Source organism: Suricata suricatta, chromosome 2 (genome assembly GCF_006229205.1).
Source record: "Suricata suricatta isolate VVHF042 chromosome 2, meerkat_22Aug2017_6uvM2_HiC, whole genome shotgun sequence".
NCBI lineage: Eukaryota > Metazoa > Chordata > Mammalia > Carnivora > Herpestidae > Suricata > Suricata suricatta.
This window is the reverse complement of record NC_043701.1, coordinates 81,201,788-81,338,865: the sequence shown is the minus strand read 5'-3', so window position 1 is coordinate 81,338,865 and position 137,078 is coordinate 81,201,788. Positions and strand designations below refer to the sequence as shown.

Sequence of the window (137,078 nt, the reverse complement as noted above, 5' to 3'; positions counted from 1 at the left end):
AATGTTTTATTTATTTTTGATACAGAGAGAGACAGAGCATGAGAGGGGAAGGGGCAGAGAGAGAAGGACACAGAACTGGAAGCAGGCTCCAGGCTCTGAGCTAGCTGTCAGCACAGAGCCTGATGCGGGGCTCGAACCCACGAACGTGAGATCTGACCTGAGCCGAAGTCGGAGGCTTAACCGACTGAGCCACCCAGGCGCCCCTCTCTCTCTTTTTTTTAAATCTATTTTTGAGACAGAGAGAGACAGAGCATGAACGGGGATGGGCAGAGAGAGAGAGGGAGACCCAAAATCCAAAGCTGTCAGCACAGAGCCTGACTTGGGGCTCGAACCCATGAACTCGAGATCATGACCTGAGCTGAAGTCAGAGGCTTAACCGACTGAGCCACCCAGGTGCCCCAGGCGAGTTCTCTTGGATACCACATAAACTATCAAGTTGTGTGGATGTAAATATTTAATAAACAGAGCTGTTAGAAACTTCTTTTGGCCTAGGAATACTATGGAAAAAATTACATAATCTGGAAAAGTTTTACAACCTCAGAATTATCTAATTTAGTTTCCCCCCACAGCCTTATTAAGGATAGCTACATAGTTTCATTGGCCTTTGTGAAATATTAAAAAGAGCTAAAAGAAACTTTCTGGCCTCCTGACCCCTTACTTAGTTGGTAAGATGGACTAAGGTGTCTCTAAAATCACATCAACAGAACAAAAGTGTATATTATTGGTAAGTGCATTCTTTATCATGATACCATTATAGCAATAAAATACTTCCTTTATCATCTTCCCCCCGACCCAAATTTTCCAGAGGAAGAGAATGAGCAAAGAGGACACATTGAGGGAGACACTTCATTGTTTAACAAAACTTGAGTAAGCATATATTTAGATGATATTTAACCCAAGATGTGAATGAAGAGGGAGAGAATCAAATAAGTTATTGGAGAGAGGGCTGCAGCAGGTGGCGAAGGTGAGAGCATGTTTGCCATTCCACAGATGGGTTTGCGTCACCAAGTTTGAGCCTTTTACATTAGACTCTCAGATGCTTGTTAGCTTATAATACTCACTCTGTGAACCCACAAAGCCACGAGCCAAGTACGTTTAGGCATGCCTCAGTGACTTGACCAAGATACAGCCGCCCCCATTAGGCCTAGCAAAAAGAGACTGCCCTCCCTCCCTCCCTCCATTCCTCAATTCCTTCCTTCCTTCTTTCCTTTCTCCACTATATGCTTATTGAAAGTCTACTATGCACCATCCACTAATTTTGGCACTTATTATACAGCAGTAAATAACAGACATGTCCCAGACTGCTTGAAACTTGTAGACTAGCAAATTGGATCTCTTGTAAACAAAAAACCTTGAGTGTGATAAGTATTCAATGCTTGTTCAGTGAACCTGGCCCAAATTAAAAGATAAATGTTTGATCAATGAATCAATGTTTGGATGAACGAGCAAATGAAGAGATGGATTGACTGACCTTTAAGATTTTATAACTGAGATTCTTACCGCAGCAGGATAATTAGAATTTTTTTCCTGATTCCCATTTTCTATTCCTATATTGGTGTGAGTGGAAAATGTTGAGAAAGAATTAAGCTAAATCTGCCAGTCATAAAACTTCATAAGAAAATCAATTAAGTAGCTCAAAATCATTTCTGTACTTTCAGAAAAAAAAGAAGCAGCTGCCTGATGATATTTTTAATTGAATTCAGAAGCTATTACCTACAAGAACCTTTAATTTATTCTTACCCAGTCAATCGAAAACAATTTAAGCAAAGCAGAATCTGTTTTCTTCTAAGTTGCAACTGAGCTGAGAGCTGCCATGCCAAGTTTCACCCAGTGTGAATTTTAGCAGCTGAATGATAAACACCATAAAGGAAACTTTTCTTGAAAGCCAGCAGGGCTGCTTTAGCCAAGTTTATGCTACTAGGCAACAACCTAAGAAAACCAATATTCTGTTGCTAATTACCCATCGAAAAGGTTAGAGAGGAAATTAGAGAAAGAAGCAATCTTCTTAATAATTCCCCCATTACCCAATCCTGAAATCATCTCTTATCCATGAAAGGTTGAACATACAAGTTTCAGAGTATCCCAATTCTCATTAAAATAGAAAAAGAGATTGCCTCCCTAAAGGAATGGGCTTAAGGATTCTAGGCAAAGGTTTTACCCCCAGTCAGTAATGTACAAATGTAGCGGTTGAAAGTGACAGACAGGGTAAGCTTCTGGGGGCTGAAAGTTTGGGAGCCACAAACCCCAAATAGATGTCAATTCTGTCAGCCACATTGCAACCTGGCCTCTCCTGGTTCAACCATTCACTCATCACATGTGAACAAGACCAAAAAGCTTACAGTGTAATACGGGGGTCAGATGAGAAAGAAACAGGTAAGCAAATGAACAAGATTGCAAAGATACTTGTGCCTCAAAGAAAATTTCCAAGGGGATAACGACAGAGAGGAACTTGAGAGGCATCATTTAGTAGAGTGATTAAGGAAGGCCTTTCAGAGTATTCTTCTGGCCTAAGGTTTCATTCATGTTGCAAATGCTCTCTGTTCTTTTTAAATTAGGCCTAACCATGCTCCTGTCACATTAGCTAATAAAGCTTACTCTCTTTTCCAGCCAACTCAGGAATCTGTGAAAAGGAAGGGAAGGGAAGGGAATGAAGGAAATTCTTAGCACAATGACTGAAATAAGCCAACATAAGAATACCAGGGGTGGGGTGCCTAAATGGCTCAGTCGGTTAAGTCATGATCTCACCGTTCATGAGTTCAAACCCTGCATCAGGCTCTCTGCTGTCAGCATGGATCCTGCTTTGGATCCTCTGTGCCCTTTTCTCACTAGCCCTCTTCAGCTTGTTCTTTATCTCTCTCAAAATAAGGAAGTAAACTTAAAAAAATAAAAGAGTACCAGGAGAAAACTCACTTCTTCATTTATGACCATAGCATTAGAAAATTCCTTAGGAAGGCTAAAAAAGCAAGAGTATTAAAGAAATAGTTGCAAAATTGGATTTCACCAAAATTCAAAGTGTTTGCTCTTAGAAAGACACCATTTAAGAAAGGAAAAGGGAGACCACACTGACAGAAGATATCTAATATATATACAAAAGACATGTGTGTATTATGTGTATATATATATATATATATGTGTGTGTGTATTTATACATATATGTGTGTATATATACACATAAGACATAGTGTATATCATATTTCATGTATATCTGGAAAAGGACACATATGGAACATATAAAGAACTCTTAGATATCAATAATAAGAAGAGAAACAACTCAATTTTTAAATGAACAAAAGGTTTGAATAAGAACTTCACAGTGGAGGATACACAAATGGCCAATGGCACATGAAAATATGGTCAACACCATGAGTCATCAGACAAGCACAAATAAAAACCACACTGAGATGTCCCTTCACAGCCCACGAGCATGACTAAGATGAAAGAGTGACCATACCAGGTGTTGGTGAGCATGAGAGAGACTGGAAGTCTCTTGCAATGCTGGCACACACACAAACTTGTATACAATGTTCTTAAAACCTTTATTCATAATACCTACAAACAGAAACCTACTGTCCATCATAGGCAAATGGATAAACAAGTTGTATTGTATCCATAAACTGGAACGCTATTCAGCAATAAAATGTACCACTAATACATTAAACAACATGGATGACTCTCAGAAACAAAATAAGCCAGACACAAAAGTATATGCTATGTGATTCAATTATATGAGATTCTAGAAAAAAGGAAATAGAATCTACAGTGATAAAAGGCAGATCAGGGCTGCATGGAGCTGGGGCTCAGAATGGATTGACTGTAAAAGGGCCTGAGGAAAATTTTGGAGGTGATGGAAAGATTCTATAGTATGGTGGTGACTATGTCAGTGGTTACAAAGATGGATGTATACATCTGTCCAAACTCTAAAACATATACTACCCTTAAGAGAATCACATGTATGTAAATAATAATAATGTTGATTTTAACACAATAAAGTTGATTTTTTTTAACTGGATTCTTTGAAAAAGTAGTCTCAATGTCTGCTCATAGTACTGGTATAGGTGTGCCATTCATTGAGTCAATTCACAAAATTTGAGACTGGAAAATCCGGCAGACACGGAGCCAATATAATAGCCATACTCTCAAATATTCACTGAAATGGTTTTGCTATATTTGTCTTGAAAGTTCTGTGAAGAAAAGGGCTCTCTGATCCAGTAGATTATAGAAAAAGATTGAAGCCTCTATCTATACATTCCCATTATAATTACCATAAATTTTTTCTGAAAATCCTAAGAGGAATACCTGGTGGAATACAGCTTGGGAAACACTGAATTAGTTGATCAATGTCCATCCGGAGGGAAGTGTCTTAGAGTTTTCAATCATTCATATATGCTTTTTATCTCAAAGATGGTGGTTTAGTATGTAGCAATTTCTGCCTGTATTTGAGCACAGTACTCATTTTCAGCTGCATCTTATAAAATTTGTGTTCCATTCCATTTTCTTACAAAAGTAATTTTTTTAAGGTTCTTCCAAAGAGCTCAGTCCTTGATTCTATCCTTATAAACAACTTGGCCAAATGGCAAACGCTGGATTGTCAAATTTTTAAATGACACAAACAACTTTTTTTTAAATTATAGTCTCTGAATATTATGAAGTTAAAATTTACTAAGATCTTAGATAGACAAGATCGATTAGATTTAAACAACTATTGAGTTTGGAAAATCAATTAGTTAAAATATATATATTTTGTGGGAGACAGAGGAGAGCAGGCTTTGGAGTTTTCATTGACAATAAACTCTACCAAAAGTATAATATTGCACCATTAAAAACCAATTCAACCTAGTCCACACTATTAAAAGAATGGTGTCAAGAACAATAAGAAGAGAACCATTATAAATAAGTACCACTGTGGATCTATAAGATGGAGAAAGTTCTGAGAATGATGCCAAAAGAATAGTGTCCAAAGTTGGAGAAAAGAATACACAGGCATTATGATGTTTGCCTCCAAATATGTGGGGAAATTTCATGGAGTATCATTCAGGCATCTCGAGAGCCACATTCTATACCTATTTTTAAAAGGTCCAATTGTACCTAACTAACTAGGGCTATTTTCATTAGAATTTTATTTACAAAATCCACAGCACATGGGAAGACCAGGTTCAGAAAGGACAAAGGGAACTCAGGGACAGTGTGGCCAGAAGCCCAGCAGCGGTCACGCACAGGCGAAATCTTGACCCTACCGCCCAGCCTCCGTCATTAATGACAAATGACCAGCATCTGCCCCACGTTCTTGCATTTGCAGCACTCACTGAAGATTCACTTGCATTTGTAACACTCCATTTGATGGCAAAAAGGTTGGGCCAAAATGATGTGTCTGGCCCTGGCTGGATTTATTCTGAGTTCTTCCAAAACCCAGAAGTAGCAGTAGTGAGATGGTTATTGACTTTGGACCCTGTGAGGATATCCCTGCTTGAAGGAGTTTATACTAAATGAACTTTTGTCAAAGATTCTTCCTCAATTTGGGAAAGACGACAAGTACTCAGTCTCAGTGAGAGCTTTGAAATCAATAATGGAATAAAATGTTTAAAAAAATAAAATAAAATAATAGATGAACAAGAGGATTTTAGGAATGGAATGCACCTTAGAGGTTATCTACAAAAATTAATCTTTATCAACATGGAAAACAGGACCTAGAGCAATCACATAAATTTTTCCACAGACTCTCAGTGAATAAGAAGTGTAGGGGCCAAGGGAAGACTTCCCCAGGATGGGGCCATTTTGGCATGAAGATGATTTTGAGTTAACAGCAATCAAACCCCAGCTGGCTAAGAAAAAGCTCTTTACCTTTTGTAAGGACAAAGTCTGAACCTAACAGACTCCATGACAGAGGTCCCCCTCTAAGCTAGAAAGTCTAAGGCTCAGTTTCTCCAGAACTATTAGGCAGTTACACATTGCCTAGAGCGGAGACCACCTTGCAATATCCAATCAGGAAAGGCCAGCTACCTCTCCCCACATTCCTAAGAGTAAGGCCTGCAGATGGGAACTTTAGATAGGACCCTGTTACCTAATGTTAAAGTTAACCCGATAGTCACCAAACAAGACCCTCAACTCGCACTGTAATTGGTTAATTTCAAAGGTACTCTAAATGTTGTAATTGGGTCCCACCAAAAGTAATGAACACTCTGAACAATGTGTATGGTTAGAGTTGCTGCCAATACTGTTGTACCATTATGATTGGGTCACTGTACCTGTGTCACAGTTTCTTGTAACTCCCCCTTCCCAAGCCCCATAAAAACCCTACTCAGCCCTTGTTCGGGGCTCTCAGCATGGATCCATTGCGTTGGTGAAGGCTGTGAGACCGAACTTAGGCCCGGCGAGCCTAAGCCTTTATAAAACTGCCCTTTGCTTTTGCATGCGTGACTCGGTCTCCCTGGTGGTCTCTGGTTTTTGGGGGTGATATTGAAATCTTGGGCATTACACTTTCCACTACTGCTGAAAAGGATTTCAATAGAGGACCTGCTCCAGGAAGAGAGCTATCACCATAGATAACAACATTATAATATGAACTAGATATGATAGACAGGGAGGAAGCTAGCAAGGCCTGTTCATCAAAATCTTCCGTGTCCCATTGTTTCTGAGTGGCCCTATGAACCTTTGTTTACCAAACATTTATTTTTTTCATCTTCCTGTGAATTGCATTCCTTCCCTTTTGAAGTCTCAGACACCTACCCCCCTTCACCCTAGTTCAGAGTAACATATGTACCTCATTGTGCCTCATTGTCTTTGGAAGTTTCCTGTTTGTGGATTCCTCATTTATGCAAAATTAAATTTGATTTTCTCCTGTTAATCTGTCTCATGTTAATTTGATTCTTAGTCTGGCTAGAAGGACCTCAAAGAGCAGAGCAAATTCTTCCTTCCTAACAGTATCAAAAGAAACATAGAAGCCAGGATCTCCATGCTTTTAACCTATCTTTCTCTATTATAAAATATAGCTACCTAGAGCACCTTAGTGGCTCAGTTGATTGAGGGTCTGGCTCTTGGTTTCAGCATAGGTCATGATTTCATGGTTCATGAGTTCAAGCCCAGCGTTGGGCTCTGTGCTGACAGTGTAGAGCCTGCTTGGAGTTCTCTTTCCCTCTCTCTGCCTCTCCCCTTCTTTCTCTCTCTCTCTCTCAAAATAAATAAATAAATAATGTAAAAAAAAATAAAATACAGTTTCCTTTTTCTTTTTTTTAACATTTATTTATTTGTTTTTTAATAGTTTACTGCCAAGTTGGTTTTCATATAACACCCAGTGCTCTTCCCCACAAGTGCCCCCCTCCATGACCATCACCCCCTTCCCCTTTCCCCCTCCCTCTTCAGCCCTCAGTTTTTATTCATTTGTAAGAGACAGAGTGCAAGTGGGGAAGGGGCAGAGAGAGAGAGAGAGAGAGAAAGAGAGAGAGTGAGAGGGAGACACAGAATCCGAAGCAAGCTCCAGGCCCTCAGCTGTCAGCACAGAGCCTGGTGCAAGGCTCGAACCCACCAACTGTGAGATCATGACCTGAGCTGAATGAAGTCAGATGCCCAATTGACCAAGCCACGCAGGTGCTCCTTTTTCAACTGAACAATCTCACTGATATAAATATACTGAGATCCCCATATTGTTGTATTGTTGTTAATAGAATGAATGTGAACACAGGAAAGTATGATCGTGTGGGGAAGGGGAGGGGGAGGCAGTTAAGGGGGGAGGTGAAGACAAGATAAAATAAAATCCATTTTAAAAAATCCTGATATGACCTCTAGTTTACCAGCATGTCCTTGGTTTTGATACTAACCTTTTCTGGTAATTAGAGTTTGAATGTTTAAGGAAAAACAATGCCTTTGACTATTAGCAAGACGTTAGGAAAATGTCACTGTGAAGGCAAATTATTTTTCATCTGCTTAGTAAACTTTTTGACTGATGAAAAATCAATCCTTCACCAATTCTTCTTTCAGGTGTTGTGTGTCTGATATGTCTCCTATGTCATCTGGAAACAACAGTTTAAATACTACTTTAATGAGAAAATTCACCAATGGTCAGTCTGCTACTGCCTTAAATGGATTTGTGGCTGATAAGTAACTGATAAGATGTTTGCCTGAAACATTTTTGGAAGGACAAGTCCATTATTTGTTGCCACTTTTTTCCAGGTCCATGGAGAAATTAGCTTTAATTAGTCCTTTGGATGCCAGAACACAGCAAATCCTCCTTTCCTGAGAAAGAAGGGCAAACACTACTAGACACTGATTTTGTTCAATTCTTTAATAAATCAAAATATTGAAACTAATGGATTAAACCATTAGACAGCATTCTCTGAATGACAAAGTATATTACATTAATTCTTTCTCCTTATTGTAGAGGCAGAAAAAAATGAGGATTTCCTTAACTGTTGTGTCAGAATATCAAGATAAAACATGGAAACTTTAGTCATTCAGATACTTCATGTATATGTCAAATCTAGCCTCCCACTTACTTTCCAATTTATGTAGGGTGTAGATTCTCTAACTGCTGCCATCCTGAAACATAGAATCCTTTAGCAACAAAAGACATAGCATAACCCAGAAACATTCATTTAAAAGAAAATCAAGAGTGCCTGGGTGGCTCATTTGCTTAGGTGTCCAACCCCTGATCTTGGCTCAGGTCATGATCTCTTGCTTCATGGTTTCAAGCCCTGAGTTAGTTTCCACACTGACAGCTTGGATTCTCTCTCTCTCTCCCTCTCTTTCTCTCTCTGCCCCTCCCCGTCCAGGCTCTCTCTGTTTCTCTCTCTCCAAATAAATAAACGTTTAAAAAAACTTAAAAAACAAAGAAAATCAAAAGAAAAATAAGAAAGAAGAATAAAGGACATTAGTAAACTGTGCCAAGATGCTGGGAGCTGCACCGGCCTTGCTGGATGACACGGTCACAGTAAGGAAATGGCAGACGTGCAGGGCTCCTGCCATGAGAGGTGGAAACTGGCATCTCCTTCTGCTACCACTGCTCATGTGAAACTAAGCCTGTTGCTATTGATTAGGCCTCACAATGTTCCAAGTCATACCGATATTCCCCACACAGATACCTCATGGGAAGAAGCATATTCCCACCTCTATAAAGAGGAATTTAAACAAAGCACTGCAGATGTTTTGTCGAAAGACTCTTTTAATGAGCCTCACAAATTTAAGGCATAGAAAATGAAGGAGGTTAAAGAACACAAGATTTACTATTAACTCTGGCCCAGAGAAAAAGAGCCTACTTTAGGAATAAGAAATAAACAAAAGCAAGGCATAAGTTACTGTGCATACATATGTTAATTGGTGCCCATTGTGAGGATGGGTAAGAGTAGTTATAACTTAAACTCATATGGAAAGGCCGGCTCATCTAGGGTGCTTATGGGGCTTACACCTTCAACAATCAAAGAACAAGGTTGACAAAAGGTTTACTTACTAACCGTAGAGAATATATCCGTCCTCTTGTGAGACAAATAGAATGCCTCCTAGCCCAGTTTCTGCCTGAATTTTAGCATCATTACTATAAAAGGTGTTTGCTATCTGCTTCTCACTGAAAACATCCTGCTATCTTCTTAGTTGTAAGATTTACTACCGGTTCAAACAAATGTGTGTGTTATCTGCTTTTCAATGAGAATATCCTGTTATCCTATGATGTGTAAATTACCTCATTGTAATTAGAGTAGTTCTGCAAAAATGCCTCCGTAAAACCTGTTTCTGCACCCTTTTCAAAGCATCTTATCACTGAGAATTATTTGTAAAAATTCTACTTTTTGATGTCCTGTTAACACTTATCTATAAATAAAGGCACAAAACCTGGCAAGAGAGAAATGCCAGGCTGGTGACCAAGAAAGAAAGAAACTCCTGGCTCTCTCACTCCATGTTTTCGCCGACACCACCTCTCCTTCAGAAGACCCTGGACCAGCCGGAGTTGGACTCCGGTACAAAAACTGAAGCCCCTCATCACTATTATAGTTCTCTCTACACGGTTTCTGGGTTTCTTTTCTTTTTTTAAATTATTTATTTAATGTTTATTAATTTTTGAGACAGAGAGAGACAGCGGTGAGTGGGGGAGGGAGACAGAATCTGAAGCAGGATCCAGGCTGTCAGCACAGAGCTCTCCAGAGAGATTGAACTCACAAACCAGGAGATCATGACTTGAGTGGAGGTCAGACCAACTGAGCCATCCAGGCGCCACTGGGTTCATTTTCTAATAGCCACTTGACAATCCTCTCTTCTGTTGATCAGCATCTCCAGTAGAGACATCTCTTCTTCTCAGACTCTGAATCCTACCATTTGGCTGATTCTAAACATTTTCGGTGACATCCTGTTTACCACCCCATAATACCACAGGTCAGAAGGGCTATCGTGGCTGTTTCTTAGCCAAATCAGTTTTCTTAGAGCAGAGCTCACACTGGACAAGTTTCCATCCAGACTTCTAAGCAACCAACTTCTTTCTCATTTGGATTTCACCATTAATTCACCTTGGAGTATTGGTCATGAATCTCTTTTTACATCCCTGATATTTTAAGAAGAAACATTCATACCCAACTAACTCTGGGAACCATCTGGAAGGAAGTGTTTACATAACTCTTTTCAACAGAACATCATGGCAGGGTTCCCAATCCACAACCACAACATCCTGTGGAATCAGCTAAACTGTTTAAAAAGCCAGCAACCAATTTGAATGAGAACAATTCCATGGGGGCTCAGGGCAGCAAACCATTTATGCCTAGACTCTAGAATAGAATATTGGTATTCTTACATCATGATCCAGACAGCTCTGAAATGTTTGACTCCCTCTCCCCACAATCTCAGTTAACGCAAGTATGCTTTTTTTTTTTTTCTCTATACTACTGTGTTTTAATGCTAGGTGTGACCCATTAAACTGGTTTCGCGATCCACTAATTGGTCACAACCCATAACCTAAAAAGATTAGAGCATGGAGAATTTCTCTCCTAATCTGGCGTCTCTTCCAACCACTGTGTTTTGGAGATTCTAAAGCACTGCTGTGCACTAGAGTCACCTGAGACATTACAAAAGTTAAGATGGCTCTGTCCCCTGGCTGGAGAACCTGATTCAACGGGTACCAAGGAGCAATCATTTGCAAAAGTCTCTAAATAATTCTAATGTGTGGCAAGGATTAGGAACCATTGCTCTAGTGTAGAGCAGCTCACTAACTAATAAGAAAATCCACAAGATCCTCTATTGCAGTACCCTCGTCCAAAGAATCTCTCCTTGTAAAGTCATTTTACGCAATACAAATTTGTCACTCCATAGGTTGTTTATCAGTTTGCTACATTCAGTACAGGATGATCTTTAAAGCACTTTACAATCTCTTGTTTTTCCACTTGAGCAGCAGAATTCTTAAAGGCCAGGAGCCCTGCGTGCTTGGCCTTCTGCCTTGGCCACAAGGTGGAGGCAGTCACGGTTGTTACAGAGCCGCCTCTGGTCTGCGTGACCTTTCCCCTAGTAAGCACTATTTCCTTGAACCGAAACTAGATGCCCGAGAGCTGACACATGGAAAGTGACTGCTGTTCCACAGCAGTGACCCTTCACCTACTAAACTTCCCCTTGTTGACTCCACCGCCAGCCGGAACAGCCCAGGCTGTGGGTGTGGGACCGACCTTTCACCCACTTAGCCCGAGTGAGGCCTCGCGTCTGCTCCCTTCTGCAGGATAGGCTGTATTTCTTCCTTCCCACGCAATGTTGATGAAGACAAGAAGTATAACTATGAATTAGGGCTGAGGCATAAAGAAACAATCCTTTTGTTCCAATAGGCAGTGCATTTTGACAAGGTACCTATTTGTTGCAAGAAGCCGTGGGACAACCCTATTGCAAAAGGGCTGAAAGAAAGAACATAGAGTGGGAGCCCTACACCTTTCCTCTTTGGACTCGGCACACACCAGTGAAACACAGCCAGGCCCCTTTCTTCCATCAAGAGCATAAACATGTCACCCGAACTCAGCTTTGTCCGATGTTCCCAGATGTTCCCATTTACTTTCAAAAGATTGAAAACAGAAAGGAATGTGTGTCTGCGTGATTGCTGTGATTTGGGTCTCCAGCTACGAGTCCATGTTTTCTTAGGCCAAGGCTGGACACCTGATGCTACCCAGAGGCTTTGGAGAGATACAGGTGGTGTGTGTGAGGTGAAGGACACATGTCACCTGCATGGAGATGGGACCTGCTGTTCCCTGATAGGGAGAAACAAGCTGTTGAGTTTCTAACATCTTTTTCGTTTGTTTTTGAGCTCAGTTTTACATAGTTTCCTAGTGTGGGTCAGGAGGACAAACGGACATTCTTAGTTCTAGAGAGTCCGAAAGGCTAATGTAAAATGTCTCAGACTTCCCAAGCCCCAGATCCCCATTTAAACTGGAATTTAGAAAACTCATGTTTCCTACTAGCTAATTGCCCTAGGTGACTTAATGACTCCCCTGTCTCAGTTTTTCCTTCCCATGTGAAAGTGCTGGAGGAACTGAAGGACTATCATGCCTGCAGTTGACGGTTTGTCACTCAAGGCCAGCTTTTCCCGAATGAAAAAATGAAGATGGAGGCAGGGGTCCTGTTTTAGGCCAAAACGTGGAGGCTTGCATCTTCCAAAACAAGGGCTTGCATCTTCCAAACCCCACGCACTGATTCACCGTCTCTAGAATGCTAATCTACGGAGAATTCTGGCCAAACCAGACCAAACAAGAAAGGACGTTATGATCTATTGCTGGTGGTGTCAGCCGCTGTTGGTGAGGGAAGAACTTGCACAACACAGCCTTGCTTAAACTTGTTATTTTCAAACAAACACAATTTTAGTTATGACATCTGGTTATCTGTCCTTTTAACGGCTAAGCATTGTGAAAAAGAAATCCACAGGCCCAAAACAGCATCACTAAGACTGAATTCCCCAAACTGGGCTTAATATCTAACCTAATTGCAATTTCAGGCTCCCCAGAAATGCAGTCTTAACTGGTCACTCAGGAATCTTCCCTTTAGTAAAAATGAGTTTCCCACTTGGGCCCTTTTCATCCCCAGCTGCCTCCCCTAGGAAGATGAGGTGATCTGCATGACAAGACCCCTGGCTTTTCCCTCCACTGGGAATCTTTTTCCTTTGCTAGTTACTTTCTGGCCCCACCCTCTTTCTATAAAAGCATTCCATTTTGTACAACCCCTCAGAGTCTCCCTCTGCTTGCTAGATCAGATGCTGCCCAGTTCGTGAATCACTTAATAAAACCAAATAGATTTTCAAAATTTACTCAGTTGGAATTGTGTTTTTCTAGCAACATATAGACATACAATGCATTGCACATACCAATAGGCCAGTAGCCAAGAACTGATTGAATTAACCAGGCAATAAGGAATGCGTGTATAACTGCCTAAATTTTCTCATTTTCAAGTGGATATTCAGTAACATATTGACATGGTTTTGATCACCCCTTGCACTGGGCTAAGCAAAGAAGTCACAAAAGGAAGTGCCCTCTAAAATCCTTGCAGATGACCGGGTGCCTGATTTGTATTCCTTGTATTATCTGGAACCCAATCAGTTCTACACAAACCAAAGCTGAACTTTAGTTTTCACTTTTAGTGTTTTGGTTTTTCAAATAAGAGATTCTTGTTTGGGATACTCTGTGTGGGGAGGGGGCAGGAGGGAATGAGGGTTAGAAGGAGAAGATCTGTCTTGCTTGGTGGTAATCTCAGGAAATTTAGGCAATGATCAGCAATCAGAGAAAAGGAAGATTCCACGGGCATGGAAGTAAAGTTTCAGCTGACTGTAGTTCAATGTCAGTCCACAGAAGGCAATGGGCAGGGATGATAAGGGAGAGAAAGAGCTGATTATGGGCTCCTCAGGCCTGGGATCTCCACGCTTCTCAGTGTACCCACAGGGGTTAGAATAGAAGGCAGGAGAGCACTGATCCAATTCCCTGTCCTGATTCTGCCTTCCAATTCCGTCAAAAGCCTATTCAGAATGGATATTTACCAATACTTTTGCCTATTCTTTTGCTACATCTATTTCCATTCCAACTTTTGAAATAACATTTGTGTTTTTCTTTTTTCTCTTAACTTTTTTAGTCTTTACTTGTTTTTGAGAGACAGAGAAACAGAGTGCAAGTGGGTAAGGAACAAAGGGAGAGAGAGGTCCAGAATCTGAAGCAGACTCCAGGCTCTGAGCTGTCAGCACAGAGCCCAATGTGGGGCTCATATTCACAAACCACAAGTTCACGACCTAAGCCAAAGTTGGACAGTCAACTGGCAGAGCCATTGAGGTGCCCCACATTTGTTTTTTGTATAATTAATAAGTAACACATGTTTCATTGTTTAACATTTGGAAAAGCATAAGAAAAATAAATGTAAACACTAATGTAACCCTCCCCTCTCCTCAATAACCGCTATGGACATTCTGGGGTATTTTCTTTATATATCTGTTTGTTCATATGTTTGTGCATACAAATACTAAAAATATTAACCATGTATATTTACATTTCTTATTATCCCATGACCCCTTCCCTCTTTGGGCAGCTAGACCATGATTCACAAAGGAAGCCAAAAATATCTGTACATGTTTGGGACATTCTGTTTTACTGAGGTATTATGATACACGTTTTCTTTTTTCTCAGATCCATAAAAACCTATGTATGGTTTCTATAATCTACCCACTAGTCCCCTTTTAAGTTTCATTTGAACTGTTCTCAAGTTTCCTTCAACTTTTATTCTCTTCTGCACCCCCCCAAGCCAAAGATTCTCTTTTAATTTGATAGGTAATAGTGGGAACCTGTATGCGATTTATTGCATATTTATTACACTCCAAATCACTTCAAGGCTTAAACCTTTGAAATTCACTTTCTTCACCAATCCATAGCAATGGCTGCAGATGGAATGAGGGAGACAGGTCTAAATCAGCCTTCTAGAGTTTTCTGCAGCCCAATGTGCAGAGTCATAACAAAGGCGCACTGAAAAGGATGCAATATGAGACTATGGTTCAGTACGTTTCAAGAACAACAGAATAAAGTGCACCCCATGTATCCAAGAGGAGACAGGGGCCACACACAGAGAGAATTAGGGCTGAATGGGTCTTTTGGATAGGGATGAAGGATAATGGAGCTGAAATTTGCATTAACCAACTACCTAGGACGAGATTCAATGAGAAATATCTCAGTGGATGCTAGTATGGCTAGACGACACCAAGCACTTGATGTCCATTTGCCTTGATACTTTTGGCCTATATGAGCTACTTGGAACACAGATGCAGCCTTGGGAGAAAGAATGGTAAAATCTCACATTAACTAAAAGGCCTCAGAATAGACATTAAACTGACTTATAGGAAACCAAAAGGAAAAAATGTCAACAACTGCATATTTGGCATTTATGGACTGGACTTTGAACACACTCTATATATTTAGAATGATTTAAGTAGGATTGGTTCACTCATAGGTGAAACAGAGAGAGTTAAAAGTTTTCCTAAGAATATAATCACCATGTTGGACCATGGAGTCCACAGTGGGCAAGAAGAGAAGAGATGGCATACAAAGTATGAAAAAAAAAGGCAAAATAGGACTTTTGGTGAGTTTGGTAGTTAAGTCAAATACTGTAAGAGCATGGGAGGTGGCACACAGGGAGTGAAATGTTTGTTTTTGACATTTTGGATGTGGTGGTATTATTTGTGAAGACAGTTCTGGGATGTGGTCATAGAAATGGTCATAGAAATAGCTAAGGTGAACTAAGGTCATAGAAATGGTCATAGAAATAGCTAAGGTGAACTGTAGATAGATACTGATAAGTTGAAGAGATGGATGAATCGAGGTATGAAAGCATAAGTGGATCATTCATAGTGATATTGAAATCAATGAGAATGATGACAGGAATCATACTGTCAAGGAAGTAACTGAGTACTCATAAAAGGCAGTGATAAAAAGGTATCTGATGGTGTTGTCTGATGTCTTCAAAGGTCCTGTGATTTTAAAGGAGAATGGGTGAGTAATGTTTTGAATGCAGAGACAAAACAAACTGGGTGTGGGAAAAGGATGATAACCCTCTTGCCTCTAGGCCACAAAATATTTTGAGTTGAGAAGAAAAGCTTAATAAATTGTATAAGACAGGGGTGCCTGGGTGGCAGTGGTTAAGCATCTGACTCTTAGTTTCCGCTCCGGTCACCATCTCATGGCTCCTAAGTTCAAGCCTCACTTCAGGCTTTGTACTGACAGTGCAGAGCCTGTTTGGGATCCTCTCTCTCTCTCTCAATGAATAAATAAAATTTAAAAAAGGTTGTGCGGGACATGGTGTTCATAGGTAGTTATGAGAATATAACAGGTATAGTCAGAGAAGAAACTGGAGATGTAGGAAGTTTGAAAACTAATGCTGAGTTCCAGACGGCAAAGCAAAAATCCCTTGAAGATGGGCAAAGAGAGTGAGAGACTAAGTCACAAATCAATCAGGAGAAGAAACTAGTCAAAGATGGATGAACTGAGGGAAGGAATGTCAAGTCATACCTGAATTAAACCAGGACTTGAGGCATGAGAGGACTGGTCCTGGTAGACTCTGAGGTCCAAGAGTACAACGTAGAGCCCAGAGAGCCAGTTAGCTGAACCATGTAAAACCAGATGGCCATTTTTCACTGCTATACCTAGGTGTGTTATGACAGCTTGGAGAAGGGTCCCGAGAAGGATCCCATCAGGAACACAGGCTTAGGAAGACCCGAGTGCATCTTCTCTCCAGGGAAAACAATCTCACAGGGGAAGTAATGATGCCTGTTCCTTAGTCAAGAGATAGTAAGACAGAAGCAGTAGTGGAACAAGAAGAAGATGAAAACAAGATGGTGAGAATGAAAGAACTAAAGAAGCAGGGAGTCTAGCGGGAAAGGGGGTGAAGAAAAAATGGAAAATAGCAGGTGAATGAACTATCATCAGCAAAAGATACGATCTTCATTAAAGTCACAAAAGAATTAGAAAGAGGGAATGAGCCAAATGAAAAAAAGAAAAAGAAGAAGGAGGAGGAGGAGGAGGGGATCAGGGAGAAAGAAATCACTCTGACTTTCATGTTTTCAGATGTAAGGCCATTCCCACTGATGATCAGGCATGTGAAAGGGACGTGGAAATGGGTAACAGAAATGCAGTGGGTGTCAAGGTTACCGAGATTAAAGAGATCAAGGAACTATGAGGACAGAAAACTAAACACATCATCCACCTGGCCTTTGAAATTGCCTAGGAGTAGACTGCTTTCCAGATCCCCAATTCTGCCTTTCAATTCAGTGACAGTAAACCAAGACACCCACTGTGGGACCATCATCACTCATTGTATGGCATTTATTTCTCACAAGGCTCTCTCCATGGTACCTTCCCAAGCCTCTGCACTCAGGGATAACACAGTCACACAAAACTTCTGAAACTGGCAGTCCTGTAGTTAGCAGTAATGATGGTCTAGGCCCTAGGTGCTTCAATCCACTGTGGCTTCATCCATATCCCTTGGAAGAAAAAAGTAAGGTCAAATAAATGATGAGGGACAACCTTTTCCAGAGCAGTGTATTTTGTATACTGTTCATTGTCAAGAACTATTCTAGGCTTTGGTGTATAAAGCATGAGTCATACAGCATGGACAACGTAATACGGATGTATAAAGTAAGAAGTGAGACTTCCTCTTACACATCTTCAACACCATGATTGACTGTTGGGTGTGGTTCCTTCCCAGTCTCTTTACATGCGTACATCAACCTATATTCACATGTATAGTTTTTCTTTCTCTTTTTTTTTCCTTAAATTGGACCTTACTATATACATGTTGGTCTGTGCCATGTTTTGCAATTAACAAAATATAGAGAACAATTTTCTAACATAGATGATGTCAGTCTAGGTCTTCTGGTAAGCAGATGTTGAAAGAGTAGTGCAATAGGGTCTGGATTTTTTGATTTGGGGGGGTCAGGTTGGAAGTTTGGGGAGAAACAAATGCTTACATTCACCAAATCAGTGGCTGTATAATATGCACCTGGAGCCATATTAATGTGCTTTAGTAAATATACCATGTGTGGCACATCAGGGCTCCTACTCCATTGGTTTATAATAGACTACAGTAATTTTCAAGGAATCACCCAGTTTTCACAGATGAATTCAGTAGAGGTATGATGATCCAGCCCTCTTGAAATACTTCTAAGGATGGAATGAATCCCCATCATTCCCAGCAGGATACTGTATTGGCTTCTGTTTGCTACCTTATTTGGGGGCAGTTCCAGAGGTTTATATTCGACCTTCCCCACTATGACAGCTCTCTAACCCAACAGTCCACAGACCTGATGTGGGATTTTTCCAAACGCCAATCGCCAAGTTTGTAAACCCCAGTTATATATACATTCAAGGAGCAGAGAAATGACCTCTGTCTCTCCCCAGTGCAGGACTCCTCTAAGGGAATGCTTGCTGGGGAGCTCCCAGCTGGGTTGGCTGGCGGATGGCCTGTGAGAGGCTAAGAGGGAGGAGGCAATATTGGATAGGGAAAGCTTGCAGACAGTGGGGCATATATGACATCTGTGGAAGGAAAGGGGGTGCAGGAAGCAGAATTGAGCTGGGACAGACTCATACCACAATGCAAACGTGACAAAGCCATAGCCAACCAGAAAAGGTCCTCAGAGCAAAGAATTCCCATTAACAGAGTCCCCATTGAGAAGAAATGGTCAGCTCGAGGTGCTTATCCATTGCTGGAGGCCACATGGGAAGAACATGGCCTTGGTTCAAATACTGCATGGATCCCACAGGTGCTGCAGCTGGATGCTGTCAGCCAACTTCCACCTTGCAACGGACAGCAGGTATTTTAGTGCATGGGTGTGTCATTTACTTTAATCTGTTCTCTCATGAGAAAACACAGTATTTTCAATTTTTGGTTCTCACAGGCAATACAGCAATGAACACTCGTGTACACATATCTTTATGCTCTCTATTGGTAAAACTCTAGGATATGTTTCTAGAAATGAAATGACGGAAACATGTGGTAACTACCCTTACAATTTTTATAGATTCTGCCAGTTGTCTTCCAGAAAAACATTACCAGTTACACACTCTCACAAATAATATAAGAGAATGCTTATTTCCCCAGGACTTGCCAACAGGAGGATATGTTATTAGCCTCTTTCATCATTTGTCGATCTGTCAGTAGAACTATGATGTATCATTATCTTATTACTTTTCATTACTTTTTAGTTTGACCATCTTTCTATATGTTCATACAGATTGATTTTTTCTTCTTTAATTAATTTTTTAATGTTTTTTTTAAAGGGAGAGAAAGAGATAGCTGGGGAGTGGCAGCGAGAGGGAAGAGGACAGAGGCAGAGAGATGAATGCAGGGCTCAAACTCATGAACCATGAGATCATAACCAAGCCAAAGTCAGAAGAGTAACTGAGTAATTTTTAATTTCCTTAGCTTATCTTCCCCTATTGGTTTGTCAATGCAAATATCAGACACAATTAAGAAATTTCTTGAGTGGTGGGGAGAAAGAATACTTAGCCCATATTTGGAGCTGAAGCAAAAATTAGTTCTTCTCCCAAAAAGCATGATGTGTTAGCTTCAGGATTCACTTGCTTTTTTTCTGATAATGTTGAAACTATAGGCGCCAAAAAAGAAAAATGAACGATTTTGCTTGGTGTTGCTTTAGTGAGGGGAAGGATTTCAGCCTCTATAAGGAGGTCAAGAATGAAACCAAGGGCTTCTCCAGAAGGAAGTATTGTGCATAGAAAGAAGAATGGGCTAGAAGCTGTAGGCTAGTAGAACAGGGGAGCCTTTTGTAAAGGAACTGGCGAGAGGCTCCCCCATCCATCCTCACTTCTCAGTAATGCCTAATAGCCTTGAGTTCTCTTCTTCTCTTCCCCAGTATCACTGCCATGACTGCTTCCCCAGTGGTTTCTCCTGAGCTCAAAGTGTTCCCAAACAAACTCATCATTTTGTGTTCCCCCACCTCAGTCAACCTGCCCTTTCCTCCTGGTGCTTTGACTTCCCTGTTTCTACTAATGGAATCACCCCTCCCAGTATTACAGGGTTAGAACATCACAGAACTCTTTATTTTTCATTCTTCCTTTTCAGATTTGACAAGAACTGGAAATCCTACCAGTAAAATGTCTCTTTTCATTCTCTTTCCCCAGGGCCCCAACACCTTTCCTTTTTGTGTGCCTATGAACTTCTTTTCAATCTTTATGTCAGACAATGTCATCTCCTCCAAGGAAGTCTTCCCTGACCTCCACATACCTGATAGATGCCACATTACTTTTTCTTTAGATTATTTACATGTCTTTCTCCCGTTTTTGAAAACAGGTACTATGCTTTTTTCATCTTTATGTCTCCAGCACCTATCATCGTGTCTGGTGTTCAATAGGTTCAAAATAGGTGTTCAATGAAATTCTGTTGCATTGAATTGTTTAACTGCTAACAAATTTGAGCTCCAACAGTTCCAACATTGCTGACCTCAGGAATCCCAGGACTCATACCAGCATTTAAGGCTTTCATGATATAACCCCATGCTCCCATCTCCTCCTTCCTTCAGGTACTCCAGATGGCAGCTAGACCAAACTAGTCATTATTTCTCCACTATATCCTTAGCTCCCATATCTGTGCTTTTGCTTAGGCTTAGACAGCCTTCCTCACTGTCTACCAATAATTTGCCCAAATCTTGCTCATGTTTCTCAAACCATCCCCATAGTCAGTTCTTAGAAGAGGCATTTCCTGATCCCCAACAGAGCCCTACCACCAAACACACCCAAGCACCATTACTATCACCATTAACATGACACATTGATCAAATTTCTTTCATAAGCTGTTTTTGAATGCATTTAATCGTAATTTTTTTGCTCTGAGGATTAAAGTCCCACGAATAAAAAATATTTTTAATTCGTCATTGTTTTCCATCACCCACTATTAGCTTGAGATACTTGAAAGAAGATGTTTTCCCACCAACCAAAGCATCTAGTCCAGCTCCTGGCACCTAGTAGCCTCTAAAAATACCAATGACAAGAAACATCAGAGACCAAATGGTGATTTAAGACTTGCTTTGCCCAATCTCTTCATTAATATGCTTTCACCCATATTCTCTTCATTCCTCAAAACAAGGTTTCTCAATCTTCTATAATATCACTTTGTCAAAGACGTTTCTTGCCTGCCAAATGTAAGGTAGATTTAGATCCACCCATTATATTCTTCATGCACATTTTCTTCATCACCCTCATTCTAATGTTATGCATATGCTTCTAGCCCATTTGCTTTTTAATGCCTATTTCTACAGAGACCTATAATCTCCATGAGGGAATAGAACATGACTATTTTGTTCCTTGCTGAAACAGCCATTTCTTAACTAATCATTTGTCTCTTACAAATTTTGTAAATAATTTCTCCAGACCTGCTGTTAGTCTTTTAACTATAAATATTCTATATATATTCTATTATATATATACATACATACACACATACACACAAGTTCTTTTTAAATATATATATCTTTAAAATATATTAAATACATGTCACATATTAATAGAATTATATGTCACACACACACACACACACACACACACATATTTAAATGCTCTAGTGCAATATGTCCCTAGAGGTGAAAAAATTGAAAAAGCATCTCTTTAAGAGTCTTGAAGCATTTTGTCAAATTAGATATGTCTAGCCCTCTGACAAAAGTGTGGCTTGAGTTCTTAAATCTCTACCTGTGGCCTCATGTTATTAGGTTTTGCCAGGCAAGCTGAATAGATTTAACTTGATGCTATGTAAGCATATTCCTGAAAATTTCAGGAATCAGGTGCCTTAAGCAAAAATGTCACGTTCAGCACTGTGTACAAGGGGTAAGCTTTGCCTCCCTCCCCGCTTCTTAGCACCAAATCATTTGATAGTCCCCTCATGATTTACCTTTACTTGCATGAATGCACAAATTTGTCCATCCCCATTTCACTCAAATAATAATTCCCTTTACTTCCACAGCCACTGGATGACCTCCAAGATCTATGGCCAGCCAGAGAATACAAGTGCCAGTGCCTTCCCAGGTCACTCTCTAATGATGGAACACATAGTGTCTTAGCCAACTGTGTAAACAACTTTACCTGGATATTCTGACCTAGTTATCATCAAAGTTGCCAATTATAACAGTTTCTGTCATAGAGAAATGACATAGAAGAATGCAATGCACTATGAGAGTAACCTGGTAAATATTGTTGGATGGGATGACATGGAGACAAAAGTTTGGTGACCTCGGTACACACTTAGCCCTAAGCCATCTCTGTGAACATCATATGACTTCCCCAACACATTGGAGAGTAGTGTCGGGGAAGCCAGGAGAGCACTCAGTGGGGCTTTCCTAAATTAGGCCTGCCTGTAATAGATCATTTCCCTTGCCTTTCCCCTGCAAATTAAAGAGTAAAATCCTTTATAATATACATTTTTGCCTATTCCACAAAGAATACATTTGCTTTTCTTCCCCACACATAAGAAGAAAAGCAAATGTATTCTTTTACTTCTGTTCTTAGGATGTAATCCAGGGGGGGAAAGTGAGGGAAGAGGTTTACCTTAAGTTTACTTGCTTCATCAGGAAGAGTTTTATTTCATTGTCTGGCTTCTTGACATGTTTTTTGTTTTGTTTTCCTCCCTCCCTCCCTCCCTCCCTCCCTCCTTTCTCTTTTTCTTTCTTTCTTTCTTTCTTTCTTTCTTTCTTTCTTTCTTTCTTTCTTTCTTTCTTTCTTTTTCGTTCTTTCTTTCTTTCTTTCTTTCTTTCTTTCTTTCTTTCTTTCTTAGCTTCTTGAGCGATACAAGTATGGAATAAAGGATTCAGAACACAAAACCTATCTCCAGGAGCAGCTAGGTGGCTCAGTCGGTTCAGCATCATACTCTTGATCTCAGCTCGGGTCTTGGTCTTGGGAGGGCGAGTTTGGGTTCTGCCTTGGGCTCCCCCCTAGGTATGAGGCCTACTTTACAAAAAAACAAAAACAAAAGAAAAACAAAACAAAAAACGATCTCCAAGTATAGAAACAACTATACAACTATTGGAGCATCCCCTATGTTTCCACAACTGTTTAAGCTTGCATAGAGATAAAGCAGGGTAAGAATCACAAAGATAACAACAGACTTGGTCCAAACCCTATTTTTTACAGGGAAAAGGATTCAGAGAGGACGGTATAATAACATAAGCAGCTACAATATAATGACAGAAGTGACAAAGGCCATATTGGAAAAAGGATGGAGGAGAGGCAATCAGGAAAGATCTCTTGCAGCACATAGTATGTGCTGGACATTTCAGAGTAGAAAAGAATGTCTTAGGCAAAGATTTGGATTAAGTACATTCTGTACAGGAAAACAGAGTGAGCAAATTCTCTGGTAGTGGAAGAAGGCAAATTAAACTGACTAATCGATCTCTTTTTAACTTTGTTTTTCATTAACCATGTTAAACCTAACGAAGAGAATGTATTACTGGAGAAAACAAATTGATGGCCTTTTATAGGCACAAGGAAAAAAAAAATGTATTTGGGGCTGTTTCTCAGGTCTGAGTCTCAGCAAAAGGAACTTCCAGTTCCTAACTTGTACCTTCGCTTCTGGAGAAAAAGCTGGAAGAATTCTTTAGGCTATTTATTTCTTTCACTGTCCAATGGTAGAGAAGCTCATACTTTTGAATGCAGCTGATTGGCTACTGTAAGAGCCCGCTCTGAGCAGGAACCAATTACATCCCAGAGCCCAGATTCTTGGAAATAGTTTCTGGCCAAGAATGTGTGACATTGAGACTGCCTCGCACTTGTAAACAAGGACGAGTCGGGGCGGGTCCCCAGCCCACGCGATCCCTACCCTGTGCCAAGAGGCTGATCTTGAGCCCAAGTACTTCCAAATACCCGCTTCATCTTTCTCCTCTCCGCTTTCTCCTCACAGCCTCGGGTACCCGTGCCAGGTCTCTCCCCCGACAGGACCCCGAGGTCGGGGCGGGGCCCAAAGTTCTTTATCTGAGCTGATTGGCACGGTCCCAGTTCTGGACGCGTCTCCAAGGCCCAGTGACTCCTCCCCGTTGGAGTTGGGGGGGAGTGTGTGGGGACACAAATAAAACCGCGGGAGGCGGCGGGTGGTGACCAAACGCGAACTTGAGTCTCCTCCGACTCATTGCCGGCCACCACCACTCGGAAGCACCCCCGAACCTCAGCCCAAGCCTGGTGCAAGAGCCAACCCACCTGCCTTCTCTCCATAGACGCGCACCGCCCCCTCCTCGGACCCAGGTTTTGATTTCCTCAGCCGACGTCCCTCAAGCCAGCCCCAGCGTTTGCCAGGCAGGGTGGGCATCAAGATGAAGGCGGCCCGCTTCGTGATGCGCAGCGCCGGCTCGCTGAGCGGCGCCAGCCTGGTGCCCCGCGAGGTCGAGCATTTTTCGCGCTACAGTCCGTCCCCGCTGTCCATAAAGCAGCTCCTGGACTTTGGTGAGATGGGAAGTAGGGCTGGGAGGGGACGCTGGGGTTGGGGAGCTGCCTTAACTTTCAGCCCTTGAGCAGGGCGGGCTGGGCTCACTGCTTAAAATAACTAGAGTCCCCTATCCTGCTGAGATCTAGAGCCTAACGCCTGTGCACCTGCCCTCTCCTAGATCTGCCTTATTTCTGACAATGTGTGCCTACAGGTGAAGCCACTTGCTGACTCGCAGATACTGGATGGTTTGAGCCCATCTTTCTGCCCAGCGCTTCTAGTCAAAATACTTTTTGCTTTCAATCACCATTTCACAATGAATTAAAAACTTTATCCGCTCCTCTGCAGCATACTAGTCTTTGGAGAAGATTCCTAATGTTATAAAGTAGCCTCAAGTTAATTGGAATTTTATTCCTTAGCCACCTTGCACCCGTTCACAGGGTTTCTCTGCATTTGACAAATTTGTCTCTTTACCATCCTGGTTTTCCACATATTTGCATTACTGCCAAAAATGTTTACAAACCTGCTGCAGTAATCTTATGAGGAAATTTTCAAGGATTTAAATGTGATATTATTTACCACTAATTTGGAAACATGACTCGTATCCACCGTCTTATCCCTTTACTTCAATTTCATATCTAGAACCAAGTTGTCTGGTTGGCATACTGGTGATGACTGAGCTATGGGATATTCTGACTAAATGGAAATGAATCCTCTTCCAAAAAAATAAAACAATAATTCTCATATAGGCCATTAAAAAAAAAAGAAAATAAAGAAAGAAAAAGACAAGGAAGGAGATACTTACTTCTGAATTACCTATAAATAATAACCCAACTGAGTGTGAACTATAATTTTATGATGTGTATGTGTTCAATATTGGACAGTTAATGCTATTCAGATGTATCATTTGGATCTACTTTTCTCCAAAAACTAAATAATTGTGATTTATTACAGGTTCAGAAAATGCATGTGAAAGAACTTCCTTTGCATTTTTGCGACAAGAATTACCCGTGAGGCTGGCCAATATCTTGAAAGAAATTGACATCCTCCCTGATCGATTAGTCAATACCTCTTCAGTGCAATTAGTTAAAAGCTGGTAAGTGGTCAATCATTCTGAAATAGTCTCTGTTTTTAAGACAAATATCTGAGTATGAATTCTTATATTATCATAATTGGAAAACGGGTGGTCTGAATAATGAATATTTTTGAAAGATGTTAAGATTTTTTAGTAATTTAGAGTAAGTTACCCTAAAGACAGTTATAAAGCTATGAACAGACATTTTACTCTGATAAAGTGCATACTTTCACACTATAATTGCACTTTAAATAATAAAAGACAGGGTTTGATACTGCAGAAGAAATCTCACTCAAGAAATAGACAAGAATGACTACTATTTAGAGGGTCTAATCTTTGTTACTTACAAACTGATTAGCAGCAGGTTTTGGGTTCAAATCCTGCCTCTGCGTTTTCCTAGTTAGAGAATTCTTAGCAAATACCTAAAATGCTCTATCACTCAATTCCTCCATCTGTGATTGAGGAAAATAAAGTATATGCTTCAAATGGATATGTCAATGAAATTAAATGAGCTAATTCATTAGTACTTAAAACAGTATTTGCCAGGCAGGCTGTACTTAATAAGTGTGTTATTATCATCTCATTTTAAACATAAGGATACTGGGGCTTGGAGAGGATAAATCACCCAAAAGAACAGGTTTTCAGAGACCAGGACCGGGGTACGCAGATAGTCACCTGAGCATCACTCTAATCCTCTGACTGCACAGCTTTTTGTTCATTGATTCAAGAAATACATGTTATGTTATGTTATGTTATGTTATGTTGTGTTATATTACATTATATTATGTTACTAAGCAATTTCAATGTGAAACACATATTAAACAATTACGAATTGAAACTCATATTCAATCCAGAGAATTTACTGACTTTCATGAGTTCTATTCACATGTGAATGAATATAGGAGGAAAAAAATAGGAAGCCTTCCTTAAAAAGTTGTTTCTAAATGCTATAGAAAAAGAAAACATTTGTCAGATGAAACTGACAACTGACTTGGAATGATTAAAGAAATATAAATGTTATGTTAGAAAGTTAAGTGTTAAAGTTGTAGCTCCTTTTTTTTTTCTTTTTAGAAATCTGGTTTTCCAGATGTCCTGAAAGAAAGCTTTAATTTTCAATATAACACTTTTTCTTTACCAGTTATTTTGAAATGAGTTAGCCACTTGTATCTGACTATTCAGTTTTAAAACTTAAAGCACACCTGTCACTTTATAGGTATATCCAGAGCCTGATGGATTTGGTGGAATTCCATGAGAAAAGCCCAGAGGACCAGAAAGCTTTATCAGAGTAAGTTCTATGCATTGGAAGAAGTGTTTAAAACTTTGACTACTTCCAGACATACTCCTAAGATTTTTTTAGAACTTAAATTAAAGGAGCTGAAACTCTGAATAACAAATAATCTTCCCTTTACAAATGACAAGTTTGGGCTTGTTGGTTTTTTAAAATGGATAATGACAGTATTAAAAATGATGCTGAGCACGAGCAAGTGCAGAGGACTTTTTATTTTTAAGGAAATCTGTTTTTACTGTAAAATTATTCTGATGATGGGGTTTGCAGGCAGATTTACTATTGTCATTGTCATAATATTAATGTATGTCATTGTCATGGGAGATTGACCACTTTCCTCCAGAGTCACTGACAGTTTCTGGCTGTAAGAATAAGAAAGAAGAATCTTTTTATAAGTCTGACAAGAAATTTCAGTTTTTTCCCACAGTGGCACTCTAGAATACTCTCCTATAGTATTTGTTATTTAATTATTATTTTTTAATAAGAATGCTTAATGAGTTCTTAGAATGAATTCACCAGTTAGAAAGCAGGTATGTTTACATGTAACTCAGAAGCAAAATAAATCTTTCTGTGAGACCGTCTCCTCTACCGTAGTCCAAGAATCTGTAGTAAGAGACTTCATAAAGCTTCATCCAAACACTTTATCATTGAGTTCTTCAGATGGGTACTTCTAAGAAAGCTTTAGCTTTCTTAGAAGTAACCTAAGGAATAGAAGTGAATGAAGCTTCCTTGAACGTTCACTAACTGTTCCTGTTTTCTGGATTAGTTTTGTAGATACTCTCATCACGGTTCGAAATAGACACCACAACGTGGTTCCTACAATGGCACAAGGAATCCTAGAATATAAAGATGGCTGTACAGTTGACCCAGTCACCAATCAAAATCTTCAGTATTTCTTGGATCGATTTTATATGAACCGTATTTCTACCCGGATGCTGATGAACCAGCATAGTAAGTCAGCTCATCATGGTCATGACACACAGAGATGGGTGGAGAATAGAAGCCAAACTCCAACCAGATGTTCCGTTATTCAGGGGCTCACATTCTTTTACAGTGGTAGTTTTAACCATTACTATCCTGATTTTTACAACAACTGTTTGTATTTGTCAACAGTTCTTATATTTAGTGACTCACAGACAGGAAACCCAACTCACATTGGAAGTATTGATCCAAACTGTGATGTGGCAGCTGTGATCCAAGGTAATTTCTAGATTTCTGCATTTTCCTGATTGAAAATACATACTATATGATAGACATATCTATAGTTAAGGTGACTTTGTGAATGAATTTGTATCAATTCAATAAATGCTGTCATGAAGGTCCTTTGCTTTGGAGAGTCAGGGGTTTAAACATTTGTTTCTAAAATTATAAAAATTCGAACATGAATGGCTAATGTCCATATTCTTATATATTTATTTGATCTCCAAAGTGTGCATATTTCTATTGCTACAGCTATAACTTAACCACTGTCTTAATTTTTTCTTCAATAAGATACTTAGAAGGTGTTTTTTCAGCTACATAAGCATGTACTCTAAAGAGTATTTTAGATATTTAGAATACAGTGTAGTACACGCACTGAAGATCACGTGAAAATTTTACCTGGCATAAATGTATTTCATCATTATGAAAAAACCCTTCTATTTCAGATGCCTTTGAGTGTTCAAAGATGCTTTGTGACCAGTATTATTTAACATCACCAGAATTAAAGCTCACACAAGTGAATGGTAAGCTATAAAGACAACATATTTTAATCTATGGAAAATTCTCTGTTTTCCCAGGATGACTACTTCTTGTAAATACGGAACAACTTCTGTGTTGCTTTTTTCCTTTCCGAACTTGTCTGGACTTTGTACGCTTCTTCTGAAGCCAAGGTTCTCTTTATCTCAACTGTAAAGTTCCAATTGGGCATATTCAGTTGCTGCTGCTGATTCATAAAGATGAATGGTTTGAACAAACAATTTAAGATTTAGAGCAGCAGTAGTAGTAGTAGAGTATTTTATATCAAAAAGATAGCTTTTTACAGGATATGGGGGTCAGGGAGGCCAGAAATCAGAGGAGCCACTGGTTGTGGCTATATCCTTCCAGAGAAGTTACTCACAAGATCTGAAAAAAAACCACTTTAAATTTACTATGAGAAATAAGTCAGTCCTAGAAGGACAAATGCTGTGTGATTCCACTTATCTGAGGCATATAAAATAGTCAGACTCTGAGAGGCAAGGAGTAGAATGGTGGCTGTCAGAGGCTGGGGAAAGTGGGGAGTTGCTGTCTAATGGGTATAAAATCTCAATTATGTAAGAATAATAAGTTCTACAGATCTACTATACAACACCGTGCCTATAGTTAACAGTTACTACATTGTACACTTAGATGTTAAGACAGTAGATCTCATGTTAAATGTTCTTTTAAAAATGTTTTTAAATTTTAAAAAATTGTTTTAAATTGCACTATACGTATTCACCACTGTTTTGGAAGCAGAGCATACTTTAGTGACTTCAACTCTAGGGCACCTGAAAAGATAGGGTCTTCCCACACTGAAGTGATAATGTTGCCAGGCACTGTTTTTTATTATCCTGTGGTGCTTCTTAAAGAAGACAGTTGCGGTGCCTGGGTGGCCCAGCTGGTTAAGGGTCCGCCTTAGGGCATGATCTTGTGATCCATGAGTTCGAGCCTGCATCAGGCTCTGTGCTGACAGCTCAGAGCCTGGAGCCTGCAGCCTGCTTCAGAGTCTGTGTCTCCCTCTCTCTCTGCCCCTTCCCTGCTAGCACACTCTCTTTCTCTCTGTGTCAAGAATGAAGAAATATAAAATTTAAAAAAAAAGAACAAAAAGTTAAAATTAAGTCGCTAGAATTAAAAGTACCCTAACTCGTGGACTAGGGATTTGTAAATATAATTGCTGAATTAAAAATAGGAATTCAAATAAAGATTGAAAAATACCTCTAAGCATTAACCGCACTGTTGCATAATACTTGTAGATGAACTGCTTGAACTGTTTGATCAAATAAAGAGGGAATTGTGCCCGACCTTCTGTTTTCTGATTCAATCTTTGCCAAGGCCTAGGACACCAGAGAATAAGACTTTTATTTTTCTTCTCAAACAGTATTATGAGGTTTTTGTTTCTCTGTTTTCTTTAACCTCTCAATGAAATGTAAGCTATTTAGCTCGTAAGATTTCATGTTTGGGTGATAAAAAATCAAGAATAATCTGAAGTGTTGTTTTCCCATAAAATATGAAAATTATAGCTAGCATTCATTTTGATGTCATGCTATGGACACATTTATTTTTTCTTCTTTCTTAAAATGCATATAATTTTAACTCTGAAATTGCCCAGTACAAAAGTTTTAAAAGCAGAAACAAATAATTCACATCATCTGATTTGTAGTGGCCTTGTGACTCACTTCATCTGACTTTATACATTGGTAGAGAAATGCAAAAAATTAATCAGAGCACAAGGCAGCAACTGTAATAGCATTTTGAAAATAAGCCACTTGTGTTTTCTGTTTAAGAGGGATGGTCTTTGGGTAGAGTTTCGGAAGAAAGAAAGATGGGGAGTGTTTTAATCTTGAGAATAAGGAGTATCTATTAATTCACATAGATGTGGAAGTTTGTTTTAATAAATACTCGCTTACCTATTCTAAATGAGTTTAAATTTTTTCTAGGAAAATTTCCAGGCCAGCCAATTCACATTGTATATGTTCCTTCTCACCTTCATCATATGCTCTTTGAACTGTTCAAGGTATGACACTTCACAATATAATTTCAAGTTTGTGGGTTTTTTATTTTTAATTCACAGGCTATATTTTTATTTCCTTTATCATTTTCCACTAAATGGGAGCATCACCGTCCTCTCCCAAACATGTTTCAGTGCTCCTAAAAGAAAGAAACTACAGTTAATGTTTGAAAGCGCACATGCAGTTCATTGGAACATTGACACTCACTAGACAATAAGCAATATGATTTACGATGTCTTAGTGCTCCCTGTTCGTATTATTTTCTAAGGTGTCCGTCAAAGCACTATCATTCATGCATTTATTAAGGAAGATCATAGGGTAAATGTTTCAGGGAATGAGGTCTTGCTACCTCCGCCCCCACAGGACACTCCAGCTCCAAGTCTGGAACATACACAGGAGGCAGTCAGTTCCGTCCATGATCAACTTTAATGTGCATATGAATCACCTGGGGTTTTGTTAAAAATGCAGGTTCTGGGGGTGCCTGGGTGGCTCAGTCGGTTAAGCCTCCGACTTCGGCTTAGGCCATGATCTCATGGTTTGTGAGTTCGAGCCCTGCGTTGGGCTCTGTGCTGACAGCTCAGAGCCTGGAGCCTAATTCAGATTCTGTGTGTGTCTCTCTCTCTGCTCCTCCCCTGCTCATGCTCTGTTTTTTCTCTTTCTCAAAAATAAATAAACATTAAAAAACATTTTAATAAAAAGATGCAAATTCTGATTAAGTGGGACTGCTGTGGGCCTGGAGTTTACAATTTTTAATAAGCCAACAGGTGAGGTTGCTGGTCCACACTCCACACACTTTCAATAGCAAGACTGTAGGACAGTGCTTCTCAAACTCCAGTATGCATTAGACTTTCCTGGAAACCTCGTTAAAACAGATTCTTAGGCTCAGCCTCAGAAATTTTGATTCTGTACATCTGAGAATTTGTATTTCTATCAAGTCCACAAAGGATGTGAATGTACTGGTCTCTGGTAGCCAGGTACTATCGATCAAATCCTGTCCTGGGTTTTAACGCCAAATGAAAACTGTACATACAACAAAAAAGACTAAAACACCTAAAGTTCCACAATGGTTTTCAAGAGTCCCTTGGACTAGAAGAGGAGGAAGCCTAAAAAAAATGACCGTTGCCTCAATTCTGACATAGCTTTTCTCAGAACTCACTGTTTCCTACCTTATTCTAATGTTAGTGCAGTGAAGTATCAGTTGTACTACAAACATCTGATCTTACTTTACTTGTACTTAAATCTGATTTTACTTCAGCTAATGATTAGAACCTGGTATTATATACAAACCAGAAAGCAGATAGAGTACTATAAAAAGGGTAAAAAGGATAAACCAAAACGTTATCTGCCTGAGATTCATCCAGTTTTCTGAAAGTTTGTTTGAGTTCCTTCTCTGTTAAAGGAAAAAAGATATCTTTTTCATTTATTTCACTCATTTTTAAATTGAACAGTCCAACTCCTAGAGTTATTTTGCCATCATTGGTAAAAGCTAAGATGATAATCAAATGCAAATTGAAATTTAATTTAGAATTATTTACTATCCTTTTAAATAGTAACAACCTTTCCCAGCAAGTTTTATAAAAGCCAATAAATTGGCTCAATGATTCACTGTTCATTTGTTATGTAATAGTCTTTGGTGCTTGGATGTAAAATGTAATGGAAGGACAAAAAAGAGAGAGCCAGGAAATGGACTATAAAAACCAATTTCTACATTTAAATTAAGCTTACAAATAAGAACTTGACAGCTAGCAGAATTGTTTTTCCATTAGACATTACTCCCAGAAGCTATATTACATGGTAAATGAATATTTTTCATTATACATCCTGCATGGCACATTCATAAATGGCTATTTACAGAGTTGTTTTACTACTAACTTTTAAAAAATATAGGAACTTTGAATTGCCCTCTGTGCTGCCTTTATTTTAAACATAAAGAACAGTTATTTATTGTTTCTCATTCTTCTGCCATTGAATTCCTTATGGTTTTGATTTACTTAGAATGCAATGAGAGCAACAGTTGAACACCAGGAAAACTGCCCTTCCCTTACACCAATTGAAGTGATTGTTGTCTTGGGAAAAGAAGATCTTACAATTAAGGTAAGCATTCTCTGTGTTTCTTTTGAGTCTTTCTTGAGAGAAGTAAAAATGTGTCAATAACAATCAAGCTCTCCACTTTGAGCAATAGATCAAAGTCAGGTACACCAGAGGACTTTTAAATGAAGGCAAAAATATTTTTCTATAGGTAAATGAGCGTTGTTTTTAACGTAGAGCTTTGGTGACTTGTTTGTTTGTTTCAGATTTCGGACAGAGGAGGTGGTGTCCCTCTGAGAATCATCGACCGCCTCTTCAGTTACACGTACTCCACTGCGCCAACGCCTGTGATGGATAATTCCCGGAACGCTCCTTTGGTACGACCAATTAAATGGCTACGTTCACCCCAGCCTGTCCATTCTAAATGTAAAGCGAGGATTACAAGGAAGTCTTTAGTCAAGATAGTCAATTTAGTTAAATTGGGCATGGGGGATACGAGAAAGAATGATAAAGCAAGCTGAAAATGGTAAAAACAATTCTACAGGAGGTCAGTGATTGGAAGCAGAAATTATTTATCTAGGTTCTAGAACATGAGTATCAGGAACGATGATAACTCCGTCCTCCATTTTGTATTTCAGTGATCATATCCACTCCTTTGCCAATAACTGATCTTTCCCCCCTCCCAGGCTGGTTTTGGTTACGGCTTGCCAATTTCTCGTCTCTATGCCAAGTACTTTCAAGGAGATCTGAATCTCTACTCTTTGTCAGGATATGGAACAGACGCCATCATCTACTTAAAGGTATCCTGTAAATTCAATAGAAACAATCGTATTTCTGAAAACAGTGCCTCCTTTACAGACCCGAGTTCCATGGTCCTTAGTAAATACCCAAGCTGAGTTAATGCAAATAATGATGACTACAACCCTACACTGGGTTAATGTGAATAATGATGACTACAAGTCATTTTACTTTCTGTTTGGCATGTGTAGATATACCATTTAGTATTTACTACAGTAACTTATCAAACTGGAAGTGGGGCCAGGCTCCCTACCTCAAGTGAAGCAAAATTATTTCTCAAGAAGCATATGAGCTTCCAAGTGAGGAGATGCTCTTGTGAATTTTTAAAATCAACACCTTTCGGCATCTGTGAGAATAGCTGTATCTTTGTTCTACTTAAACTCGTGGGACATATATGCTAATAATGTTCCAGCCTAGAAAACAACTGATATCAACATACAGAAGACATTAAGCTGACCTTATTAGAAATCCAGGAAAGGAAAAACTAACGCTCACAAGCTGTCAGTGGGATGTCTGGCATTTCCTGATTAAACTTTAAAACTTGGTACATGTTTTTATCTATTTCTGATAAAGCTTCAATTTATTTGTTAAGGTCACTGTCCTGATTCATTAATCATTTTCCAACCATTTTGACTGAAAATGTATTATAGATTTTAGCGACTGAAACATTAAGCTTATAGGCTCCCATTTTGTGCAAGGGATTTATTTTCCAAGAGGACTTTGACTATATGAAATAGTTCATGTATTCATTTCTTAAACGAGCAAAAGTCTTCAAAGCACTGGGAAAGACTTAGAGATCATAGATTTATAGACTCAAATTGTAATAAGTTAATTGTATCAGAGTAGGACTTTATCACGGATAGCAAAAGTTTTTGTAATGGAAGATGAGCTGTGCTATTCAGCTCTATCACATCAGCAATATCCAAACAAGGGACACGTGGAAATATTGAATACAAATTCTGTTTCCCAATTTATAATTGTATATATGCTGTTTCAAGCCCTATAGGGTAGAAATAACATTTGCTATTTTTAGTTTTCTTTTATACATGCCTAGCGTACTATGGGTGTGTTCTTATTACTGAATCAATTAAAGGGATGTATTTGAATGTTTGAGTACTTACCTCTGGATTAATTTTGAATGGTCACTTCAAGTACAAATTATGCCATGAATCATTTCCTCAATTTGATTTTTCTTCCCCATCTTCCTTCAGGCTTTATCTTCAGAGTCTGTAGAAAAACTCCCGGTCTTTAACAAATCAGCCTTCAAACATTATCAGATGAGCATTGAGGCTGACGATTGGTGTGTCCCAAGCAAGGAACCAAAGAACCTGGCGAAGGAGAAAGTAGCTCTGTGAAAAGGGACACTCAGGACACTCTAAGGGATCAAAGTGGGCCAATGCTGTGCTGCTTCTTGATGTCTGTGTGTAAACTCCTGTTTCCTCAAAAACAAACAAAAGCAACGCCTTGATCACAACAGTGATACAAAAGGAGCGACATCCGTTTCTGTGACCCAGGAGAGTGTAACGTAGGTGTTAACAGACGGCCAGTCTCCATTCTTTTAATGTAGCCTAACATATGAGCTTATATCAAATCCTGAAGCAGAAGAAAGCCTCAGGTGTCCATGTCTTTATCCACAAGAATGGGAATCGAGTGAAGTGAAGATATAAGCTAGTAGTTTCAATAGGCTGATATTTAGGCCTCTGGTTGATGGCATAAGACACTGGTATTTATTGCATGCCACATGTCAATTGCCAGTATTTCCGTGCCATCGAAGGGTTGGAGCATAGTTTATGCCATGTGATTAGATATGTACTTAAATGTACATTTCATACATTTCTATGCGCTGTAGTGGGGGTAAGCTGGTGACTGAATAACATTTACTTTGAATTTACTTGAATGAGTAAGAAAGAGTCAAGACATTTCATTCAAAGTTGCAGACACGGAATGGTCCTGTGGAAAACCTCAGAAGAGAACCTCTTCTGATAAATACAGTGTTCTCATTATGCTGCTTTCCTGTTCACACTTCATGTAATAAGTGAACAACACAATATTGCCAGGTGCCTGCCTAGTCTTGAGTGAGTTTTAACATGTGCACTGAATTCAGGATGTCGCCGGTTAGCGGGGGAGGAGAATTCCCAAAGTGGTAACAACAATATCTCTCACCTTGCTTTGTTTATAAATGAAATGGTAGATTGGAAAAGCCAACGTTAGGGAAAGAAGGCATGAATTCAGAACCTAACTCAGTACGAGGGGCTGTTCTCTACCCTGTAGTGGTGGAAATCCAATGATGGCATCCATTAACAAGATATATTTTCTTTATATTTAATTATATCCTCTACACTCCTGCATTAATGTCTATAAAAACAATTTCTAATTATCAAATGGCTTAAGAACATTAGAATTTAAATATTTGGGGGGATATTTTTAACAAATAGTCTGGGAGTAAAGAGGTTTTCATGCCAGGATGCTTTCATTTGAATCATCGTGAGAGGGCTGATAAATGAAAGTTATAATGCATATGGAACTTTTGTGGAACTCAAGTATAATGTGCAGGCTGACAGGCCAGTCTAGCATGTAACTGCCACAAAAGGAATGGGAAAACGAAGGAAGGAAGGAAGGAAGGAAGGAAGGAAGGAAGGAAGGAAGGAGGGGAGGAGGAAAGAAAAGGAGGAAGGGAGGGAGGAGAGGAAAGAGAAAGCAGGCATCTTGCTTTTTTTTCCTACAAATTATTTCAAGAAATGATCTATATTTTCATAGTTAAATTACTGGCAAGAGGATGAATGAATGTCTTTCAAAACAGAATTGCTTCTTTAAAGAGTTCTCTCACTCTTGTGAGATAATAAGCTTTAATGAGATAATAAACTCCTCTGTTCAAATTGATGTATAAACCGGGATATAGAAAAAAATAGAGTTTTCTGCCTTGTAAAATAATCAGTACTGTTTGTATATGTTGGATTTAACGTTTTAGTGTAATTTCGTTGTGGCCTAGGCCTAGAGTTGTGTTTATTGTAGTGGCCCTAGGGGCCTCAAATGATTTGTTGTGGATGTCAGACTTTTATCATGAGAAGTCCTACATAGTGACTTTTCTTGATGGTGGGACTCTGGCTGATGCATTTATTAATTACACGAACTATTTACCATAGTATTGTGATGGTTCAGTTTTTACTGAAATTTAAACATGTTGCATATAAATACTTGTATTTACCAAAGATTTAAGACAGTTTATTAATTAACCCAAACACTGTGAACTATCTTTAAGATACTGAAGAAGAAATATTAATATCTCAATAACATCAACTGTGTAAATGGAGTTCTATAAAATAGAAATAGTCTACATTGGTATTTGTAAAATCTGTGGAAGAACTTTAGGATTGTACCAGATGGATACTGAATGTTCAGGCCCACTTAAGTTATTGATGTATAAATTGTGTTTTTGTCTCTATGTACAAAGATATGTAATCATTTTTATAATAAATATTTTTATTATAACAGTAAACATGGTCTTTTGAATTTCATTTCTCAAATTAATGGCAAAGTACTAAGACAGTTTTGAGGTAAAAGTTTTCCTCATTTTATATTCAAATCTAATTTATTGAGTATAGCCTTTTAAAAGTATTGAAAGTAACTAAAAATCTTGATTTTTAGTCAAAAGATAAGTACTTTACAGCAGTCCAGACGTTTCCTATTGTCCTTTGCTTTCTTGAGTATGCCCAATAGCACGTAGTACATAGCATCATTTTCTCCATGAACATACTCATCGCTTCTCAGCCTTTTGGCTGAGATCAAGTGTAGTATCTGCTCTTACCAGTTTAATATCTGATACATTCTCTATCCACAAATATATTCAGGAATTATTTCTGCAATGCATATATTCTATACATTTTTCGATACATTAAAAGTGTCACTTGGTGACTGTATTACATAATATGTACCAAAACTATTATCTATATAATTAGGTTCCTAAACAACTTCTGGACTAAATATCTGAATAATAAATAATAAGGTAGAAATCAAAGAGAGATTACTAAATTAATCTTTATCCAGTCTTTCTTAACTAATTTAATCCTGCTTTATCTTTAGACAGCATCCTTAGCTTAGCTTCATATTGCTCTTAGGGAAAAGTTTTGTAAATAAAAGTAAAAGTGGAGGGGGGGAGGAAAAAAGAAGAAAGAAAGGAAAGAAAAAGACAGAAAGAAAGAAGGAAGGAAGGATAAGTAGAATTGTCTTGTCATAACTAAATTCTAAAATCTTATCAGAGTAATCATATTTGAATCAGAAATGCCATCAGCCTATGGCATTAGACCCTAAAGAGCATATTGTAAAGCCTTTATCACTGACACTCAGGGGAAGTACTCACCGTGTCTCTCAGGAAAGTAATGCCCACATGTGCACACACAGAAACACACACACACACACACACACACACACACACACACACACACACGGGATTTAGCAGTAGTTTCCTTGGATTAAGGTGCTTAGAAGGTAAAGGGTTAGTGCACTTCATAGGCTCAGAACCTTTATTCATGTTTTCATAAAAACTGCAAGACTTCAGTCCCCATAATTCTCTATGTGTGTACTCACATATTCATCTTTTTGACTCCAGTCCAAGGATATTAATTTTCAAGTTAAAAAAAGTTGGCCAAATTTTCAGTCAACCATCTTTATATCATTTCTCCCAAACTTCAAATTTGGCTAGAAATGGCAAAACCTTTGATCTTAAATACAATGACCTGTGCAGAGAGAAAAAGAGAAATCATTGTGAGCTAGCAACTTGAGTATTGACCTTGATAATGTCTTCATTTTCCGACTATTCTTTCAAGTAGTGCTCTTATACTTAGATGTATACCGACACCGCAAATGTACATGAACTCTCCAGATCACTTTGATTTGGCCTGTGAAAGAATTGAGGGCCTTTCATACTTGCATTGGAGCTTTGGTAAGAAGTCCCTAAGCCCCCAGCCATGAACACTTAGAGAAGCAGGGTTTTTATTTCTACTAACATTTTATCCATACATCTCTCTTTTTGATTTTTCACTTTTTATCTTACATCACAGTTATTTAGGCAGTCCACACTCACTGAATAAACACATGAATAAATTAATAAACACATAAACAAACTGTCTGCCTACAGAATAGCATCTCTGCATTTTAAGGAAAGATTGGCACTCTCTGTTAAATAAATATACATCACCTTTTATACAATTTTATGCTTTAAGTGGTACTCAAGAAGTTTTACAACATGGCAGAAACTCTGGAATACTTTTCCAAGCAAGTTAAATTGCAACTGGTCTTGATTAAGGATCACTCTCTGTTGGTGGTGGTCTTTGGACTTTGGAAATTATCACATATTTCAAAACTAATGAAATAACAGGTAAAAGTTATTACCACTCAGGAAAGCTCTTGAGCAAATGGGTCAGTGTTTCAGATCTATGAGTATTCTTTCTTCTTGTTCACCTTGGACTCAGATGAAAAAATAATGCCATCCATATTTCACGGCCCCTTAATGGAAATGAGCAACTGTCTTTTAATGAGATTTTTCAGTTCCTACCCAAGTGCAAATAAACATTAAAAGCCACTCAAAACCAACAGAAATGTCAGTAGCCTTGAAAACATGTTGAATCTACTAAATGATGTGAAAATGATGTGAGCTGCCTTAGTGATAAATTCAGGAAGAAAATGATAAAGTTTATCAATGCATTATGAGATATCATTTTCGTGTTTACTGCTACCATTTAATGTAATGAAAGTAACATGGGACTGGTTGTCAAATAATGCAATAGAGCTAGGAGTTATTTATTAGCATATACTGTTTTCCATAAATGTAAAAGGATGTTTTAATATCTCAGACAAATAACATACTCAATAGCCAAGTCTTGAGGCTTTTTTTAAATCAATTCCATTAAAACTATGCCCTGTAATGTGTTTCTAGCCCCAAAATATACTTTGCTATCTGGTAGAATTGCCCTTAACTCAGTCATTTTCTTTTAAATTCATTTTAAGCATAACAAAATTTGTTTGAAATTATGAATTTGTGATCTGGAAATAAAATTAAATATTGAAAACAAAAGTAAAAGCCTTATACTATGTTCTTAGGCAATTATCTTTACCTATTTGAATAAGTTTTCTCTTCTCCCTAAATGAGATCTAGCTGTTTAAGGCACTTCTAAAGTTTTGAATCTATATTTTCTAATAATTCTTTACCAAATACTCTGCCTCCAGTCTTTCTCCAATCCAAACTAGGCTCCTCATAATATTTCTGCTCGCTTTCCAGTGCTGAAAAATCTGATAATGAAAGTTTTCTGAATGACCAACCTCATAGTTTATACCTTCCATTTTCATAGACTGTACATCCCAGTCCAAAGTGGCCTCTCTCCCAACTTTCTCCTCTAAAGTCTCACATGGTTGAGATAGTTTTAGTTTTTATCACATAATTCCTAAGGTTCTTGGTTACATGTTACAGAGAGATATAGAATCCAGAAACCCAACTAGACTGTGTGTCCTATGTAGTCCAGGGCTATGAATTACACATAGTGATTTTTAAAAACCATGAGGTTAGACCTGTCTCATGTATAATTGACCCTGAAAAGTATTTCTTGATTAATATATTTTTGATGAGTTGGACAGAAAAAATCAGCGGAACAATTCCTAATTGGGCAGATTATTCTATTTATCTAAAACCAAAGCCACCCATCTTAATATTTTTTAATGACCCTCAGCATTTCATCTTAATCTGGGAAGGATTAATGTTTACTTTATGATGGATTATGGCTGTAAAAATACATACAAACTAACTAAAGCCTTTTCTTTAAGGCTTAAAACCAGATCTTTGTCCTCAAGGAGCTTAGAGTCCTAGGAAAGAGTTAAAAAGACACAAGACACATGAGAAGTTAAATCATGACCAATGATTTTAATAACAGTTCAAGTCAACAATAGAGGAAATGCCATAATTCTGAACATACGTAACCAGGCAAATGCACCAACATTAATTGCTATAGAAATTTAAAGAAGGAAAGGTGATTTCAGGCTAATTTGACTAGGTGTAAAGAGACCAACTGACATGGTGGGGAGAAGACCATGAAGAGCATAAAGTGTCTGGGGTGAAGTTGGAGCTCATCTGTAGAGAGTCTGAATGTCTGCATATGGTACGTGAGGCATCAAGGAGCCAATTACTAGGATAGTAAAAGGATCAACACAGGTCTGTTGACTAAATCTTAAAATCTTATATTTTACTGTTTATTTACAAAAACCACTACAACAATCAGCACAATTTTCTTAAATGAAAAACTAATTTCATCTTCAAGTAATGAAAGACAACATCCCTGGTATATTAATTGGTGAGTGGTGAAAACCCATTGTCATAGTGGTCAGGTGTTAGACTCCGGAGCCTAAATGCCTAGATTTCCGCATCACCTCTGCCACTTACTAGCCAATGGGAGTTACATAACCTCTCTCTGCCTTAGTCTTTTGGTATGTGAAATGGGTATAATACAGCATCTTCCTTATAGGGATGCCATGAAAATTAAAATGAGCTATATATGCAAAGCATTTATAACAGTTCTTGGCACATAATACATCTTATATAGATATTAGCTATTCTATCCATACTGTTATTCAAGTTTTAGATACTGGACTTTTCTGTTGTGCTTCTATACAAATGAGTTGATAGCAATAAAAATAAAGTACCATCCTTCAGACATGAAGTCATGAGATGTGAACACATAATACCAATGATAGTAACAAATTTGCTCTAATATTTCCTATAGTCTGATTTTGACACTGGGGTTAGACTGTTAGGTCAAAGCATGGTTTGTGACCCAAAACTGCTGAGTAAGACTAAAATCTCTTCACGTAGGGATCAAACATAGACCTTGACCTCTCTGGTAATGCTGTCCAACCAAAAACTGGGTGGATGGTGGTGCCAGGTGTTACCTAATGAGATCTATTAACTCTTTTACACCCCTTTGAGAGTGCTGCACAGGGCTACCCCTCCCGAACACGGAGGAGAAGCCAGCTCACTACACTTTAGAAATAAACACATAGATGGCTTAATGTGCACTTTGCCCAAAGCACACTTTCAATAATTGTTTGTTGAATGCATGAAAAGAGACTTAAGCCATTAGAGTAACAATCAGGCTATGGGTGCTCCCTAGGCAGCCTCTTTCCCCTTCTAAATATTATATTTCATCTTGTGAAAGCAGACCTCCAAATGATAATAAAAACAAGCACAAATCATAGTCTTTATGAAGCCTTTGAAAATAGTTCCCTGGCTTGTTGGAAAGTAGAGAAGGTTTTCCTCTTTTTTTTTTCTTAGAATGTTTGACAGTTCTTTGTAACTAAAGTATATCCTGCATTCTGTTTAGAATGAGATGTGATTCTTACTTTTACACATTCCAGACGGTTCCAGACAAGATTTCACTTATTGTGCACTAATTTGGAGGAAATTATTTTAGAGATAACACTTGTCACTGAACCTGAAGAAATGATTTCTTAACCAAAGAATCTATAAGTTATAAGATTGAGTTGATTTTTTAAACTATATTTTTCATTGGCCAAAATTTTTTTTTATGTATTAGAATAGAAATTGGTTTGACTGAACTTTTTCCTTCTCTCTGAATCCTTCCTCAACTGAATATTATAAAGGCAAAAAAAAAAATTCTGTAGAACTTATTACATGGAAGCTATTTTTTTAAGGATTTTACATTAATTCATTTTTTCCCTCACAACTCATTATATTATTAAGTGCTATGAATAAATATACTCCCTTTATCCTTACAACATTGGTGATTTTATTATCCTGCCCATTCTACAGAGAAGAAACTGATCCACAAAGAAGTCCAGTAAGTTGCTGCTGTCAAGGGACAGAGCTGGGATTTCCATCAAGGCAGTGTGCACTCCAGGGCCTTTGCTCTAAGGAAACAGGAAGGAGGAATGCATCCAGGACAACAACAGGTCAGAGTGATGTCTGAGGCCTCACAAATGAGTAGCGCGTTGCTAATCTACCAGGGACAGGGACAGGACCGCAGGCCTCATCAGCCCTGAGCTTGTCGACCAGCTGTAAGGCCCCGGGTTGCTTCAGAGAATATCACCAGAAGACCTCAGCTCCTCGAAGAACCGTCCTGAGCTTCGGATAATTAAACCACCCTCACTTTCTGCTGAATTACACTAATCCTTCGTCAGGCGTTGAGGCAATTCACTTACTTACTTAACAAGCAATCAACAAAGATTTCTTAAGCACCACATGCTGCCAGGCACTAGGAATACTGTAATGAATCTCAAGGATTTTTACACTCAAGGACATTGTAGTCCACTTGTGAACATAGAAATTAAATCTGTAAATATTGACATGTTTTAATATCTATATTTATTTATATTATCCTGAGAGTTAGAGACAAGGCTTCTGGGGTGGAGAAAAGCTATTTGTATTTACTTTTGCCCTGGTATTTCTTCCCTCTGAGGTTGCCACAATGAGACGCAGATGTCACATTATACTTGCTGGAGTCTGTTCTGTAGGTGAAGAACCCCAGAAGAATGTGAGAATTTACGTAAAAGAGGGATAACTGTCCCCCTTCCTTCTCTTCATAAGATGATGAAAGAAAATTCTACTCCCTAAGGTCCACTAACTCTCCTTTGGGAAGGAATAGGGAGCATCCTGGATTTTTACCCTTTGGATTGTAAATGTTTCCAGGGGAGATAAAGGATAAGTCTCTCTGAAATGAACTCCACCCAAGAGTCCTATCCAAGACTACTCTTGGAATGTCTCCATGCCTCCAGACCTTATCATCTCTTGAAATAACAGATACCTTCAAGGAAACGAGTCTCTTACTATATTAAGTTGCAAAGTCTGTTCTTTAACCCAGGTCCCAGAAAAATTTGCCCTGAAAACCCTGACTATGCAGAAACATAAAAATATTCACTTCCTGACCATCACGAAGATGGTGACGACCACAGATGAGACATTCAGCGTGCTGTGGAAGGGTGAAATGAAACCTAATCTACGCTTAGCGAGGGAGGGGAGGGTCATGGAAGACATTCCTGAATAGTGATGTTTGGTCTGAGGCATGGAGATGAAGTTAGTCATGCAAAGAGCAGGACTGGTGGTGGGGTGAGGGGTCCAGCCAATGGGATGACTAAGGCAGATAACTGAAAGGTGGTTTCAGGGAGAAAAAAAGCTGGCCATGTGACTGAAATCTGGAGTAGAACTGAAATTGGTAATGAAATGGGAAACGTGAGTAGAGACCAAGCCATAAAGGCCTAGTCAGGTTTGCACATTTCTTTTACAATCTGGCAGCAGGTCAGGGCATCTGGCTGGTGCAGTCGATAGGGCATGCAACTTTTGATCTTGGGGTCATGAGCTTAAGCCCCACATGGGGCGGTGGAGATTGCATTAAGAAAAATCTGGCAGTAAGTCAAAAGGTTTTAGGTGGGGATAGTGGCATGATTTCTGGTTGTTAAAAGTTACTAGGAGCTACATTGTATAGAATAGATTTGATCCAACGTAGAACAATTGGAGGGGGTGGGAGGCTGAATCTCGAATCTCTGTGATGTTCACACCCCCCAACATCGAGCTTTTTAACAATTTTGTTAACCATTTTTTGTCAGTCATTCTCTTTTTTTTCGATGTTCCAGTCTTAGGAAGATCATTTGTCATTTGCTTTAGTGGTGCAAACATGCATTTCAAGCTTTTAAGAGCACACAACGCACCAGGGAGATTATTACAATAACTATAAGCAGGACAATTCCCAATGTTTGCAGTGCACTTCGGAGCCATGACCTCCAAGACCCAAGCCAATTAAAGAAAGATCTCAGTGGAGGACTCACGCATTGAAACCAAGCTGGGCTTCAGCTTCCTCAAAGTGCTAATCTAGGTACAGCAGGTGGTATCGGCCACAACACAGACACCTTCTTGCTCAGCTAAGTGATAATCGAAAGCTATCCTACTATCAAGGACAACGCTGTGAAGTTAGAAAGAGTCTAGGGACTTTTGTCGGGCAGGTATTGCTTTAGCAACAGATTCTGCAATATTTTCAAGAGTGAAGGAGAGATTCCTGGTTATATTTATTCCTAACCGGGGAAGTAGGGCCTTGCCAAGGGAAGTGTATCCTGGAGCATGATGATTCCCATTTCAAACCGTAGCTTGGGACTTGGAAGATGACAATCATGAAAGCCACCTAAAATTTTAAGCATGTAGAGACAACATAACCAATTTTATTCTCATTACCTCTGCCTTATGCTCTCTCTCTCTCTCTCTCTCCCCCTCTGCCTCACTCCCCTGCTTGTGCGTACACACTCTCTTTCTCTCTCAAAAAAGTAATTAATTACTTAAAGTAAAAATAAAAATAAATAAAATAGGTATCTCATTCCGTTTGTTTAATTTTGGAGCCTTTGTTTTCAAGTGCATCTCTTAAATAATCTTATCTAATTGGAACATTCCTTACAATGGCCATTATAATTCTAGGCTGTCTTTAGTAAGGTTTTGTCATTTTACAAGTATCTACAGCTTGCAGGACAACAGTCCTTATATATACAGTAAGTGGCGGTGCCCGTGGTAGAAGAGGCTTGGTGGGCATGCTGACAGCTGGGGCTCCCAACACATGGGTGCTTTGCAGTGAGTCTTTGCTGCAGCACAATATGGAGAGGTGGAAAGTGGGCTGCTGAAATGAAAACTTTGTTTGTCATACTTCATCATGTGCCAGGACTGTGAGAGATAGGAAGGAAGCTTTAAAATTGTATTAAATCACAATTAGAAAGCACTATAAAATGACATTTAACCAAGCACTGTATAGTTTCATGCTAAATAAGCAGCAAGGATAAGAGCTATTGGTCATTGAGGGAGCTTCCTAGAAGGAAATAGAACTTTCTAGAAGGAAATGAGCCAGATTCTAGACTTCTTTAGAATCTGGCTAGGAAAAAAAGATATATAAGTAGATAGCAGAAAAGGGAAAAACTATAAGTAAAAGTCCCAGGGCCAGAATACATATAGTGTGTGTGTGTGTGTGTGTGTGTGTGTGTGTGTGTGAGTGTGTGTATTTGAAGAAGTATTATGTGTGTAAACCCATATGTGTTGAAGTTGAGGGGGGAGAGAAAAGCAGTAAAATATAGATAATACATTTTATGATAGGTAAATGTGAAATAACATGTGGGAGAGGTGGGATGGGTCCTGATTATCAAGGATCTTGAAGAGCATAGGCATGAGCTGACACAGGAAGACACCATCATCAATTTTGACCAAAGAGCTGAATGATGAAAGCAGCATTTTATTAAAAAAAATTATAACTACTTTTGTGTACAGAATAGTCTGGAGAGGAGACAGGCAATTTTACAATCCTTCAAAAGTGTCTTTGAACGTCAAAACATTTTTAAGTCTTTGTAGAGCTAAATTGAAGAACTCCCAACAACATATTTTCTTTCTTCCTTCTCAAAGGCATGCTGACGTGGCAAGCGAAACAGCTTTACCATGTCTTTGTTCCTTCCTTTCACAAGGAACATGAAAGAACTGCTATGTTCTTCTCATCTGAAGAGCTCAATGTACAGGGGCTTTAATTTCTATCTTTGTGGGAAGTTTTCCTCTCAACATGCATACTAGTTATTTTTATTTGGTGTCTTAAAAATCCATTTCCAAGAAAAAGTAAAATAAAATAAAATAATAAATTCCACTTTAAATTAATGAGGAATTTCTTCCTAAGCATACAAACCTAAAAACCAAAAGTCAAAGCCTTGAGGATTAGAGGGACTGGGGTTATTCAGTGAAGAGTGGGGAATAACAAACTGTTTCCCCCATTGAATACAGATTTATTTTATTACATCATTTGTATCTTTGCTAATGACGATGCAAGAACAAACATGTTTTTGAACTATGGTTCCAAGAGGAACCCCAAAAGAATTTTCCCATCATAAGTGGAAGCATGAAAACAAACTCTTAAGGAATGTTATTGATCTTCCTAGAAAGGTTTTGCTTACAATGGTCTGATTTGAGCTTAGGTGATATTCGAACATGTTATATGAAGAGATGGCAGAGAGCTAGAGAAATTAGGGTTAAAGGAACATTAAATATAGAGACCTATTTTAATATTGAGGATGAAATATCGTTCGACCTTTACATTTAAACAAAGGGCAATCTGATGAGGCAGACATCAGAAAAACATGTTCTGCAAGATGAAGCCAGACGTAATGAAGTCATTCACAAGTAAGAACCCACAAGAAGAGGTAGACACAGTTTTGTGATTTTGAGTATAGGGTGTCTCTGTGACTCATATTTTTTTCCAACTCCATTCCCATCAAATATACTTTTTTAAAGATTAATATTTTAAAAAATCATACTACTAGTGCATTGACGTCAGCTTTTAGGCATTGGGTTCCATGCTCTGGAATGCCTCTGTCAAAATGTACCTGGGAAGGTCCTCCCCCACTGGAGGGGTTTCCAGGGAGTGCCACAAGAAAGTACCACAGTCTGGGGGTCTTAAGCAATAGGAATTTATTGTCTCACAATCCTGAATGCTAGAAGCCTAAAGTTAAGGTGTTGAAAAAGATTATTTCTGGGGGATGTGAGAGAAGATGTGTTCCATGCCTCTCTCCTAGCTTCTGCCAGCCTTGGAAATCACTTGGTGGGTAGATGGTGTTCTCCTTGTGCCTTCTCATTATCTTCCATCTCTCTGTGTTCACAGTTCCCCTTTTTATAGACATACAGTCATACTGGGTTAGGACCCACCTTAATGACCGCATCTTAATTTGACCATTTGCAAAGACCGTATTTCCAAACAAGGTAACATTCACATGTATTGGGGGTTAGGGCTTCAACATCATTTGATAGGACACCACCCAACCCAAAACATGCACCATTATGAAGTGGTGAGGTCTCACCATCTACCATAATGCAACATTGGCCCTGAGGGCCACTGCTTATGACATGGAGCAAATCCAAGTATGGGGGCAGTGTTAGGTGGAACAGGAACAGAGGAATTGCTGGCCACAAATTCTAATTTTTTTTTAATTTTTTTTTTGTTTTATTTATTTTTGATACTGAGAGAGACAGAGCATGAGAGGGGGAGGGGCAGAGAGAGAAGGAGACACAGAACTGGAAGCAGGCTCCAGGCTCTGAGCTAGCTGTCAGCACAGAGCCCAATGCGGGGCTCGAACCCACGACTGTGAGATCTGACCTGAGCCGAAGCCGGAGGCTTAACCGACTGAGCCACCCAGGCACCCCCTAATTTTTTTAAAGATTGGGCAGATTCAAACCACTTGGTGGGTATGTATGGCTTATCAAAGCCCACACATTTGAGAAGTCTACACCAAATTTTACCTAAAGTCTGCCAGACCTAGAATACTACACATGCTAATTTAATACTTCTTTTGTAATGTTTCCATTTTCCCCACAGGACCTAGATGAGGCTTTGTTTTTAATCCCTTATTTAAAATGCAATATGAGGAAATAGGTCTTACGTCAGCATAAAATTTTGTTTAGCTTGAAAAAGAAGACAGTTCCTTTAAAAATATCTTATTAAAACTTTAGTTGCTTTCTTTCCATCCCCCAAAGAGAAAGAAAAGCACTATATTCATCAAAAATATGCCACTGGGAAGATAATGTAATTAAACCTAAATTATAGGAAACAACCAAGAGCCATGAAAACCTCTGACTGTCTAGAAAGTTTCAGAAAACCTTATTTGAAGGGAAAGTTCCAGAACTTGGCCGTTTTCCTCTTTTTGTCAGAAAAAGAAGCACTGGATGTTTTGACTCTGCCCTTGCAAATAGAAGAGTCAAAGTTCCTGCAACCAGGTTTGCAATTTTACATAACTAAGAGGTAGAGAGTCCAATATCAAAACCAAGGTCTTCTGCTGCCTTACTTAGTGCCCCTGGCCATAAGTTTTAAAACCTTTCAAATTTACAGAGCAATTTGCTAACTATAGTAAGCGTTCTTATTGGTACCAGTTAGAAATAGTTTCAGCATTATAACAATGAAGTAGACTAATATTATCTTAAATAGATAGGATTTGGAGGGGGAAGGGTTATTTTTGATTTGTTTTGGTTTTTTTTGCTTTGTTTTGCAAACAAATGGAAAACATAATCCAAACTCTGGTAAGAGTCCAGAACATAAATAGTGGTTCAATCATGTCATTCAGAATCAGGCTTTTTCTACTCTACCATTCTCAGTAAGTTGACTTTTTGTTTTTATTTTGATCATTTCAAGATGGCTGTCAAGCTCCAGGCTTCCTGTGTGTGTTTTGGCTGAAAGAAGGAATCACAGGAGCCAATAAGCTACCTTCTCCTCTCTGTTGTTGTTATTAGGGAGCAAAGAGTTCTCCAGAAGCCTCCAGGTTATTCTTTTTTGTTCAGATCTCTGTCACATGGCCACCCTTAGTTATATATGAGGAGAGCAAATTGAGTATATGGTAAAGTGACTTCAGATCATTATGATTTATTTAGACCTGAGCATCATCATGACATCAAGACACTGAATCAAATCATGGTTCTATAATCAAGAAAGAATGGGGGGAAATGGCCTTTGAATCAAGTGTCAACCTGGAGGGGTATGTCAGAAGGCTTTTGAAAACCCATAAATAAATGATATTGGAATTGAAAGTACAACAGAAAAATGACTACAACAATTAACTAAAAGAACAAATAAGAAAAAAATAGGAATTCTTTATCACTTTGGAAAGCTCAAGAAATAGCACTGGATAAAATCAGAGTCTATTACAATAACAAGCATTGACTAAATTAATAATAGCATTAATATGGATACAAATTAATTATTTGCTAATCCTTAGTCATTTGCCATCACATATTTAAATGCTGAATGGAATCATTTCAACAACTGGTCATATGAACAATTTTACAGTATCTAGAATGGAGCTTTGAAAACTCTAATGTACTTATAGGTATGTGGGGTATTTTCAAAATGTGGATTCTGATTCAGTAGGTCTGTGTAGGGCCTGGGAGTGAATTTCTAACAATAGTCCAGGCGATGCTAATGATTTTGGTCCATGGGTTGTACTTTGAATGGTAAAGATCTAGAAAAAGATTCCTATCTTTTTAGTTATGGTCATCATGAAGTTTACTTTTATTTTAGAGTTTTCACAAAATTGCCCTTGTTTTTGGTAAGAAAAATAAAGACAGGTTCCTAGAATGTGAATAAAGATGGGATTTTTGAATAATTGAATAATTCATTGTTACAAACATTGTTTTAGCCTTTTTTTTTTAGAAAGAGCAAGAGAGCATGAGCAGGGGAGAAGGGCAGAGGGAGAAACAGAATCCCAAGCAGGCTTCACACTGTCAGCACAGAGCTTGACATGTGACTCAGTGTGAGACTCCATCCCAGGCCCCTGGGATCATGACCTGAGCCAAAAATCAGTAGACACTGAGACACCCAGGTTTCCCCATTTCTGTCTTTTTCACATAGTTTCAGTCTCAACCAAGTACCAGACACAAGTGATTTTTCCTCTTCATATTGTTGGAAAACACCCATTTCCTTTCTAATCCCAAATACCTTCTACAGATAGAGAAGACTTTCAAAGGATTCAAACCCCCCTTTGTCCTGTAAGCACTTTGCTATATCTGGCTTTCAGGTTTTCACCAGAAGATCTTTAGATGTATACCAACTATTTAACACTTCTGGGTTTACTACCTTCAGCACACCTAGATAAAGTATGAAATTAGGGAGAAGTTGTTCTCTATTCCTCTGTGTACAGCTGCTTGAAAATGACTTTTTTGTTGCCTCCTAGGCAGAGCCAGGGTTGGTTAGAGGGGTCACGATAAGACACGTAAGGAATCAAGGTCTTTGAGAAGGACCTCAAGGGTTAGGCAGAGCACATGGGCTAATGCAGCCACCTAGCATTGACCTCTGTGTACTAGGGAGACAGGAGGCTTTCCTACATTGATAACAGAATGCTAAAATCAAACACTGTATCTTTTCTTATTTTAAGTTGATAAAGTTCTTGACACAGTGCATGTTTTGTTGAGGATCTCTTCTAATATTTGGTGAGGACTGAAAAGTCAAATGCATTTGTTATCTTCAAGGTTCTGTGTTTCTTCATAGGTAGTATCTATGTGAACATGGGCTGAAAGTGACAACAGGTTTAATAACAAAGACACTAAATTGCACAGCATCTCAGAGCCAGAATTAACCTTTCTGTCTATTATGGATTGAATGTTTGTGTGTCCCGTCAAATTCGTAAGTTGGAACCCTAACTGTTAATGCAATGCTATCTGGAGATGGGGCCATTAGGGGGCCATGAGGTTGTGAGCTGGGGAGAAAGGGGACAACTTGGGGAGGGGCGGTGCTCGTGATTGGATTAGTGACCTTACAAGAACAGGAAACAGGAACATCTTCTTTTCCCATTTCTCTTTTTTTGTGACCACAGAAGAAAAGACCCCATGAGGACAAAGTGAGAAGTGGCTGTCATCAAGCCAGGAAGAGAGTACCTACCAGAAACCAAACTCTACCAGACGTTGAATCTTGGACTATCCAGCTTCCAGAACTATGAGAAAATAAATTGTTTGAGCCACCCAATTGATGGTCTTTTGTTATTACAATCTCAGCAGATTAAGGCACACACACTTGCTCTGTCTTATTCATCCTTTCTCTCTGTCTCTTTCAATCTTTCTTTCCCTACAGAACTTTCTGGAAAACTTTAAACAAATATTACAAGTATGTCACTGGTCATTTCCTCAGAGCAGGGTTTACTCTGGCTGGTTTAAGCAAAAGGGATTTTTTTTTTTAAAGACCATGAATAGGCTTACAAATTAACTACGAGAGAAACTCTCCAGGTTGAGCATCCAGAAAGAACTTTCCAAAGCCACTCCATACTCTGGTGGCCCCTGGGAGTTGCCATGATAGGAAATGCCATCAAGGCTGCTGGACTAGGCACCACGTTGCCACTACTGTTGAATAAGCCCCTCCCCTCACTCCCTTCAGTGCTGAATTCAAGTTCCCCAGAAGCACATCTCTTTGGCAGAACCCGAATCATATCCAGACCATAAGCTACCCTGGAGTCTGAAAGGTGTTACTTTTAGCTTTCCAGCGTCTACAGTTTAGGAAGGAGATTGAAAAGATTATTAATTAGGTAAAACCATAGTACCAGTAATAATAAGCCCAACAAAATGGCACAAATTTCAAACTCACTCAAATCAACCTATGAAATCTGAGCTTTTGGCACTTCATGGACTGTCTGTCACTCAAATCACACACAAAGTCACACATTTGTCTAGGCCCTATTTCCTCTAGACATGCTTAGCTTTTCACCATCCATTTTCATCCACACACCTACTTCTTACCCTCCTCAGATGCATGATGACTCATCCAGCCCCACCCCAGAGTGCTACTTGTCCTGATTCCTGATAAAAGCAGGCCAGCAACAGTTGACTGGCTCATGCCATTCCAGTGGTCATAAAACTCTGAACACACTATTTAACACTCTGGTTATCTCAGTCTCTTCTGCAAATCGTGGGGGGACGCCAGGCTTTGACATGGCTTCCATCACTCTCCTCATGGTAGAAACCACAGCAGCTCTGATGACTGAATTCGATCCCAGCAGTTGTCTGGAGGGCGGATGGGCAAACCAGAGATGAGAAACAGGAGACAGAAGTCAGTAGAGAGGTTCTCTGCCTTTCTTTCCACCAAAGGACCTTCTGAGATGTTCCTCATAACTGAGCAACTTTTTGAACTTCCAGGATAACTGGAACTCAGTAATCTGATTTTTTATTTGTTTCTATCCATCCTTTCTTCTTCACTCTTGCTTCTTTGAGATTGCACTCCACGAGGAAGCAAGCATGCGCTCTTAGATTCACCTGACTCTCTTCTCAGGTGCCCAGGCTAAGATGACATATTTCCAAATAATATTCCCTTCATTATGGAAAGACATTTCCTCTTTGCCAACCCAGTCTGGCTCAGACATCTCCTTTCACTAGTCATTTCTTCACTTCTTATCACATCTCATTCATTCTGTTTTGTCCTGAATGTTTTTGTGCCTATATTAACTTGTGCTTTTCTTCACTTATTTTGCATATGTTACATATGATTTTCCACCTTCTTCAAGCTGGTAAGGGAATGGACTGTTTCTTTTTTAAGATATATTTTCGCAGTTGCACTTAATACAAAGGATCTACCACAGGAGGGTATCCAACATGGTGGAGAGATGAGGTGTCTGTCCACCCTCCAGCCCTTTCCTGCCTTCATCAGCATTTCTGGCAAGCCCACTTTGCTTTCCTGAGGCAACCCCAGACACTCTGGGGCCAATCGGCTGCCCCTCCCCCTCCCTGGGCTCTACCCTACAAGTGCAATTATCCTCCTGTTTGCCTGTAGTTCTCGCTCCACTGCCCAGCCTCAAAAAACAAACTTGGTTACTTGGTTACATTCTTGATTACTCGGCTAATAAACAATTTATGCCAAGTTACTATTGACTGAAGGGAGAATACCTTGGGCGTATTCACAGATTTAAGGATATCCTAGAAAGAGTTGCCTTAAACAAATGTGGACTTATGCTTAAAATGTAATTTGGATACTATAGTGACTTAATGGAGAAAAACTTTTTGAGCACGATGATTTTAATTAGTGATTGCAGTATCCATTTTCAACATTCTAGAACTCATGCTTCTCATTGTTAGGTCCAAAGCAACAATATTTTTGTCGGTGTGATAACATTATTTCAGTACTTAAAGAAATCTTTAATCTGAATTATTAATGCTTTGAGAAGTGCCTAGAGGGTTAACTCCATAAAAGGGAAGCTTTATGGTCTTTCAAGGTTTCTGATCTACTAGCAGAAAAAGAGTGAAACACTAACCCAGATTTTCCCAGATCAAATTCACCCCAGTTGGCCTTGAAAGAAGTTGGTTTTGTTTTGTTTTGTTTCTGGTTAGAGTTCTGGGAATATGCAAAAAAGAGTTTCCTAAAAGAGAATTATAAGGAACAAAGATTCAGTTTTACCCTCAGGATCTCAGCATCTTGAATGGGGTCAGGTTGACAGCGATAACCTGTGTTTACTGGTAGAAACTCCTTATCTGTCTGATTGATTTCTTTTGTTTGTTTGAACAAAGGCTGTTTCACAGCAGAGCTAAGAACCAGGCTTCTTACAAATTGACTGCTGGGCCTTAGTAACAAAAACTATAGCTTACAGTCATTAAAACTATTGAAATATTTATTAAAAGTAAAAATTTATAAAGGATTGTCTTTATATTATCACACAGATGTGAGATTATTTGTCTATAACACATTCAGAGAAAGATACTGGACTTAGTTTATATTTATCTTTTCACTCTTTCCCTAGCTAGCATACAATAGGAAAAAACTTTCTTAGTAGTTGGAAAAATTTGTGCAAATACTAGGCTCACCATCAAACATAACACCATTGATATGCATTGTTCTTAAGATCATACTTGCCCAAACCCCAAATAATTCAACTTATTTTCAATTGTCAAGATTGAGTTTCTTCAGTTTATGTAATGCATTACTTAATTTTGTATACTTATATTTATTGCTCTTTTCTTGAGATAAGGATGTTTATATTTATGTTTTTGAAATTTAAGTTTACTGAATACCACATATATGTGGTTACACATTTTATATGCAAAATATACCAAATTTCACGATTTAAAAATTTTTTTATTTCTAAATACAGTAAAACCTTGGTTTGCAAGAGTAATTCATTCCAGAAACAGGCTTGTAATCCAAAGCACTTGTATATGAGAGCGAATTTCCCCATAAAAAGTAATGGAAATTCAGATGATTTGTTCCACAACCCAAAAATAGTCATATAAAAATGGTTACAATAATAATACAAAATAACAAAAAAAATAGAAAGTACAAAGAAAAATAAGCAAATTAACCTGCACTTACCTTTGAAAACCTTTGTGGCTGGTGTGAGGGAGACGGGAGAGAGGAGAGTTATTGTGTAGGATGATTTTCACCATCACTAACGGAATCACTGTGGTCTACTGGCTCAATGAATCTTATTCTGCATGGGGACCATTGTACACATTCATGGGGTGTTGACTACAGTCCAGTATTAATACATTCTTGTCATATACTGTAGTTAATGTAGCTGGCAGTAAGGCAGCAGAAGGGAGGGTCTGCAGGCAGCCCGACCTAGAATGAAGCAAAGCACTCTTAAGCTTAGTCTTTTTTATTCTACTTTTTTTTAAAGGTTTATTTCATTTTGAGAGAGAGAGAGTGTGTGAGCAGGGGAGGGGAAGAGAGAAAGGGAGACAAAGAGAATCTGAAGCAGCTCCAGGCTCTCAGCTGTCAGCACAGAGTCCAATGTGGGGCTCAAACTCATGGACCATGAGATCATAACTTGAGTCAAAGTCAGTCATTCAATTGACTGAGCCACTCATGTGCCCCAAGCTTACTTTTGTATGGAAAAGCAAAGGACTGTCCATAGATGCTTTGAAGTGACAAAAAATACACCAGTGTCAGTTGTGGGCACCTTCCAATGTTCTGAAAAATCATTGATTTCTGCCAAATACCACAGCCTGGGACCAAGTATCCAAGCATGAGAGATGATCTCCCACAATTTGCAGCATGAGAGACAGACAGAGAGAAGAACCATTGGCTCAGTTGTGATCATGTGATGTTCGGCATCACGTACTACTCGTATTTCAAGACATCGCTTGTTTATCAACTTGAAGTTTATTAGAAATGTTTGCTTGCCTTGCAGCACACTAGCCAAACAAACTGCTCTCAATCCAAGGTTTTACCATACTGTTTTTAAATAAACTCAGGTATTCATACCAGGATGTCAATAAATTATGAAATAAATATGAAAATACTGTTCTTTTTGCACTAGATGTTTCTTAAGTAGCCTTAATTCAAAATAATCTATATGCCAAAGTGGCACATTTTGAGGATGACCTACCCTTGTCCCCACACCAGTATGTCATTCTGCTCCAACGGTGTCATCGCGACTTTCATAACGCCACATAAATGACCTCCAGTTCTAGCTGACTGAATGTGCAAGTGAATGTTCAGTGTATTTAGTCTGTACAACCCTTCCCCATGCCTCTCTCTGACCAAATCTTTTCCTCTTCTTTCCGTTGCTGTCTTCTGACTCTGAAACCTTGGAAACGGAAGCACAGCTATATCCTGAACATCAGCTGTGTGCCTAATCCTGTGCTATGTGCTTCACATAATCATTTTATTTTTCACAATTATTCACTGTGGTCCTTGTGAAAATCCCCACTTTACCATGAACATGATAGATGCTATGTGAGGCTGATAACACATGAAAGAGCACATTGCTGGGAGGCTTCTGGCTCCTCTGCCCCAAGTCCAGTGTCCTCTTCCTTCTTCACAACATTGGGACTCTTGGTCTCCTCTCTGTGGACTAAAGCTTGCAGGCATTGCTTGGTCTGTCTATACAACTATGCAAGATTCTTTATTTTTAAGAACCTTAAGCATTTTATCAATATTAAGATAGTATTTTATCTTCAACTAAATTGGAGGTGAGAAGAGATGACTTTCATGATCTCCTCAACCCCTGGCAGGGGTAGGGGGGATCTACAAAGTGACAAAGAGTGCAAATGCCTGGAACAGCAAAAGGAACATGGTGAAATAGCTCAGAAAATATTCTGAGAAGCTCTTCATGAGGAAAAAGGACACTTGAAGCCACAACGGGTACAATGCACTTTTATTTAAAGCAAAAATATAAACTGAGTGTCTTATTTGCCCTTCGATATTAAAACATGTAGTCATTTTCTGAATATTTATTCTCCTTAGGTGACTAGGAATAACATACGTCTTCCATTTGTGGAGCACCACCTGTTTGCTGAGCACTTTGTATTTGTCAGCAGTTCATTGAACACTGTGAACTCAGCAGGTTCAAACTCCATAGTGTTTTATTTTTCTCCAGCCGCTGCTTTAAAACATGCTCCATTGAATCTCCCCTTCTCAAGACTTTATGGCAACTCCAGCTGATGCCGGTTTTCTGACCTTCTCAGGTTATGAAGGATAAACTCCATTGCTACCCGCTTCAGTTTCTTTACCAGTTGAAATGGCCATCTCCCTCCCCAGACCCAGGGCGAGGCCTGAGGCAGACATATGAGCAAGAGCTGGGCTTCTCTTGATGCTTTGCCTCTCCAACTGCCTCTTTGGGGTCCTTTTCCTTGTTGAAGACAGGTAGACAGAATTTGCAAATGGAGAAGGAATACTTGTGATCTGTCGCCTCCTCCATGGAAACCACCCAAATGTAGCGCCTCCTGATGTCATCAGAAGACACCAGATGATTCTTTGGAAGGCCCTTCAGCGGTCTCTCTTCTGCGTGTCTGCCTCTCTTAGAAAATTCAGCCCCAGAGGACCTTTTCCAGGCTCCCTCAGCTCCCATTCCTGTGTAATCCACCCCGTAGACTTGCTGCTGGGGTCTCTTGCCTCAGTGAGTCCCAGCTTAGCATGGAGTTCCATCACAAAAGTTCAAGCCTTCCCTGATGTCCACTTGGCCTATGGAAGACTCATGTATCTTTTTCCTGCCAGGTAATGGAAGTGTGCCCTATTTCCCTACTGTTCATTTTCTCTACCCACCTTCTCTCTTCCCATTGCTCAAGTAAGCACTAAGGACAGCTTAGAAAATTCTTCACAAAAGGAGATAATCCAAGTGAAAAATAATATTCTAGGCTCAACTTCTTGCTGCCACCCTCTCTAATCTGACAAATCATCCTCTTATAATACCCTATTGGCCTATTTTTTAAAAAGCTCCCCTCAAGAGTGGAAAGAAAAGGCATGGAACTCCTTCTGAGGCTGAAGATGGGCAATTCAGTAGTTTCCTCAAGCCTAGATTAATGAGTAGAGAGTGAGTAGGGGGTAGCAGAATGAATTTGTTTCTCAATAAATCACAATCATCTATTTGTCCTCAAATGATCGTCTCTCTGTTCTGAGACAATGAGAAAAGTCCCACTTAGTGTTTTTTCATGCATACAGTGTATATGAGCGCCACACAACTCTACTTGTAGGTATTGTTCTGCCTCAGGAAAGTGAAGGTAAAAGAATAATGTTACTCTATGAGAGCAGGGAAATCTCCATCACCTCACATCATAGTTGGCACATAATAGGGCTCCATAATTACTAATGGAAGAAAAAAATAATGTAAATGAATAGCTCAAGGTCATGCTTAGGATATGGCTAAGTGGCATTCAAACTCAGCTCTTTTTACCCATCAATATCTCCCTAAATAAAGTGTCATCCTCACCCTAGCAGTGATTATAGCCACAGCCCAGTGTCATAACAGTTCCTCGGTCTGACTCAGACATATCTTTCAGTGAAAGATCTCATTTCTCTCCCCATATTGAAATCTGGTCCCGTGAGGGCTCCATCCACTTACATGTGAAACCAATTAGCGGGTCCCAAGCCCAGAATGAGCTCATCCTGCCTGGGGTTGGCTTTCTATATTTTGCAGTTGCATATGGTGGTGAGATCTCTCCATGGCAGAATCCTTAACATTCACACAGATCATTCTCCCCTGAGCTTTTCTATTTTCAGTTGCTTAATAAGCAATAGGATCTATGTGACATTTATCATCTCTTAATTACTGTAGGTTCTCAACTTCAGGGCTATTAAGGCTGGTTGGTTACTTGTAGAGACTTTAAACTCAAAAAATATTGGATTGGTGGGTAGTTGGGTGGGTGGATGGATGGATGGATGGATGGATGGATGGATGGATGGAAGGATGAACTGGTGAATGCCTACATTTCAGGTAGTTGACAGCATGTGATGCTTCTTGGTTAGTGTCAATTTCATAAACTAGAAAAGCAGTCAAATTTTAAAAACAACAGTACTAAGCAAATGGTTTTCAAACAGGAAGTGATACCTTATACAAATATAGGGAATATATGAAGAACTCACTTAAAATATTTATCTAAAAATTGATGCTTAATTCTTATAGGTATTATTATATGGGGAAAACATTTTTTAAATATTTGGCTTTAGAGCTGGGCCATGATGGAGACACCAAGGATCTGGAAGACTCTGGAAGAGAGTTGGAGAAACACCAAGTACCTCTCAGAGAAGTTTTCTCTTCACTTCACTTTACTGGCTGGAATTCAAGTAACCTTTGTGTTCCTTGCTGGAGCCAGAGCAGAGGGCAGACTTGGGAGGACAGCACTCAAACTCTGCCTGTACCTGACTGAAGGGGGTTTCTTCTCCTAGGGTGCTACCTCCCAGGTCCGTGGCCTGAGCCTCTGACATATAAGACAAATGAAAGTAGAAGAAACATATTAGCATTTGGCTTTGATAGCATGATTACAGTTAACCCAAGATGTACAATGGCCTCTAGTAATCACTGAAAAACTAACCTGCAGGTTGAGAAGTGCAGGGACAGTCTGTGGGTTTGGCTTGGAAGACTAGGGGAGCAAGGAGGGGCGGTGGCAACCCGGCGCCACACAATGTCCCCTTCTGTGGCAGGAGAGAGGCCTTGGTGTCTATTCTTGGCATTGATCTGACTCTCTCATAAGTTTCTGGCACGCTCCCAGGGAGAACAGCGTGTTCCCTGCTGAGTGTATAAAGGGCTTCAAAAACATGTCTGTGTGTACAGCACAGTAGGCAGGGTCTGGCTTAGTCACTCTGTGCCACCTCCTGCCTTTGCCTTTCTGGAGTGTCAGGGGAAAGTTTGCAGCTCAGACCTGTTATGCAACTCCTCGCAAGCTGGGCTGGCCCCTGGGTCCAGGCTGGGCACGTTGTCGGTGTTTTTGTGATGCCCATATAATCAGAGTGGAGATCAATTTTTAGGGAACCTGAATGCTCCTGTAGACCGTGGTCCAAAAAATACTCTGTTGCAAGAAGTAAATATAGATTGAGTTTCAGCTGACTTCCAACTATGGTCACAAAGACTCCTTCAGAAACCTGCACCTGTTTTCTGGGGTTAGCTCTTTGGCTGGGCACGATTACTCATCCTGTAGGAACTAAGATAACGCAGATTAACACCAGCTCTGGGGACTGCCTGCTTAAAGGGACTGACTCACTCCGTGCTCCTCACACTACATTTTCAGGAGAGGGATTAGTCAGCTTGGCCTCAGAGACCCCTGAGGGGGCTGCCGGAGTTTCCAGTAAACAGAAAAGGAGTTATCAGAATGACCATGAGCTCCTGGGTCCCGTGGGCTGGCAAGCCAGGTCCACTTGTCTTACACTAGATCTAAAAGCAAACAGCAGCCAAGATATTGTGGAATATCTTAGGGACAAACTGTTATAGATCATGAGATATTATCATTACAGACCTGTTCTTCTGGATAAGGTGGGGTCCATAAAAATGGGGTTTGCTGTAGAATGATCTGAAATCAAACTACTGAAATGTCTCCATCTTTGAATATATTTAGCACTTTCCCCAACCACTCCTAACACACCTCTCCCAGTGTGGTCTGCACTGTAGTTTGCTGACTGCGGTCTTACTCTGCTCCTGCCCAGCCCCGCCCCCCATGCAGTAACTCTCTCCTTAAGTGTCTGAGCTTTCCTGGTCCTCTTCTTCCTGCTGTCCCATCAGCCCCTCAAATTCAACATGTCCCAAAATAATCCTGTCATAAGAAACAATCTAGCAGAGTGGTTTAAAAACAAAACAAAACACATAGGCATTGGTATGGGACTGATTGAGCTTGAATCCTGACTATACCTCTTAATTAGCTATGTGATCTTGAGCCATTGCATAACCTCTCTGTGCTGCAGCTTACTTGTCTATAAAATACAACTCAGAGTACTTTCCTCATAGGGTAGTAGTGTGAATTCTAGGAGTTAAAACATGTAAAATGATCAGCACCATTATATTTGCCATATGAGATCTGCCACAAATAATAATTAAAAGAATGAATGAAGAAACACACTTAATGGTGAATCCAGTATTTGACTGGTCAGGCTACTATTAACAAAAACAAAACAAAAAAAAGAAGTCAAAATGTGAATACACAGTTTGAGAAGCCCAGAGCTAAGCAGCAATTTTGACAGTAATTAGGTGATTTGGTCAAGTCACGTAACTTTTCTGGTCTTCATCGCTTTATCTGTGAAATAGGGATGGTCTAATAGCTCCCAATGGTCTGCTCGGCTGCTGCCTACATGGCTGGCAGTATGCCAAGCACTTTATAAGATTTATAAATAACTAGTGATATTAATAATCATATCAGAACAATCACTGGTGATAGATGATATAATATTCTTTTATTTTATTCATTCAATAGTTTTATATCAAGTGACTATTAAGTGCCAGAAGTTGAGATTCAAAAAGGAACAAATTACAAAATATTTGAACAGGCAGTCCACCAAAGAGCATGAATAGTCAATAAACACATGAAAGCTGTTTAACATCTTTAGCCCTGAGGGGAATGTGAATTAAAACTACAAAGATGTGTGTGAACACCCAGCCATCAAAATAGCTAAAAAGACTGACACCACTAAATGTGGACAGAATTGTATAGCAACCAGAACTCTTATATATCGCTGATGGAAGTGCAAAAATGTGCATCACTTTGGAACACTGTTTGGCATTGCGTATAAAGTTGAATACATGCCTCTGACTGGCCTTTCAATTCTGTCCCTGGATATTTAATCAAGGGAAATGGAAAAGTGTCCACAAAGAGACTTGAAGAAGAATGTTTATAGCAGGCTCATCTACTGTATTAGTCAGGGTTCTCCAGAGACACAAAACCAATAGGACTTGAGAGAGAGAAATTTTAAGGCACTGGCTAATATCATTTTAGGGGCTGGCACATCTGAAATACGAAGGGCAAGCTGGGAAGCTGGAGACCCTGAGAAGACATTGTTTTCACCATGAGTCTGAGGGCAGCTTGGAGGCAGAAAAAGACTGGGGACATCAGTCTTTTTCTGATAAAGTCTTCAACTGATTGGGTGAGGCCCATCCTATGATATGGAGTATTATGAGTTTGAGTAAACTCAAAGTCTACTGATTTAAATGTTAACCACTGCTAAAAAAAATACCTTCATGGTACTGTCAAGATGAGTATTTGACAAAATATCTGAGCACATTAGTCTACCCAAGTTGATACCTAAAAGTAATCATCACACTCATCATTACTCCAAAGTAGAAATAAGATTAGCAGGAGAATGGATAAATATCCTGTGTGCATATTCACACAGTGGAACACTAATAAGAAATACAAGGGTACAAAGTACTGATACATGTGAAAATGGATGAATCTCAAAATATTATGTAAAGAGAAAGAAATCAGACACAAAAGGGTACATGTTGTATAATTCCATTTTTAGGAAGTCCAAGAAGAAAATCGAACCGCTGGTGATAGAAATAGTGTGGTGTTGTCTATGGGAGGTGAGAGTTTACTGGAAAGAACAGGAAGGAACATTCTGGGGTAATAAATGTGTTCACTATTTTCATTAAAATGTTGATTGCACAGGCATACATATTTGTGAAATTTCATCCAATTAAATATTTAAAAATTACAGGGGCATCTGGGTTGCTCAGTTGGTTAAGCGTCTGACTCTTATCTCTGCTCAGGTCATGATCTCACAGTTCAGGAGTTCAAGTCCCACATCGGGCTCTGTGCAGACCGTGTGGAGCCTGCTTGGAATTCTCTCTCCCTCTCTCTGCCCCTACCCCACTTGTGCTCTCTTCTCTCTCAAAACAAACTAAAAACAAACAAACAAACAAAAAAACCCCTAAAAAACTAATGATCTCTTTCTGATTCCCAGACCTCTTTCCAATGAAGAGCAGAGCAGATTTGTCTGAAACTATAACCAGAAGATTAATGAAAGTTGCCACAGAATACCTTTTTGCTTTCCTTGAGCTTTCTGGTTGAATTTTGTCCAAGGCTGTGTTTTAGGCCATGCTAATCTTCTCTGTATTGTTCCAATTTTAGTATATGTGCTGCCAAAGCGAGCACAAGGCTATGTTTTAGGAGGGAGAGATGCCAGTAGTCCACAGCTGATTCATGTCAGGGAGAAAGTTCTACACTGTCCCCTTCAGGTCAAGTTATACAGGCAGAGAGCCATAACCAAGTGGGCTCGGAACAGTTTGCCACAGAGAGCTTGTCCCATAGGAACTTCATCGTGTTACATAAAATGCAGTAAAAACTACAAGTCTCTTCTCTGGCCTGCGCACATGAATGTCCTAGAAACTATATGTCCTCTGGCCTATGCTATATAATGCCCTCCCCAGACAGCGCCTGAGCATTTCCTGGGGTTTAACTACAGACGGAACCTTGCTTTAGATGCTGTATGTGCATCATTTCATTTCGTTTCCAAAAGAGCCTTGTAAACCAGATAACGAATCCTTTCTATCCAAATAAAGAAATTGACACCAAGGTTAAGAAACTGACTCAAATTCGCATAGATCTTGAGTGGCACAATTAAGATTAAAATTCCAAACTAATGAATTCCCAAATCCATATTTTTCCCCCTGGGCCACACTGCAGCAAATGCTGCAGTTTCTTTGTACGTATCTGTATTGCAGAGCTACCCAAAGGTTACTTAGAAACATTTGCAGCTGCCTAAGCTTTCCTTAATGGATCATCCTAAGGGGTCTTTCATTGTTGCTCAGGCTTCAGCAGTGTTGGGATTTCTGGGGGCCCTGAAGGACCTCATCACGTCAGTACTTCTGTAAACAGTTTATCACTTGAACACTGCCATGGGAGAATTATGTGCAGTCCCAGAACTTCAAGTTTTGCCTCAGTTCCCTCATCCCCTTATGTGCTGGAAGGAAGACTTCCCTACCCCCCACACCCCCATCCCAGTGCAACTGGGAAAAATCATTCTTTAGCTTTTGATATTTAAAAAAAAAGGCTATATAGTCGCTTCTTTGCTTGAGTAGATCGTCCCATAGGATTGGAGTGGTTTGCGTGAGAAGAAAAGGGTTCATTAATGCCACGTTTAGACTTTTTTTTTCATCTAAATCTTCAGAATTGTGCTGGGGGCGGGCAGGGAAAAGAGGAGATGGTAAAGGCAGTTATCTGTATCCAGCATCGTGAAAGTGGATAAAATACCATCTACGTGTTATGTCGTTGTGCCATAGTCATTACTTCCATAAAAGTTACATGGTTGGAAAAAGAGTAATTATGATTAAGAATAATACTCTCTCAGGGCGCCTGGGTGGCTCAGTCGGTTAAGCATCCGGCTTCGGCTCAGGTCAGATCTCACGGTTCGTGGGCTCGAGCCCCACGTCAGGCTCTGTGCTGACAGCTAGCTCAGAGCCTGGAGCCTGTTTCAGATTCTGTATCTCCCTCTCTCTCTGACCCTCTCCTGCTCCAGCTGTCTCTCTCTGTCTCTCAAAAATAAATAAAAAAGCATTAAAAAAATTAAAAAAAAAAAGAATAATACTCTCTTGGTTCCCCAGATGGTGCTTCCCCATTGTTCAAGATACTTCATGATCAGATCCTGCCCAGCCCTGCCAACCCCATCCTCTCCTCTCTACAACAGCTTTCGCCTGCTTCCATCAAGGTTGTCTAATTGGTGACCGTGAATACTCGTCATATATTTCAACCCTAACCCTTCACTGATCCTATTGACTTACCTTAATGCCTCCTGCTCCTACTCAAATTATTCCTCAAACTCCACCCCTATTCAAGTCACAGCTCAAGTCCATTAGCTTGACCACTGGTCACAGTGTCCTCTGTCTTCCCTCAAGGCCAACAGCTCTTACCATCGGGACCACCACTGAGACCTCACTAACCTGTCACTTCCCTGTGCTTGTGCATGTCACGATCCCTAGAGGAAATGAATTGTGCACTCAGAAGGGGCGGGTGAAGATAATTTCATCGGTATAATGTATAGAAGCATAGGTAGCAAGGAGTGATGACGTGTCTTGGACACACAACAGGCGGAAGTGTCTGCTACCCTTAGGCCTGAAGGAACAAGTGGAGGAAGCAGTTACTATAATCCAAGGGAAACAGTAGCTCAGGAGAAGTGCTCCTCGCAGGAGCTGTGCCTTGGGAAAGGAACTCAGCTACTTTCAAGAGGTGGCTCAGCAGGGAAGTAGCCAGGAAGTGTCCCTGTCTCTATCTCCTCTTGCCCTTCAGTCTTCTGGGGGTCTTACCATTGACTGAACCCAGCAGGAAGCCAGGCAGGTGGGAGTTCGGTTGATGCAGCCCATGGAGGTTGTCCAGCCAGGATCCAGAAGGGAGAGAGTTTATGTTTAGAAGTGCAGCTCATCTTGTATGACTTATTCTCTGAATCGAGTTGATCATAACCTCCAACGGTCCCCACTTTTGGTCAACCAAGCACTGACTTTTAGTTTCCTCTGAGTATGGAATGGAGTAGTGAGTAAACATCTTCTCTTGTGACTGTGGACGGTGTCTGGGCTCCTGAGCCTTGAGAGGCCCCTGGTACTTACCTTCTACATCTAAGATATCCTTAAATTCCCCATGAGAGTTATGTTTTGTCAATTCTTCACGCTCGATGAGCACTAAGAACTAGTCTACCAGTGTCTTTAATTTAGGACGTACAAGGTGGCATTATTATTTTATTTCTTTGGCTGGATTAGCATATATTTGCATAATTGTTATCCAATATCATTGAGGCATACCTATATCTGAGAAAACCAATTACTAAAGAAGAATTTTAAGCACACTAATCCACTTAGTGTTGCTAAAAAAAGAGAGAGAAAGAAAAGCAAAGAAAGCAACTGTTTCTTGAATAATCCTTTTTCATATTTCGTGTATTGCTTTGCTTTGGTAAGAGGTATGATCAAAAAATAGAAAGAAGTCAATTTATCACTAGAATATAAGTTTTGAAAGTCAATTCTAATCAACCATTTTATGGCAGGCTGACAGAAAAATAGCTCAGTTAGTACCTACTTTAAAAAAAACACTGTATACTTTTTTTTCCTACTTTTCAGTAAAAACAAACAGAAACATTGTGCCACTGATGGTGAATGTTGCAGGGAATTGGCATCAACACCCCTCTCTTCCTTCCACTTATTTCACAGAATGACACTTTTAGTAATATTGAATAAATTCTTGAAAGTGAAAGAATAATTGAAAGAAATCTTTCAACCTTCCTGTTGGTTCACTCCTATGTGCACTAACCCTCCCATCTAGGAAACTTATTGCTAACCTACGTTCCTTCTGCTACAAAGTTAACCTCTCCTACTCTTTCCTTCTTTGAAGATGGAAACATGAAGATAGCTGCTCTCTGTCCACGTGATGAATTTCAAGGGGCTCCATAACCCTCATGAAATAGTAAAAGGAGTCACTACCTCCTCAATACACCCATTTACAGAAGAGCAGTTTCCAAAAGTAATTAATTCTCTTGTTTGCTAATGGTCCAAATTCATGTTAGTTCGACCTTTGTCCCCCCACCTCAAAAAAAGCCCAGGAAGGTCAAGGACGCGGTTTGTCTTGTTTCCCCCCTTAATTCTAGCTCTGAGCAAAGTGCTGAGTGCACCGTAGGAGCTCCAGAAATATTTGCCAACCTGAGAAAACTCTCCCATGTATCACCTGGGCTATGGTTTGTTTCACTCTAAGAATACATCACCTTACTGGTAGAAGCCTCTCCCTAAATAATAATGATTATGGAAGTAACCAGGACAATGATAATAAAATGCTTCCTATTCCATGTGCATTAATGTATAAACAATTTAGCCCTCAGATGGGGTTTTTGGACATACCACCCAAAAGTATGATACATTGGCTTATCGATTGTTTAAGCTGAAAGAGTTTGAGAAAACAACAGAAGCAAGAAGGTCACTCTGACCTACCCTCCACCTTCTCCTCTGAAACAGGTCATAAAACTCTCCTAGGGGAGATGTCCTCCGTGTACCCAGAGGACACACTCCTTAGGGACCTATCATGTTTTCTTTTCTTTTTTTTTAAAATGTTTATTTTTGAGACAGCGAGAGACAGAGAGCAAGCAAGGTAAGGGGAGAGAGAGAGAGAGAAAGGGAGACACAGAATCTGAAGCAGGCTCCAAGCTCTGAGCTGTCAGCACAGAGCCCGGCGCAGGGCTTGAACCCATGAACTGTGAGATCATGACCTGAGCCGAAGTTGGCTGTTTAACCGATAGAGCCACCCAGACGCTCCAGGACCCAGCATGTTTTCTATACAACTGCCCACTCCTTATCAAACTTAACATAAGAATACTCAGTTCTGTTTCTTCAGGTCCTATTTCCTTATGAAAGTTCCAGTGTCCTGTAAAACTTTTATGCTCTTCTTCTATAATCTTTGTCAGTTTAATTTTCGGACCCAACCTGAGACCCTAAGAGAGTCAAGAAAACTTTCCTCCTTAACACCTCAAAACAATCATATACAACTTTTATGATCCCATTATTATCTGCATTTTATAAATGAGGAAACTGAGGCACGAAGCCTATCCTTAGATAATGGATCAAATAAGGTTGGGAATCAGAAAATGAACTCAGGTAGATGGGCACCAGAGCCAAAATTCTTAACATCTACCTGTAATGCATCTGTTCATACTCCTAAGGAAAATGCTGATGAATGGCTTCCAGATACTAACCATGGTGTCTGCGTTTCAAAGAAAATCAATAATTGGGATCGTTTTTTTTTAAGTTTTGAAAATGTGCCAGGTTAAAACTTCTTGAGTTCTTCATAATTAGATGAGTAACAAAAATGTAAGGCTCCGCTGTTTTCTCAGCATTGATAACCCACTGCACATGGTTGGTTACTTTTCTTATCTGTACAATCAGTTTTTGACTGCTGTGTTTTTTATTAGAAGCCGCTGGGTCTGGGATGGAAGGACCAAGTGGCAATGTAGCACTACGTGATTAAGAAATGTGTCTAGATCCTGAGAAAGGGAGAAAGCTGGGTAGGCGGTCTTCCCTCAAATTAAAGATCCTTCCTCACATGTGACTTACAAAAAAGCTTTGTTTTTTCAGCTCACTAAATGACTATTTATAGAAAGTCAGAAAAGTGGTATCATTTCCTCTGTTGCTGTTGCTCAGGGTTGTTTGAATGGGGAGAATGAAGGCAAATGAAAAGCCCAAGAGGACAGAGATGGTGACAGGCAGGAGAAAATTGGTGACAGGCAGGAAAGAATGACTTCTTTTTTTATTATCATTAAAACACTCTTGTTCCTACACCAACTGCCTGCCTCTTATTTGTGTTTACCCGTTACTCTCTTTAGAAAATATTATTCATTTACAGGCACACTTCCTCATCCTCTTTTTCTTTCTAAGTGTTAAAGAAAGCAACAACACAGGTAGAGCTCTTCAGAGATCTATCGCTTTAGTCAATTGGAAAAAATCTTATCCGTAAATAAACTCCCAAAGATGAAAGGAAACAAGGGCTTTATTTAAGTCCTCTAAATAAAAGTTCAGAGATAAGGAGAAATAACTTTGAAGTGTACGAGTAAACAATTCAAAACAAGTAGGCATGTATTATGTGCTAGTTAACATAAAATGTTTAAGCACAAGCGAGCAGGTTGAGAAGTGTTTTCTAATGCAAGGAACATCCTCCCCCCTTGTCTTCAGCAGTAAGTTTTATTGACAAAGTGCATCACAAATGTTTCAGTCAGAATATTCTAGAAGGTGAGGGCAACATGCGTCTCCCCCCAACACCTCCTGCTGCAAGCAAATCATTTTTTGAATGACCATGTTTTAGATGACTAGTTTATACAAATTCAGCAACCTATTCCACAGTGTGTAGGTTTTAGTCCAAACAGTCCTCTCAAAATATTTGAGTAAAACTGAAGAACACCAGAGAGGTTATTGTATGTACCCATGATTTTTCCTACAGGGCACAGGGAGTATGAAAATCCCAGTCTATAAGCACAGTCTAGGTGGTAGGCTGGTGGAAGCGGTGACATCATCTTTTTTTAAAAAAAATTTTTTAATGTTTTATTTATTTTAGAGAGAGAGAGAGAGAGAGAGAGAGAGAGAGAGCGTGAGCAGGGGAGGGGCAGAGAGAGAGGGAGACACAGAATCTGAAGACAGGCTCCAGGCTCTGAGCTGTCAGCACAGAACCTGACGTGGGGCTTGAACCCACATACCACAGGATCATGACCTGAGCTAAAGCTGGATATTCAACTGACTGAGCCACCCAGGCGCCGCTACATCATCTTTACCCAGAGTCAAGCATCTAAAGTTAAATAAGATGAAGAACCACACACAAAAAAGAAACCTGCTCACAACTGGCAAGTGGATTTGTTTGTGCTTAATTGCTTCTTCTCTAACCTCTAAAAAGAGGCAATGAGCTTATCTAAAAGTGATTAGCAAGAAGAAAAGTGAAGCAAACTTGTCCTCATAAACCCTGAGGTCCAGAGGTTAATCATCCATATTTCACTTTCTGCAAACCACTAACTAACAAGCCCGATTGGCACACTTATCTTTCTAAGTCTCTCAAACATTTACGGCTCTCCAAGTCTCTCGGTTTGCTTTCTGTAACCAGCGGTTGCTAGCAAAGGGCTCCTCATCTTCCCCCGTAAACTACTCTGAAATGTCAGTCTACTACACAATGAGGCCAAGTAACCAACTTAAGTTCTTCCCGTCACACACTTTCTTATACACATTTTACTAAACTTTCTTGTCTTCACAGTTTCTTCTCTCTTAATATTCATGCTTAGAAGTCACAGTTTCTTCTCAATATTCATGCTTAGAAGGAAAACCACGCTTTGGGTTGGACATGACTCTGAAAGGCAAGCGCTAAAACGGAGTCTGCACCTGTACTCTTGCCCCTGACAGTTGACCCTGCAGTTCCCTGCTTGTATGTCCGGATCCTCTGCTAAGTGGTGAGATTCTGGAGGGCAGGAGTCCCCACTTTACACTCATCTTTGCTTCTCCAGTCTCTGGCTCAATACGCATAGGGTGAAATGTCTGTCCATTTTTGACTATTAAATGGACTTTGCTTTTGGTTTCTAATTTAACTTAAAAATCTCCTTGTTTTGACTATGCTTGTGTGCTCTCTTTACTAAAAAATAAAGAGCTTAGAGTGGGGATCAGAGTTTGCAAAACTAGTGACTGTAATCTCTGCTAAGTGGTAAAGGTGTCGGGAGGGAGGGTGGGGGAAGACATGGAGATTAAGAGGCCAATCACAAAAGCCTATGATTTTACCAACTCAATAGTAATGTAAACTTATTACTGATAAGGGAGAGAATGAGATTGGTTGTGAGAAAACCTGGGTCCCATTTCAATTGAGATGATCCTTTTCATGTACAAAAATATATCAGGCACCAAGTAAAATCACTATACACATTAGTTATCACTGCTCTCAATACTTTCTGGATCCATTCTTGTCTTTGCGAATTCCTTAACTTTACTTCTTGTTTATTTCCCCTCAACAGAATACCCTAGGATTAATGACATGGAGTTTGTAAAGTGTTTTGAAATCCCTGAAGTGCTGTAATCAACCCAAGTACCATTTTATTTATGCAAACTGTGCCTACCTGGTGAGTCCACTTAAATATCTAGGACTGGGAACTTCTGTCTCATAAGGCTTAATAAATGATTCCTTCTGGCTCTAAAAGCAAGTACTTCTTCAATGACAATGGGAGGGAAAGCAAAGGAATTGCTTGGTGGCATCTGCTGTGCAATGTTCTTCGAATGGCACATCTCGATAAATGCATGAGAGTCCTCGGAGAGTTACTGCACACAGTGAAGAGAGAGTGGTAAAAATCCCAGTATCTCTGCAAAGGAAAAAGCAAGACAGGTTAAAGGCAGAAAAGCCCCGGAGTTTACTTCAGTAGAAATCTACAATGAGGCAGTGAGTCCCTACTTTATACACAATGGCAGCTTTCTAGGGTCTCCCGCAGTGAGACAAATCAAACATGAAATTGGGATGGGGGCTGAGGTGGTGGCCCATAAGGAGAGGAGAGAGATAAGGGGGATATGGTACTCTACGCCACAATTCCAACCCCAGGAAATGAGATAAAATACACTTATGTGAACTGCCCGAGTCAGTGTATACCAAAACGGGCAATGTGAAAGTAATCTACATGCTACTGTATGCGCCTGACCTGCCTTCTGTGGCACTCAGATATTTATTCTATTAATGACAGGAAGGCAAGTTAATTAACTTTTTAAGGGTAAGAGAGTTAAAAAGTAGCAGAATAAGACTGCACCTAGGCCGTTGGCCTCTGATGAACTTGCACTCTGCTCTTGACACCTCCGCACATGTTGGAGACACCCCAGGGCGGCTGAAATGGCCACAACCAAAAACAGGAGGCTCTCGGCGGGAGGACGGCTTTTCAAAGGCAGCAAAGTCCATTTGCAGAGTGGGAATCAGCTTTGTCCATGGCTTTCTGCGGAACTCTTTAAGCATCTTTGACATGGCTCCTGCCTACTTTAAGGCTTCACAATATTGAAAAGTGGATGAAATGTTCTACGTGAAAGATTAACCTTCTGGTAAAAATATTATACGAGCAATATCAATTATTATTACTATTACTGTTATTATTAAATTATCTCAATTATTGAGGAGAAAGTAAAACTGTCATCTCTGAACAATTGTTCAATTTGCCCTTAAATGGAAAAATCCCCAAGATATTCTCAAACACTACATACTTGATGCCTCTATTTACTCTTATTCTCACACCTGCATTTTATAACCATTTGCTTCATTGGACAAATGAGTATTTGAGTAGGTCTTATGACCATTTTCAAAACCAGTTCTTCAATTAGAATTTTCTGTACTTCCATTGCAACCTTGAACTACTTTAAAGTAAAAACCACAGAAAGCAAATGGATTCGTTACCTCCAAGTCATCATCTGGGATAGCTCTTTTCCACTTGACGTTCCACCTGATGTGTTCATAAGCATTGACTACAACTTCAATTGCTTTGGGACAAGAGTGGCAAGCCTGGATCACCTGTAGAGGAAGCATACAGTTTTACTTGTTCAATGCACATGTATGATTTGTTCATTCCCTCAAAGACATCGAGAACTTACTAATCTGTTAGGCTCCTAGGGCCCTGAAATGCTTTTGTGAAGTCTCATACCTTTGTTCCAAACATACTGGCAGCCTCAGGACAGATGGGAAGATTAATGAAGTCACACCTTCCTTCAACATTCAGGAGCAAGTGAAAAAGAGGCACTAACCTAGCAAATGGAAACCTGATGAAATGCACATCTTGCCCTTACAACCCTCACCCCTTCCCAACAGCTTCTGCACCCACCTGAACATCTCCAGCTTCTCTCTGCAAATTGGCCCTGTCTCCGAAAGTCCTTTAAGTGTGTCCTGTTTTCACTTCAAAGAGACCCAACTTGTTCTGCAACGTGTCCCACAACTGGTCCGTAGGCGAGCTGCAGCAAAAGTACTCTTGACTCCAAATTTATTGATCTTTCTTTCCTTTGCCAACAGACAAGCAGCCCCAGCTACAGACTTTCACTTTTAACTTTTCTAATCGTGAGTTACACATCGGTTCCATTTCCCCTTCAAATTCCAGAAAACTGTGGAGTCCTCTTCACTGGACATGACATGAGGAGAAGGTCCCCCATCACTGCCATTGCAAGGGAGACATGACTTTGCGCCAAAACAACTTTCCCAGTCCCGTTCAGCCTCAGCCTATTGTTGTGGGGCAAACACAACACTGGATTTCCCAACCTCTTTCTACAAGTTTGTCATAAGTGATGTAGCATTGTAGTTTTCAGTGTGGGTTGTTAATTACCTATTGTCTTGAGGCCCCGGGGCAAAAGTGAGACAGAAAGATTATCATTCTAATGTCAAGTGTGTGTGTGTGTGTGTGTGTGTGTGTGTGAGAGAGAGAGAGAGAGAGAGAGAGAGAGAGAAAGAGACAGAGAGAGAGTGTGAGAAATGGAGGACCCCTGTCAGGAAAGTGCTGATGTTAAGAGCAGGTAAAATGGCGCCGGCTGACAGTCCACCTGCACAGCTAGTCTGATGAACTTGGGATTGACTTCACAGGCAATAGGAGGCTATTACATTTTCTTAACATGAAAGGGCCGTACTCAATCAATTCATTCCATTAGGAGGCCTTTATTGAACACTGTGTTTAGCAGTATGACAGTAATTCCAAGAAGTTTATGACCTGTTTTTTGTCTTCAAGGAGTTTACAGCCTAGTTGAAGAGAAAAGATAAACATATTTCAAAAAGAGAGCCATGTAAGCCAGAAAATAATAAGAGACTAACTTAAAGATCATCAAGTGTCCCTTGAGCATCATGAGCAAAGGCACAAAGGAGAAAACAAGAATACGAAGGGTGGAGAACAGTGAGGCTGAATGGGGGTGCACCAGTGGCTTCACAGCTAGCTTCACTGTCCTGAGAATGAATGGTAACTGACGCTCTGAGAAAGAATAGTAGGACTTAATGACAACTCAGACATGGGAGTAAAGAATGCAACTTTCAAGACTGAATTCAAGGACGTATGGGAGTGCAACTGACAGAAATGAACAAGTTGGCAGGGTATACTAATCAGGGAATGGTCAGATCCTGGACAAAAGGTAATGACATATGAATGTCTTAGTGTCAGTCAAAAATGTGCATGATAGCATTCCACCGAAAAGGGCAAGATGGAGGTGGAGATTTGTACATCATTAAAGGATGTGCTGGCTAAAGCCATGTGGCTCAATAATGCTCTAAATGGGAATAAATGGAAATGGTAGAGGACCATAGTCTAAAGTTTGAGGAATCCTAATAGGCAGGAGAGAGGAAGAAGGAAAAAAGTTATAGTTATCATTTTTGAGGACTTATTATATGCCAGAGACTGTTAAATCTTTGCATATTTACCTTGTGTAGTCTTCAAACAACTTTATGAGATTAGCCCTATACTTATACCCATTTTACAGATTTAGAATCTAAGACAGAACACTTAAACTCAAGGTCATTTAGGTAGTCAATGACAGAGCTAAGATTCAAACTCAGGTCTGTGTGACTCCAAAAGTCAAAAGAAAACTGGATTTATCAGCGTGAAAGGCATCAGTCTAGGCTGAATTATCACCAAAGCCATGAAGATTAGAGAGACAGATTAGATACCACCACAAGATCTGATTAGAAAGCCAGTTCACTAAGAGTTGGGTAGAGTAAAATAGGGAGGGATCAGGTTGTGGGAGACAGATAGAGGACCGATACACAGTTGTCACTAGGGCTGACCCATTCTCATTTTTAAGACCCTAGTGTCATAGCAGATATGGTTTTAGAGAACCCATAAATAACATTCCCTCCTGACTTTAGAGCCTATTAAAAAATGAAATGAAGATGACAATCCGAGATCAGAATGTCATTTTTATTATTAACAAAACTGATTACATATAATATGTTGAAGTATGCGGCCACATCAAGCTTCCTGACACTCCATCCCCAAATTAAATTTGAATCACTAAACTACAGGCCTCTGCCTTATGTAAAGAGGGTGTTCTGGAAGCTTACCACAAGGAAGAACCAAGAATTCAGGTATTCTCTAGGCCCACAGTTAATCAAGCAAGTTTAGCTCTTCCTCCCAACTCATCAGTAGGTTAGGTGGAATACGAAAAGGTTGGAGACAGAGGTTTGGGGTGGGGGAGGGTTATTTTAGCAGAACTTCCCTTACAAACACATGGGACAAAGGAGTTGGCAGTTCTTCTCTCTCATAACAAATCAAAACCCAGCTCCAAAGGCCAAGACCTGATGAGAGTCACGAACAACAACATATGGTGAGATGAAGTGGGGCCATCAAAGTGGGAATTATAGGAAAGACAGATTTTTAAGAATTTATTGAAGCCCAGTTTCAAATCAGGAGGCATGGCCTCAGCAAAGGACTGTCAGCCCCAGCAAACCAGGGGGCCTCAAGAAGCAATAAGGAAGCTTTATTGAAATAGAGGTTTGAGTCTATGGATGCAAAAAAATGTTCAACAAGACACTTAATGGGGGGGGGGGAAACTGTGTATATTTATATGTACATAAGGCATTATAAATTTTTACCAATATAATGGGCAGCCCACAATTTATAAATAATAAAATGTCCAATACTCTTTATTTCCAATTCTGTAGAGCTAATTGGTTCCCAGAGAATGTCTTCACTGATTTTATATTAATTTTGTAGAGACTGAATTGCATTCATAGCCAAAATCTATGTCTGCCATTGAAGAACACATGTAGTTCTTAGGAGAATGTTGATATTTTTATTACACCAAAGAGTGTTCCACAAATGTAAGACAATGAAGACAGTACTGGAACTAATTCATCAATGACAGGAGTAATTTTTTGTTGAAATATATAAATGATTTTGATTACTGGAATCATATTTCCTCACTTTTTGGTGCTACATATATGTTTATTTGTTTTGAGAGAGAGTGCACACATGGGGGACAGGCAGAGAGAGAGAGTGCGAGAGAAAATCCTAAGCAGACCCATGCCCATAGCACAGAGCTCCGTCTCATGACCTTGAGATCATGAGCTGATCCCAAATCAAGAGTCAGGTGCTTAACCGACTGAGCCACAGGAGCCCCCACACATTTAAGTTTAATCTGTGTTAGTAACATTCACTCCATTAATTTCTTAGGTCTAGACATCAACAAAGCAACAAATCAAGTCTGGTGAGTAGCATTTGCTGATTTCTGTGGTGTAAATACTCCCTTCATAGTCTATTCATAGCTACCAACATGAAGTAACTGAATGTATGGTTAGTAAGAAACGTGCAGTAACAAATCATTTAAAAAATTTGTTTTAATGTTTTATTTAATTTGAGACAGAGCATGAGAAGGGGAGGGGCAGAGAGAGAGGGAGATACAGAATCCGAAGCAGGCCCCAGGCTCTGAGCTGTCAGCACAGAGCTCAATGCAGGGTTCAAATCCACGAAGTGAGATCATGACCTGAGCTGACATAGAAGGTTTAACCAACTGAGCCACCCAGACGCCCCAACAAATCACTGTATCATATTTCCACCACACAAATATAATAGATGCATATAACATCAAGTAAAGAAGAGTAGAGTAAAATGATTAAGAAATATAAAGATGGGCACCTGGGTGGCTCAGTCGGCTAAGCCTCCGACTTCGGCTCAGGTCAGATCTCACGGTCGTGGGTTCGAGCCCCACGTCGGGCTCTGTGCTGACGGCTAGCTCAGAGCCTGGAGCCTGCTTCTGATTCTGTGTCTCCCTCTCTCTCTGTCCCTCCCTTGCTTGTGCTCTGTCTCTCTCTTAAAAATAAATAAACTTTAAAAAATGTTTAAAGAAATATAAAGAAAATAATTAGGAAATAATGTGTTTTAAATACCTATGATCTTTGTTTTTAGTATATTTTATTTGTTGAGGTTTATTTTATTTAATTTTTAATAATGGCTACACTTAACAATCAGCTCGCACAATTCCTGATACATTGTGAGCTCTCATAAGCCACAGGGAGGCAGTTCCAGCATCCCACTGCTTTCAGGTGTCTCATATTTAAGAAGACAGTTATAAGCCACAGACTAACTGTATCTATTGAAGCTCTAAAAGTGGCTGGTTCCAAATGAACACAACATAAATACTTGCTTAATGCATAGGAACCACTCACATACATATTCTGGGCAGAGTGCCCAAAGCTGAGCTGCCAACCATGGACATTTCAGCCATGCCTAAACAAATAAAGAGCAATCCAGTACCATCAACCCATAAGGGGGTAAAGAGGCGGGTTGAAGCCAGAGAACCATTGCTGAGGGACCTCTGAAGAGTCATTATTTTTGTGTCTACAAAAAGTGTAGCTAGAAGAATTTCCATTTTGGTACCTGGCTGTTAGGGTAGCAATTTTTCAGCACCTTGGTTTTAGAAAATTGAGGCAAATGAGGCTACTCTTTTCTCTGTAGCTGGGATGAGGTTGGCAGATATGTAGTTCCAGGTAAAAGGCATCGACCGAATCTGAAACCGACAAATTAATCTGTACACTCGTTATAAACTCCTAACACAGTATCATAGAATGTTGGAGTCCCAAGAGACCCTAAAGATTATGCAACACCCTCACCCCCAATTTGGAGAAGAGAAAATTGAAACCAGAGAGTTACACAGTAAGAGGAAGCATGAGAACTTAATCTCAGGTCTTCTTAATCTGAGTTTAGTGCTCTTCCATATATATTCCGATGACCTTATGTCAATTCTTAAATAATGGCCAGTGAAATTAATAGTTTAAGGACACAAATCTCATTGCACAGATATTTTGAAACAAGAAACAGTCTTTACCATAATTACTTTAGGCTGAATTTTGTTGAAACTTCAAACTCGTTCTCTTTTAAATGTAAAGATGTTGCTGCTAACAAAAAAATAGCAACCATGTGGGACTCCGTATGCATCCTTCACTAAAGACCTTCCAGGCAAATCCTTTCGGAAAGAATGATCCGTGGTGAGAAGTGAACTGATAACCAGCTGATAATCCAAACCACAGATTTAAATGTAAGAGTTACCAGCACAGAGACGATAGCTGAAATTAATCCAAGGCTTGACTCAAAAATATACTTACACTGGAATTCTAAAAACAAAAAGGTATAGAAGTATGGAGACATGAGAAAGCTTGTAACACGGCTTACGGGTTCACTCAGAAAACTGGCCTCTGCTCTCCATTAATTCCCTGGGCGCACTCACTCTACATGCACGGGAGCCATACTGGTTATATTTAAAGGCAAAATGCTCACATACCCAACACAGGTAATTTGTCCCCAGATAGTCCTTACTTTCTCCTGCCAACACCTTGATCACAGATGATCAACATCTTGCAACCCATTACCTACTTCCCGACTAGGGTTTGCAGATTGAACAAATGATAATAATACAGACTGCCAGGTTACATTTGAATTTCAGATTGACAACAAAGAATTTTTAGTGTAGCCACATCCCAAATATTGCATTGGACATGTTTCTATTAAAGACTACTTATTATATGCCTAAAATTCAGATTTAACTGAGGGTCCTGTATTTTTTTGGCAATGCTATTCAGAAAAAGTTCCAACTAAGCTATGGCTACAAGAACATTATCCATTCATAGTTCAGGAGCCTACTTCACACATCTGGCACCTCAGTTTGCACCTGGCATACTTCCATATATCATAGGGAGATAACTTGCCACCTTTCATGAGGCCAAAAGAAAATTAAGTAGTTTTTAACCTGCAGGTTTTCAATGCACAAAGTCCAAAGCTCCCACTGCTGTCTGTCATTAGGTTTTGCTGACACTGACCACTAAGTTTTCCGCTGACAGAAGATGGTTCTCATGGCAGGAAACCCTCCTCTGAGGAGCCTGACAGACTCCCAGCTCCCTCCACCGGCACATCAGGCTTCTTCCAGAATGAAGACAGTTGCATACACTGTCTTTAGGCCTCAATAATTATTGCACTAGGAGACAACAATGAAAAAGATCCTTAAGAGACAGCAAACCCCAAATGATCACAATACACTGACTCCCAGGAACCTTGACCATCAAATGAGAAAGGACTGTTGTGGACCCAGCGGGAGAAGCTTCTGCTCTTCTGTCAGCCTGGAAAACCAGAAGATGCCCAATGCACTTCACCTTCTGTTCTGGGGTCTCTGTTCTCTCTTCGTGGAAGAACAATTGGACGACAGTTTCTTCCCATGCTGGCTGGTGGCAACTAGAGACACCTTTAGATACTTCCCCTCATCATCTGACCCCTGAAAGCATAGATTAAGAAACAGATTCAAGATAACTCTCCTTGCCACCCTTGGCCACATCAGCAGAGAAACTCTTGGACTACCTCTGCCCTTTTATGTTGATATATCTGTGCAGAAAAGTACTTAATGATCAAAAAACCTGCTTGTATTCTGGGCTTCATTTGCAGCATCGTTCAACAGCAGAAATCATCCTTTCCTCTCCCAAACCCTCACATACCTTTCCCTCCCCTAGAAAAATGTCTTTCTTGCCCTACAAGAAAACCCAATCTTGGCTCCCTGGGGTGTCACTTCCTTCTGAATTATGCGGAGAGAGAGAAAAAATCAAATGTCCTTTTGTACCCTGGAAAGCAATTGCAGACCCTATAATTCTTCTTTTTTCCCCTTATGTAATTTATACATTGGCTTTCAGTGAAATACACCCTCTACAAATTTGCTTTGTATTTGGAAGACAGCATCTTCAGCTCTGACCTTGTTCCTTATAAATAAGGAAACTGAATTCCCCATCCACAAGAGAACAAATCACTTTATCTTCTGGATAAATGAGTCAGTCATTTACTTGTCGTAAAGATGACTCTCTCTTTGGAAAGTCGGGCTGTGGAGTAGTTGTGCTAAATCACTTTGAAGCATCTGCATAGTAAATTGAATAGTTTTTCGTTAGTTTTCCTTTGGAAGGGGGCCAGTGCTCACACACTATTGGGTAGCAACAAAAATGTTTATAATACAAGCCATCAACGGGTAGCCAATTCTAACCTAAATCTCTTTAGCATATGGCCAAACTGGAGGAACTCAGAGAAGCAAAACACAACTAAGAACATGCTAACTCTGGATAATGTCCTTGGAACACATAATTGTACATCTATTTTACAGGCTGGTGGAGCCACCAAAGTTAGGCTGAAAGGAAGGACTCCCACAATAAACCCAGCGTGCATTTTGGGAGGAGGACGACGATGAAAGAAAAACATTTTGTTGAATACCACTACTGGGCTGGAGGACCCACTTATTCCTGAAACATTTTTGAAAAGCTGATATTTTTACCTTCATTTTTCAGATGGGGAAATTGAGGTCTGAGAGATCAAGGAACTTGCTCAAACGTCATACAGCAAGTCAATGGCCAAGCCAGCCAGCACTCATCGCTAAGCCTCTGCCTCTAACCCTCCTCACTGTCACCTCTCAGAGGAGGGCCTTTGTGAAAAGAAAGGGACGTTCTTCACATCTGCAAGACTTCTCACTGGAGAGCAGAAGTTCCATGGGAAGGCCCATTCTCCTTAATCTGGCTCTCAAGGGGGAATGAGGAGATGGCATTCTAGTTACTTTTGCAGAAACCTGTTTCATCCACAGCCAACCAACAGTGAGTTTCAGACTGAAAATCAACCGTTAGCCTCTGGACAGTTTCACACATCGCCTCTCCTGGTTGGAGCAGCCCCTGTGGGTAAACCAGGCCCAGAGCACTGATTCTACTGATGAAGAAATATGTAACAATAGCAGTAGTGATAGCCATCACTTCTTTAACTGCTACCATGGCCCTGGCACTATGCCAACACTTCTCAAATATTATCATTGCATTCTCAAAACAAACTTATGAGAAGGCTATTGTTTTTAAAAAAGTTTTTTTAAAGTTTATTTATTTTGAGAGAGACGGAGTGAGCAAGAGAGGGGCAGAGAGAGAGAGAGAGAGAGAGAATCACAAGCAGGCTCTGCACCATCAGCATGGATCCCAATGTGGGGCTTGAACTCATGAACCACAGATCATGACTTAACCCAAAACCAAGAGTCAGGCACTTAACTGACTGAGCCACCCAGGTGCCCAGAGAAGGCTACTATTATTCCCAGTAAAGTGAGCTGAGACAAAGCCATCCTTGGAGTCTCTGGGGACTCTGGCACCTTCGGCCATAACCTCACCTTGTGGAACTGTGGAGGGTATATTCGAGCAGCCCCATGGTTCAACAGTAGTTGGTAGCAGATCTCGGGCTGGGCAGCTGGGCGCACGGAGGTGACCTTCAGCACGTACTGAATGGCAGCGCATCCGTTGATATCCATGAGGTTGGCTTCAGCGCCGGCCTCCAGCATCATGTGCATGAGCACGTGGTCACAGTTCCAGGCTGCCTTGTGCAGCGGAGATTTGAAGTCATCGTCCCTGGCGTTGACCTCGGCTTTGTAGTCCAGCAGCATGCGGCAGATGAGGTGGTGCTCCCTGCTGTACTCCTGCTCCTTAAAGCGGAGGGCCCAGTAGGTGGCGATGGCCAGAGGGGTCTCCATGTGTGCGTTCACACTGTCCACGATGGCCCCGTGCTCCACGTAGAAGGCCACCAGCTCCGGGAGGCCGAAGTGGGCAGCCGTGTGCAAAGGCGTCTCCTCATCCTGGTTGTTCGTCTTCATGTTCACGTTGGCCCCTGGAAAGGGAGATTGAGGAAGACAAGTAGGCAAACATATTTTGCCATTATTCCCCAGGTTCGAGACTTTTTTTTTGCCGCCTCCCTTTCAACCTGTGATTGCCTTACGAGATCCATTCTTTCCAGGGTAACTTGTTGGTCCCCAGGGAAGCCAGGCGTTTGACACAACAGTGCCATCTCCTGGACAACCAGCAAATGTACCGGGGCTGGGGTGGGGTAGGGAGAGACAGGAGGATTTCCGCGGGAAAGCTGGAGCGCCCCTCCCTGGGTTGTCATTCTTACCCGAAGGTGGACTGAGAAATACGTGATTCCTGTAACTAAATAGCTTTTGTCGACAAAATAGCAAATATCACTGAAAAGAGACCTTTAAAGCTCAGGCAGTTGGCTTTAAAAATCATCATTTTCTTTGAATATTTCACAAAATCAGGCCTTTCTCTTCCAAAGCTGGGAAACGTGAAAGTTTGGTCCAATCAAACTTTGGGAACTTGCCCAGCTCAGACCGAAAACAGCAGGTACTAGAGCCATCCAAGTGTAAGGCCCCCTTGGACTACAACTGGGGAAAACAAATACACAAACACAGTGACCACCAAACTAGCCTGAAGGTCCCATTTTGCTTGGAAAGGGGTAGAAGGCAGTATCATAGAAATACTCATTGAAAGAAAGACAGTGACTTCAAGGCATATTTGATTTAGGGTTGATAATGGCTGTTAGAAATACAAATTTGTAGTACTTGGAAAGCCCCACAGAAATGACTTAACAAAACCTAATTATTCCAACACACCAGGAAACTGAAGTGAATTTTATTTTTCTGATAGAGAATGTTAAGTACTAAAATGGTTAACTTAAGAACCTGAAATTTTCTTTCTCTGCCTAATTTAATGCGGTGAACGCAATGACCCCTACGGGCCTACTCTATAATCAGTTCTACTGGAAATTTTTATAGCTACTTCAAGTAGAAATCTGGAAAGGTATTATTATTACTATTACTATTATTATTTCAGCAACTAATACTTAATATGCACTTACCACGTGCATCGTTCTGAGCTAACTGCTTTCCATATAGTGCCTTATCAAATCTTTTTAGCAACCCTTTGCAATAGGTGCAATTTTTATCCTAATTTTACAGATGAAGAAATTTGTACTTAGAGAGGCTAATAACTCCATCAAGCTAAGAAGGAATAGAACGGAGGTTTGAAAGCAAACAGCCTGCCTTCAAAATCTCTTACTACTGCACCATTCTACCTCGTTTTTCTAGAAGATGGCTTTTTGTGCGTTGCTCTTTTGGTATTTGAAAACTCGAAAGTAGCAGAGAAATCACATTGCATTTTGCTAATTTTTTAAAAATCGGTTTTCCACGTATTGCTCCTTTATGCCCCCCCCCCTTTTTTATGGCATTTTCTGGTCACGTGGAACCTGCTTGAGAAAGGCAATAGTTTCACAAACATGTTCAGTATCCTGTACAAAATCAACCCCCAGGGAGGTTTCTGAGAGCGCATTGTTCTATAAACTCTGAGGCTGTGTGTATTCCCAACTTGCAGAAAGCAGAATTCGAACCAAAGATGGTCTTGCACAGAGCCGTCTGGGTTCATCAGTATTCCACCCCTGAGAAACTCTGGGTCAGGTGTCTCTTCAGGTCAGCCCTTCTTTGCTCTGTAGGGAAATGGAATGAATAAGAATGTCTTCCGAGAAGCCAAATGCGGGGTCATTTCAGACACTGGAGAATTTCCAGTAAGGAAAGGAATCAAAGGGTCAGGATGAAAATTTTACAGGCCAACGTGGAACAAACCACATCCTTTATTTTTTAATGTACTTGGACATTTACAATTGATCCTTGACCTGGTGGTACGAGTAGGTGTGCTGCATAGTTTTCTTTTCTGAATAGGAGATCTTTACTTTTATATTTGGATTGTACCTTTGACTAACTTTTCCAGAGAATATATAATGTAGGATGATCTGAGTACTTTTTTATTTTAGATCTTGTGATTTATTCAAGAAATTAGACACCATAAATATAAATTCCTGGAGCCTTCTTTTTCTTCTGAACAAGAATTTTTTTTCTCTATAGTTTATTGTCAAGTTGGTTTCCATATAACACCCAGTGCTCATCCCAACAAGTGCCCTCCTCCATCCCCATCACCCCTCCTCCCTTCTCCCTTACCCCCATCAGCCCTCAGTTTGTTCTCAGGATTCAAGAGTGTCTCCTGGTTTGCTTCCCTCCCTCTCCCCAACTATTTTTTCCCCTTCTCCTCCCCCGTAGTCCTCTATTAAGTTTCATTTGTTCCACTTATAAGTGAAAACATATGGTATCTGTCCCTGCCTGACTTATTTCACCTAGCATAACACCCTCGATTTCCATCCACATTGCTATGAATGGTCAGATTTCATTCTTTCTCATTGCCATGTAGTATTCCATTATGCAATGGATAGATAAATAAACCACATCTTCTTGACCCGTTTATCAGGTGATGGACATTTAGGCTCTTTCCATGATTTGGCTATTATTGAAAGTGCTGTTATGAACATTGGGGTACATGTGCCCCTATGCACCAGCACTCCTGTATAACTTGGGTAAATCCCTAGAAGTGCTATTGCTGGGTCATAGGGGAGTTCTATTAATTTTCTGAGGAACCTCCACAATGTTTTCCAGTGCGGCTGCACCAGTTTACATTCCCACTAACAGTGTAGGAGGGTGCCCTTAACAAATATTCTTAATGTGAAAATACAATGTGGGGGCACCTGCGCGGCTTAGTTGACTGAGTGTCTGACTCAGCTTAGGTCATGATCTCAATGGTTCGTGAGTTTGAGTCACGCGGTGGGCTCTGTGCTGACAGCTCAGAGCCTGGAAACTGCTTCCGTTTCTGTGACTTCTCTTTGTTTGCCTCTTCCCCAGTTGTTCTCTCTCTCTCAAAAATAAATAAACATTTTTAAAAAAAGAAAGAAAGCAAACACAATATATTACTTTCCTAGCACTGCCGTAATAACAAAGCACCACAAAGTAGGTTGCTTAAAACAACGGACATGTATTCACAGTCCTGAGACTGGACATCTGAATTGAGGCGTGGGCTGGGTTGGCCCCTTCTGAGGACTTTAAGGGAGATTCTGTCCCTGCCTCTCTCCCAGCTTCTGGGCATGGCCATCAGTCCTTGGCGTTCCTGGTTTATAGGGGTGTCACTCCAATGTCTGTCTCCATCTTCTCATGACCTCGTGTCTGTGTCTGTGTTTTCACATGGCTATCTTATAAGGACACCAGTCATACTGTGGTAAGGGCACATCCTGCTTCTACTCAGCTAACTACATTTGCAACAACCCTATTTCCAAACAAGATCACACGCTGAAGTATTGGGGATTAGCACTTCAACATGCAGGAAACCTTGCTTTTGCAAGCATAATTGGTTCCAGAAACATGCCTTGTAGCCCAAAACACTCATATCAAAGTGCATTTCAAGAACCATCGGCTCAGTTGTGATCACGTGTCATTCAGCATCACATACTACTCCTATTACAGGACATCACTCGTTTATCAAGTCAAAATTTATTAGGAATGTTTGTTCATCTTGCAGAACACTCACAGAACAAGTTACTTGCAATCCAAGGTTTTACTTTATCTTCTTTTGGGGAAGGGTGATACAATTCAACCCACAACATAAAAACATGCATTACATAATATATGAAGATATATGTGTATAACTTAAAAAATATTGTTAACCCATCACCCACAGAATCATATCCCAGGTCAGGAAATAAAATACCTCCCAGAGCCAGAGAAGACCTCCACTTTCCTGTTGTCTTTTCCCATTGCCAGAGGAACCTATTATGCATTTCTTTAGAGTTTTGCCACCTTTGTATATACCTCTAAACAAGATAGGTTCATTTTTTTGAACTTTATATACATGAAAAAATAAACACATATTCTTCTATGACTTGCTTCTTTCATTCAACATCATGTTTGTGGAATAAGCTATGTTGTGATGTTTATCTCTCTTTTGTTCATTTTATTGTGTTCTGTCTCACTGTGCAAGAAATCCACAGTTTATCCATCCTATTGGTGTTGGAAATTTCTAGTTCAGGCTATTCCCAGTAGAATAGCTATAGGACTGGCATCCTTATAAGATTTCTTGTACATTCTTGTACCCTGGTGCTCAAGGGCAGGGGTTCTATACTTATGAATGGAATTATGGGATCATTGGGTATGCATATCTTCAACTTCCATCCAAGTACTAACCAGGCCCGACCCTGCTTAGCTTCCGAGATCAGACGAGATCGGGCGCGTTCAGGGTGGTGTGGCCGTAGACTGCATATCTTCAACTTCATTAGGCAGGTCCAGTTTATGCTTCCATAGGCCATGCATGAGGCTTCTCGTGAGTGTGTGGTATTTTTGGTCTCTTTAATTTTAGCCAATCTGCTGGGTGCATAGTGATTTGTCGTTGTGTTTAAATGTTTGTTTCCCTAATTAATAATTAATTTTGACAAATTTAAATATTTTTGCTGACCAACACTGCCTTTTGTTTACTCTTATAAGTATTTTCATGTTGTTACAAAATTACCTTAAATGTCATTTAAAAGTAACTACCTAATAGTAACTACATAACTCCATGCAGTGAGTTTATCCAACTTTTGGATATGAAGATGTTTCCCAAAATTTAGACCTTATAATTAATGCTACAAGTAATAAATTTGAATGAAAATTTTAGGATTATTTCTTTGGCGTAAATTCTTCCCCCTACCCCCACCCCAGAGTCAATAAGCTGAAATGCGTGAACTGTTCTAAGAACTTTTATGAATAATTGTCAAAAGGCATGTAACTCATTGATGTGTAGAAGTGATATTTCACTCACCAGTATGTTGTTATATAATTTTAATTTCTTTCTTTTTTTTTTTTTTTTTTTTTTTTTTTGCTAGTTTGGAAGTAAAAAATGTTCTTCTTTACAAAAAAATCAAGGGGCACCTGGGTGGCTCAGTCGGTTAAGCGTCCAACTTCAGTTCTGGTCATGATCTCATTGTTCATAAGTATGAGCTCTGCTTTGGGCTCTATGCTGACAGCTTGAAGCCTGGAGCCTGCTTCAGATTCTGTGTCTCCCTCTCTCTCTGTGACTCTACTGCTCACGCTCTGTCTCTCAAAAATAAATAAACATTAAAATTTTTTTAATCTAAATTCAATTTATTAGAGTATGAGCACTTTGTCTGTAATTATTTTTTTAAATGCTTATTTATTTTTGAGAGATAGAGAGACAGTGCATGAGCAGGGGAGGGGCAGAGAAAGAGAGGGAGACACAGAATCTGAAGCAGGCTCCAGGCTCTGAGCTGTCAGCACAGAGCCCTATGTGGGACTTGAACCACGAGATCATGACCTGAGCTGAAGTCGGCTGTTTAACTGACGGAGCCACCCAGGTGCTCCTTTGTCTATAATTATTAACTAGTGATATTTCTTCTTTAGTAAATTAATTGTCCAAAGTTTTGTCCTTTTATACATTAAAACCTTTGTTTGCATTTATAGGACTCCTTCATTAAGTTAAGATGTAGGCCTACATTATCATAATTGCTATACACATTTTAACTCTTTTATTTTGCTCTTTCTTAAATACAATGATGTTAACTCTCTTTTCTTTAAATATTAGAATGTACTGCTCCTCTCAAAGGTAGCATTGCTATCCAGATTAATTATAATTTTAATAGTTTTTTTATAGATTTTTAAAATGTTTAATATTTGATTCATCTGGAACTTATTTGGGTGTAGGACAACAACTTAAGAAGAATTGACATTCTTACCATATAGAGCCTCTTTGTACAGAAACCTGATCTATTTCTCCAAATGATTTTCTTCACACTCTGTAAACTGCACCTCCCAAAATTTGCAGCAATTTTCACTCCAGGGGATAGATTATTTCATCCTGGGGTAAATTATTTCTGGAGTAAAGTAAATTTTAATGAGAGAGGGCCCTTCATGAACTTTTTAATCTATGCAAGATGATCTCCAGGAGTACTCTGGAACGGTAGCAAGAGAGACAGACCCAACTTCTAACTCGTACTGCTTGATAAAGAACAAGGACTTTGCAGATTCTGTCTATGGGCGAAGAAGACAGACATTTGTGTGCACTGAGAATGGGATGAAGAGAGAGATAGAAGAAGAATTTGAACAGAAAGAGTGGTTGCTGGCCTCAAAACTGGCCAGGCCAGAACGTAGGGAAAAGATCGTACTAAAGCCAGGATTACAGAGGGACAGAGTGCCAGTCAATACTAAACTTTTCTTCTGCTCTCCCATACCCTGTGAAAGTTTCATTAGCCTCCAACAAATAGAATCAATGTCATCAACCTTAGTTTTGAGCCCTCTCACATTTTCTTTTCTTTTCTTCCTCCCCAATAAATTTAAATTGCCTCTAAATGTCCATCACCTGATGAATGGATGAAGAAGATATGATATATATATACATATATATATGTATATATATATCCACACAATGGGGTATTACATGGCAATGAGAAAGAATGAAATATGGCCATTTGTAGCAAAGTGGATGGACCTCGAGGGTGTCATGTTAAGTGAAATAAGTCAGGCGGAGGACAGATACCATATGTTTACACTCATAGGTCTAACAGGAGGAGAAACTTAATGGAGGACAAAGGGGAGGGGAAGATGGGAAGAGAGTTGGGGAGAGAGAGGGACGCAAAACCTGAGAGACTATTGAATACTGAAAATGAATGAGGGTTGAAGGTGGGGAGGAGGGGGGAAAGAGGTGGTGGTGATGGAGGAGGGCACTTGTGGGGAGGAGCACTGGGTGTTATATGGAAACCAATTTGACAATAAACTATTTAAAAATAAAATAAAATAAATAAATTGCCTCTAAGTGCCCATTAGTTAGATTGGCCAGTCATCAGTGCTGCATCACCATTGTGGCTCCCTCTGCTGGACTTGACTACTCCGTACAGGCTACAACTTGGCCGTCAGAAGCATCCTCTTCAAAAGCATCCACATTACCCCTAACTTCTGTCACCTCAAGAGCTACATAGAAGTGAGAGCAGAGAGCGAGTCTCTGTCACTGCAGAAACTCACTTCTCTATCTTCCCAGACTCAGGGAATCCACATCTCCCACCATCTCCCTAAGCCAGCCCTTGACTTCCTTCTGTCCTAATGGGTTTAATTTCTCAAAGAGCCTGTGTGTGAGTGGGGAGATCAGTGGTGAGGTGGAGGACAAGGGCCAGGTCAGCACTTCTCAACCCTGTAACACAGCCTTCCCAATTCTTCACAAAAATCCGCAGATAATAACATCCACCTTATATCTAGTCTTTTAAAAATAAATATAATGCTTAGCTAACCTATAAAGGTAAAATGAAAGTAATTTCTAGTAATTAGCACTACATACTTATGGTTGTTACACATACTGTAAGTAAATTATAATGTAGTATAAAGTTCAATATATTAATGACATCCTGGATGTCATAATGAAATAGTGATTTGCTTGAGCCCACATGTAGAACCTAACAGCTACAAATTTGGACACAGGTGTTTTGTATTGCAATTCAAATACCACAAAGGTCATTGCCATAATGAATGTTATTCCAAAATGAGGAAAAACATTGGTAAAGTTTCTGAATAAATCAAAGCCCAATCTTGCCTTGATTTATACCATAACTGCTTTCTTGAAAATATTCATACTTATTTAAAATTCAGAAGTTATTTTGTGCTTAATGCAAAATGGAGTTAGGTTAAAAATCTACTGTGTTACTACATCTAAATATCTATATTTAATGTTATATCAGAACTAAGATGTTCACGCATTATGAAATAATTCAAACATACAGAAATTTGTGAAAAAATGATAAAAGACATCTATATATCACTGCCCAAATTTGACAGATTGTAATTTTTGCCATATTTGCTTTAGCTTTATTTTTTCCAAGACAAAATGTTTCCTAGACAAAGAAAAAGAAATCCAGGCTCATTTCTCCTTTCTTTGCTTTCTTTCTCCACTGGAATAACTACTATCCTAAAGTTAGTTTTTGTCATTCCATTGTAAATTATTTTTCTTTTATAAGTCAAATGTGTACTGAAAACCACAAATATACTACTATTTTGTGTACATAAAAACTATATAAATGGTATCTCACCTTTCAGCCTGCTTTTATTTTCAACATTATGTTTTTTAAAATTTATTTTTAAATGTTTATTTTTTAATTTTTTTAGTGTTTTATTTATTTATTTTTGAGACAGAGAGAGACAGAACCTGAGCGGGGAGGGGCAGAGAGAGAAGGAGACACAGAATCGGAGGTAGGCTCCAGGCTCTGAGCTGTCAGCACAGAACCCAATGTGGGGCTTGAACTCACAAGCCGTGAGATAGTGACCTGAGCCAAAGTCAAACGCTTAACTCACTGAGCCACCTAGACATCCCATAATCCTTCCTCTTGTCTTTTTTTTAAGTGTGTTTATTTATTTTTGATAGAGAGAGACACAGAATAAGCAGGGAAGGTCAGAGAGAGAGGGAGACACAGAATCTGAAAACAGGCTCCAGGCTCTGAGCTAGCTGTCAGCACAGAGCCAGATGCAGGGCTTGAACCCATGAACTGTGAGATCATGACCTGAGCGGAAGTCAGATGCTTAACCCACTGAGCCACCCAGGGGCCCCAATCCTTACTCTCTTAATGTTTGGTCTTTCACCATGTTTTAATTCTTCTGTTGAAATATTAAAACATTTTTGCACCTAAGTCCCTACCCCTGAATTCATTACGTTAGCTCCACCATCTGCTTTATGAAATGAGGTCATCTCCAAGCTATCTCCCTCCTACACTTACACACCTCATTTCTGACAGACACGATTTATATTGTCAAACCTGTAAGATGATTATATTCAGTTTGCAAACCTCAATCTAGTCCTCAGGGTTCTGTCCATGATTACTGATAAAAGTTTTTCAACCAATAAACAGTATTTAAATGATTATGACCTAGAAGTTGAGGTCACTTTGGCCTCTAACTAGAAATGCGGAAACATGAGCCATGTGGCAATGCGGCTGGTAATCCCCAACCACGGCTGGCTTTGCACAGAGCCCCTCATCGGGAGGGCCCACATTCGGTTGAATGCTTTACTGTCACCATCTTTGAAATTCTTAGTGATTTTTTTTTTTAATAAGAGGACTACATTTTCATTTTGCATTGACCCAACAAGTTGTGCAGTCTGGCCTTTTGCCAGCCCACACCAGAAAAATCAATGTGAGTCCTTACAGCCAGGGCATGATATGTTATGAATCCCTTGCACCAGTGGGAAGGTTTTGATTGACTACCTGCTATCTAAGAAAGGAAAAAAGGCAGGATAGTAAGTAAACTTTATTCACCTGCTGCCTGAAAGGTAGCACCTCAGTTAGCGCATGCTGGGGTCCTGAAAATGGTGAGCTGACCCACATGTTCAAGGACATCAACATGGTGGCATAGGTGGCCAGTGTGTGTCCCTGAAGGACAGCAAGGAAAACAGGAACTCATCCCTTGGTTATCCTACCTACCATTTGCCCCCCACCTTCCTCAAATGTATTAGTCTTATCTGGGGTTGATAATCTTGTATATATTTCCAAAAATAATACAAGAGATTCTTCTAAAACAATTTTGACTAAGACATTTGATTTTTTTTTATCACCGAACTATAGTTATTTTAATTTATTTCTTTGTGCTTATTGGTTGTGGTCCTTTAAATATCTGCCAAATCCAGAAAGTGGCCAAGTTAGATTCCTAGAAGAAAGAACTTTCCCAGCCCTTCTTATCTCTCCTCCCTTTCTCATTCCTGCACCAGCTCTGCAGGGGCTTGGAACCCATTATTAGTATAATGGGTAAGAAGAGATAGAAGTGCAAGATGAGGAAAGAGTACCTGTCCCTTCCCCCACTGGATGCCTCCAGTCTGCAGCAGACTTGAGCAACAGGAAAGGAGCGTTTAAGTCAAGTGTGAATTATTAGCCCCAGACATCCGACTTTTAAGTTGAGAGTGACTTTTGAAACTTAAAGTAACTATACAACTTTTTCTCACCTAAACATTACTGGAAATGACATGGACCCACCTGAGTTTTCTTCTGACAGTAGGGGAGACACCAGACCCTCTGAATAATTTAAAGAGAAATTGATTATTAAATTTAATAATTTAAACAAACAGAATTCTTTTATGAATAACATCCCATGGTTTTTACATGATCCAGTTAAAAGTCATGTGACTAGTAAATTTTCATGCAGAGCACCTTTGGCATATTTTCTAAGAACTCAAATACATACGACTATTTTTCTATTGTCATCATACATTTAAAACAACATTGAAAGAATGTAGAATTTTCTCCACAATATTCCATATTTTTGTTCTACTCTTTTTAAAACTAAACATTATAGAGTAATGAAAACCACTAAATTTTTTGTTCCTTTAAAAGCAATCTGCTTTCTTTTATTCAATCATTTGTACACTTTTACTATTTTTTTGCTGTTGACTATGAATATTTTATTTAAGATGTATCCAGGCTGAATTTGTTTTCATTAATTTTGCTAGGAACCAAACTCACCCATTTCAGTTCCATGTGAATAAGTGTTTTTTATTTTAGTTTTAGTTTTTTATTATTATTTTTTTAATAAGTGTTTTTTAGACAAGAATTTTAAATTGTTAAAGTCTTAAATTTTAGACCAATTTAACTGTTCATCATATTAAAAAAGAAAATATTGCTTTATTATTGAAGACTATAAAGCCTTTATTTGGCTTAAAATTTTCATCACCCACTAATTATCAAGTTATGGTCTTTGATAAGAAACTCAGTCTTTTAAACCCCAATCTTCAAATGTAGGCATGAACACATGATAAATTATCCATGGCTTTCTCTTTAACATCACCTTGAAAAAATTATGGTTTTGAAAAAACATGGTTTGAAAGAAGTCTTGAGACAGGGTGAAAGGTATATGTAGTCTATGGTTATAGCAGCCTACAATGTGTATGAGAACACAGGGAGACATGGAGAAAATATAATCATAGGCCATAATAGGAAGGGTTTGAGAAAGAATTTGGTTTCGTTTATTAACTTCAGGTAGAAATTTAGATTCCTCTCTAGCTACTTGTTTTGTCTGAGATGTCTTCATCCTTTTCTGCTTGAACGTCACCTGCCTCAATTTGGCCATGCTAGGGCTTGATTAGGCTTTTGTGCAGATAAAAGACAGCACATTTGTTCTGTGTTCTTTTATGAAAATATTAATAATGTCTGCTATTTTTCCAGCACTCCCTAAGAGTTTTACATATATTGTCTTGCTTGTTATTAACAGTAAGCATTCTTTAGAAACATCTATTATTCAAAGGTTAGATTTCTTTTTTCATATTCAGGGCTTTTCATTTTCTGTGTGTTCTGGGATTGTTTCTCAAGTCTGCTTCTTTGTCAAGGATGCAATTTTGTGCAGTGTCAAGTTTGTTATTAACTGTCACCAAAGCGTATTTTCAGTTGGCTGCTTTGTTCTAGTTTCAATTTTGCCCTTTCAATCTACAATCTATGGCAAATATATTTTCCTGTATCTTTCATAGTCTTGTCTTAAATGAAATCTTAAATGAAATACCATTTCCTGTAAAGCCCCGTTTCTCTAATACTCACATTCTCCAGGGTCTGGAGTTGAGAACTACCTTTTTCTAGATCAACAACGGTCTTCCGAACCATTACTCTCTCGCCCCTGTGGACAACCCTTCACCAGTTAAGGTTTATTATCACCCAACAAAGTTACTTTTTAATCCCTTCTTATCTACAATCTCAGGAGCTCCCAATCACTCTCCCATTTGCAATGAAGAGATAGGTATCTGGCTCAGTCTTTCTTCTATCTCTGTCCTGACACCATCCTGCAATACCCTTGCAGATGTGCCATCCAGCACGTTCACACTCACAATTCCTAAATCTTCTGGGGCAGATCGTATCACCATCACTAAAGACCTTATTGGGCCTTCTTGCAGCGGCCCCCCTGTTGAAGGTTTCTGCCCCTCTGCCCTATTGCCGGCGGTTTGAACGACTGATTCTAATTGCTCAGCTGCCATCTCTGTCCTTTCTCCAGCGAGGGCTGTTCACTTTTTCCTTGGTTGCCGGTAGATTTTTAAATTTTCCTTAGGCCAAGGTTTAATCAGGATAGACAAATTATGCTGTTGTAATTATGCCACTCACACCTTCGTGGCTTGATGCAATAAAAGTCTATTTCTCGCTCTTAACAATGCCTTGCAGTTCCAGAACCCATGACCTCTGTTTGAGCTCTCGGGAATCCAACCTACATCTTTGAGGCGTCCTCACTCCCACAATACCATGGGGGTAGAAATTGACTTTAAAAGAGAGTGTGGTCTTCCGCAAGCCTGGAGGGGAAGAGACCTGGACACTGACCTCACTAGTTACTTCTACCGCAGCTGAACGGAGTTTCTGTGGGTTCCAGTAAACCATCAAAAATGCAGACCAATTTAATACTTACCTTTACCTTCTCTCTTTCCTTTTAGAGAAGAGGTATCTCCCCCAATCCCAGACAGATGCCTCCATCTTTGCAATTGAGCATGCGTGCCGCAGTGAAATGTTGTTCCACGAGTGGTATCTCTTTACTGCCCGTCACTTCTCTATCAACTTTTTGCCATCATCGAATAAGCATACTTAAGCTTCTCCCAACACTTGTCTCCATTTTAAGTACCCTCCTATTTCTTTTGATCTCTTTTTAGCCAAACTTCTTGAAAGTGAAGTCAATGCTTTCTGCACCATTTCCTCACCACTTATCCGCTCAGTACATCACAGGCTGCCTTCTACTCCCTCCACACCCCCCGAGCTGCTCCGACAAAGTTACCAGTGGTTTCCAACTGATCATTCCCATCTACAACTTTCAATTTTCATCTTTCTACACTTCTCTGGTATATCCAATAGTGTTGACAATTAACTTCCCTGGAATGTTTTCTTCTCCCTCTCTGGATATTCCTTCATTATTTTTTTTAAATATTTTATTTATTTTTGATACAGAGAGAGACAGAGCATGAGCAGGGGAGGGTCAGAGAGAGGGAGACACAGAATCAGAAGCAGGCTCCAGGCTCTGAGCTAGCTGTCAGCACAGAGCCCGACGCCGGGCTCGAACCCACGAACGTGAGATCTGACCTGAGCCGAAGTCGGAGGCTTAGCCGACTGAGCCACCCAGGCGCCCCTCCTTCATTATTTTTATATAATTCCTCTTCTTCTCATCCCCTGGACTGTATTATTTCACATTGGGTCCCCTCATTTTCTCCCTGGACTTCTTACTATGCATGGCTTCCTTGAGCAGTCATAACTACTGTTTTCATTTCATCTATGAACAGATGACTCTCAGAACTCTATGGGTGACCACATATCTGACAAGGGACCCATCCTTCTCAGGGTTATATGGCATGTTATATCAATGTTTACAAAAATTGATTCTGTACTAACTAGGTCATAAACTCATCTTCCCAAATCCCAAAAGCCAGGCATCACTACAGACCATTTTGTTGACCACCACACAATTAGCAGTTAGTAACAAAAAAGAGGAATTTAATCTGAAGTCTTACAGATTAAGGGCACATTTATAAATAACTGATGGGTCAAAGAACAAATCATATCAATTAAAATAGTGTTAAATTAATAATATATTAAAATAATTAATGATAGAGAACCCAATTCAAAATGGGCGAAGTATCACTATGTAGAAGATATATAAACGGTCAATAATCACATGGAAAGATGTCATTAACCATCAAGGAGATGCAAATCAAAACCACACTTGGATACTACCTTATACCCACCAGGATGGCTATGGTCAAAAAGAACAATAACAAGTGTTAGCAAGGATATGGAGAAATAAGACTCCTCATACATTGAAGGTGGGAATGTAAAATGGTGCAGCCACTTTGGAAAATAGTATGGTGCTTCTTCAAAAAGTTGAACACAGGGGCGCCTGGGTGGCTCAGTCGGTTAAGCCTCCGGCTTCGGCTCAGGTCAGATCTCATGTTTGTGGGTTCAAGCCCCGCATCAGGCTCTGTGCTGACAGCTAGCTCAGAGCCTGGAGCCTGCTTCAGATTCTGTGTCTCCTTCTCTCTCTGCCCCTCCCCCTCTCATGCTTTGTCTCCCTCTGTATCAAAAATAAATAAAACATTAAAAAAAAATTTTTTTTTAAAGTTGAACACAGAGTTCCCATATGAACTGAATAATTCCACTCTTGTGTATATAACCAATAGAAATGAAAACATATGTCCACACCAGCATTTGCACTGGAATGTTCACAGCAGAATGATTCATGAGAACCCCCAAATGGAAACTATCCAAACATCCCTCAACTGATAAGCAAAATGTGTGATATCAATACAATGGAATACTAGTCATCAACAAAAAAGGATTGAAGTCCTTCTGTTTTTCTTCATTGTTTCAAAAAACACTGGAAACATTATGCTAAATGAAAGAAGCCAGATACAGATGACCACATAGTGCATGATTCCATTTATATGGAAAGTGACAGAAGAGGCAAGTACAAGGAGACAGAAAGTGGATTAGTGGGTGCCTAGGGCTAAAGGGTGGGAAGGAGGGCCTGGAGGAAAATGGAGAATGATTGTTACAAGGTACAGGTTTCTTGTTAGGCTAGGAAAGTCCTAAAATTGTAGCAATGATTGCATAACTCAGTGAAAATACTAAAAGCCATTGAATTGCAGACTTTAACTGGGTGAATTGTATGCAAGTGAATTCTCTTGCAATAAAGAAATACCTGTTAAGAAATATCTGAGCAGTCTTGAGCTGACTTCTGAGTTTCAGTCCTGTATGTACAACTGCATTCTGAACAAATCTATTTGGAGACCCACTGAGCCCTGACATTTAACAGGTCCCAAACTAAACCCCTTTTCTTTTTAATCCTCGCACTCATATAAGTTATATTTCAATAAATAGTGCTGCTATGGCCCCAGCAAGTCAAACTGAAAGTGAGAAATTCACCTTCCATCCCTCTTTCTTATTCATGCTCCTGCCACATCTCATCAATTGTCAAGTGTTGGCACTATTACTTGTTTGCACATCTTCTTCCATGTGCTGAAAGTAATGTATTTAAAATGCATAACTGACCATATTGCCATCTCTCTTAAAGTCCTACAAGAGCTTTGGGAAGCCTGGGTGGCTCAGTCAGTTAAGTGTCTGATTTTGGCTTATGTCATGATCTTGTGGTTTGTGGGTTCTGCCCCAAATTGGGTTCTGTGCTGACAGCTCAGAGCCTGAAGCCTGCTTCAGATCTGTGTCTCCCTCTCTCTCTCTCTGCCTCCTTCCCCCACTTGCACTCAGTTTTACTGTGTCTCTCAAAAATGAATAAATGTTAATTTTTTTCAAATCCTCCAAGAATTTTCCATATTCTATAAGATATGGTTTCAGCTTTTTGTCATAAGAGAGAAAACCATCCAAAACTCAGTCTCAACCTCTGTGACTTCTTCCTGCTATCTTTTGTCTCAAACTTTGCTTTAATTGCTGAGCAATCCTGTATGTAGTTCTTTGCAAACGCCTATGTGCCTTTGCTTGTGTTGCTTCCTTGACCTGCAATGCGCTTAATTTCTTCTTTACTCATCCTTCAAGTGTTGGAAGCCATTTTCTGAAGTCACTAAGTCAAGAAAACTCCTTGTGAGGTAAGGCGGGTTTGCAAGGCTCCTGCCATCAGATGGCGACCAATGTCTACCCCCCACTCAACTATTTTTGCTTGAGCACCGACCCCCAAAGCATCTTGCTGACTGATATCAGGAATGACTTGCCTCCTTTATCCTAAAAATATGCTAGTTTACCTTGTGAAGGAACTTATAGGAATTTATTCTTTTGTGTTTATGGGAGCAAATATTATATTTCTCGAGAAACCTGTTTTACTTCCCCTCAAGAAAACAGGCTATTGACCCCTGCTCACAAAGAACTAACTCTTGCCTTGGCTGTGCTAAAAACATTGTCTTGTATTTGAATGCTAAAGATACCTTCCTTCCCTATATGATCAGCATCTAAGTCACCTACATCAATCACTAATGATTGCATTATGCATGAGTCTTCTACCAATCTATGTTCTGGAAAATTTTTTACCTACCAAAGAATTTGTCATCAGAAATCATTATCTAAGGCAATTGCCACTTCTGTTTTGTACCCCATACATTTTTTATCATAAATAAAGCTGACTCTCAGTCAATGCAGAGATGCCTGCCTGGTGATCAGAAAGAAACTTGAGGCTCTCTCACTCTGTCTGGCCCACACTGTCCATCCTTCAGGGAGCCCTGGACCAGCTACAGCAGGACTCCAGCATTCAAGTTCCAGTGCATATCTTCCATAAAGAACTTTCCTCACCCCAGGGCTGTACTATTTGTCCCTCCACTATAAAATTTTATTTTCTGACTCTAACAAGTAACAGATTTGGGTGTATTTTTCTTTACTTTAAGATCCTTGAGAGCAGATGCTATTTCTATTTGTTTTTGTGTCGCTAGTGGGTGGCATATTCATCCATTCAATAAATATTTATAGAGCCCCTACTATGGACCTGCTACAGTTCAAAGCTCTGGGAATACGCCAACAAGTGAGACAAGGTACCTAACTTATGGAATTCATATGTTAGAAAAGATGAAAAAGTGAACTCACATATAGGGATGCCTGGATGACTCAGGTGGCTAAGCAACCAACTCTTGATTTTGGCTCAGGTCATAATTTCAACAGTTTGTGAATTCAAGCCCCTTCATAGGGCTCTACTTTGGATCCTGTCTCTTTCTTTCTGTCCCTCTCCCACTTGTGTTCTCTCTCTCTCTCTTTCAAAAATAAATAAATAAACTTTAAAAAGTTAACTCATGTATAAAGTTGCAGGAAGAAAAATATGAACCTGGAGGCTGTGATGGAAGATGATAAGGGAAGAAGATGAAGTATTTCATGCAAAGGCTCTGAGGACATGACATTGGTGTGGCGCAAAAGTAAATCGTCTGAAGAGCAGGGGGAGGGCTTTCCTGGCAAAGGAAACAGCAAGGGTACAGCTTCTGAGGTAGGCAGGATCAAGGTGGATGTTTTCAGAAAACACAGAGAACATAAGCATCAAAAGAAGTGAGGAAAAGAGGGAGTGATAGGAAATGCCATTGCTAGGGCCAGCCTTGACCAGAGGATGTTGGGCTCAGCAGAGCACAGAAAAGACTTTAGATCATACACTAAGTGGGAGGGGAAAGCTTAGGGAGGGAAATGGTCTGATCTACCTTTTGCAAAGATCACTAAGGCTAGATGTGTGGAGAGTGGATGGTAAAAGAGGAAATCATGACAGAAGGGGAATTTTTGAAAAGTCTGCTATCATAGTCCAAGAAGAAATAATGTGGCTTGGGTTAGGGTGGCCCCCGTGTAGTTAGCTTGTAGTGGTCAGACTGGAGATATTTTGATGGTACCAACAGGTCTTATGAGGTGTGAGGGTTGAGGGAAAGTGAAGAACTAAAGGTGGCTTCTAGGCTTAGAGCTTGAACAATGGGAAAAGCAGAATTGTCATATGTTATGATGGAGGGAGAGGCAGTAAAATGTTTCAATCTGGACATGGTTAAGTGTGAGATGTTCATTCAACATCTAGTGGAGATGGGTTATACGTAGTTGGATAAATGAGCTGGAGCTCAGAGAAGAGGGTCAGGCTGGGAGATACAAATCTGGGAGTGAACCCCATTTGATGGTATCTGATGCCATGGGACTAGATAAGATCACCCAGGTGAGTTGAGAGGGGAAATTATGTTTTCGACTGAGCCCCAGGGTCCAGCACCATTTAAAAGTGGAAAAGAGAATCAAGTCCAGGAATCAAGACTGAAGAAAGCCAGTGAAGAAATAGAAAAATGTCTTGGCTCTATAAATGCTTATTAAACCAAGCTGTTTTTCACACGGTCTCTTCTCATAAGTTTTTTCTTTAACAGCTACCTGTATTTTTTTTTAAATATATTGAAAACAGGAAGCAAATATCACAAACTATTTCCTTCTGTCTACTGAAGCGAATCTTTTTCATATCAAAGCTTATCTGCCAACTCCTCAGAATATTGCTTCTTATCCCTGGGGATGCAGACTTTGCCTCATACAGCCCATGTTTATTTATTCTTATGTTTATTTTTAATTTACTGAACCTTAAGGCAAAGTTATCTTTCTAGACATGAACAATCCAGACGCAGGCACTGAGCTCAGTCACCTTATACTTACTTTATTTTTTATCTTTTTAATTAAAAAAAAAAACCCACATTGATGAAAATTTAGCCAAATAACCATAGATAAGACTGAATAACTCAGACTTGGGGAAATATACTATTATCATACTATTTTGCTTTAATCTTTATGGGCTCATGAAGTCAGACCGTATCTTAGGATTGGGGATGGTGTTTTGCTGACGGGAATGAATGCTGCTATTGTCATTCAACTGAAAAAGAGGTTAATACTTGGGAAGTTTTGGGGGTTGTTGCGTTTTTTAAAGGCCAGGAATTTGGAGAGAGAGAATAATGATTTCTTCCTCTACCCAGGGACAAAATTCTGTTTGTTCTGGAACAAGTGGAAGCCTGGACCAGACTCAGGGGTGGAGCGGAATGGCCCTGGCTGCATGGAGGCGGCTGGAATGAGACAGGAAGATGATGAGAAATGAATGGGAATGGTACCCTCTCTCCTGAGGCAGAATTCGAGGGGGAGGGGGAGAAGCCAGTGGGGCATTAATTAGGTTAGCAGAAAGCAACCGCATGAGGAGACATTTGCCAAGCAACAATGGGTCTTCCCTGACCAGTGGCAGCAAAGCAGTAGTGATGAAGCCCATCTCAGAAGCCAGCATTCGGGACCAAGAGTGAGGATTCCTTTAGTCCGGAGGGGACATGTGGCTTCCTTCTACCTCCAGTAGCTTACAGAAAGAACGGCTTGACCACAGGTAAGTCACTCTGTGGATTCATCTAAGGAAAGGGAGTTTGGGTAAAAGACTTCTTGCTAATACAATCTGTAGAAAATTAGAATTATTCTACCCAGGGGTACGTATGTGTGATAGCGTCCATGTCCAAGCTGAGGAAACCAGATGTTTGACTACATAAAACTTTAGGACAGGCCCTGAGGTTGAGGAAAGAAGGAAATTATTCCAGCCCCTCCCCGCCAGCTCCCTTTGCATTTCTGCCTTTATCTCAGCCCCTTATCTGTTTAGGTTTTATAGAGGCCCTGCCCCCTTCAAACTTTGGAGGGAATTAAGCAGAGGGTTTCCATTTGTGTCTATTTCTCACAGAAAGGAAGTTACAGAATTATCCTCTCTCCTGAGTTGTCAGGGTAACGTTCCTTCCCTGTGGGCCAGAATATTTTTCTTAGACTCCCAGTTGGACTTCTTCTTTATCATCTTCATATTTGAGAGCTCTATAAGACAGGTAGGGGCTAATCATTTGAGAATACAAGATCTTCTCTAATTCCTGACATGTAGCATGCTGTGAGTGGTATTCTCAATGGATTTAGGCTGCTAAGTTAAGGGGAGGAAGAATTGGTACACCCTAAATCTAGACACTGAATGTGTGCGTCAGTCTCTTTCTTTAACTCTTGGGGAGGGCCATCTGTCTTGTTTTATTTAAGAGGGTATATACCATGTGGCATCTTATCAAAAATGTACAACCCAATCCATTCCCTTTGAAGATGTAATTAATAGAAATTCCACTATTCTTTGGCTTATAGTTCATTTCACCTCTTTAGCTTATATAGTTGTTGCTAAAGGATTTTGGGCTCAATCTTAAGGTACTTTTATAGATATTTAACTGAGTTGGGAGAGGCATATTAGCCCAGGTCCGTGTTAGGCCGGAAGTACCCTGGTCTGGCAAAGAAATCATAATGTTGGAGAGATAGTAGTTCAAGTATCAGCTAGGAAGCCCAGGCTGAGGAGAGAAAGAAATGGTTCAAGGAAGGGCTGAGAGCCTTGAATACAAGAGGAGGTGGTCCCAGAGCTGTGAAGGTGAGTCTGGATCAGGAAACTCCAACACTGAAACCCATCCCCAGGGATGGAGCTGGGGAAATGGTCCCAGACTGAGAGACAGATGACCATGTCCTAGGTAGGGAATGACTAGTATCACACTAGATAACAATAGTTATAATGGATAGAAGGTGATTGTATTAGTTTCTTACAGTTGTCATAACAAATTGCCACAGATTCAGTGGCCTAAAACAACAATGAAATATTATCTTATGGTTCTGTAGGTCAGAAGCTCAACATAGGTCTCTGTGGGTGTGATGGTCAATTTTATCTGACAACCTGGTTGGGCCAGCGTGCCCAGATATTTGGTCAAAAATTATTCTGAATGTTTCTATGAAGGTGTTTGTTGGATGAGATTAATGTTAGAAACAGTGGATTTTGACTAAGCAGATGATGTGTGCACCTCAGCCAATTAAGTTGAAGGTGTGAACAGAACAAAGACTGACTTTTCCTAAGCCGGAAGAAATCCTGCCAGCAGACTGTACTTCTTCCCTGGTTTCCAGGCTGCCAAGCCCACTCTGTGGATTTTGGACTCATACCTCTACAATCTTGTGAACCAGTTCATTAAAAGGAATCAATCAGTATTTTCCCCCTGCCCCCTGTCGATTCTGTTTCTTTGGAAAACTCTAACACAGTGGGCTAGGATCAGGTATCAGTGAGACAGGGCTCGTTCTGGAATTTCTAGGAGATTCTGTTTCCTTGCATTTCTCAACTTCTAGAGGCCACCTACGTGACTTAGCTCATGGCCCCCTTGCTTCATCTTCAAAGCCCATGATGGAGGATTTAGTCTCTTTCACAGGTCAGCATCTTCCTTCCACAGTCCCATTTCTTCTGATCACAGCCCAAAAAAACGTTCTCCAATTTTAAGGAGGTGAGCCAATTTGCATAATTCAAAATCAGCTTCTCATCTCAAAGCCCTTAATTCAATCTCATATGCAAAATCCCTTTTGCAATATAAGATAGCATATTCATCAATTCCAGGAATCAAGATGTGGACATCTTTGGAGGGTCATTATCCTGCGAGATAGAATTTGCCCTCAAATCAGACACTAGAGGCAAGACTGATGTACTCAGGGCTGAGTTTAGTTCCTGCTTCTGGCCAAAAGCCCCAGTTGCACTTTTCTATGTCAGTATTTCCCAAAGTCTATTGTGTGGCATATTAGCACTGTGAAATGCATTAAAAATAAAGACTCTGTGGTTAAATAAGTTTGTAGATCTCTGTATCTTTGTATATCTACAATTCACATTACCACATGAAAGATTTGGCAAAGTCCTCAGGTGAAGATTTCTGTCTAATTTAATATGTTTCCCCAAATTTATTTGACTAAGGAACTGTCTTTTTATAATATCTAAATTAACATCCCAGAATCAATGTTTAATACAATGGACTTTGGGAAATGCATTTCTAAACAATACAAAGGTAAGGGGTGGGGAAGGAGTCACACATGAAAATTCACAACCCTTTTTGAATTCCCTAGAATCAGCTTGGATTATTGTCAACATCCCCATTTAGTAAATAAAGGCTGAGATCCCAAGGGGTTAATTCTTGCCCTTACTCATAGATAGTGAATGGAGGGCTATGGGGAATCGAAACAAGGAAATTTGACTCCAGCACTTGGTTCGTAAGCACTATACTTGAATGCACCTTTTAACATGGAGCCGTATTGGAGCCCCTTGGATTGAATACCACCACCCTGCTTTAATTGGCTATGGTGGGGAAGGAGCCAGCGTTACATAACATAACAACCTAAGCCGCTTCTTCAGGGGCTGTGTACAAGACAATTCTAGAAGTCGCTGAGCGAGTGTCAGGTTTACTGATTGACATGTCCGGTCTGCAGTGGAGACGGATTACAGGACAAGTCGACGGCGCAGTCCTAAAACTGTTAACACTACGGGCAAGGATTCTAAGTAGCGCAGGGGAGGCAGCACCACCTAGTGGAGAGACCAGGCGCACTACATGGAGATCGTTTTGTCTTCAAAACCTGTTCTTACCAGCAAGCAATTTGTCTAAAGCTCAGTGTTTTCTTCTGCAAACGGGATAATAGTTGGACCGCATACAATAACTGTGAGGATTACGGCAATAGAAATGCTATAACCGGTTGTTGTTACTATTATTATTAATTATTGACTTGAGGCCGACTTTTTCTTGGGGTTCTTATTCAGTCCTTTCCTTTTGCCCTCACTCAGTTAATTCAACGTCACTTGCAAGAAATGAATTTGCTTCCTGCCCTTACCACTCTGTTCTTTGGCCCTCTTAATTGAAGAGTGTTTCTGAGGGCTGCTGGGACTTCTGAGGCTGCAAGTAAATGAAAGAAAGCTCTAGGAGCTTCCCCAGAAGTATTGAGCGCTCTATGGCTCTCAGTGGAAGCTGGCTAATACCTCTTCTGCCTACCGGGGAGATGTTTTATCTCAGAAAAGAGAGGAGTCCACTCTGTTCTGATTAACTTTCTAATTAGCAAAAACTTCTTCAGGAAAGTGGCATATGCTCGATTCTTAGCTTCCAATTCTGATACTTCTGCCATTCCTCATATTTGTATGTTCTCTTGGTTAGCTTAATAGAAAACTGAGCTGGGAGCCCCAGATTCTTGTTTGATTCAACCATTTTACCTCCAAATCTGAGCCCTTGAGTCACCTAAAACAGTTCAGATTATCTTCCATTACTTATTACTTTTGGAGATTATGAAGAAAACACTTGCATTTCTGCAAATCTATAAATCTAATATCTTTGACTAAATGGTGTTTAAAATGTTCAGGGGATAATCCAGTCCAGGATCCTCTAAGTAAGAAACAAATTAGAGATGTGCTGACAGAAAAAAATATATAAAGTAGTGCAGGCCCATGAAAATTTTACCCTTTAATTTCTGGCTTCAGATGTTTCTTGTTATAAAACAAAGATAACATACCCAGACCGAAAACTCACAAAGCAAGTCACATTCGGCCTTTGACAGAAGTTAAAGTAGAGAGAACCGGTCAGAGAAACCCTTAACACTGACAGGGAAGAGAAGGTTGGAATTAACACTTTCCCTCTAAATAAGCCCTGGGGAGCCATCTGGGGAAGCAATAAGCACCCTGAATTAAAAAAAAATAGGCCTGGTATAGTCATATATGTGAAACTAAACAATTAGTATTTGGAGAACAAAACTCTGCTGACAGCTAAGTTCAGTGACAAGGTGATTTAACTTGCACCAAGTTGTTTCTGTTTATTTTAAACCTTGCTGTATCACATTATTAGAGGCAGAAATTAGAAATTGATCGGTGTGGCTTTTAATTAAAGAGTTTAATTTTAAGGAAAATGAATTAATGGATTTTTAATATATCTTTTTCAATCATTTTATCTACACCTTTGCTGGAGCAAATCCAAAAACAAACAAACAAACAAACAAACAAACAAAAACCCACAAAAAACAAATAAAGTCATTAGACCTAGAAGACAAAGAGCAGTTTCTGTGTTGAGGGTCTGCCTTGCAACTTCAAGCCTTCCACGCGCCAGGAAATGCAAAGTGGGCATAAACAATTGCCCTGGAGGGACTCATTTTGGAAGAAGCATTGACAGTTCTTTACATCTTTTAATTAAACACACTTCTAATATAGCCAGCTGTCTTCTCAGTTTCTTTTCAAGAAACGCCTTTAAAACCATCTAATGGTAGTGAATGTTTTCAAGCTAATGGGATTCGAACACAGCGTTTATCCTTCTCTTTTACATAGGCAACGGCACCTTCGGACAAACTTTTCTCCTAATTTTTTAATTAGCCAAATGTTCCAGAAAGATAAGCTGTATACAATTTTCAGCAAGGCGTAGTGGGAGCCCCATGGACCCAAACCAGACAGAACTGGGTCTGCCTGAATCCTACCAATTTTGTGAACCGGGGTCTTATTTAACTGAGTTTCTGATTCCACATCTGCAAAATAAAGGGAGTAATATGCGCCTCACATGGTTCTTGCAAGGATTAAATGAGACATTTTATTTTAAAGTACCTGACATGCCACATCGTAGATGCTTAATATATGTTATTTTCCTTTCCATTTTCCCCTTCATATGCATATATACCAGCAACATCAATTTCCTTTATATGTAAAGCTGATGCTGTTAACTTTATTAGGCTAGATTTTCCATTAAGCATTTATTCTTATTCATTAGCTAGGAGGACTGACGCACAAAGATATTAAATTATTTACTCAAGTTTAATGAATGAAATTGAAAACCTTTTTTCCCCTGCTTAACATGAATGTGCCCTTTTCAGTATGCAGAGCTTTGTTGCATTTATTCAGAAGCTATCGCTAAGTGCTTAGTTTGGAACACAGGATTAATGAGCCCGGAGACTTGGCGTTGGTCGCCATGGCAACCAAACTAGCTTTGCCCTGTTCCAAGCTCAAAGAAAAGATGCAGGATGCTTAACTCTGGTCTGCCGTAGATAACTGGGTGTTCTTTTTCATATGTCTGACTCCCCATTGCTGCTTCCAATTACTCCCTAATTCTCTTGGGAAAAAAAATTAATAAAAATGAAAAGAACATCCCAGCTTCTTTAGGGCTCCGCTTTTTCATCTGTACCACCTGCCCTCCTTCCCAAATACATTTATTTCCCCATCGGTTTCTGAAGATTTTGGCTGAATGACTCTCATTATCCTTAGCCACACAGATTTTGGGTGATTTTAACAACCACATGGATGACCACCCAATGCCCCAGTGTCTCAAAGTCTGGATCTTGTTCTTTTCACTGACTTAATCCTCTTCTCTGACCCAGTAACTCCCACCTTCTCTCATACCTCACCTGGGTCATTAGTTTCAACTGATCACTCTCCAGACAGCATGAATTCCCACATTTATCTTCTGACCATGGCGGCTCATCTTGGTAGCTTGGTTCCGTTAGAACCCCTCTCTGTGATCTCTCTGTCCCGTACATGATCCTTACTTTCCTCCTCTCTCTACCCAGTTGACTTCCATATTCCATCATTTCAATAACTCTTTTGTCAAAACCTTAAGCCCCTTCCAATTCTTCCAAGAATCCACCTGATGCAATGAATGAACCCAATTATCTACTGTCACAGTGCCTGCACCCAAGCGGCTGAGAGCCAAATAACAAAAATCACACTACAGGTGAGGTGCCAACTGTACCAGACTGGCACCACCTTGAAGTCACACACAAGCACTCAGCTGGGTCCTCAAGACTGCTCAGCAATCCAAAGGTTCTGTTTTTCTGCCTAATTTATTGCACTGTGCTCCATAATGATTGTTTTAGACCTTTTCTACCTCCTTGGTTCTTTTTTTTTGTTTAATTAATTAATTTATTTTGAGTAGAGACAGAACGCAGAAGAGCTGAGTAGGGGTGGAGAGAGAAAAAGAGAGAGAGAGAGAGTCCCAAGCAGACTCTGTGCTTGCCAGCTCACAAACAGTGCAATCATGACCTGAGCTAAAATTAAGAGTCTGACACTTAACCGTCTGAGCCACTCATGCACTCCTCAATTCTTCAAAGCTTTCCTCTCTGCCTCCACTCTCAGATCTGCTCAACCCCATTTCCCTCATCATCTGCCCTGTTATCTCCTCTCCACAAATACTCTCCTTTTGAAGGTTCGTTCATACTCACAACCTTTTTTAGTTATCAATCCCCTCCACTGTGGTTTCTGCAACCACGACTCAACTGATAATATCATCTCCAGGTCCTTCCATGTCATTAAAGTCAATGTAAGCCTTTTAATTCCCAACTTGCTAGATTTCTTAATACTATTTGACACTTATGAATTCTCTCTTCTTTAGAGAATTCTCTCTTCATAGCTAGGTATGTAATGGACGATAAACCAAAATTTATCTTGCCAGTAATAGTGACAGAATTGCTTTGGTTCAACCTCTCTCTCCTCCCTAGTTGTAGTACCTGTATTTAACTAAATATTCAATGAATACTCCACAATCAGCAACCAATATGTTCACTGCGCTATGCTGAACAAAACTCTGCTCTCATGAAACAGAGATTGGTGAGGGAAACAGATACCAATCAAAGAATTAAACAAAATTTAAGTGCCACAAAGGAAAACTAAGTGCTATGAGGATATAGAAGACACAGGGACCTAACTTTATTGAAGGGAATTCAACAAGAATGATCCTTGGAATTGATGTCTGAACTAAGGCTTTACGTGCTGGAAGTTAGCTCAGCCAACAGGAGAGGGCAGAACATTCTAGACAACGTGTATACTCCTTAATCATTCCCAGCCCTTTGGCCCAGCTCAGCACCTAGAAAACTGGCAACTAAGCCTTAACCGGAGAAGGAACCTGGCAGAGGCATTTTTGCTTTGTTTGTTTCTTTGAGAACCTGACCAACCTAAGAAAAAAGATCCAAAGATACCATGTCAAAGATTTCTCAAATCAAAGTTCCAGACAGATCCCACATACAAAACTAATAGTTAACTAACCTCATGCATACACTGAGTTTGTAGTCATTTAATGTATATCAATATCAGCAGACAGCTAAAGATTATGAAAATTTAAGGAAAGCCGTTAACAGGGTAGATAGAAACAATTTAAAAATAAAACAAAGAAAAATACTCTGGAGTAAATTTGCCAGGAAGGAAAGCATAAAGATAAGTAAATATAAAACAGGAGGGACAAGATAAGACAATTAGAGAAACAGTATAGGAAGTCCAATGTCTAACTAATAGCAATTCAAGAGACAGAGCATGCAGAAAACAGAAGAAAAGAACTCAGAAGCATTTCTCAGAACTTAGAGACATACACCTTTTGGGGTTGAAAAGACCCAGTACAGTGGATAAAAATAAACCCACCAAAGTAGATCATCATGGAATTTTAGAACACTAAAGAGAAAAAGAAAATTCTAAAACCTCCAAACAAGAGATAATAGCTCACATACAGAAGATGAAGAAATAAAATGGCTTCTAACTTTTCAGTGGCAGTCTTAGAAACTAGGAGGAAATGGAGAAATGTCTTAATTATTCTAAAGAAAAACGATTATCAATCTAGAATTCTTTGCTGTGTGAAGGTAGGATAAATGCATTCTGGGGGTTGTCTAGTCTCTTGCTCCCCCTCCCAGAAATCTACTAGAGGAGGTACTCGACCAAAATAGGCAACAAACCAAGATATAGAAACACTCAGGATACAGGGAACAGGAAATCCAACATGGGTAAGGAGCAAAGGGAGACTCTAGGGTGATAGGGAATCGAGCTCTTAGGAGGACAGCCGTTGGAGCAAGTCTGAAGGCTCCAGAAGGGATTTTTTTTGGTAAGAAAATGAAAATGACCATCTACTCATTGAATTGAAATATTTTCAAAAAAGATTAAAATGATTGGCAAAAAGTTTGGGGTTAAAATAGTGATGACCTATAGAAAACTAAAAAAAAAAAAAAAAAAAAAGAATGAAACAATTAACACCAGGGGAAGTGAAATATACAGGAAGAAGTAATCCTAGTTTACTACAAGCCTCCAGACTGTAATGTCATCATATTGGGAAGATGGAAGATAGGAAAGGTACTGGGATCAGGGAGGGAGGTAGAAAAAGAGCCAGAGTCCCATCTCCCATTATGACAAATAAATAGATTATCAGAAACTGCTCATGTTGTCACTTATTCTTTTCAATGTTACTCATAAATAAATGGCGTTTACTTAACAAAATGGAGCTAAACATCAAACTAATCAGCCAAAAGAAGTGAAAGGGGCTACCACTTAGGTAGGAGTCATCAAGAACCACGTTTTCATAATGAACCTTGAGTGTGGTAACTTCTTAAGGTCTTTCAATCAATTTTTATATTTTTTCCACTCTTCGGTTGAATATATTTTCTAGGTCTCTTAAAGTTCTCACGATATATGTAAATATATCTTTTCTTATATGATGATTTCTTGCCATTTGTGTCTGGTATGTTCAAATGCAATACCTCTGCTGAACTCAATGACAAATTCTAATCATTTGACCTTAGATTTTCTTTGTTGTTGTTGACAAACATACTGTGTGAAATAATAGCAGTTTTGTTTCCTGCTTTCCCCTCTTTGTCCATCTTATTTCTTTTTGTTTTCTCTTTGTGCCAGCAAAGACCTCCAGGACAAAGCTGGTGAGAGCCATAGCTTGTTTCATGCCTGGTTTTAAAGTCGGGGGCGGGGCGGGGGGGGGGGGGGGCTTCTAAAAGTCACCACCAAGTAGACTATCAACTTCAGAAAGCACTGCTGAAGACAGCGTCTCCCCTGGTGTGTTATAACCCTACCCGGGTCGTGCTTTTCTGGGCTGGAATACCTCTTGGGTGGGAGACATGGCCTGCAAATAAATTTCAAGATCACTCATGCAGAGCAGAATCACTGGAGACACTGTTTCTAGGAGAAACAGCAGCCAGAGATGAGGCCTTTGAGTCATTCTCTGCCATCTCAGAGAACAGGGTCTCTGGCTAGATGGAGGTTAAGAATTTCGTTGCCCATTATTTACTGTTACTGTTATGTTCTATGAATGGCAAAAGATCTTGCCCTATTTTTTTATAGTGACAAATCAAGTTTTATAATACAAAGTCGCTTTTAAAATTGAATTTAATAAGTAATGTCAGTTTGAAAAAAATATTAAATTCATATTGTACAGGTGGTACTAGACATACAGCAGATGGGGCGAAAACCCCCAAAGTTGTTTGCAAAGGACAGGGATGGTCATATTTGTGCTGTGCCGACATATCATTGAAGAGCCGGAAAGACACGGGAGGTGACAGACTGGGGCCGGGGATGCCCGTCAAGCCAGCACATCTACTTCTTGACTCAAGGGAAGTCCGATGACATTCTTGCCTTGCTATGTTCTCATCATTGAATAAGGACTCTCCTAACATGCGGGTCACTCGTGTCGTTGGCACACCAAGTAGCAGGGGACGGTCTTTTAAAAGGCAGGGTCTCCTTTACATTGCCCTCATGCAACATTCTGGTCGGAAACATTTGAATTTTTATGGCTTTCCTGCAGTAACAAATTTTCCTCCAACTGTCAGGATTTGCTTCATGCAGAGTAAAGCAAACAGCTTTCATTTTCCTCTTACGAATGGGAATAGGTAGAAATAATATGCTGCTATTCAGCAGCTGAACCTGACCTGACTCTCTTTATTCGTAGGGAAATGCAGGATTCACAGAGAGGACATTTTCACTGAGGTAAATAAGCCCTCTCAACTGATGAGCGCTATTATACTAATACCAAAGGAAACAAAGGCCAGAAGATGGGGGGCATTAAGTAGAAAGGCAAACAGAAAAATAGCAGACAAAATCCAGCATGGGGACAAAGCAGGCTCTGCAACGGTGAAAAACTAGGGGAAAATCCTTTAAGCGAAAATTGCATGCAATTTTTTGGCCTCAATTAGCCTTTTCCACAAAGAGCACTTTTTTCCTACAAAGAGTCCATTAAATAGCAAATGAAATTACATCGGTTTTCAGTTGCCATGGCATTGGTTCTTCCTCTAATGGACTTCCCTGGTCTGGAGTTTAAGGTTAGCCTGACTTACTTCCCTTGTCTGTGTGCTGTCTCAACTCCCTGTGTCCAGCCATAAAGTGATGTATGTGACTTCTCAAAGTGCCTACAACATAATCCAAGAGAGAGAAAATTCATCCCTTAACTATCGCCCCGAGAAAGGGTGAAACTGACCAACAACCGCATTTCATTAACCACGAATATAACAGTTTCCGTTTATTAGATAGCAGTTCCCATCCATGCGCTCTAGGCGCCCGGAGCCATTCCCAGATCAGTCAGAGACCATTTATTGAGCACTTCCTATGTGCCAAGCACTGTCCAGAGGCTAAAGACATAAAAATGCAAAAGAAAGACTGTATGATGCTCACAGTCTTCTAGAGTTTCCAGACTAGGAGATCTACTATAAGCCCTTACCTTTTCCTTCTATTTCTCCATCCATAAAATGGGTGGAATTTTCCCCATTTATTTGATTCACAATTTTGTTTTGCTTTGGATATATTTGCCAGGCACCACACTTAAAAAAAAAAAATACATGTTACCCTAGGAGTAAGGATCTAGAACTACAAAGTGGCTTTTCTGAAGTCATTTAGCTACAGCCAAACATTAGCTATGATACCAGGTTTGACTCTGATAATTTGGATATGATTTTCTGATATGCACAATTCATATATACTTTTTAGAAAAATAAATTTATGCAGTTTATACTGTCCTCTAAACTTCTTTTTTAAAAGTTTTCCATGTCAATGAACATTTTTTAACAACATAATTTTTAATGTCTATCTGATATGGAAGTAACAAAGCTTGAAATCTTCCTATTATGTATGCAAATATTCTTCAGTTTTTCAGTTATATAAGTAAATCTCTGAGGGCAAAAATAAATCAGACAAAATTTTTGTGACTCTAAATATATTTAAATATGAAGAATACTAATATATATTTTTTAAGTTGTGTATTTTAAATGTATTCCTCAACCAGTCAAAGCTTCTGATGCAAAAATATAAAGAAAACATAATATAACTACAATATTTTGAAGACTCACAGAATTAGGAAAAAGTCTCTTAATTTCTGGTGTCCTACAGACTGCATGATTAAGCACAATTCTATTACATGATAAACGTCTTCCTTCTGTCTCCTTAGTTATCTCTTTGATTCAGCATATAACCCTGTTTAGAGTTAATACCGAAAGTTTGAATTGGGGGCTTTACGAAATGACAGACCATCTCGGTCAAAAGGTACAAAATTAGCCCTAAATCCTAGAGGGGGAATTTCTTAGTTACAAAAGGTTCCAAGCTTGCAACATTGCCTGCCAGCTGGTATCCATTCATATCCCATTAAGAGTGTGTGAGAGCACATCCCTGTGTGTGTCAACAGATGTACCCTCAGCATTTGTATCTTTGTTAAATGTAATAAATAACAACAAAAGCACCTGTCATTCAACTAACATTTTATTGATAACCAAGGCAGGTGATCATTAGGCTAACTTTATTTGCTGTTTATATACTTGTGTTCCCCCCTTCCCCGAAATACTTTGTTCTTTGTTTCTCTCTCTCATTCTTCGTTGTTAATCTCCTTACTTTGCTTTCTCTAATTCATCTTTCTTTTCTTTATGGCTTTGGCCTTTGATGCCATGGATCTAAGAGTAAGTAGATCGTTAATTGACTTCCACTTTTCCTCCTTGATTGTTATTAGCCTAATTCATTAGTGTCAGCCTAAAGGGAGTTGACGTTGCTTGGTCGCTCCCAACCTCTTTACTCCTTCTCATCTCCAGGTGGTCCTGCTATGGCAATAGAGATAAAGAAGATGTGCAAAATGCCCTTCTCAGGGAAGGAGACTCCCTCTGATTGCAGCTTTCTGTCAGTCTGTGGTTGATGAAGTCACATGAAAAGTTAATAATTCAACAAATAACATAATTTCTTAACTTTCTAAAAATTTTAAAAATGAAAGCCTTAAAATATTAAATTAGTGAATTAAAATAAAAATTAAAATTAAAAAAAGGTCTAAAAACCATCCGTGAATAAGCAAGTGTGAACAGTGGTGATGGCCACATGCTGTAGGTAGGTAAGCCCCAGTAGACACCTGCCCCTCTCCATGTTCTCTGCACTAGACCTTTCCCCTCAGGCAGGCAAGAAGGAGGATTAATAGGGACTGATTTTCCCTCCCACCAGATATTTACAGGTTGAGAAGACCATGGCATCTTTAAACTTGTTCTCCCATTCTTTCCCCCATGACCCTTCTATGTCTCCCCACTCTCCTCAAAATGTCCACCCTTTCTGCTCTTGTGTTTGGCTGATGACTTTGCCTCATACATTAATTGAGGGGGGGACGTTTTCATATATGAACCCCTTCATCTCACCACTACTGTATCAATGAACACTCTTTAAAGATATCTTTGACTTTATGGGGTGCCTGGGTGGCTCAGTCAGTTAAGCCTCCGGCTTCGGCCTAGGTCAGATCTCACGTTCGTGGGTTCGAGCCCCACATCAGGCTCTGTGCTGACAGCTAGCTCAGAGCCTGGAGCCTGCTTCAGATTCTGCGTCTCCTTCTCTCTCTGCCCCTCCCCCTCTCATCATGCTCTGTCTCTCTCTGTATCAAAAATAAATAAAACATTAAAAAAAATTTTTTTAAGTATCTTTGACTTTAGACCATCTGTTAAACATGGGGGTGTATTTCACAGTGTCTGGATTTCACACCATCTCGACCTCAAAGATTTGAACCTCTCCGTTATTCTCTCTTGTGCATTTTCAATGGCTTGCTTTCTCTAAATCATTCCCTGCAGCACGCAAACATTTCCTTTTATCTCCAAATACAGATAACACTCTCTTGTGTGCCCCAACCCCCTTGCACTCAGGCTCCTCGCACATTTACATGTGCGGCCAGACATTTGTCTTTTTAACAGTCATCTATATGTGCCGTCCCTAGTTTCTGACCTCTTATTCATACCTGATACCATTCTAATCTGGTTTCTACCCACCATTTCACCCAAACTTCTTTTGTCAGTGATGACTCTGTCACCGTCACCTAATCTAATGAACATCCAATTATGTCTCTAAAGTAGCCATTGATACAGCTGACCACCTCCTCCTTCTTGAACCTGCCTCTTTCTTAGTCCCTATGATGCCAAAAACGCTCCTGGGTTTCCTTCTATTTCACTTACCAATCCATTTCACTCTCACCATTCTGCTAGTATCTAATGTAAGAATTTATTAGGGCTTGGTCCTAGATTCTTTTTTTGTCTTTCCAACACTCTGTATCCAAATGATTTCATTGGCTTCAAATACAATCTATAGGCCAACAATTCCTAAACTTACAGCTTTAGTCCAGACCTCTGTTCTGAAATCCATATGTTCATGTCAAGTGCAGCCTTGACTCATTCACTCTGAGGTCTAAAAGAAATCTGAAACTTCCCATGTTTAAAATTGATCTGGGGAAACTCAATCTAATTCTGAGGCTTAATATAAAACTACAGCAATCAAGTGAGAGGAACATTAGCAAAAAATATATAGATCAATGGATTCATCCATTTCTGGCCACTTGATTTTTGACAAAGATACCAAGGCAACTCAAAGGTGAAAATATTGTCTTTTCAGTAAAAGATGTTGAAGCAGTTGGATATATAAGATAATTTATCCATATATAAAAAAGGTCAACCTCAACCTGTACTTTATATAATATACAAAGTTTAACTCAAAATAAGCCAAACACCTAAAAGTAAGACTTAAAATTATAAAATCTTTAGAAGGAAACATAGAAGAAAATCTTTGTTACTGAGATTAGTCAAAGATTTCTTAAGTAGGACACTCAAAGCATAAATCATAAGAGGTAAAAAGTGATAAATTGAATTTATTCAAATTAAATATGTTTGCTCTTCAAAAACAGAAAGAATGAAGGGTCAAAGAATGAATAAAAACATTTGCAAACCTCATATCTGATAAAGGGCTAGTATCCAGAATATATAAAGAGCTCTCACAAATCAATAATAAGAAAACCAACCACCCATTTTTCTAAAGGGGAGAGGAAGCAAAAGATATGAACAGATATTTCACCAAAGTGAACACACAGCTGGCAAGTAAATACCTGAAAACATACTCAACATCCTTAGTCATTAAGGGGATTTTAATTAAAATCATAATGAGATACTTTATATACTTATTCAATTTGCTAAATAAACTTTTCTTTGAATCTGACATTACCAAGTTCTGGCCAGGATGGAGAGCAACTGAACTCATACATTGCTGGTCAGAACACAAAATGTACAACTACTTTGAAAAATAGCAGTTTTCTTCTAAATGTATCATACTATCCGTCATCCCACTCCTCGGTACTTACCCAAGAGAAATGAGAATCTGTATAAAAATGTTTATATCAGCTTTTTTCCCAAAATTGTCCAAAACTAGAAACAATTCAAATGTCCCTCCACTAGGGACCAGATTAATTGTGTTGCATCTATATACAAAATACTACTCAGCCATAAAAGATTCCATATACTGGCAAATGCCACCACATGGATGAATCTCAAATGCATTATACTAAGTACAAAAAAACAGATCCCAACAGCTACATATTATATAATTTAATTTATATGACATTCTGAAAAAGACAAAATTATAGGGACAGAAACTACATCAGTGGCTGCTGGAGGTGGGGTTAAAGTGAGGTGCTTAACTACAAAGGACATCAGGGAACTTTTTGAAATGACTGTGATGATGGCTTTATGACTATGTGTTTTTCAAAAATACTGAATTTTACTGTGTGTAAATTATAGCTCTATAAACCTGATTTTTAAAAAACTAATTTAATGATCTTTATCACATATATTCTTCTTCCTCAACTGTCTTCATATTTAAAAAAAAACAATGGCACCCAGGTGGCTCAGTCAGGTGAGCATCTGACTTTGGTTCAGGTCATGATCTCATGTTTGGTGAATTCAAGCCCTGCGTTGGGCTCTCTGCCCATGCAAAGCCCATTTTGGATTCTCTGCCTCCCTCTTTCTCTGCTCTTCCCCTGCTTTCTCTCTCTCTCTCTCCCTCTCTCTCTCTCTCTCTGTCTCTCTCTCTTATCTCAAAAATAAATAAAAACATCAAAACACCTTTTTTAAAATGGCCACCACCCACCCTTTTTCTAAAGTCAGAAGTCTGGCAAGGATGCTTGAAACTTCCTTTTCCTTCAGCCATCATCTCTATATAATCCATCTCCAAATGCCCCCAACTCTGTTTCCAAAATATATTGCAAACCCATCTTCTATTCTTTCTCTCCAAGTTTGCCCCTTGGTGCAAATCACCACCCCTTCTCATCACACTGTTACAATAGCTTTGCTGCTGGTCTGTCTGCTTCCGTACCCGGGCTCCTCTAGCCCTGCTCCTGTATGACTCCAGAATGATGATTTTGAGTGAAAATTAAACCATGTCATTGCCTTGCTTAAAACTTTTCAGTGGCTCCATTTCTAAACCTCATACCTTGGCCTCAACAAGCTGTATATGATCTAACACAGCCAGAGTCATCGTGTGGCACTCACTCCCAGAACACTCTTGTCCCTCCCGCCCACACACCCATGGGCAAACGACCTTCTTCCATTTGTTGAATAGGTCAGGTGTTTTGCTCCTTAGCAACTTTGTACATACTAGTCCTTCTACCTGGATTCTTCTTTCTCTTGGCTCCTTTTTTCCCTTTGTCTTGGCTCCTTTTTTAGTGGCTATTCCCTCTTGTTCATAAAATTTCAGCTGACACATCATATCTCTAGAGAAGTCTTTACACATTTTATAATAGTTCACTCCTGACATTGTCTTCCATAACACCCCATTTTGCTCCTTTCCCAATTAACCATTATATATTTTTGAATTTATTTTGCTAGTATTTATCTCTCCTACTGGAATATAGCTTCTTCTTTTTTTTTAAGTTATTTATTTATTTTGAGAGAGAGATAGAGGGCAAACAAGGGAGGGGAAGAGATAGAGGGAGACAGAGAATCTCAAGCAGGCTCTGCACTGTCATCATCAAGCCCAATGCGGGGTTCAAACTCAGGAACCATGAGACCATGACCTGAGCCAAAACCAGGAGTTGGACGCTTAACCAGCTGAGCCACCCAGGCGCCCCTAGAATATAGCTTCTTGAGGGCAGAAACTGTTTTTATTTTTCAGTTCCTTAGCACATTAACTGAAACATCATAAGAACTAAATCAATATTTGTTAAATAAAGGTGTAAACTAATAAGTCTCCTAAAACGAAAGAGTAATTATTTCAGTGTGATCATCACTAAATAACTTGGACCAACACATATAGTTATACAATATATATATGTATATATAGTTTTTAGGGCCCTCTAAATGAGGCTTATGAATGAGATGCCTGCTTCATTACCTAAAGTAGGTAAAGGTCACCAAGTTCCAAAACCATAGGTGTACAAGTAGATGACAATGCCAGCCATCTAGAAAGGCTTACCTCTCCAAACCAATTGCTTGGCACAGAGAATGGAGCTAGGAGTTGTACAGAAGTGTAAAGCTGTGTGTCCACTTAAGGAGTAGCAATTCAGCTTTGCTCCATGGTCACAGAGGATTTTAACACAATCCAAGTTGGCCATTTCACAAGCCACATGAAGGGGGGTTTTCCCATTGGGTCTACAGTTGATTGTAGCGTTGTGGTCCAGTAACACCAGAAGACACTCCACGTGACCAAACAAGACAGAGAGATGCAGACCTGTTGCCCAGGAAGACTTTAATTTATAACTAGGCAGCCAATAACCTGAAACAGAAAAGGAAGAAAGTTTCATTTCCTGGTATAGGATTTTTCTCTGTTTTGTGAGGTTTTTACAAAGTCTTTTACTTTGGTCGCATTTATAAAATTGTGGGGAGTGATTCAGATGTTGTAAACTAGTAACTGATGGGCCGGCAATGTTAGTTTAGAATACTTGGATATGCAGTGTGACAGGCACTGGTGAGTCTCTCTGTCTCTACTATTCTCCATTGTCTTGTTTCTTTATCTACTTTATCTTCCTGGCCCTTCAAGGCATTTGAGTTTGAGACCTCATTTACATGATTGTATTTTATTTTACATGGTGAGTTACATGAGACTCTTATTAAGTCCCCAGTTACTGTCTTGAGTGATTCCTAAGCTGTTAGTTACAAACTTAAACTTTTTATGCTTACTTTGCTGGTTGTTGTCAGTCTAACATATGAATGTAGTTAATGTCTTTAAAAAACTTGTCATGCCGAGATTTTATTTGCCGGCCTGTTGGTTTATACAATACCTCTTTCCAAAGAAGAATTTAAGGCAACTCATAAATGTTACACAATATAAGATTTTTTTGATGATCTAGAAAACAAGGGCAAAGGGTAAAAGTAAGGTAGGAAAATAGACTGTGGTCAATGGGTAAGATAGGTACACAAAATATAAACTGTGTCCTATACACTAGAACCACATTGTAAATTTGCCTTTGAACTTCCTAGCAGCCAAAATAAATGAAAACATGATGTATTGCACAATTAACTATGCCCACAAGCTATACACAAATTAATTGCTCAGGAGAAGCATAGCTGTTCCTAGAACTGAGATCTTAGATAAATTTTTCCCATTAGTTGTTGGAAATGTTCTCTCCCCCCCTCAACCCCCCATCCCTGTCTCTCTGTCTCTCACATGTCTCACAAGCTATAACAAACTTGACTGTAGAAACCTTTCACTGTCAATACCTAGAGCCATGGCATTAAGCTCACTATGAGCAGGTAACGGAAAATAGCTTCAGAAAGATAAAATATTGATGGCAGGATGAAAACAAGGGCAAAGGGTAAAAGTAGAGATAACTCAACAGCTTAGAAAAGACTCGAGGACTGAAACAACAAAGTATATTTTAACATGGATAAAACAGAAGTTTGCTTTTAAGTCATAAAATTCCACCATACAAGTACAAGGTAGGTGGAATACGGTTTTATGGTAATCTATTTGAGAAAAGACCTAGGGATTTGGGTTGACAGTATTCTCAAAAGGAGCCAACAGTGGGATGGAGCTGGCAAAAAGCTAATATGATCTTAAGCTATGTTAATAAAACTGAAGTGCCCCAAACAAAAGAGGTAAAAGTTGTATTCTTTACTGGTTAGATGAGATCAGAATAAATTCAGAATATTGTGATTACTTTTGGGCACCAATGAGGAGCATCTGGAAGGCACTCAGAGGATGATGTCCACATTACCAGTGGGCCTGGTGGTCAGGAATCAAAACCCTTTCATTTAACTGAGATACTTAACACACATGCTACTCCTGGGTATTTATCCTATAAGTATGGTCACTCTTGAGTGCAATGCCCTATAGGGGCCACTGTATTGCTCAACTTCTAAGGACATGATCTGTATTGAACTTTGTGAAAAGTATAAAGTTCTCAGGAGTTATAACCTGGTCTGTGAACAAGAGCATGCACCACCCTCCAGCATAGTTCTTAATGGTTAACAATTGGAAACAATTTCAATCCTCATCCATAGGAGATTGTTTTAAAAATTATGAGGCATCCATACAATGAATACTATACAGCTATTATAAAGAAGAGAGCAGTTCTGTGGACACTGATGTGGAAAAATCTCAAGGAACATTATTGACAAAGAGAAGCAGGGGCTGACCAGTGTGCATAATATGCTATCATATGTGAAAATATTTATCAACACCTAGAACAAGAAATTGGTTATAGTGGTGGTCCCTAAGAACTGGGGGCTAGGAGACAAGACCATAGATTTATGTGTCTTTGGATGCCCCCTTTGAACTTTTAAATTCACATGTAATATTTGTAAAAATAAGTAAAATTAAAATAAGCTATTGCCCCCCTGTTTGCAGGTGAAAAGATAATTTAGTTTAAAAGGCCATTTATAAGGATGTACACAATACTAATTAATCCTGAGGTCATGAATGAACCCAACCTGAAGTTTGCCTTTCTGTAGCCTATTCTCCAACCTAGACACACACACACACACACACACACACACACACACACACACACATCCTTTTTTCATTCCATATAGAATTCTATGGCTATTTTGCTTTCCATCCCTCTCAACGCTCCCTTTATTCAAATCTGCTCTTTAAGAGGAAATCCAAAGTTAATTCACACTAAAGTCTAATGAACTGAGAAGGGTTTAAAGTGTGACCCTCTTTGGATTATCTGAATTTATGTAGGAATCTGTATTCAACTAATGGAACTGAGTGCTAAGAAACTAATTTGAGATTCCAGATGCTGAGAAAGGAAGGTATTTGTTGTTATGGACTTTTCTCTGGCAGAGATGATTAGTATCACAGGCACTCTGGGCTGTGGAATTGTCATTCCTGCGCCTGTAATGTATGTGTGTGTGTGTGTGTGTGTGTGTGTGTGTGTGTGTGTGTGTGTGTAAACAGGCACTCACACTACATGTGTATGTGTATGTACCCATTTATACAATTCTATTAGCTATGTACTTTGAATCTGTCTTCTGAGAAGAATTTTCAGGCTATACAGTATGCAACCTGCTTTTGATAATGAATGAATCGCATTAACACCAATACTTAATCAGTCATTGTAATGCTCCAATCTCCTCAACAACCAATTTGCAAAGCCAGTCTCTTCTAATTGTCTTGGAAAGAAGCTGGTTCCAGATCTGGGAACCACAGTATATTTTGCCTGCTGATTAGCAGCAAAGATTTGGCAGCTCTATGCACCAATTGATTGGAAACTCGCGCCTGCTTCTGCAATGGGAAGAAAAATGATCCGGGAAAGGAAGCAGTAGAGAGCTGATTAAGAAAACACCATTTTGATGTAAAATCAAAGAAAACACAGAATGTTAGCACTGGAGGGAAGATTATCCAGTCCAAACCTTTCATTTTCCAGATGAGAAAACTGCCACTTTTTCAGCCTGCTAGACACCGCCTCAGTCCAAGCTAATGGACTCAGGATATCTGCAATGCAGGGTTTCCATCTGTCTTTGTCTTTGCGAAAGCAGAATAGGTTTAGGGCCAAGCCTGCTTCACAAATCACAAAGAAGGAAAGAAGATCCTGAATGCATCTATAATATGCCACAGTTCTGATATGGAAATCCATTTGCTTGTTGATGTTTTTCCTTCTTCCTGGATTTCCAGTAGCACCTAGAGAGTCTCTCCTGCCCTTTTATTACATGAATCTGTCATCCTTAGCCTCTCAGCCCCTTTCATCTGCCTGTCATTTGCTCATAATCATTAACCAATAAATCAGCCAGCCCAGAGGCAGCCGGGTTTGGGGACTCAGCCCACCTGCTGGGTGAACTTGTGGCTCTAATTCTCTTCTCCTAGATGGAAATGTTGGTAGGAGGATGGCAACAAGACACCATCGCCGGTGGCCATAAAAGCCGAATAGAGAAATAGGAAGGGGACAGATCATATGTCTTGAAGTATGTCTTGAAGCCATGTTGCAGAACCTTTTGGTGGTGGTATGTGTGTTGGAGGAGGTTCTGGATTCTGGATAATTCAAACCTCGGTGTACAAGAAAGTCTTCTGTAGAGAAAGGAAGAGTCCATAGCAAGAAGGCCACCCACATACACTCACACTTTAAATTGAGGCTGCAGCCACGGGTCACTCTGTACCAAGGAGCAAGAGTGTCCTTTCCGTGCCACCTACGCTCTCGGAGGGCCAGAGCTGAGGTAGAGCCTCTCCAAGAACCACGACGATGCAGCACCTAGTAACATTCTTGTCTTCATACTGAAATGCATCAGAATTTGTTCTCTAAAACATAACCAGCAACAGTAGCACCATCACAGAGATACAGTTCGCTAATCGAGCATCTTCATTCTTTACACTCCGTCTTCTTTCCAGGGCAGGACTGTCCACGGGCTTTGGAACCTAGCGTGTGATTGATTCTTAGCGTCTGTCTTTCCAAGAGCCGGCTTCTGCTCACCTCTGCAGATGCCAGGGTGCCGTCTGTGTGCTCAGACGAGCACAAAGTCCAAGAATGGAGCAGAACCTGGCAACGAGGTTCTGAGGGCTGGGGGCTGAGGAAGCCGCTGCCCCCCACTAACCTAAGCCTTTCACGCCCCGCCCCCCCCAGGTCTGCAGTCTGTGCAGCCATGGCTCTAAGCGCTCTCCTTGAGCCAAGTGTTTAACTGAGAAGAGAAAGGACTACAGATCCTCTCCCCTATGCAAAAACCCCACAGAGACTCTCAAATACAGGCCCTGCCCATGTGGATTTATAGTATCTACAGCTACTTTTCACCTTCCCCAGACCATGACACATAATCTGTTTATATAATTTCCCCTTCCTAACATCATAGATTATCAGCATGCAGGAGATTTAGAGAAGGTCCTGACAAAGCCTCCACTTTACAAATAAGAATAAGATTAAGTAGCATAAAGGGCTCAGGCCTGTATAACTGTACTGACAGATCCACTCAAACTCTGACTCCCCTGAATCTTTAAATAGCCACGGGTGATCTGACACGCATTTCACTTCCGAACCAACAGCACTTGTAGGCAAAAGTCCTAAGAGGATTTTAGAAGTTCCACCCCTACAAAAATATGCAGAGTAATTGTGTGTGTGTGTTTAATTTAAATGTGAAACCAAAGAGATATGCCTGAGTAACTGAGTGGAGAGCCCCTCGCTCAGGAAATATGGTGAGGAGAAAAGCATTTGGGCCATCTTCTGGAAGAAGGACTTGATTTGGCCCTGTGTTTGGGGGGGATGTATACATCCCTGGTAAACTTTCAGCTAAACCTGGGCTCTGAGACCGTTATCAGCTATAATGTTATCTGAGTTCCAAGAACCTAACACATGAGAAGCCTCTTACAGCCAAAGGTTAGACTCGTCGCTCGTGGCTGGATTAGCAGACACTTGCTCTGCCCATGTCCACATATTTACACGGTCCTGAAGGATTATAGACTGACGCACAATTCTTGACTATTTTTTTAATAGCTAATATTTTCAGGATAAATCTCAGAACTTTCCCCAGGAAAGAAAAAGAGAATCAGCTTGAAATGCAAAATTTAACAGAAAAAGTTAGAGCACCCAAGGAGGTATAAGAACCCTAAGATCAGAATAGTAAAAGTAGGAGGGCGAATTTCTGGCAAAGAAGAACATGAAGTGATAAAGAGATTATTCATTAAGGGAGTAGAAATAAGAGCTTTCAAGATATTTGGGAGGAAGTTGTGACTTAGTAAAGTAGATAGAGTACCTGCCAGAAAGTTTTCCTGTGAAATCATTCATTGGTTATTTTAATTAAAAATATGACTACCAACCAAAGTAGCTGCTGCTGTGGGCCATAAACGAAGTGCTTAGAGTGCATTACACTGATTAACAAAAGGACTCCGATTAACCTTGCTGACTAGGGGATTTCATACCCAAGAGATACGTATGATATTCTGCTTGTATCATTAGCATGCCAAGGCTCAGACATCAGAAAGAGAATCGAAATGTGTAGTTGGAAAAACGTTGGGAAACAGCTTTATGGATGTTGGCATTTCTGTGCAGAGAACGCTGGTGAGAACCAATAAAAATTAGCTCCGGGTTTTCTTCCAGATCCTGCATTCACTCTGGATCCTGCATGATCGGCTCATAGGAAACTTCCTGTCAAGGAAAACCCTTGACCTCACAATTACTTCTTGCATGGGGCACTTCAAAAGTTGAGCATGTATTTAACTTTTCTTCATGGCATTCTCATTTGAAAGTGGCCGTCTGGTAAAAGGAATTTCGCTTGCTTGTTTTTCCTTCAAAGAAACATGTCTCTGCTATGCTCCTGGAATTATCCCAAATGCCAACCGGAATGTTTTTAATGTTTGCTTCACAAAGTGTGAGACAGGTTTTTTTTTTTCAATTAATAAAAACATGATTTTATCTGATGATTTGATTATGAAGTCTAACATCACTTTAAAAAAATAGAGCAAGTTCTCTCTAACTTCAAGAATCATTTTTTGGTACTGGGTCTGGGTCAGCCTCACAGCTTGAACCTGACCTGTGGGATTTTGTTCTCTATCGCTTGAGATGAGGAAGCAGAAGTGAATTTCTAGGTGCTTTGTTCTGTCTTCCTAACAAAATCCACATTTACATTTGCTTCTGTTAGTGTGTCAGTTAGACTGTGGAATTTGGGGAGCAACATTTAGAAACCAGGTTGATTTCCTCATCAACAGATTTCTTAGTTGTCTTTCCAAAAATTATTAACTGACTTGTCTACTAGCTTAGACATATCATATTTAGCGGGAAAAGTATGGTCACTTTCTGAAATTCTATGAAAAATGCTGTATGTCCTAAAATAAGTAAAAGTGGTTGGAGATTAATTGTACCCTGGTTGATCTGCAGGACAATGAAATGTTGAATGTGGGTTATATTATTAGTCACACAGGCAAATTTAAAGGTATCATGGTATCTCTCATAGGTTTGAAATTGTCTGCCTAATAAGCTACAAAATAATTAAAATCTGCAGATTCTGACACTCTAAAAGTAAACAGGTAGTGTTTCTGTTTCCACATCTGGATGCTGGCTGTATAGGTTTGTTTATTTTGTGAAAAATAATCACGCTGTACACTTATGATCTGTACACCCTCCTGTTTAGAGCCTTTCAAAAGCACTTGAAAAAATAAACTAGTGCATAGCAATTTAATAGCATTCAAGATCCAAAAGGTTTACTAGGATTTCGTGAAGTCTCACAAAGTTTAATCCAACCACATACCCTTCAAGGCCACACAGAAAAGGGTCTCATTCCTCAGCATTATTCAGAAGGGAACTAACGCTAACTAACTCATTAACCAGTGAAACATGCTCAGCTCTACGATGTTCCCAGGAATCCCTTTGTGATTTAAGAAATTGATATAACCACTCAGGTCAACTTGGCTTGGCTAGCAACTAGGATTCTATTTATCACTTCCATTCCTGACTGAAATATTAAAAGGTTTGATAATTAGGCTGGAAGACATGTGAAAATGTGAAAAAAATTAAAAGAAGCTTTGAAGAAAGATGAGGCTTTAATCTGGGTTTAAGATTGAAGGGATAGATTCTCATACCCATAACGTGTACTTCTTTCTAGCCATACAAATATGTGCGCATGCCCACATCCATGCGGTTCCTGTATAAACCCTGAGGATATGACCACACATTCTATTGTTCCTGTGCATACATTTACCTGGCATGCATAAGAATTGAACTCTACTTTTTTCCTTTCCCAGAGGGTGTAATTTGCTGTTTCCCTAATTGAAAGCCACATCCTGAGGTCCTAACACATTGAAAACACCTATTAACATGAATAAATATTTAGCTCTGTGAGGACCACAGAAGTCGGGTCATATTGACTGAAAGGATTAAAAACACATCTTGTGACTCAGGGGTGTTGACACCATTGGAAGCAGGAGAAACAATACCTTTCCTCCCTGGAGTCTGCCCTAAAACTTCCTTTCTCACAATGTCAGAACCTCGGGTGATCCATGCAGTTTGGCATGTTTCGGAGATGCGAAAAGGCAGTCTTCACAGCTCAGTGTCACATAAATTAAGCCGACTTGGACCTCTGTTATTTTACATTAGCACAAATATAAGCTTAAAAACTATCTAAAAAATGTATTTAACAGACAGTCTTTCGCTGAGCAAATCCATAAGGTGAAAGTAATCTGATTATATGGGACACACTCCTTCTTTTTAACAGAGCCCAATCAACTACTTAAAAACAAAACAACCAGACCTCTTCATTATCCTTCAGTTAAAATAGCAATATCGATATATGATAAAGCCCTCCAGTGAAAGTCACAAACACAGTAACTGGCCTCCATGTTGTATTCCTTCAGAACTAGCAACCAGGATACAGTAAATTACTGTGAAAATATATACCATTAACATTGCTTTCTGAAGTTTGATGGCACTGATGATTTGTATGTGAATGGAAAGTACTTTCCACCTGAAAAAAGGATTGCTATCTCTCTGCAAATGCTGCACACAAGACCTTATCATCTATTTTGTTTAAACAGAAGTGATGGAGAACACGGTGTTTGCTTGTAGTCCGCTCACCAGATGGCCTCGCTACTCAAGTTCCCCGTTAACAAGCTGATTCGGGAAATCAGAATCTGCACATTTCTAATTAGTTTTTGATTTCTTAAGTGTGGATTCTAGAAAATCCCCAGATAAAGAAAATTCAGTTCACATTCGAACTGCCTTAGTTCCTTAAAAAGCAGTGATTCTGTATAGAGGATATCTACAAGTTTGATCTATTCTTGTAACCAAGGGAAAAAGTTAACTTTTTGGTGTTTTTGTTTTCAGATTTTTGCCTGAACTGAAAACTCATTGACATGTTGAGGACCATCAGGGTGCCTCAATGCAGAGCCTTCCCCATTCAGTAACCCTCCACATGGGGTCAAAACCCTCTGTTTCATCCAGATCGAAACAGAAATGATCTATCTTTGAGTGGTTTTATTAATAGAGAGTTAGCAACCTGTCCCCAAGCAGCCACACTGTCTGGAATAGATTTTAGCAGTCCGTTTAGCCATAATATGGAGATGTTTTCTTTATTCTATGTCATTATAGGCAGAAGAAAAGTCAGAAACAAAAGCAAAGTACACTAATAAATATGATTATTCATGATTTCAAATTCTAGACACAAGGATAGAGAAAGAAGACAAAAGAAAAGAAAGGATGAAAAATACACATTTATACCACCCAGGATGCTATCTTGTTAAAAAAAGAGAAAAGATTAAATGAAATAATTTAAAAATACATACTGAAACCACAAGAGCAGCTTGTTTCGAGTGGGTGACCCACGCTGTGCATTTAAAACAAATCCATTTTCCATCAAGTTTACATTTACACCTATAATTTTTACCTTGTTTATAAGATGCCAAAACCATATTCTCATCTTCAACTTCAAAAACTGTGTCCACATCTATTTGCCTTTGGATTAAAATGGCCTTCAGTTTTCCGAAGTCATTTGACTTTAGAGCCTCAAGAAAATTTCTTTTTACTAACTTGGCAGCTGCAGATTTAGTGACAGGGGTGCTGCCGCCTTCCATCCTTCCTCTCCCTCTGGAAGCTTTGTTGTGATTTATCAGGAGAGCAGCACCAAGCAAACAGGCACACGCGAGAGCCCACAAACTGTCGGCTAATTTTATCCCAAAGTTATGCTGATCCGTTCTATTTATATAGGGATCATTTCAAACTTCAAAATATCCTTCTTGGCTGTCACTCCCTTTTCAGGTCTGTTAAACTGGTTCTATACTAACTAATTCATTGAATAATATATCGTGTCAATATCAAGGAAAACCCTCACCACACATTTCGGAGAACAAAATGTCAGTATTATTTCTTACATGATCAAAGCAATAGTGTTAGATTTAAAAGTTCTTAGTGCTTTTTTTTCCCCCCTCAGTAAAAACATCTGGTGCCCAACTGGAGATCCAGCCTTGCTTTGATTAACCAATAAGCAAAAATGAAGGTTTGTTACAGTTGCTGGTATATGGGTTCCTGCAAACCTATAATAATTGTGTAATGTGAGCCTGCAAACCCAAGCCCTGTTGTACACATCTGAAAACAAACAGAAGGTTTTCAAGTGACATAGACTTGAAAAGTTTCAGTGTCATGAAAGAAAGTGAGCCAGGGTATGGTGGTAGGACTGAGATTGAAGAAACAAAAGAGCCAAGTGCAATGAGTGGAAGAACTTCATTTAATTCTATATTTTAAAAAGTTAGCACAGAGTATATATTGGGGACAATTGTGGAAATATGAATGTAAATGAGATATTACTTCATACTATGGAAGTATTGTTGATGTGTCAAGTGTGGTGGAGGTATTGTGGTTATGTAGAAACATATTCTTTTTTTTATTATTATTAATAGTTTATTACCAAGTTGGTTTCCATATAACACCAGTGCTCTTCCCCACAAGTGCCCTCCTCCATGGCCATCACCCCCCTTCCCCTTTCCCCTTCCCTCTTCAGCCCTCAGTTTGTTCTCAGCATTCAAAGGTCTCCCATAATTTGCCTCACTCCGTCTCCCCAACTCTTTTCCCCCCTTTCCCCTTCCCATGGTCCCCTGTTAGGTTTCTCCTGTTAGACCTGTGAGTACAAACATATGGTATCTGTCTTTCTCCGCCTGACTTATTTCGCTTAGCATGACTCCCTCTAGGTCCATCCAATTTATTACAAATGGCCAGATTTCATTCTTTCTCATTGCCATGTAGTACTCCATTGTGTATATATACCACATCTTCTTGATCCATGCAGAAACACATTCTTACTCTTAAGTGATGCATTAAGGGGTAAATTGTCATGATGCCTTAATCTTCTTTTCAAATAGTTCAGAAATGAAAAATAAAATATGCATGTATGTAAATAGTATGTGTATGCATATATACACACGTGTATGTGCATATGTAGGTGTGTGTGGGTGTAATTAGAGGCAGAGAAAGAAAGAAAATGTAGCAAAAAGTTGAAAGTTGGCAAATCTAATGAAGGATCTAAGGGTGTCCGTTATATTTATTTTTCAGCTTTTCTTTTTTTTAAAGCTTATTTCTTTTAAAGAAGAGAGAGAGAGAGAGAAAGCAAGAGTTGGGGAGGAACAGAGAGAAGGAGAGAGAGAATCCCGGGAAGGCTCTGTGCTGTCAGCATGGAGCCTAATGCGCGGCTGAGATCACCACCTGAACTGAAATCAAGAGTCAGAGACTTAACCGACTGAGCCATTCAGGTAGGTATCTCTCAGATTTTCTACAAGTTTGAAAATTTTCCAAATAAAAAGTTAGAGAAATAATCAAATTTTAAATTTATAAATCATTAAACATTATAAAAATGATGACAGGAAGTATTAATTTGAATGCAGAGAAATCACCTCTAATATATATTGTTGGTAAGAGTCAAAACTGGTGCAAAGTTTTTGCAGAATAATTAGCAACATGAATATAAGAAAACTTCTTAAAATGATAATCCTAAGTATTTGGTTCTTAGAATTTACTTAAGAATGTAAACATGGGTGCATACCATAACACAATTTTTAAATTTATTTTATTGATGTGTTACATAAGTACAAGAAAGTGGGAAGGGACAAGTCATAAGCATACAGCTTGTTAAATTTTTACGAAGTGAGCACTCCCATGTAACGGACCCCCAGAGTCAAACCACAGAATAGTCCAAATGCGCTTGAAGCAATTTTTATGTCTCCTTTCAATCAAAACACTCACCTGAGCCCCAATGACAACCATCATCCTGACTTCTGATCCTGTAGATTCATTTTGCTTGTTTTTTAATGTTTAAATGTTTTGTTCATATTCCTAATTTTTAAATTTTCAGTCCTAACACAGTATAAAATATTTCACCTGAAAAGGATGGATAAATGACTATAAATGTATGTGTAGGTAATTAGATTATTAATAATAAAATTTTGGGGGAAGATATCTAAATGACAGTAGAAATTTGATAAACAAATTATGCCATATTCATGTAATGGGATGCCCTTCAGTCATTATGATTAGGTCAATATATACTCATTAAAAATGCCTGAGATAAACAACTTATAAAATAGTATGTGTAATATAAATATCTTTAAAAATATCTGTATTTAAATAATGCACAAATGTTTTCTTATACACATAAATAATTTATATACTTATATATACCTATATAGTTTGTATATATTTATATAATATACAAATGTAAAATACACATACTATATGCACACATAGGAAGAAAAGTCTATAAGCATCTATTTCCAAATATTATTTCCTAGTGATAAGATTACATTTGATATCTTTTGATCTCTTTCTTATTTTCTGAATTCATCTACAATAAGCATATATTACATTAGTGATAAAAATGTATCATGAATACAAGGATAACTTGTTAATTCAGAATAACTACAGAAATGTAGGTTCCATGAAGTAAGAAACTAAATTATTCCTATGTCCTCAGTGCTTAGTATGAATGAATAAATGAATAGCAAATGAATAAAGAATTATTAACTGATTATTTACAAGATCCTTAGCCTTGTGCTAGGTAGCAAATAAGATACAACTGTTTCTTTTACATCCACATGGGCAACTCAAGTAGAGGTATAGCATTTATTGGTATTTGTCCCTTTTTGACAAAGCTAAGAGAAAAAAATATCTTGATAAAGAAAACAAAGCAATCGAGGAGTTGTGTGCTTTTGGAGGATAATTATTGTTAGAAAAGTCCACCAAAATGGAATCTCTGTAAAATGAAGACCAAATTTCACAATAGGGGGAGTAAAGTCATTTTAAATTCATCTTAAAAAATAAGAGGAAAAATTATGAGAAACATTTTCTCACCTAATATTTAACAAAATTTAAGTGGGCAGAAGCTATGTATAAGTCATTAGACCAAAAATAAATTGTCTACTATTTTCTGGGTAAGATCATTTTTTTGATCAATTTCATAGCAACATGAAGCAATATTCTTTATCTTTTGAGTGACTTTTATCAAACCAATATAAAAAGGATCATATTTATGAAAAGTATTCAAGGGCTCCATCAGTTTTGCCAGGGGCCTGTCTTCATTGTTTGATATTCCAATGATTTTCAAACACAGTGGCTGGAATTCATGGAAACACTTATCAAATCCTTATGTTTTCAAACTCTTCTTATTCAGTTATTAATAGAAATAACCCTACCAAATCCTCATTAGTAAATGGCTTTGTATGTGACTTGGGCAGTTCTCTTACATTTTCATCAGTTTCTTGAAGTCTTACCTCATTTACAAAATTTGCAATTTCACTTTGCAACAGACATCAGATAATGAGTGAGATATAAACTCAAGAGTCAGGGATATGTTCTCGGATTTGAGTTTGCCACCTTATGACCTTAGGGATTGAGATAACTGACAATCAGTTGATTGTCCCCATAATTTTTAATAGTAATAAAATTTTGATCTAACCCTACATTCCAAATTTTACAGTTTTCTGCTTTCAAGAGTATACAATGAGTTTTCCAATGAACATTGAAAAGAAAATACAAGATAAAATGTTATTCTCACATCCTGATTCACAAAACAATCTATTCTGTTATTGGAAAATTAAAGTTGTTACATTGAGCCAACATTGCCTATCCATAATTTTTTTCACTGGGTCTAATGATGAACATGCAATCCTACATTTATTCCATTTTCATCTTTGATGAATGTCTAACATTTGAAAAGAGCATCCTATCCCTCATCAATTATTTTTTTCTCAATTAGCATCAACTATTCCTTATTTGGCGTGGTTTTCAGAATTTTCTTGTCCTACCTGCTGTCTTCTGGATCCTCTCTAGTTTATCGCTGAATGTCTCTCTTAAATTGGGGACCTAAAATGGAACATAATATGCCTAGAGGGAGCTGAAAACTAGGGAGTATGGTGGCCTTCACAGGGGGATTTTTTGCTTTTGTTGAAATTGTACTGTGATTCCTTAAAGACACTTTGCAAGTCTGCCTCATGTTATAGTTGTACTTCTTCAACAGGTATTTATTGAGCGCCTACCATGAGCCAGACACTTACTCTGAGCACTGGAGATACGAAAGTGAACAAAAGAGATAAACGTCCCTGCCTTATAGGATTTAGCATTGCTAATGGATTGAAGTGGATATGGAGGTCCCCAAATCTTTTCAATCTCCTCTAACCAGAATTTGTCACAAAGCTTCAAATTCACTAAATTTCACAGAGAAACAATGCTCTTTGTTTATATTCAATTAGTTAATCCAATCCTTCCTTTATGGGTTTTTCATTTTAGTGGCAAAGGGAAGGACAACTTAATTTTAGTCCAGCTTAATATGTTTAGCACTATTCAAATTTTTAGGTACATGCCCAGTGACTACGGATTAAATTTTCCATTTTTGAGAGTTCTAAATTTCCTCTAAGATGGTTTCTGGAAATATGGGTTATATTAAAAAGAACAATATTCAAAGTACTAATGTTTAATGACCAGTATCAGTTAGAAGAGGCTTTGATCATAAATAATCAACATGGCCACACTAGTGTGTACCTGATGAATATCAGTCAGGGGTAGGAGTGTAGTTTATATGATCCCATGGGAGCACGAGGAGCCCTCATATGGACTCATTGTCCTATAAGCCCTCCCTGAGTCCCATGGCAGAGTGGTAGAGTGGCTCCTATAAATTGTTCCAGACTGTATTCAGATTTCTGACTCCCACCATTGGAGCACATGATCCTGGTCATTGTCTCCAAACATGATATCTTCCAACACTGCAGCCTTTTGGCTGTGTTACTACAATGTATACAGAAGAAATTTCACGTCCTCTCCAGTCACGCTGCCTCTCCTTCACACTTGATGAAGAATTAGCAGCTTTGTATAACCTTTTTCTTATCATATTTTTAGGGCCAGAACAGACATGGACCTGAGCTGAGGGCTGGAGTTCTTCAAGGAGTCTACATGCTTCCTGATGCTGGCCATTATCTCAGTGTCCTTAGACAGGAATCTCTGGCTGTTTCTAAGTACACCCCCTCAACCACTGTCCCACCAAAGTTCACCCCTGGAAGAACTATTAAATGTGTGAAGAGGGATCAGAACACAGCATCTAATTCCTCAATCAACCTATATTTCTTCTCCTACTCCTTCCAGAAGTCCAGCCACCTGGCTAGAAAGGTCCAATGTTAGATATTTTGCTTCCTTTTTAACTTTACCTTTTTCCCTCCAGCAAGCTTGACCTCCCTCCATGGAAGGAAGGTCATGGAAAGATGGAAAGGTTGTCATCTTTGCATTGTGAAAGAAACTCTATGATACTGAATTCTTTGGGCACGGTCCTTGATATATAAAAAAAGGAGATAATGTGATCTAGAAAAATCCTTGTTTTCCACAACTATTGTCTTTCTAAAAGTCAACATTGGGACTACATTTGATCAATGGCCAATTTATCGTAGGTTGTTCTCTACTTTCCTTCCCTGGGTTGATAAACCTCTCAAGACTTGGCCCTGAAAGCTATCAGGAACCTGATTTTCAAATAAATTAAAAAACATTGCTTTTAGTATTTGAAAACAAGTTTACAATTTTAACCTAAAGAAAGAACTTATTTTTTCCCACAGAAGCTATTTCAGTCCCATCTCTTGGCCATAGAACTAAATAAATCTAAGCTTTGTGGAATAAGTTGAGAAAACAAAGCAAATTTCCATGAAGAAATATATAAAACGGAGAAAGCCACCTGTATTATCATGCTAAAAAAAATCAATCATTGACCAATCTACTTGAGCAACAGAGGATAAAACTAAGAGATAATCACTTGCACTTACAAAACAAATAGCAGTTTAATTAAATTGCCCATCAAAGTCATTCTAACATAGAGAAAGCAATGTGACCAATGCTAATAAGACAGATTTAAGACCTGCCTAGTTATCCAGACCACTGCTTCAAGTCACCACCTCTCTGGGCCTCAGGAGGCCAGATTTCACGGTGGTCATGCTTCATGCTGTCTGTCCATGCCTGTCAGAAATCCCTGTCTCCTCAACTTTTCAAAATGAAACCTCTTAAATCTATAAGAGAAGTTTTTTTATTAGTATTTCACGACATGCCCAGGACAGTGTCCTGTGCCCCTGGAACAAAATGAAGAGCTTTCTGACAAGGGGATGATATTGTGGCAAGTGGCCCAGAAGACCTTCTAGTACTCTCCAGCGACGTAAGGGGGACGCAGTGGTCCCAGAGCCTGGCTGCTTGTTTTATTGATGTCTGTATACAACAAAGTCTGGCCACTCGCAGTATCTTCTCTGGAACACAAATAGCTCCTTGGTCCTTTATGGCATTTAAACACCAATTTGATGCTACTCAGCCAGCAATTACCTGTCAAATGCAGTCATAGGGAATAAACTCAAAGCCAAGGCTTCTAAAATATACTTATGAAGCCCAAGATTTCTATGAAAACAGACCCCGCTGGGCCTCTCTGACTCTCCCAGGCAGATGAATTGGGAAGTCCTGGCCATCAGCTCACAGAGATGGCTGATAGGATGCTGTGACATCCCTTTCTTCTTAGTTGTGATACTAAAGTCAGGCGTGTAACATACTCATTACATGTCATCTTGTTTTCTTTGCTACTGTTTCATTTGTGTTAGCACTAATGCTTTGTATAGAGAGCTTTTGGGTGTGGTGACACCAACAAATGGAACAGACTCAAACAATAAAGAAGATTTATTCATTCATGTAATGGACAATTTCATCTGTGGCCTGAGTTTCAGAAGAGCTCTGATCCTGGGGTCTAAATTGCCAACGGGGGTCTTCCAAGCTGGTGGGAGTGTTAATAGCATAACTGTCATCATTATTTCTAGTTTACAGATTAGGAGAGTCAAGAACCAAAGACTGTAGGTGAATTATTCAAGGTCAAATGGAAAATAAGAGGTTCAAGACTCAAGCCTATGTCCTGAGATTCCCAAAACCAATGTGGCTATGGAACTAAGCCTTTTTATAGTTTTGTTTAGATTAATAACAGGCATTATATTATGATCATTGAGTATCCTAGGGGGAAAAATTTGTTTACATTTATTTCTTAAGTCAATGAATATTTGATTGGGAACTTTTTGTGGGCCAGGCACTATTTGGCTGTCTCTTGCTATATCATGAATAACCCCAAAATGTATTCGTTTAAGGCACCAATAATCATATGTCTCATGGTTTCTGTGGGTAAGGATATGGACAAGACACAGTGAGAAAGTCTTGTCTCTGCTACATGATATTTGAGGTTTTAGCTGAAAGACTCAAAGGCTAGGAGTTAGAAGATCCCCTTTTAAAATGGCTTGGTCATGTGGCTAACAAGTTGGTGCTGACAATTCGGTTCCTGTCCACGTACTCCATGGTGCTGCTCGAATGCCCTCATGACATAGCAGCCAGCTTCCCCCAGAATGAAAAATCCAAAAGAGCAAGTCAGGAGGTTCAATCCCTTTTATTATCCAACCTAGGGACTTGTACACTGCCATTTTCAACACATTGTGTTTGTCACACTGAGCAGCCTCGATTTAGTGTGATTTGGGGACAGAAGAGAGACATGATCACTGGGAAGTGAGAATCACTGGGGTCCATCTTAGCTACCACTAGTGATATGCGTCCACACTGTAAATACATGCAAAAAAATCGTACCTTATGGAGTTTGTATGCGGTAAAGGCAATCAGACAATTTAGAAAGAAGGGACAGTAAAACACATAGTGTTTCAGGTGGTAATACATGTCACTGAGAAAAAGGAACTTGGGAAGGTCTAGAGGCGTGGCCCATCCATTAGTCACTCTTTTTTTTTTTTAATGTTTTATTTATTTTTGAGATGGAGAGAGACAGAGAATGAGGGGGGAGGGACAGAGAGAGGGAGACACAGAATTGGAAGCAGGCTCCAGGCTCTGAGCTAGCTGTCAGCACAGAGCCTGATGCGGGGCCCAAACCCACCAATGTGAGATCATGACCTGAAGTCAGAAGCTTAACCAACTGAGCCACCCAAGTGTCCCTGGTCATTCTTGTATAGATTAGAAAAAAGGTGTGCTCCTCTCGGCCAATAAATAAGGAAAAACACGATGTACTCTCAAGCTGGTCCTGGGAAGATAATACAGCTGTGGAAAGCATTGCAATTTTGAATATATGATCAGAGTCATCTTCACCTTCCCTGAACAAAAACTTGAAAGAAATGTGAGACCGAGTCATGCTGATATCTAGGGAAAGAACTTTCTGGGTCACAGGAGCAGGAGATGTTAAGGCCCTGAAATAAGGAAAAAGAGGTGGCCCGAAGAGGCCATCTTTATTTAGATGCTTCCACCCCTTTTAGGTATTTTTGAAGCTCAATAAAGCTTAGGAGTGGAACTGATGGGTATCCATTTATCCCAGTTTTTGTCGGTGCAATTCAATTCTCTCAGAGTTTGGCCTAGAACAACATCTTCATATTTACTGTTATGTCTGGCGTGGTACCTAGTAGTCTCTCAAAAATGGCTTATAACTGATGATAAGTTTATATTTTCCACAGATAAGCAGTAAAGTGCATATTTTATTTTATTTGTGGGTATTTGATACTAAAGTGGGCCAAAGACATGCCAAAAAAAATCCAAACTGTATTAGGGTTCCAATTCTCTCTCTTCCAAGGCCACGATGTCACCCTTGATATTGGGGCATGACAATAGGATTATCATAGAGACCTAAAAAAGAGTAGAATTAAAACGCTGCTTTTTTAACAATGCAGATGAGTTCTCTGTGTTAAGCATGCTATTTCATGAGAATAATTCCCAAAGTTGTTAAAAATCAAATGAAACAATGTATATAAACTTGCTTTGTACATGGTAAAGCACTCTCAAAGCATTACAGGGTTACTACCGCTGCCTTTCACTACAATAACAGAGCATCAAAACTCTCCTGAGGAAGACGATATGGTGTGACTGGAAAAGAGCATTGGATTGGGAAACCTGTATAGTGTTCCCAGCTCTGGGGATCATTAGCTGTGTGTTTGAATAATTGAAAATATTTCTCAGTGACTCAGTTTCCTCTAAGTAAAATAAAACCTACTAGACCCACTTCTCAGCTCTTATTTAAATATATAGCGTCTCCTGGATATTGGCAAAGCCTGACAGTGCTTTACAAGGGCAGAAGGTTTGGCTATGATTTTCTAAACGGGCTGCCCTCCACCCTTGCCCACAAACAGGCTCGGTTCCGTCTTCAACCAGTGGGGGGCGCTGGAAGGACTGTCAAAACCCTTCCGGTTCTAAAGTTCTGCGCATCTGTACTCTTGGTGGTAATTACAAACCGGAAGTGTGCGTTAGCTTAAAATCTGTTTTTAAAAATCCCACGAATGGCTGAAACGATTGCTCTGTAAACAGGGTCCAAAATCTTACAAGCACATCTTCGTTTAGAACTCTAGCTGTGACCTGACGCCCCTCACTTTGGAATGCTGAAGTGATTCTTCGGCCACTATTGCAGGCTTATTGGAACTGGTATCAGCGAACAAGCCAGCTGTGCTTCATGTAAGAGTGAATTTGTAGCGAATCGCTAAGCTTTCCTGGCGCATCTTGGTCACTGGCAGGATGTTACTTTGTTCTCTTTCATTTGCTCCCTTTATGGGTGGCAGATGATAAAATGGCTGGATGGACACAAGTAATAACCAAGCTCTAGTCCACCTGAATTTTGACAGACTATACATTTAATGTCATCGTTGACGGTGAAAGACAGGTTTCTTGAGATAAAACATCCCGCGCACCCAGAGGGGCATTAGCTCTGTGCTCTAGGTCGCCTAGCAACTGACCTGCATTTGCAAGCCCTTCCACTTAAAATATCAACACCAGCTTGTATTTCTGTCCCTCACCCTGCTACACACATCACAAAATCAACTCCGGGGAATAATTTACCATAATGTTGTCTCATCAGAGCATTAACCTCACGATTGTGCTCCAAGCAGTCTTTGCTTCCTCTCTCCACTTTTGACACATTTATAAAGCAGAAGTAGCGTGGCAAGAAAATTGCCCTTTCCTTTCAGGTGTTAAAGACATCAGACTGTTCTGAATTGTCTTTACTAACATTCTGGAATGTTTTTTAAGACCTACAGCTCTCAGAAGCTGGTAAACTGTTTACCAGTTTCAAAGATTCATCAACTTTATTTTCTGTCTGTGGAGATACCTACACTATGAATGCCCACAAAATGCATGAAATCCGTTTGCACTGGGACGTCCTGAGCACAACACATAATCTCCAGCTTCTTGCGGAGAAAATGTTGCATGATGAGTCATGCAGACAAAGCTTCAGTTAGGGCTGCGGGAGGGGGGCGGAAAGGAAGGGAGAGCATGTTTACAGGAAAATCATAGGGAAAGAAAGCATTCTTGCTTTTTAAAGAACTTGTTTACTTGTCAGGTTAGGGTGGCAGAATTATAAACTGGAAAAGAGCTTTGATTTAAATGTGTCAAATCTACTCCATTTAAAGTATTGAGACCAGGTACCTAATGTGCCTTGCTCAGGCAAAGTGGAGGCTCTGACTTAGGGTCAAGTTTCATACTTGCAGCTTTTAGGCCACATGATGCTGCCTCCCTGCAGGTCCCTATGTCTTCTCTCCCTCAATGGACTTAAGGCGAGCAGCAAAAATGTTAGTTTACATGATAAAGATATTCTACTCTCTTTAAAGTGTGCAGAGAAAACAGGCACCCACGTTGGTTTACCTGATAACGATATTCTGCTCTTTTTAAAGTGAGTAAGTTTATGAACTCTTTACACATTTGTAAAGTAAGCAGGGCAATTTACTATTTTGTATGTGATATTTTTAATGTGGTCACTATATTAAATGCTGTGTTAGAAATGAATCAACAAATCCAGCTTCAAACAACAAAGCATATTTTAAAAAATGTTTATTTTTGAGAGAGACAGAGACAGAGTACAAGCAGGAGTGGGGCAGAGAGAGAAGGAAGTACAGAATCTGAAGCAGGCTCTAGGCTCCCAGCTGTCGGCACACAGCCCAATGCGGGGCTCGAACTCACTAACCGCGAGATTGTGACCTGAGAGGAAGTTGGACACTCAGCTGAACTGAGCCACCCAGGAGCCCCAACAATGCACGTTTTATTTTTATTTTTTTCTTTTGTTTTTTTTTCTTAATTTTTTAAAATTTTATTTATTTATTTTTTTAATTTATAAAGTTTCATATTTTTTAACATATGCAATTATTTTCCATCCTTTACAATACAGTAGTTGCAATGACACTCAAAACAGAAAAGCAAAGTAAAAAATCAAAACACCAACTTCTGTTTCATGTAATTAGACTTATACAGAAATTAGAAGGTTAAGTAACAACTAGTTAATCA

General features: G+C 39.5%; 2 protein-coding genes, 1 non-coding gene and 1 pseudogene across 3 annotated transcripts; 2 read left to right on the top strand and 2 right to left on the bottom strand.

Annotated features, from left to right (window-relative positions):
* Nucleotides 1-23,776: 23,776 nt before the first annotated feature.
* Nucleotides 23,777-36,782, top strand: PDK4 (pyruvate dehydrogenase kinase 4). The gene is made up of 11 exons (XM_029929265.1): nt 23,777-24,392; nt 25,327-25,468; nt 26,661-26,732; nt 27,499-27,683; nt 27,846-27,932; nt 28,379-28,456; nt 30,389-30,465; nt 32,456-32,554; nt 32,755-32,865; nt 33,175-33,288; nt 34,498-36,782. The coding sequence occupies exons 1-11, from the start codon at nt 24,263-24,265 to the stop codon at nt 34,639-34,641; spliced, it is 1,239 nt and encodes a 412-aa protein (XP_029785125.1). The 5' UTR covers nt 23,777-24,262; the 3' UTR covers nt 34,642-36,782.
* Nucleotides 36,783-37,042: 260 nt separating this feature from the next.
* On the top strand, nt 37,043-37,228 carry LOC115286218. The gene has a single exon (XR_003905958.1). It is a non-coding gene; the product is annotated as a U2 spliceosomal RNA (small nuclear RNA).
* Nucleotides 37,229-62,038: 24,810 nt separating this feature from the next.
* On the bottom strand, nt 62,039-62,099 carry LOC115286160 (annotated as a pseudogene).
* Nucleotides 62,100-69,291: 7,192 nt separating this feature from the next.
* ASB4 (ankyrin repeat and SOCS box containing 4) lies at nt 69,292-125,365 on the bottom strand. Its single transcript, XM_029957209.1, has 5 exons — nt 125,179-125,365; nt 115,853-116,152; nt 79,583-80,073; nt 70,857-70,970; nt 69,292-69,789 (listed from the first exon to the last, which is right to left on the bottom strand). Exons 1-5 carry the CDS (start codon nt 125,363-125,365, stop codon nt 69,601-69,603), a joined length of 1,281 nt encoding a protein of 426 aa, XP_029813069.1. The 3' UTR covers nt 69,292-69,600.
* Nucleotides 125,366-137,078: the final 11,713 nt, after the last annotated feature.

What these genes read in the sequence shown, in the direction of transcription:
- ASB4 (XM_029957209.1), bottom strand. Translation starts at nt 125,365, where the DNA reads ATGGAAGGCGGCAGCACCCCTGTCACTAAATCTGCAGCTGCCAAGTTA. An exon ending in TTTGGCATCTTATAAACAAG is followed by an intron (nt 116,153 to 125,178) that starts GTAAAAATTATA and finishes TTTCTGTTTCAG; the next exon opens with GTTATTGGCTGCCTAGTTAT. An exon ending in CAAGCAATTGGTTTGGAGAG is followed by an intron (nt 80,074 to 115,852) that starts GTAAGCCTTTCT and finishes CTCCCTTTCCAG; the next exon opens with GGGCCAACGTGAACATGAAG.
- PDK4 (XM_029929265.1), top strand. Translation starts at nt 24,263, where the DNA reads ATGAAGGCGGCCCGCTTCGTGATGCGCAGCGCCGGCTCGCTGAGCGGC. An exon ending in GACCAGAAAGCTTTATCAGA is followed by an intron (nt 26,733 to 27,498) that starts GTAAGTTCTATG and finishes TTTCTGGATTAG; the next exon opens with TTTTGTAGATACTCTCATCA. An exon ending in ACGCCATCATCTACTTAAAG is followed by an intron (nt 33,289 to 34,497) that starts GTATCCTGTAAA and finishes ATCTTCCTTCAG; the next exon opens with GCTTTATCTTCAGAGTCTGT.